Source organism: Giraffa tippelskirchi, chromosome 6 (assembly GCF_054371585.1).
Source record: "Giraffa tippelskirchi isolate mGirTip1 chromosome 6, T2T-mGirTip1v1.2.pri, whole genome shotgun sequence".
Taxonomy (NCBI): Eukaryota; Metazoa; Chordata; class Mammalia; order Artiodactyla; family Giraffidae; genus Giraffa; species Giraffa tippelskirchi.
The window spans coordinates 31,243,626-31,387,804 of NC_137280.1; the positions used below are offsets into that span (position 1 = coordinate 31,243,626).

The following is a 144,179-nucleotide window of genomic DNA, read 5'->3' on the forward strand; positions in this document are numbered from 1 at the left end:
TGTCCATGGAATTTTCCAGGCAAGAGCACTGGAGTGGGTTGCCATTGCCTTCTCCAGGGGATCTTCCTCACCCAGGGATCGAACGCAGGGCTCCCGTATTGCAGGCAGCCACTTTACCATCTGAGCCACCAGGGAAGCCCACAAAGGTTCACAAACATAAAAAGCCCACAAACTCACAAAGGTTCCTTGCAATACTTAAGTTAGTGAGGTTCTGAGGCTGCACCCAGTCTTTGGCAGTGTGCTGGCCATTGATTTAATGAAAAGATTGAAAATGGGCTGCCTACCTCATAGTTGTAAAAAAAAAAAAAATGCAACTGACCTCAAAATCAATCCCACCAAATCAAACAGCAGTTCTATTAAACTGATCACATGAGTTCATGTGACAGCTTAACAGCCTCTGAGAACAAGGAGGATGTAGGTATTTAAAGAATTATCTGTGACAGACCAAATCCCCATAGAAAGGCCCAAACTCTGCAAGTTGGGGGTGGAGGCTCTTTGAAACCATTCCACATACAGGGACTGTATTCCAAAATCATGACTGAGGTTTCAGTATTGCCATTGTGGGTTATAACTGCAGAGCCAAGCAGGCTTAAGGTGCATCAGAGGACTTCCCAGGTGGCGTTAGTGGTAAAGAACCCATCTGCTAATGCAGGAGACTTAAGAGACATGGGTTTGATCCCTGTGTAGAGAAGATACCATGGAGGAGGGCATGGCAATCCACTCCAGTATTCTTGCCTGGAGAATCCCATGGACAGAGAAGCCTAGTGGGCTACAGTCTATATGGTCGCAAAGACTCAGACATAACTGAAGTGACTTAGCGTACACACACATAGGGAGTGTGCATCTATGTAGTAAAAAAGCTCAAGGCAATGGGTTATTAGGCCACAGCTGTTTGCTTCTGCAATCGGTAATTTCCCAACAGCTCTGGCTCCCCAGCTCTCCTTTTCTACCTCAATGAGTCAGATCGATCCCTGTCCCAACCGGTCCAAAGGGGCTCACACTCATCTGGGAGTCACCGCCAGGTAAGCAGGTTTGAACTTCTCCACAGCACATCCTCAGGCTACAGGAAGCAGAAACCATTCGTTGCTTTTCCTGTCTTTGTTAATACTGATAGACTCAGATCTTCAGCCTCCCCTTCATTATGTACCTATTAACCACCCTTCCACACACGCCAAATAAAGAGAGAATCCTCTGCTGGCAATGATGACTTGGTCATGCTCTCTACAGATGGACACTTAAGTTATTTACTAAAATAAGCCCAGCCCTTATAAGCATTTGAAAAGTTAAAAGTCGCACAGTCATGTCTGACTCTTTGCGACCCCATGGACTGTAGTCCGTGGAATTCTCCAGACCAGAATACTGGAGTGGGTAGCCTTTCCCTTCTTCAGGGCATCTTCCTAACTCAGGGATCAAACCCAGGTCTCCCGCATTGCAGGCAGATTCTTTATCAGCTGAGCCACAAGGGAAGCCCAAGAATATTGGAATGGAGAGCTTATCCCTTCCCCAGTGGATAGTCCCGACCTAGGAATTGAACTGGGGTCTTCTGCATTGCAGGCAGATTCTTTTACCAACTGAGCTATCAGGGAAGCCCATGGACTATACAGCCCATGGAATTCTCTAGGCCAGAATACTGGAGTGGGTAGCCGTTCCCTTCTCCAGGGGAGCTTCCAAACCCAGGGATTAAACCCAGGACTCCCACATTGCAGGCGGATTCTTTACCAGCTGAGCCACCAGGGAAGCCCCACCTTGACCCAATTTGAGTATTATCAGCCCCATCTCTGAGAGAATTATGGTAGAAAAAGATGCCTAATGAGAAAATTAATGAATGGTATATTACATATTTAATTTGAATGAGAAATGTTTACTGTAAGATGGAATTTACAGCTTAAGTAAAAAATTATTTCATGACATTCTAATATCCACACCAGAGTTCAATGCCAGCAGGGTCTGAAAGTAAAGTTGACATAGGTTTTCCAAAGAACGTTATAAAAACATACTGTGAACAGTGTAGTAACATTTTAGAAGACACTAAAATTTAAATATTTAGATGCTGTACATGAGAAATTACTGAACATGAGCTCCATTAATGAGGTTAACATTAGAGAACCACATCTCCATTTCCAAGCTTCAAAAAAGGAAGAAGAAAGTTCTTTTAGTTTCACCCCCTTTTTAAAAGAACAAGGTATTTTGGGCAGGCTAAAAGATTCATTCTCTTGGGCATTTTTTAAGAAAAATGCTACTTTTTCTAGAGCCTTATAAAACATTATCTATGATTATGGGGTTAATATCAAACAGCTTCTGCTTTTCTTGGTTTGTACCATTTAATTTTCCATTGATTAACATGCTAGCTTTTTCTGTTCTTTTTGTTCTTGGGTAAGTGAATGATTTATTAGACCTGGTATTCAGTTTATGAGCTTTTCTCATTTCAACTTGAAGAAATTGCAAATATTTATAGAAGATGAACCACATGTATTTGTTCCTGAAAAATGTCAGAATATAGCACTCAAATCAAATGCCGAACAGAAGCTATTCCCTAACACTACATACTGCAGAGATTTAATTTCCACTGACATGTTTTCCTAAACAGTTTTTCCCACTACAGTAATTCCTAACTCAAAAACTACTGAAATCTTCTGTTAAGTATGTGCTCACATATTACTGAGTTATGAGCACCTAAATAGTCATACAGAATTTCAGAAAGATTCCCCTCTTTAAAAAATACAATAATGAATGAATTAATCCTGTTAACCATATGCCACGAGGGAAACATTACATAAGACTATGTGTGAACCAACGTTCCTTCTTTTTAGTTTGCTCTCTGATACTTCAAGGGAGCTTTGTTTTTATTCACAAGGAAATTCTAAATCTAGGCAATAAGAATTCAGGGAAATGAACCAACAGTTTACCACCCACAAAGGCAGGGACTGGCTCTATCAATAATCCCCTCTGCCTAACAGTCAAACTCAAACACATGCTCACTCAAATAAGGAATCGCCATGGAGGGACTGCAAAGCAGTATAATCTTCCTGAAGGTAACATGGCCATAAAAAGCCTCAGAATTGTATATATCCTTTGACCAGTAAGTCTGCTTCTAGGAATTTATCCTAGGAAAACATATTAGGTGTGAGCAAAAACCCGATATTCTCAATGGAGAGCCCTGGAGCACACCCTTGGTCACAGCGCACACTGAGGCTGCTCCACACCTACCACGGCTCCCCACGGACTCCATTAGTGCTCACACCACTCTACAAGTAATACAACTGTCTCCTTCTCTCATCTCCTCTGGACAAGGAGAGTCAGGCACAACCTATGTTGTTGTTTTCAGTCACTAAGCAGTGTCCGACTCTTTGCAGCCCCATGGACTGCAGGCTTTCCTGTCCTTCACCACCTCCCAGAGTTTGTTCAAACTCATGTCCATTGAGTCGGTGACGTCATCCAACTATCTCATCCTCTGCTGCTGTCTTCTCCTTTTGCCTTCAGTCTTTCCCAGCATCAGGGCCTTTTCCAGTGAGTCAGCTCTTCGTATCAAGTGGCCAGTCTGCCTAAGGGCACACTAAAGGGAAAAGAGCCAGGGTGGAACCCAGTTGATTGATCCCAGGGTCCCAGTGCTGCCTCCAAAATAGTGTTGCAAAAAAACCCAAACAAACAGGGATTTCTCTTCTTATCTGTTCCTCATTCCTTTTGACTATCTTTCTAGGGGCCATGGCTTCAAAGGGAAAATCACAGCAAGAGTCTGATAGGCATACTCCACCATCTTGGTGACTCTCACTGATTTTGGTGTTATACAAATGGCAGGATTTTTATTTTCTTTCAAACAAAAAATTATTACAAAAGTCCTTTCCCTTCCAATGTAGTACTTACTTCTCAATTCCTCTTTCTCCACTCATAAAACTTGCTATTAGCAGAATTATTAATACATTTCATAGTATAAAAAAAAAACCATGAAGCCCTCAATTCAAACACACACACACAGAATGAATTTCGTTTTCATACAAAACATGGTCCTTTAGCAAAATGATTTTTATTTTTTTAAATTCTTGTGCCCAGTGAATGGCCTATGAGCATGGGGACTGGCCGACCATCATCTGAAGAAATGAAAAGCCAGCCATAGGAAGTATACCAAGAGATCCCAGGCCTGAGAACAAGGGGTGCCAGGGCAGGAGCAGGAAGCCTGGGCTCCAGGTACGCTCACTGGAGAGCAAAGACATCCCAGAATTCACAGTAGGTGCCAGGGCCTCCAGGTCAGGCGTTGGGACAAGCAGCACTGGACTGGGTGGTTGAAATGTGGCACCGAAAAGGTAACAAAGGTGACGGAGCCTGTAGGTGTGAACTGGTGAAATTTTTGGTCGAGCCTGCTTTATCTTCGGAAATACACATGTATAAGCAAAACAAAAATAAGAAGCTAAATATAATATATATATATATACATATTGTCTAAAACCAAATGAGCAAGCAGTCGAGATCGGTTTATTTTTATTTTATTAATTGCTAGAAAGACATTCCAATATTCAAATGTGCTTCTTCTGAGAGTTGCCCCAGTGTGATCTCAAGAGTCTATGTTAACTTATTTTTCTGGAAACTTCCTCTTCTTAGTTGTTGTATTCTTGAAGAGCCTGGGCCATGAAGAGCTTGCCTAAGTTCTGGGCAGTGAACTCCTTGATGTTCTGGCAGTAAGTGTTAATCTGGCCTGTGCATTTGGGAAAGTGAGAAAGAGTCATAATGTTCCACAAATTGCAAAATGACCTAGAATACTAGTCACATGATAAACTCAGTATAATACAGAATCATCAGAATTTTATTATGTTTTGAATCAGTAACAAAAAAGAAGCAGACTCAAACATTTAGAGAACACACCAGGGGTTACCAGTGGAGAGAGGGAAGAGGGGAGGGGTGATGCAAAGGTAGGGGAATAAGAGGGACAAACTATTAGGTATAAAATAAGCTACAAGGCTATACAACACAGGGATATAGCCAATATTTTATAATAACTATAAATGGAGTATAAACTTAAAAAACTGAATCGTTAGATTGCACACCTGTTACTTACATAATATTGTACAGCAACTATACATCAATAAAAATTGTTTTAAAAGAGCAAAGAATTCTATTCATTCATAAGGGATAGTAAACAACGTTAGTTGTTTTGAAGATAAGCTATCTTCCACTTTTGGTTACATGGAGAATGAAGAAAAACGACAAGTTTTTAAAAGATAATCAGCAGTTACTAGCACATGTTAGTTGTCAATCAAAATGTACTGACAGTGCCGATCAGACCAACACTGTAACTAAGCGATGTGAGAAAACAGCACTAGCTCTTTTCAGTCAGGTAGAAAGGAGACACCAAAATCAAAGAACGGTAAACTAACCAGACCCCCCTGCCCCAGATGTTAACAACTACAAGAGTTTTCAGTCCATGCTCTGGAAATATTAACAGCCTCCTGCTGTGCCCCCAGAGCCAAGCAAGAGCCAGAGTGGGGAGTCCATGTGAGGGGAGGGCTCCATTACTGCCCAAGTCCTCAAACGAGTGATCTGATCTGATGCGACAGTTACACATTTCTTAAAAGTGTAAGAAATACAATTTTGCTTAAACTGGACCTCAGGTAAGAAATGTGTCTCAGTTTCCCAAATTTAATTTATACATGCACCAGAAAGCTTTTTTCTCCTGCTCTAAAAATATGTCAACAGAAATGAGGAACTGTAGACGATCAGCTTCTCTTTGAGTTGGATTTTCACACTAACAAATCTCTCGCACAACTGGCTGACTGAAACAAACAGTATTCAACCACATTTACACAGAAATAAGTTATTATAGCTAAGTAAGAGCATGAATGTTATATATCCAACACCAGGTCCTAGCACAGGACACAAGGCCTCCACTACCTTAAGGCAGTGTTAAATGTTAGGTATCCCCTGAGAAACTCCATCCAGAGTTACACTCATGTTGCTACAAGATGAGTCAAAGTAAGGGAGATGCTTCTTTGAGGCAAAAACTACAATTCATGTCAGATACCCACATTCAGGCCAGGCTCAATCAGACTAGAGCACCAAAAGAAAGGGGTTCCAGCTAAATGATCTTTTGCATTATGAGATGATGAACACTTTTTCTTGGCTTCCATGTTAGAAGATCCACAATAAAAACTTTCTCATTTTAGAAAGTTTATATAATCCCACTTCAGAAGTGTTTGTTAAGATAAACACCCAGTGAAGCACTGAAAGGACCTTAGAAATAACAGAGACTGACAAATTCTTAAATCTCAGAAATCGCAGGTGCCAGATTCAAGTTCATCATTCAACCATCTGAAATACACTGTCTTACTGTTAGTGAACCTCCCACCGTCTTCTGCTTCCTAAAGAATAAAGAAAACCATCCATGCTCTGCACAGGCCAACAGTACCTGCAATGAGCAGAGAATCCATCCTGGCAGGGGGCTGGTGTGGTTTGAAGAGCTTGGACAGATCCTCCTCGGGGAGTGGGGGCTCTCCTCGGCTCTGGCGCTGCATGTTCTCCTGCTGGCGACGCTGCTGATACTAAAATTCAAACGGGGGACGGCTGGGTTACTATTCTCTACCCGAGGAGAAAAATAAGACCTCCCTCACTTATGTGATCAGCAAAATCCCACTGCTTTGAATTCCAATCTCGGTTTTATAAACACAACCCCTCCTAATCCTTGCCTCTAAGAGGCTAAATACGGCAATGGTCGTGACGGTCAAAGAAAACTTTGTTACAAACTCTAGTGTCATTCTGAGTTCTAAGAGTCTAATCTAACTAATGATTTGGAAAAGCAAATCATTACGTGAGGGGGCTTCAAAGGCAAAGAAGCTCAAGATGAGTGAGCAAAAAGGGAAGAACTTGACCATTTATGACAATAGGGTCATAACAGCATGACAAGTACGATTCATCCGAACTTGAAGAACTAAGTAATGAAATACCACAGTGTAGAATTTTTTCAACTTTATCTCCATTGACCAAAAGAACAATAATATTGATGATGTTACTATTATAACATCACTATAATAACATACTATTATTATAGTAGTAAATACTATTATTATTCTTAACAACAGATAATCATCTGTGCTTTAGTGCCACAGCTGAGAATGAATATTAGCTCAGATGATGCTTCAAAAACTTTCAAACTCTGGATTCTATGATTCAATGCAGAAAACATGGGTGTATATACAAAGATATAGACCAACTATAAACTTACAGTTCTAATTACAATCAAGATGGTAATAGCTGTGAACTGCTTAAAACAGCAAAGGGAGTAATAGCCCATACACAGCCTTCAAAGGTCAGGTAATGAGAAACCAGGGTAGGCTAGTAAAAATTTTAAGTTCTTAGATTCCTAAAGAAGGGAAGTAACTTGCCTTGAGAAGATTTCTATTTACTATGAGGCATGAGAATAGAAGCTAGACAAATCTAAAAAGGGTTATGAATGGTGCTAAGAACAAATGTCAAGGTAAAAATTTATGACATATTAGAATTCTAAAAAAACTCTCTTAAAATTGGTTCCCAGAATCAACTGTCTCATTGGTGACAGATTCTCAACTTGATCTTCCAGTTGAGTCTGAACTACAGGAAGGGCCAATAGGAGAATGGATCAATATAGTTTTATTCTCCCCAGAGACATTCACCATTACCACCTTTTCAGTCAAAAAAAAAGGGTATTTTATAAACATATATGTGCTTTTTAGTGTATTTTATATATGCTGAAATAATATATTTTAAATTTCAGTAAATATATGAACACTGAAATTAATTTTTAAATAAAATACTCTCAGAACCACTTAGTTGTGCTTAGAATTCTATAGTTACCAACACCTAAAGTACACTGTAATGAACCGACTAGTCAAACACTCACATGGATGTACATTCTGGAATCAACTTATCTATGAACCAAATGCTAACAATATTCTGGAGCAATAAAGTCCAAAACAGTATTCCAGGAACTGTGAGAATTAATCATGTGGCCTTCAGGCAACACTGACAAAGAAAAGAATGACTGGCCAGAGCAGTATGGATGTGCATATGAGAACACCCAGGTAATCCTAGGGCTTTTTCTGTATTATACTATCTATTTCACAGCAGTTGGTCTATTATTTCCTATCAAAGTTGCTTGCTCTTAATCACAACTGCTCAGTTTTTTAAATGAACTGAAGATTGCTAACTGTACTGCAGTAAGCCACTAGCAGACCAATTATAGTTAGTGAAGAAACGAGCTGTGACCCTCCAGAATCGCTCTGCCCAATTTTCTCAATAAATGTAGCCCTTATTTGCATAACCTTGGCATTACCATCTGAGCTTAAAATACTAGCTCTCTTTAAGACTTCATTTTTAAGTACAACTTGCAAATAATCTATTAGGAACATACTATATAAAGAATAATCTTTTAAAATATGATACAGTTACCAGCTAAGAGTCAATGATTTATTAATTTAGATCATTTTAAAGATGACTCTTGAAGCATCACACTTAGACATGAATTCTATGTTAGCTAAATTTTCCCAAATACCAACCTGATGTTTCTGCTGCTGCTGTTTACTCGTGTTCCTCATGTATGTGTTATATTTAACTATATCTTGGCTCATTTCATCCACTCTGTCCATCAGCAACTGGAGTGTCTTCCCCAAGTGATTGCTGAAATATAAAGTACTGATACTGACATGTCGAACTTTTAAAGTTAAAGCTCTGCTATCACTCGAAGCAGTTTAGAGATATTAAATTGATCTGCCATTTGCTTAAAAAAAAAAAAAGCACAAATATACAAGAAAGCAAGGGTGGAGGAAAGAATGTGAGTCAGCATGTTATTAAACTTTTTGTATCAAACCCACAACTATAACTACAATGGTATTTGAAATAGTTCAGTTTCTTACTGTCAGAGCATACACACATGTCAGAGCAGTGAACAGTTAAACGTATCTAGCAGGGTTATCTAAAATGTGTACTTTTGGAACAACAAAGTTTAACCTAAGCTCAGTACTCCTGAGTGCACTTCCTTATCTCCACCACGGCCCTCCCCAACTGTGTTCCAGACATTCAGACCAGAAGTCACAGAAAGGAAGAACCGGGCAAAGAGACTTGAGACTTCTGGCACGTGATTTCTCTACCTAGCAGGTTCCGAAAGAGTAACAACAGCATTTATTCTGCAAGGCCAAATGAAGAGGGCTCCTTTCCCTCTGCCCTTCCCAGAATCTGAAATACAGTCATTTTTCATCTTTTCCTCTCCAGAAATTTCTACCATAGCTTACTTACCAAAATCTTCTTATAAAGTGATGCTAAGGGTTTGTACAATGCCAATCATATTCATTGATTTCCTCCCGCTACCATCTCCTACCATGGTAAGGCCCACTACACATAGATGTACTCTAAAAATAACTAGCTGACAAACAGGATTCATTCATTCATTCCAAAAGGCTATTTACGAAATGACTATTATGTTCCAGCCTCAGTGTTATTAGCAAATAAGGAGACAACAGTGAATGAGACGTTCCTAGTCTTGGTCTTCACTAGCTTACAGTTGACAGGAAGAAGGGAAGAGATGAGACAGACACTTAGATAGTATGGTCAGAATATTTCTTTTAGAAGATGACAGGTTGAAAGCAAAGGATTAGAAGGAATCAGCCACGCAAAAAAAGTATTCTAGGTGGAAGAAAGCACAAGTGCTGAAGGCCTGAGACGGGCAACAACTAGACAGATTTTAAAATACGGAGGCCTGGCATGGGAGGAGCACAGAGATAGGTTAGGGAGGTCACACAAACACATATGAGGAACTGTTGGCTGTCCATGCAACACTCCAACAACATAGTGAGAATAAGACCCTGTGACTCTAACAAGAACGGTGCCCTGGTGACATGTTTTGCCTTAAGTTTTAAAATGACCACTCTGGCTGCTATGCAGAGAATACACTGGAGAGTAGAAACCAGAAGATGGTAAAGAGTCAGAAAACTAAGATCATGGCATCTGGTCCCATCACTTCATGGCAAATAGATGGGGAAACAGTGTCAGACTTTATTTTTTGGGGGCTCCAAAATCACTGCAGAAGGTGATTGTAGTCATGAAATTAAAAGATGCTTGCTCCTTGGAAGAAAAGTTATGACCAACCTAGACAGCATATTAAAAGCAGGAGCCCCAAAAAATAAAGTCTGACACTGTTTCCACTGTTTCCTCATCTATTTGCCATGAAGCGATGGGACCAGATGCCATGATCTTAGTATTCTGAACGTTGAGCTTCAAGCCAACTTTTTCACTCTCCTCTTTCACCTTCATCAAGAGGCTCTTTAGTTCTTCTTCACTTTCTGCCATAAGGGTGGTGTCATCTGCATATCTGAGGTTATTGATATTTCTCCTGGCAATCTTGATTCCAGCTTGTGTTTCTTCCAGCCCAGCGTTTCTCATGATGTACTCTGCATAGAAGTTAAATAAGCAGGGTGACAATATACAGCCTTGACGGACTCCTTTTCCTATTTGGAACCAGTCTGTTGTTCCATGTCCAGTTCTAACTGTTGCTTCCTGACCTGCATACAGGTTTCTCAAGAGACAGGTCAGGTGGTCTGGTATTCCCATTTCTTTCAAATTTTCCACAGTTTATTGTGATCCACACAGTCGAAAGCTTTGGCATAGTCAATAAAGCAGAAATAGATGTTTTTCTGGAACTCTCTTGCTTTTTTGATGACCCAGTGGATATTGGCAATTGGATCTCTGGTTCGTCTGCCTTTTCTAAAACCAGCTTGAACATCTGGAAGTTCACGGTTCACATATTGCTGAAGCCTGGCTTGGAGAATTTTGAGCATTACTTTACTAGCATGTGAGATGAGTGCAATTGTGCGGTAGTTTGAGCATTGTTTGGCATTGCCTTTCTTTGGGATTGGAACGAAAACTGACCTTTTCCAGTCCTGTGGCCACTGCTGAGTTTTCCAAATTTGCTGGCCTATCGAGTGCAGCACTTTCACAGCATCACCTTTGAGGATTTGAAATAGCTCAACTGGAATTCCATCACCTCCACTAGCTTTCTTAGTAGTGATGCTGTCTAACGCCCACTTGACTTCACATTCCAGGATGTCTGGCTCTAGGTGAGTGATCACACCATCGTGATTACCTGGGTCGTGAAGATCTTTTTTGTACAGTTCTTTTGTGTGTTCTTGCCACCTCTTCTTAATAGCTTCTGCTTCTGTTAGGTCCATACCATTTCTGTCCTTTATCGAGCCTATCTTTGCATGAAATGTTCCTTTGGTATCTCTAATTTTCTTGACGAGATCTCTAGTCTTTCCCAATCTGTTGTTTTCCTCTACTTCTTTGCACTGACCGCTGAGGAAGGCTTTCTTATCTCTCCTTGCTATTCTTTGCAACTCTGCATTCAGATGGGAATATCTTTCCTTTTCTCCTTTGCTTTTCGCTTCTCTTCTCTTCCCAGCTATCTGTAAGGCCTCTTCAGACAGCCATTTTGCTTTTTTGCATTTCTTTTCCATGGGGATTTTCTTGATCCCTGTCTCCTGTACAATGTCACGAACCTCTGTCCATAGTTCATCAGGCACTCTGTCTATCAGGTCTAGTCCCTTAAATCTATTTGTCACTTCCACTGTATACTCATAAGGGATTTGATCTAGGTCATACCTGAATGGTCTAGTGGTTTTCCCTACTTTCTTCAATTTAAGTCTGAATTTGGCAATAAGCAGTTCATGATCCGAGCCACAGTCTGCTCCTGGTCTTGTTTTTGCTGACTGTATAGAGGTTCTCCATCTTTGGCTGCAAAGAATATAATCAATCTGATTTCGGTGTTGACCATCTGGTGATGTCCACGTGTAGGGTCTTCTCTTGTGTTGTTGGAATAGGGTGTTTGCTATTACCAGTGTGTTCTCGTGGCAAAACTCTATTAGCCTTTGCCCTGCTTCATTCTGTACTCCAAGGCCAAACTTGCCTGTTACGCCAGGTGTTTCTTGACTTCCTACTTTTGCATTCCAGTCCCCTATAATGAAAAGGACATCTTTTTGGGGTGTTAGTTCTAGAAGGTCTTGTAGGTCTTCATAGAACCGTTCAACTTCAGCTTCTTCGGCGTTACTGGTCGGGGCATAGACTTGGATTACCGTGATATTGAATGGTTTGCCTTGGAAACGAACAGAGATCATTCTGTCGTTTCTGAGATTGCATCCAAGTACTGCATTTTGGACTCTTTTGTTGACCATGATGGCTACTCCATTTCTTCTAAGGGATTCTTGCCCACTCTATCACCAGTCACATCCACAGTTGGGTATCGTTTTTGCTTTGGCTCCATCCCATCATTCTTTCTGGAGTAATTTCTCCACTGATCTCCATTAGCATATTGGGCACCTACTGACCTCGGGAGTTCATCTTTCAGTGTCCTATCTTTTTGCCTTTCCATACTGTTCATGGGGTTCTCAAGGCAAGAATATTGAAGTGGTTTGCCATGCCCTTCTGAAAAATCATGCTCGCACAGAAACTCATACGTGTATGTTAATACCTGCATTACTCAAAACAGCCAGAAAATGGGAACAAAAAAAAGGATGAACAAATTGTGATACATTCATATAATGGAATACTACTGCATCATAAAGAGAATAAAGTATTGATCTATGAATGAAACTTCAAGGCATTACACTAAGTGAAAGAAACCAGACACAAAAAGCCACTTATAATATGGTTCCATTTATATGAAATGTCCAGAAGAGGCAAATCTACAGAGACAGAAAGTAACAAGTGACTGCAAGGGGATGGGGGATGAGAATTGGTACTGATTGCACAATACTGCAAATATACTAAAAATGTATTCTTTAAAAATGGTTAAAATGGTGCCTTCATTTTCTGTGAATTTTATCTCTACCTTTAAAACTGCACAAACACACAGAACCTACTGTGGTACTGGACAGTAGCAGTAGTGGCATGGACGAGCCCAGCAGCAGTTAGCATGGAGGAATATGGGCAGAACTGAGGGGAATCAAGGGTGACTCTCAGTTTCCTGGCCTGAGCAGCTGACTGGTTGGTTACAGCACTTAGAGAGAAAAGAGACTGAGGAAGAAACAGAATGGGAATCCTGGCAATGAGTAAAACTAAATCCAGCTAAAACATGAATTCTATATGGATTCCATCTGTAACCTAAAAAAAAAAAAGAAAGCTTTGACTCTTTACTTAAATAGTAGAAAGAGCACAGATCTGGTTTCTGTGGGTGTGTGTAAACTAATCTTTTAATTCTAGGTCTGGCACTACCAACCTTACCTCAATATAGTAGCATGGCCTAATGACCTAACCTAAAAATCACGTGCTTTTTGCAAATTAAATCTTACTTCATATTTATCTTATTATAATTTTGTGAATCACCTTTAACTTTCTGACATTTCTTTTTCCTTGGAAATCAGATTAAGTATTCACTCTGTTTTCTTACAATTTCTTAATAGTCTGATTTTAATTCATCTGTAATTTGAGGTGATAGTGCAAGATGAGGAATAAAAATGATTTTTCCCCCAATATCTAATCAAATGTCCAGATCGACTGATTACTTACACTGCTTTCCAAATAACTTTTGAAATTTAACAACACTGTGTCCTCTCGCATGCATTCTTCCAACATAACTGAGTATATACTTACTTTCACAGTCACACTCAAAACATTCTACTGAGAAGAAAGGAACACAGAAAGAGAAGTACAACACAGTGGTGGCAGACTCTATAACAGAAGAGAAGCATAAAAGACAGTTTGACAGGATCAGATGAAGACTCTCCAGATTATGTGACAGCTGAATTTTGAGTGTTTGAAGGAGTTGGAGATGTGAGTTGAAGACAAGGAACATGAGGGACACTTCAGATACTGTGTGTAGGAAGCCTGTTCAGAGACACTGGCATGAAAAGCGTGATACATCTGCAGAACCGCAAGTAACTCAGTACATCAGAAGCTCGGAAGGGCAAGATAGGGTAAAAAAAGAGAGCAATGAATCTGAAGAGGCAAACAGTCACACAGCAGAGAATCTTGGAAGCTAGGGCTAGAAGCCTGGATTCTATTCTAAGGACAAAGGGGACTCAGCCAAAAATTCTAAGCAAAGGAGTAATGTGATCATACATTTTACTTTTAGCAAGATAACTGCAATGAAAGAGGAAAAGGTCAGAAGCAGGAAATTAAGAGACTGTGAAAGTCATCAGGAAAAGAAATAATGAGGCCCTGACAGAAGGTAGCCAAAGACAAGGATGTAGATGAGATCACCCCAGGAATCACACACAGGAAGACAGACCCCAAGGAACACATATTTAGGGATGAGCAGAGGAAGGCTGACTGTGGAGAATGACAAGCAACCCAGTAGTAGAATCCTAGACTCAAAATATTTCAAGAAGAAGGTGTTATCAACACATTAAATGCTTAAGAGTCAACCATATCCAGCAATATTGTGATAGTCATCTTGTGTGGCTTAAGCAAAAAATCTATCACAGAATAGATGGAACACTGAGTGTTTAGGGTAAGTGGGAAAAGAGTAAATACACACAGCGACATGCGGAAAATTCTACTAAGAAGTTTGTAAAGAAAAAAAAAGAAAAAATGAAGTAAATGGTGAAAGGAAATGGATAAACTGGCAAAGATCAAAAGGTGTTCTTTTTGGAACTTCGTCTTTTAAGATGAGAGAAGCTTAAACAAGTTTAAATGCCCTTACTTATTCTTAGGAGATGCACGTCCAATTATTTAGGGGTTAAGTATCAGGTCTGCAATTTATTTTCAAATGGTTCAGGGAAGAAATCCATTTATGTCTACAAAGAGAGTGGGTGCAAAGGTATACAAGTAAAGGTTTATGCATGTTTATTGTATGATTTATCATTCTTTAAATTTTTCTCAACAGTCAAGCATTTAAAAAAAAAATTTTTTTTTTAAATGGGGAAAGCCAGTCAACAAATGTAACAGAAAAGAACCAGTACAGAGAGGAACTAGAGATACTCAGGAAAAAGGGTGCAGAAAAAGAGACCAGATGAGACCTCATGGAGACCCTGAACTCTCATGTTCACCAGTGAAAGAACTGAGGCCCAAAGAACTTTATGAAATACTGTAATTCACTACAGGATTATTTGTTATATAAGTCATTTATATCCTGAAGTGCAAAGAAATCCAGAGAAAGGAAAGGTCAGCCCCAATCCTTGACTGGGTGATGGAGGAGAGAGTAGAGACACAGGAAAAAGCCACTGATAATTACTGCCATTGCAGAGAAAGATCTAGTATTTGTTTCCAGATCTTGTATCCAGGAGTCTGACTGCACCAATTTCAGCAACAAGAAAGGTACTACCAGAATAGACCTTTCCTCACCATCAAAAACTGTCTTTCATGTAAAGTACCAACATCACGTGCTATATGTTACAGGGGAAGAGCACAGGCACAGGTATGTGGACTGTAAACATTTCCTAAAATTCTATTACCATAATGCTCTTCAGAATCTAACCAGCAAGAAATACTTGAAAATCTGCACAGTTCAGGTCTTGAAGGGCAAAAGGAATTAACAATAATACAGAACTATTTCACAGATAACATTCATAGGGAATCAGGTACATTACCAAGAGCAACTTTATGGGGATCTTTTCAGTACCAGTGCAACCAGAATACTGAAACAGAGTTACTGTTCAGAGTTTCAATAATATAGTCTTTTCTTTTATTGCCTAGGAAACAAAGAACTGGAAACAGATAACTTAAACAGATGTGAACGAAGATGCACAGTGATAAGTCTGCTCTGGCTGCAGTGTCAATTTGTCCTTATTATCCTTCAGGTATGTTGCCCACACTTAGTTTACCTTTTTAAAGAGGAAATAAAAACAGATTTTTTTTTCATGTATGAAAAACTGAAGGCTTGTGTGACACATTTTTAAAAATTAATAAAGGCTGTTATGAAATAACCATACCAAAACTTCCATCTAATAAAATTAAGAATCAGAATTTTTCAAATGGAAGGGAATATAGTATGTTTTATTCATGGCATAAAGCAAATTTATCAGGTAAATCAAAAAACTGATACACACATATGGGTTGTGAAAAGCAAGACCAAGCAGAATGTTTAAGGAGCTACTTCAGAATGATTTCTGAGGCAGTTTCTTAGGAAAAAAATTGTCTGGCAAATGATGATTAACATCATCGTGCTACTAATGTTCGAAATTAAAATTTGAGAGGCATGAAGGTTACATTTATTTCAGTGTTTTAAATTAGTATTATCAATTCGGGTCAATGTAGCAGTCCATTAATATAAGCACAGCTTCAAGGTTGCTTCTTTTTTTCTCCCCAAAGGAATACCAATTTACCCTTTTAAATAGCTTGGAAAGCAAAGGCCTTTTCCTATTTCACATAAAATACAGAAGATAAAAACTATAATAAAATAAACATTTGTCCTGATCTTAGTTGCTATGGTGAACTAGGAACAGTTTCTTGGCTATTATAAATGCTGCTTTGGACAGACAGACATTGCAGACCAGCTCACTGGTAATGGGAAAGCAGAGAAGGGCTGTATTTGTTTTGTATGATCAATAAAGGAAGCTTGGGAAAAGGTGAAGACATAAATTATATAAGCAAAAGCTTTCACATAGTAAATTTAAAATTATTATATAACTATATACTTAATACATCAAATTGTAACCTTGCATGTTGAAAAAGGTTCTTAGCTCAGTGCTTTAAATACAGGTGTGCCGAGTGTGTTTGTGAAAGCAATGAAGAAAAATATGACCTTCTAAAAGAGACAAATTAAAGGACTATTATGAATGTATGTTTGCAGTCAAACAGTACACTCTCTAGTGCCAAATGAGCCTTGCAACCTGGCTATATTACTTAGCACTCCGTTTACCATCCAGTTTCCATCTCCTTCCCCTGTAAAGACTTTCTAATGGTCTCTGTGACGAGTTCATGCAATGGGAAGGTGGTTCTTCAACCACAGCCCAACCCATCCTGGTGCATGGACAAGAGCACTGGGTACACAGGTCCTTCCAGGTTTATCTTCACTTGTCTTACACTGAAGAAGCACAAAGCCTGTATATTCTTTTGTAAAGTTTCTATCTGGGATAACTAAAACTCTGATGAATACCTGAGTTTCTGTTCCAAGCTGGTTGCTTTAAGAAAACACACCTTGTTTTTCTCAGCCATTCAGCAACTGCATATTCATAGTTTACCTATACCTACCTGCTGTTAGCTTCCTCCCACCACAGAACAATCACTAGCACCAAGCTTAAAGAGCATTTAGGAGGGGCTATATATATATATACTTGACTCTGTTCATATTTCTGTTAAAAGCAATAAATGAGGGGAAATGAAACATTAATTTCATAAAGGAAAGACCCTGTTTTGGAACACCTTAGTCAGCAACTTACCAATATAATAAATAGTATCTTGGCAACTAGATAGCTAAGGCAGTCAGGATGAGGCACATTACGTCACCACTGTCTAAGAGAGCAAAAGCCAGTGTCAGGTTCAGAAAGTTCTAATTTTGGTTGAAAATTCAAGTGGAAAGTTTACTGCTCAACAGAGTCTACATCTGAACAAGGGCAAGTGCCTCAGTAAAACAAACAAGCATTTCTGGTTTTCTCCTAAGCATTATTAAGTATCCAGACATAATACCATAGCCTCTAATGTCAGTGTACAATAAATAAGGCTGAGCCACATCAAAAAACCCCTCCTTCATGGGCATTTACCATCTCAAAGCAAAAATGACACAGCAAGGCAGCTGAGGTTCCTATAATGACAGGAGGTAATTAGTATTCAAACCTTATCTCACTTTATCAATAACCATGGTGCTCTTCTGGGCTTCCCTCGTGGCTCAAACAGTAAAGAGTATGCCTGCAATGCTGGAGACCTGGGTTCATTCCCTGAGTTGGGAAGATCCCTTGGAGAAGGGCATGGCAACCCACTCCAGTATTCTTGCCTGGAGAACCCCATGGACTGAGGAGTCTGGGTTCTACAGTCCATGGGGTCGCCAAGAGTCCGACACAATTAAGAGACTAACACTTTCACTTTCATGGTGTTCTTCCTGGGATTTGAGCAGAGTTTGACAAGTACTACGGGCTGTTACTATGTCTTAAGAACCTCCCAACATGCTTAAGTCATTTTTCCCCCTTGTTTCACAGGTAAAGTCTAAGTTAAAAAATCTTTTGCAGAAAGTGATTTTAAAAAAAAGGGGACTTTTCATGAGACAGGGTTGCTTACCTGCTAGCAAGACTGAGCAATTCATGCTTGTCTGCTACAGCTGACTTCTTCTCTAGCTCCCACATTAGAACGTTGATCAGATGTGAATTTTTAATTACAATCGGCACTTCTTCAAACATGTGCTCAAAGGTGATATTTCCCTTTTTCAATCTGCGAAGCATGTTAAAAATACTTTATAGTCTGGTGGTCAGAAGTAAGTGTTAAAGTGACTATTTCATACATTTTACATTTTTCCTAATTACAGGCCCTCTTCGGGGTTTTTGTTTGTTTCATTAGCACTCTTTACAAAAGGGAGAGAAACTAGAGATTTACAGAATCAAGCACAAGTTGAGTGATTTGAACAATTTGGAAAATGATCTGAGTTGGAGCTGTAAGACCAGAAAATAAAACTCTTAGCCAAAGAAACTATTCTTTCTTCATAATCAGGTATTTTTGAAATTTCACATACTAAAAAATGCAAATGTCATAAGAAATTATGCTATATAATCTATACCTAAAATATTTAAAATAAACAGCTAGAAAAGAGAAATATTCTCATTCTCGGAAAGTTCACTTTAAAAACCAACTGAACTCAAGAGATTAACAACGAGCAGGACACTCACAGGATATTCCACACACAATGGTTGAAAACACAGCAAGAATGCAACTTCTCACAGTTTAATTATAATTACCATACCCTGGAGATGTTCTTGAGTTAGCTTTTCTTTTAAAATTCTTTATATCTTAATTTCTTGAGACGCCAAATGGGAAATTAGTCATGAACTGTCTGTCCCAAATGAAGTCAAAGCCACTAACTTTAATTTATTAAGAAATACATATTCCTATAATTAACTGAAAATGAAAGACTTCTGAATTTTAAAAAATTTTAATGTAAATATCCCAGTGCCATTATGCAGGATCACAAAACAGCTTTAACAATTAGTTCTCTGCATTCCTGTCACCCATAAAATTTCCCAAAAGCCACCCTGCTTACTAAACCCTTAAAACGTCGTATCTTTCCACACCCTGTCCCCCCACAATAAAACAGGAGGTCAGAAAATAAGACAAATGGCTCACAAGTGTTCTGACACAGAGCTTACAATCTGACAGCCGCTGAACACTCATCCCATCTCCTTTTATTTAATCATGTATTTCTTCAAATCCAGTAGCTAATTAATTCCCACTCTAACTGCATTCACCCATGGTGAGAACAACAGATGAGACATTCCATAAAGAACAGTTTAAACATGGAAAGGGAGAGATCAAGGGGCACTCAGCCATGCAGACACTTCTACCGTCCACATGGCAGAAGCATTACTGCACCACCACCGAGGACTCCATACATGTGGCACACTAGTATCTTAAAAGAAAAACACCCAGTCCTTAATATATGCCTTATAGGCCCCCAAACACTTACGCTTCAGGAGAAAAATCCTTTTCTTTACAAACTTCCATCAATTTAGGAGTCAGTCTGTATGCCTTTAGTGAGAGAGACCCTTGGGCAGTTTTTATGGGATCTCAAATAAGGAAAAGAGAAAGAAATTACTGAGAATTTTGTCACTACCAGTGCTCAAATGACACTGGTTCTGAGCATGTTAATTATTGTACAACCTTGGCAAAATGAAGATCAAAATAAACATAAATGAAGACTAAAATAAAAATAAATGAAGATCAGAGCACAATCTGAAGCAGATTCAAAGAAATATAGCAAATGGTAAGTGAAAAGGCAAAAAACTATCATCCTACTTATACTAGGCAGAATAACTTCCTCCTGAAAGTATAAATATAAGATACAAAATACAGTTATTTTCAAATCTACTCAGCTGCAACCAGCAATCTTGACAAAAATTAAATACAGCATATGTTCCACACATCTTATATACTTCTTGCATAATTAAAAGGAAAATACTAATGAATATTAACTATGAAAATTCAGTGGATGCACTTGTGTATTTCCTTTGTCCCTAATTTAAATGAATGGCCCTGCAAACAATTTATCCATCCTAATAATCACTGTTCACATTTTTTTAGTTAAAGCAAATTCTAAAAACAAAACCACTAAAGTCAAGGTGCAATCACAAGTGTCTTTTTAGTTTTAGAGAAACTAATTTTGTCAAAACTAACTGCTTAAACACTCCAAGAGTAAGAGAGCTTAGCACTTGCTGCATGATAACGGCTCCGGCATGCCAATATTCGCCTAAAACCTGTGTTAACATTCATGTTGCCTGAAACTTAACACAGTGAAACTTTTAGCAATAGGTGATAAAATGAAAACCAAAATAGATTGAAACAAGTGGAAAATTCATCAAGGTCTGATGATGCAATGTTTCCAGCCAATATAAGTACACTTTAACAACTTGTTCTTTACTGTAATCCAATTGTTAACATACTGAAACAATTTGGGGGCAGCTCATAAGATTGATCGTATTCATTAGTATTTTTTGTGACAGATACTCAGGACATTACATTTACTTCTCAGCTGGAAACTATATGCAAGTCTGCCAGATATGGCAAACTGTGAGTGTTTGGGGAGGGGGAAGGCTATAAAGCTGTTAAATTGCCTACAGTTCTGATACAGCACAGAACATCTGGTCTGGAGAGCTTGAGGAAACACCATTAAATAGGCCGAAAAGAAAAAAATCTTTGTGCTAAGAAACAGTCCAGGTTTTGTACGCTGCTGTCAGAGGTATTAAAAAAAAAAAAAAAAAAACTTGGCATGCTGTGTTATGATTGGTCAGTCACGTACAGAGCCAGACACTCTAGCAATCGGGGTTTGTTAGACATCTGGTCTAGTTCCACCAGCCCCTTCAAATGAGGGAGGGGAGATGGAGGAATAAAAATGAAGCAGCTACTCCAGCATTCCAAAATGTACACATCAGGGCTCTGATAGCAAGAAAAATAAACAGAAAGAAGGAAACCCTGTCTAGACTTAGCTGCTGCTGAGGCTGCTGCAGAAACAGGGTTGGTATTTACTTGGGAAGGCCTGCCAGGCTGCTCTTAGAGGCAAAAAGACAGAAAGCAAAAATAGTAGTAGCAATATTATTAAGGGAAGAAAAGAATAATAAAGGAAACTCCTACTAACCGTAAATGAGAACGACAGACTCTTCAATGGCATGCTGGTAACTGAACTGAGAATCCAGAAGGGCCCGGGTGACGAACGAGCCATAGTATGTGGACTGGTACCAGCCCACGTGGAGATGGTCGATGTTTACATGGCGAAGGCTCCGCATCATCTCCATCTGATATTGGACTAGATGATGGGCATGAGGGGGACAAAAGAACAGCTGTTTAATGACATCATCTAAATGAAAAAACAAGCCTTTTTGGAAACAAATTTCTGTACAGCTATTTCTTATCTAAAGGGAACATTTTTCCAGATTTTTAAATTCATTCACTTTACACATAAAGAAAACAAATTAAGGTTTCAAATCATTAAGGCATTCCTTTTCTCATTAACCAAAAAACATTTTATAGAAACAGTATTAAAAAATAATAGTAATAGTAATAATAGTATAGTATGTTAGTAATAATATAGTATATTATTATAGTATAATAGTAATAATGTTAATAGTAATATTAACAGTAATAATAATAATAATGCCTTACTGCAAACAAGTAACTATTTATTAAATGTGGTCTCTTTTAAGAAGAAACTTACGTAATTACTAAATTGGTTGGCTGTAAGAAGTTTTGTTTGAATGAATAAGTTGAGAGTAGTTATCAGTGTCTTCAACAAAGCTTTTAGAACTAACGGGGAAACAGTTAACTACCACATAAATTTAAGTATGAATAGGACACAAGCTGCAGCTGATTAAAAATATAAGAATTCATTTTTGCCTTCATCTGGTGCTCCCTGCTGCATGTGCTAAATTTTAAAAAGAATTTTTTTCTTGTCTGGGAGTTCCTTTACGTTAAGTAATCGATATTATTTATTAGATAAGTTTTATGTTAATCAGCATGTATGGAACGGAACAGTTGGATTAACTTTTATTGTTAATGACTATAATGTATATTATTAACTCAAAGCCATATTACCAGGAAAATCAGTGCAAATTGACAATACAATAAATAATAATGTATTTTAAAAAGCAATATAGCCCAATAATGAGTAGCAAATATGTAAAACAGGAGAAAATTTTATAGTTAGTGTAATAGTCAAGCTATTTCTGTATAATAAATGCACTTAAACATACCTGTTTAACTCAAAATCCAACCATTTCATTTTTAAAATTTTTAATCAGGTTTTAGCCAAAGTGGGTTAAATGTAATTTCCTTGGTCACAGTGCTATGGTTTTACAAACCAAACAAAATTCGAGATCAAAGAGTATAAAAGAACCTTCCTCAGATGGACATGGTCTTTTCAACACCTGTTACTAGGTAAAGAAATTATAAATCTGCTTATTCCAAAGAAAGTTATATTTCTCATGATAAAAGATAGCAGCCAACTCATCAACTACTCAGAATTAAGTGCTTTTTGAAGTTTTCTTTTTATATACAACATGATGGTCTCAAGCAGCAGCAGTATACAATTAATACGGTGATCCTGTATCAATTATCTCGTCTCTTAACTTTTTCACTCCCAAGCATATAAGAGATCCCCTTTCTAGCCAGTTAACAGATTTCTATCAACCACATAAAACTGGGATAGAACCACTACTATGATCTCTGTCTTAAAATTTCACAACTCTTTTAAAGTAAAATCACTGATTTGGCTAGTAAAATTTAATCAAATGTAATTTATGAATGAAAAATTCTAATATTACCAGTAAAACAGGAGCCAGAAGTAAATTTAACATTTATTTTAAAGGGATAGGAAAGTGGAGATAGGGAGCAATTACAAGCAACTGACAGTGCACACACGATTGTATAGGATGAGCTTTTTAAAACGGGTCCTTCTTAAACATCTGTCAATGTACAACTTAGTTATAAAATAAGCACAAGTCAGATTCTACCAACTTGCAATAGTAGTAAAGAAAAGACTTGGAATCTAGCAATCCAGGTTCTCATGTCGGCGCCGAGATTTCTCTCATGGGGAATCTTGCTGTCCTTCTCTGATGCTCAGTTTTCCCACTCCAAAAAGATCTGAGAGCTCATCCCAGTCAAAATGCTCTGACTCCACACTGCTCACTGGATATGCTACTCGTAAGTAATGATTTTTCTATAAACTAAAGCCGGGCCTCTAGCAGGCATTAGTAATTAAAATAAAGATGCATATCTCTAAGAAATATTCTTTAATTTTATTAATAAGTCAAATAGCCTGAATACAACAGATTTTATAATAGCATTTTCAGGAAGCATGAAGTAAAACATTTTACAACTGGTAGCAAACACCCAGATTCCTTCTTCATATAGAGTCTTACCTACCTCAAAGCCCCCTGAATAAGGATAAGAAGGAAAATGAAGTATTTCTCTCAGCTAGAAAAGGGACTAAGAGATATGAGTGAAGCCTATTGCCTTATGGATTTACCATTGTAATAAAAATTTATTTTTAAGGTTACAGAGCTTTCATATGATGAAAATACAAATTTAAGGGTTAAGAGCAATGACAGGGGAGTTAATAAAACTGTTCTTGAAAAATCTACCATGAACTGAAATTTCACTATTACACAAAAAATATGTGAAGTTGCAGGTCATTCTTCATCTTGGTTTAGACTTTAAACCACTCATTTTTTAAATTAAAAAACAATTTTTTTTTTTTTAATGAATGTCTTCTTGGAGGTATCATAGAGAAAGAAAGGATCTAAAAAGACTACAAGTCATCCTTGAAAAGGTGAGGCTAGGGGTGCCAGAGCTCCAAAGTGAACCTGGGGTGCACTGAGGCCCAGTTCTTGCTGGAACTACACACGAGGCTCCAATAAATGCACGGTTTAAAGAAGTGGTGGTCAGTCACTCAGTCATGTCTGACTCTTTGCAACCCCATGGACTGTAGCCCACCAGGGTCCTCTATCCATGGGATTCTCCAGGCAAGAATACTGGAGTGGATTGTCATTCCTTTTCCAGGGGACCTTCCTGACCCAAGGATCAAACCTTGGGTTTGATCAAACCAATGCGTCTCCTGCATTGGACGATACATTCTTTATCACTGAGGTACCAGGGAAGCAAAGCTTAAAGAAGTTACTTTGATTTAATTTTAAAAAATTTTTAAAGAAGTCATATTTATCCTATTACATGTAAGCAAGAGACAACTCAAAAACAGCCAAGTGAATTTTTATCTCTGCAGTCTTTTAGGTCTGTGTCCTTGTTCTAACGTTCACACAAGACATATGACCGTTGGCTCCTTTCTCAGTTTTTCCCCTCCTCCTCCAACCCAGGTTCTCAAAAAGTACAAAATCGAACCCTACAGAAGCTAAACTGTCTCAAAACTGTGCTCCCAACACCCCCCACCAATCAACATAGCTGAGCTGCCACACCAGCTGACACCCATTTATCCCTCTGACAGAAGGAAGAGAGTTGTGACACAGTGACACGGCAGCAAACTTCACACAGGAAATAAGGAATGGTCATTCCAGATTCTAATCTCCCAGGCAAATGCCACTGCTTTAGTGGCTTTGCTGATCCCGCTCAGGAGTTATGCTGGAGGTGAAGGGGAGAGATATTGGAGGTGGGTAGGTGAGGTATGAACAAGAGACCAAGTTTAGCTAGGATATTGGGTGAACTGGGATGAGAGGGGCTCATGTTACCTGGAAGGGACTGTGAGGATGGGTGTCCCAGCCCACAGTCTTTGGCGAGTGGAGACTGCTGCTATTTCCTTCTCGTTCCCAACCATCCTCACTTAATACCCCCTAACCCCCCGCTGGAGTTTTAAAAGAGGAGTGGAAAAGATGTGACTACACAGGGAGATAGGTTCACTCCTACCCAGGGACTGCCTCACACCTCCGAAGGAAGAGAATCAGCAAAAAGAAACACAGGAGAAGGAAAAGAAAACCAAAAGTTCCTTGATATAAAGTGCCACAGCTCCCTACTGTGGAGTTAAAGCAGATTAATGAAATAATAAACAAGCCTTTAACTGGCAACTTTGCCGAGTTTGTTCAGGGTTACAGACACTTTCATTTTTGTTCTCAAGTTCTCGGATTTAACAGAAGCCCAGGCAGCAACTTCAACCAATGACACTCACTTCTGAGTTAATGGCTAAGTATTTCTGGAGAACGTCCCAAAGATGAATAGCAAGGAAAAACCTTTTGGGAGAGAGAAATACTTCAAAATTTATGATAATACTCAACAGAAAGGCTCAGAATCGTGTAGCGAGAAGTTTATGAAAGAATGTTTTAAATATTGTTCATTTAAAAAGCAAACACACCTTCCCAACTGAGGAGAAACAGTGCATAGCAAATGAATTTCAAAGACAAATTGGAAGTTACTGCTAAGCCAACTCAAATTATTAATACAAAAACTACACTAGATGCAACTGAGGTGGTGCTACAAAACTTGGAAGGATTATAAAAATGAGGTGAAGGTTTATAAATCTCTTCTAACTCTACAATCGTCTTAATTGGTTAAGCCTCTCCCAACCAAAGGAGAGCATGGTTTACAATACTGAGTAACTGTTCAGTTTGGCACCAGTATATTCATATTCACTTTTTCCAGATATCTTCTTTGTAAAACAGGCCACTTTAAATTGCCTAGAGCTAAAACTGTCTTAACTGAGGCAGGCTGCCCAACAGTTAACTATTCCTTTCAAAAATCCACCACATTTGTAGGGCTTTCCCTCATTTTTATCTCCAAATATGAAAACACTGAAAATAATATGCAGTCTTCTATTTAAATGCTGGGGCTCACACTGGCAAACAACCAAATAAGACTTTGAGTTCTCCTTAAGACCACTGGGAGGGGCGGTGGCTTAGAAGCTTTTCAGTTCAGCAGAATAATCAATCAGTATGTTTTTCACCTCCAATTTCTCACCTTCATTTTAAAAACCATCTTTATTTTAGTATTTTAAGTCAGCCCTCATGAATGCAATTTATCACCAAAAAAAATGGGAACAAGAAATTACCACAGTTGGCTAGATGGGGATGAGCTGAAAGAAGAACACTGAAGCTGAGACATACTCTAAAATGATCTGTCTAGCAGATTTGGGGAGGGGGGTAGTGGGGAGCACTTATAGATGTCTTATTAGAGAACAATTAAGGAACCAAGGAATAATCTACTTTAAATTTTAAAAATTAAAAACAATTCAAAGGACCTATTATTTGACTACTTAATAGTGTAGCAAATATATCTAAATCATTAAAAAAATGCAATAAAATCATATTTAGAAATATGCACATGCATTGACATAGCCTGGAGAAAAGGGAGAGAGCTGAGCACCAGGAAAGACACCAGCGCCCAGTGGGCACGTATTCAGTCAGACTCCCTGCCTAGAGGTCCACACGTGGCGTTCGATCCTCACCATGACTCTAATGAGACAAGCACGGTTACTGACATCTTTTTAGAGGAGTTGGGTATCACAACTTGCGAAGGTGCAGGACTCAACCGGACTTCAGACTTTCTGACTCCAAAGCCAGGCAACCACCCATTTAGAGGATCTCATCTCTTCTTATTAGTAACGTGGAGAGCGAATTATTTCTGAATCAATAAAGCATAACAGAGATAGAGCAGAAACACACAATTTCTAGGTTTTCAGAAACCACAGCGTGTGCATGTCTGATCACTAAATTAACCAATAATTTAGCACTACCAGAAAGATTTTAAGTGAAAACTACCATCAAGGATTTTTAAATGTCAAAGTTGAGAATTATCACAAATACATAACCAAACTCCTAAAACATTGCATTCTATGTTAGTATTTGAAACTTCTGCCAAGATTACTTTGTAACCAAGCACTGGCTCAGATCAAAGATGCACAAACACATCAAGAAAAGAAACAAAGAGAGACCAGATGTAGTATACATGCTCTTTGCAGCAAAGAAACAAACTAAGCTCAACCAAGAGATGCAAATAGCTTTAAAAGCAGACAAACAAACAAAACCCCACAACATGTTATACATTAAAATTTCCTATCTGTCCTGGCATTAGGGCTGTCCTAAGGAGGGCTTGTAAGAAAATTATCACAAGCCTCCCTCCTAGCAGCGCCACAGGTCACCGCGAGCGCAGACAGGTTATCAACTGTGAAGGCTCTGCCCCAACTACTCTGTGCTTTCCCCTTCACATCAGATTTTCTGCCAAGCCACACATACGTTTCAGGCAATGCTCAAAGCTAGGAGCAGATGTAGATTTAAGCAAACAGAATGTGCATTTGAAAAAAAGAATTAAATAAGAGTCTACTTTGGGTGGAGTACACATTTCTTAAAACTTCCATACTCTCTTCACCCAGTCTGCATTTATGTATTCCTCTGTTCTCCCCTCAGTTAATATACCTGTTGCTAAAGTCACTCTGGGATTGCTTAAGAATTATGGTAAGAGCTCAGCTTCTCACAATAAAGTGTCCAATATAAATTCTACTCAGACATGAACCTATTCTATTTAAAACGAAATAACAAAAATACTTTCTTAATCTTACCAGAAATATCCTTTAAACTGTTCATTTGTCCTGGGTGGTTTAATTTCTTCTTTAAAGTGTTTATGAATTCTGATATGTAACTTCTTCTGTATGCCAATCTGGGAATGGGGGGAAGGGGATGTGTGTGCTACTCTACCTTTTAAAACCAGTAAGAGCTTAGAAAACTATTGGAAGCCAGAGGGTTTTTTTTAAGAGGTTTTAATGTAACCCAAGAAGTATCCTATGAAATAAACTGGATTCTTCACAGAAAATTCTTCACAGAAAATACTGTGTATATACTGCAACAAATTCATATTGTTATGAATTTGTCCATAGGGGTTCTTCAGGGAAGAATAGTAGAGTGGGTTGCCATGTCCACCTCCAGGGGATCTTCTCAACCCAAGGATCGAACTTGCATCTCTTATGGTTCCTGCACTGGCTGGCAGGTTCTTTATCCCTAGCACCACCTGGGAAGAGGTCGCCTATGAAATAAACAGGATTCTTCACAGAAAACACTATATATATACACAACAAATTCATACTCTTATGAATATGACTTGTTACAATGAAGAGCACAGAATGTTAGAAGACCAAATGAGAATCTCTGGATTTAGAAAAATAAATATTTCATGCTCTTTTCATGAGGACAAATAACATTCCAACATATTTACAGATATATATACCATGTACTTGTTTAATGCTGGCACAAAGTGAGGTGCTAACAGAAATATTTCAAAATTGTGATCGTTGTTAACGTACTAGGGAATGGTCACAATCATTAGGAAATTATACATATATAGGTAGATGTTGCTGTTTACTTACTAAGTCGTGTCTGAGTCTTTTGTGACCCCATGGACTGCAACCTACCAAGCTCCTCTGTCCATGGGATTTTCCAGGCAAGAATACAGGAGTGGGTTGTCATTTCCTTTTCTAGGGGATCTTGCTGACCCACGGATCAAACCTGAGTATCCTGCATTGGCAAGCGGACTCTTTACCACTGAGCCACCAGGGAAGACCCAGATAAGCAGACAGATAAAAATCGATGTATCTCCATCTTAGCATGTTCATGAAGCACAGGAAGTAGCTTGTATTAAAATGTAATCAGTGAAATCACATTTAAAGAAGGTGGAAATTAAAGGTGAGGCAGAGACCTGAACAAAGTGAAGCAAGCCACAGATATTTTGGTTAAAATATACAAATTTAGCTCTGAGCACTGGCAATCAACGGAGAGGGAAATGGCAAGCTGTTTCAGTATTTTTGCCTAAGAAATCCCATGGACACAGAAGCCTCGCCGACTACAGTCCATGCGGTGGCAAAGTCACACAACTTAGTGACTAAACAAACAACTGGCAATCAAAGCAAAACAGAAAACATGGTGATTTATATTATCCAAAGGGGGGAAAAAACTAAGATCTCAAAGTAGATTTTCTCTAGTTCTTAATCCTAAAGTAGAATTTTCATGTGGGGTTTTAAAGGAAAACTATTATGCAGATTTTTGAGACGCAAAAACATTTTTCTAATAAAACAATTACAACTGATTTACCTTTAAAAAAAATAAATCTAGGTTTTTAAAATAAAACAAAGAGAGACTGTCTCATGATTATTTTTTCATCAAACAGAAAACTGTACAACTTAGCAACAGAAGAACAAGAAGCAGCAGAGGAAGAAAAGAAGAAAGGGTTACTGAAATGAATTAACAGTTTCATCCTATAAGAAACTACCTATCAAATTAATAGTTTCATCCTGTAAGAAACTACCTAACAAACTACTAGTAGTATTTCAACTACCTATTGAACTACTGTTCAAAAAACAGACTGGGATGCATCAGGAGTAAGCACTAAATACTTTAAGTAAAAGAACAAATGATCCTTTTTGGAAGTACTGTTTGCAGTGTAGGAGCAAAACTGTTCTGAAACCATTTACTGAGTATCACCTGTGCTGGGAGCTTGATGAAGTTATGGTGACACGATCTTTAAAGATAGTCCTTCCTTCAATATGAGCTGTTGGTTAAATAACCCATTTATCTCTCTGAACCTTAATTTCCTCACCTAGAAAACAGTGGTTTCAACTTCCAACCATCTGATGATGGCAGTTTTAAAAACATACCTCCAGTCCGGACGACTGTTGGCTTGTAACGAGCATTTTCAAGAGGGAGTTCCATAGGTAATGCACTCTGTAAAAGCATGCGCTGACTTTTATCAATCCCATCCTCCACACACACCTACTAATTCTGTTTTCTCCCTCCCTGAGAGGTCCTGAGTCATCAATCTTGACCACCTTCTCCCATACTCAGCTCATATAATACTCTACCTTCTCAGTAGCTCTCAAATCTGTTTTCTCCAAGGCAAAAATCACTTAGAAGTTTTCTAGAATTTTAACTGGGAAACTGCTCATGAGAGGCCAAGAGGAAAAAATTTTAAAAAGCACAACATGTGAAAGTTGCTGCCTCCTGAAGAGAAATACTAGAAAGAAATATGCTGAAATGGTAAAGAAATACGCTGAAATGGTAATGGCAACAGTTTTCCAGGGTGTGGGATCATAGATGATTTTTGTTTTCTTATTTACACTTACCTTTATTTTCCTTGGTTTTTAGCAAAAGAAGTGTAAAATACATATGATACTAAAGGAGCTGCTGCTGCTGTTTAGTCGCTCAGTCGTGTCTGACTGTCTGCAACCCCGTGGACTGTACTCCACCAGGCTCCTCTGTCCATGGGATTTCCCAGGCAAGAATACTGGAGTGGGCTGCCATTTCCTTCTCCAGGGCATCTTCCCGACCCAGGGGTCAAACCCACGTTTCCTCTTCTTTACTACTATGCCACCTGGGCCGTATTAAAGGAGTACATACATATGTATCAGTAGAGTTTTCTTTTGCTGGCCAACTTATTACATTTAACAGGGTCACCAAATAATCTGGATACCAAAGCTCCTAAACTGTGGGAGCAGAGAATTCCGCACAAGATTATTCAGAATCTGAAGTAGCCAACCTGGTCTGAATATTGTCTGCTATGGACTGAACTGTGGCCACCCCAAATTTGTAGGTTAAAGGCCGCAGTGTGATGGTATGTGGGGACAGGGCCTTTGGGAAGGAACTAGTTTTAGTTGAGGTCATCAGAGTGAAGCCTTCACAATAAGGGAGTAAGTGCCCTTATCAGAAGAGATACCTTAGAGCTTCTTTCCTTTCTCTCCATCCATGGGCAGTACTGAGTAATGAGGCTGTGTGAAGACACAGTGAGAAGGTGGCTACAACCCAAGGAGACAGTGTTCACTAAACACCAACCCTGATAGCATCTTGATCTTGGACTTTCAAAGCTGAAACTGAAAAATAAATTCCTGTTGTTCAAACCATCCAGTCTACGGTATTCTGTCATGGCAGCCCAAGCCCAATAAGACACTGCCTAAATTTAGCACACATTAGTTGTGTGACCTATGACAAATTATCTCAGCCGAGGTGTCCGCTTTTGTAAAATGAGAATAAATCAGTATCAACCTCATGAAGTCATAAAGAGGATTAAATGAAAGCCTTAGCAACAAAAGCAAAGGCCTTCTAAGCATTACTGAGTATTATTCGAAAATGCTATTTATAATCTAGAGCCTACGGATCTTATCTAAGTCAAAAGTTTTTGAGAATTGGGTATGGTTAACTTGGTCCCCAAGTATTGAGTCAATTCCCCATTTTCATCTGCATTTTGGGAGGACAGAGAAATCAGGAAACTAGGGAAGAGAATCAGAGGTAGTGTATGTGACAAGAAAGAAAGTCCATGAATTTGTAACATCAACTTCATGAAAAAGAATTCACAGGTACAAATATGAATATGATCAAAAAACAACCTACCATGAAAAAGGATTACAAAAGGAAAAAAATACTTCTTAGATACTAAAACTATAAGCTAATTATATTCAGTACAATAAAGAACAGATTCAATAAAGAAAGAGACAAGCTACAGAAATTAGATTTCAAGAAAAGGTAATCTTGGGTGTTCTATTATTACTGTGTATATAACAATATAATTGCATTGTACTATATAAGTTTCTATTTCCTGATTCCATTTGTAACTCTTCGGAAGGAAGGAAATAAGCTTCCTCCCGCTCCCCCCAACAGGTGACTTTATAAACTACACTGAGAACAGGAGTGGAAATGGGAAGGAGACTGAGCAGCAGTGTGCCCCCTACACAAAACACTGATTGGGCATACTGCCCACCCAAGCGACGGAGCTAAACTCAATTTCAATACAGCAAACACCTTTCTAATGTGCCATCTATTGCTTACTGGGGCGATCCACTCCTTTACCTTCAAAGGTCAGGACAACTGGATTAGAAAATTCATATTAAAGATATCTAAGAAGAAAGGGGCTTCCCTGGTGGCTCCAATGGCGAAGAATATGCCTGCAACGCAGGAGACCTGGGTTTGATCCCTGGGTCAGGAAGATTCCCTGGAGGGAGGCATGGCAACCCACTCCAGTATTCTTGCCTGAAGAATTCCAGGGACAGAGGAGCCTGGTGGGTTACAGTTCATGGGGTCTAAAGCTGAAAGGATGAAGTCTTTTAAGAGTATCCTTAACTACAACCCAAAGAAAGGAAAGCTGGCAAGAATGGCAAGTGACAGGAGTTACAAAAAAGGAAAGGTTAGGAAGGGGAAATAATTTTCTACAGATTAGTTACATCAACAAAACAGAAGTACTTATAACCATATCCTCTATCCAACCCTTTCTTGCCCCCATTTCTTTGCCTACATGCTCAGTTCAGTTCAGTTCAGTTCAGTTGCTTAGTCGTGTCCGACTCTTTGCGACCCCATGGACTGCAGCACGCCAGGCTTCCCTGTCTATCACCAACTCCCTACATGCTCAGCTTCATCCAAGCTTATTTTTACATGGTAAGGAATAATGAGGTGTATGCTGAGAACATGACCAAGCAGAAACCCTCATAGCCACCACAATAAATCTGAGTTTTGATTCTCGTGGCTTGTTTTCAATGAGGCCATGTTACTTCCCTGTTACAATCTCCTTTTCCCAAAACCATATGAATATACAGTTTTGTGGAGAGAGGGTGTAAAGCTTTCGCTAAATTCTCAAAGGGGCTAAGATCCAACACAGAGTAACAAGCACTGAGATACAGTGGAGAATGAGCCAAACACGAGCCTGGCTCTCAGAGAACTTCCATTCCTCTAAGCATGCAGGGGAGGGGGATAAGGCGGGGGGTGGGGGGACAAGCGGAAGAGACAAGATGAGAAGTAGTAATCAGTTCGGTTCAAGGGCAGCCAAACAGATCACCAAAGACACACCACCAGAAAAAGCAGAAATGACAGGTTGAAGTTCCCAAGAAAACACTAGTTTTCAGCAGGACACGCAACAGATGGTCATTCTTACCCCTGTCCTAGCCTACCAAGACCAGAAAGTCCGTCATGGGAAAAGCTGGACAGAGGCTTCGTCTAAACTACTCTGCAATTTAGATTAGTAATTCCCAAGGTGGACAAGAGAAAATACTGGCGTTTACCCACCAGATGATATGACCAGAGCTATTAATAGTAAGCTAAGACTGGTCTAAAGGTAAAGAGTGAAAAAAAAAAAAATTAATAAAGGCAAGGAGTGGTGATCCCAACACAGAGGTAACCCTTCTCTATTTGAGACGAATACACACTCTGGGGAAAGATGGTCTCTAGCAAAAACGTTACATTCTAAAAATACTCTTAGCACAAACTGTATTCTGCTATGTTACAAACGTACCTTGGAATACAGTTCTGGAGTCACACACACTAAAAACCTTCCTCAAGCAACCCAGTGATCCTGTTGTCTTTGGCAGCTTTCACAAGGGAACCTCTAGAAGCCATTACTGAGGCTGCTCTAATCATATGTCACTATGTAATCTGAGGCTCCTGAAGATGGTTTTCTATGGTGGGCCTCTCAGATTAGAGAGAAGATGAAATAGAGAGTACAGGCGGGAAGTAAAAATCATTGAAAGGCAAAAAAAAATTGTTACAGAAAGATGCTGGAAGGCTACAAAACAGACCAAATAATTCTCTTCCACAATTGGCAGGCAGGATCCTGCCAGATGTTTGAAATAGAATTAACCTCTATGGGCTACACTGATAGAAATAAACTGCACAACTATAAATAAATAAATATCTAGGGAAGCATAAATAACTATCTAGGGAAAGGCTATCATTTTTTTACTTTCCCTAAACTTGATTGTCCACCCCTCACTCAAACCACCAAAAAAAAAAAAAAAAAACTGTCCCTCACTGCAGTATCCAGATACAGAGCCAGCAGTTTGTGCTGAGGCTTTAGAAAACGTGCCAAAGGCAGATCAAACAATACCTACTTACAAAGCTAATAAGTTTAATCAGAGTATTTGCAATGTTTCAAAGCATTTTCAAACCAGGTAATATCACCTTAACAACAAAAGCCCTCTTTTATCCCCAAAGGATATGTATCTATTCCTTGCAGAAAAGACTATGATAGTCAGATAAAGGCAATACAAACAGCTTACAGATGCTTCCTTCTTCTATTTCGGGGAAGAAAAATCTTTAACAGCAAATTCGTCCCTTCATATATTCACACTGCAAGTGTATGTATCAATCTATAATGTGCTTGTCCAGAAACAGGGTGAAGAAGACAGAAAGGTCCCCGCAGCAGACACTCTAGTAGAGAGGAGTGGATATGACACAAGGGGACAGCTAGCATTCCTGGGTCTACTCAAATGCTCAATGTTCCCTAAAGAGAGTAACTGGGTAATCCCATATAGTTCTCTGGGCCTTTAAAATGAACAAACTAGCTCTGTTAATAACCATCAGGAAATCAAGCTTGGGAATCAAAGGCCTGGCTACTTACCTTGCAAAATAATACAGTGCGAAAGAAGAGCTGCAGACTGAGAAAACAGCAGACTTGAATGGCTCTGCCATTATATACAATAAAATGAGGCAGAGGAAAACCTCCAAATAACCAAACTGCCCTTAAAAATACAGTTTAAAAATCATCTAATTTTTAATTTACCTCAAATTAAAAAAATGATTTGGATTAATGCTTATCACATGCTGGCAGTGATCACAGTAAATAGTGGCAAAATGGCAATGATTACCCTTGTGAGAAATCTGACATTTTAAGAGTTAAGGCATGGACCAGCTAAAAATCCTCCATGAATAAAATTTCATGTGTTCCTTTTCCAGGTTTTTAAAGTGGAATCAATTATCTCTAATGTGCCTTTGGCTGTTAATATTCCAGAGGGTAAATGGGAGGGGGGTTAGTTTCACTAAAAAATATAATCGAGAAACCCTAACAACAAGAATGGTCAGAAGAAGGGGAGAAGTAACAAGAATCACAGTTTAAGACGTGACAAGAGTGCTAGACTACGGAGCATATGTGGGTTGCTCATAAAGAAAACAGGCCTCAGGCTGATCTCTGAAGGAAGGAGGAGAGGGTCAAAAAACATTAGATTTTCCTCCCAATACAATTTCAGTTCATACTAAGAAGCACTGAAATAATCTCATACTTGAATCATTTGTAGAACATTTAAATAGACATTGGCACTCACAAAAATCACCGATTTTGAGTTTTTAAAATGTTATCCTAATTTTAATTACATAAATAAAAGTTTTAATAAATTTAATAACAAAACAAAACTGCTGTATATCAGTGACAGAGATGATCTGCATTTACCTCCAGGGCTTAAATATACAGCCTGGAGATGGATGACTTGGAGTATAGGTTACATATCTAAGAAGTTTCTTTTCTCATTCTGTTTCTACTAAGTTAGCAGCTCCTTAATCAGACTTGTAGGTCATCAGGAAAAGTAGCCAGCATTTTTACTGTCAGATGATCCTACATTTATGAATGAATGTAACAGACTAGATTCTAATCCTTGATTTCACCAAGTTCCAGAGCTATAGATGTAGTTTTTAAAATAGGCCTAGCTATGGCTTCAGTTTCTTCCTCTAGTAAACTAGAACTATCAAGGCTTAGTAAAGTAGGAACACTTTACTCATCCCAGTATCATAATCTCAATGTTTAAAAGTGTGACATTTTTACTCAAAATTAATACTATAAAGCTTCTCATGGTATTGTATGTTTAGCCAAAACATGCCGTTTAGCTAAAACATGCCATTTAGCAAATTATTTGAAGGAAGAAATGGAAATAGTTTTTATTGGCACTTACAACAGTTATAGAGAAGGCATCTGTGCAAAGATTCCAGCAGGTATCTTTCTCCTTACAGGCAGGTTAGAAAAGCAGGGTCAGAGTTAATCTCCTGCCCCACATTTTTCATTGAACATAAAGATAAATATTGAAAGACTGAAATTTTAATTTCATTATTTTCATTATTTCCTTCCATACTAAATTAAGAATAGAAAGCATAATAGCATTATTTTATCAAGTCTAAAACTAAGCATAAGAAAAAGAGCTGGCAATTTTAATTACAAGACACCATGGATTAAAAGACACCCAATTTCATAGAAGTTCAGATGCAAAGCCAATGAACCTGCTACCTGTAAATAAAGCAGTGTGTGGGCAGGCATTGTGGCAGCAATGCTCTTTTCTTGTCAAAAATACAATGGTATTCTATCAGTACCCTAATATACTTTTTCTGGCCTATATAACTCACAAAATAGTTAAGTAAAAACTCTCTTCTCTTTAATCATGGGTTTCCCATGATAAACAATAAAATTACCTGGCACTTTTCCTTCATACAAGAGTAACATATATGCTAAGACTGAACGCTTTTGTGCACATCAACAGTTAAGCTGAGTATCTAGCAACATGCACATGTTAACAGGAAGTGCTTCTGCATATTCTATACAATTGAAACGACACAAGATTAACTAGCAGTCATTTTGTAAAGGGAAAGATATAGGTACTCCACCTTCTCTCCAAACATAGCATTTGTCATTAACTTTGCAGTCACTTTTACAAGGTTCTCTGCAATAGTGCGACTTCTGCTTGTGTTACTTTAGAAAAAAAAAAGAAGTGCTACTTTGAATGCTGCTCTGATAGATGGGACTCTCGTCATCATTAGCAACAAGATTCATTGTATTTGGAAATAATTCTTTGGAAAGCAATACAGCTTAAACAAGAATGGGGAAAATCATTCAATAATACAATAATTTAATGTAATATAATATGAAAGATAAAAAGGGCTTTCCTGGTAGCTCAGCTGGTAAAGAATCCACCTGCAACGCAGGAGACCTGGTTCGATTCCTCCGTTGGGAAGATCCCCTCGAGAAGGGATAGGCTACCCACTCCAGTATTCATGGGCTTTGCTGGTGGCTCAGACAGTAAAGAATCCGCCAGCAATGCAGGAACCTGGTTTCAATCCTTGGGTTGGGAATTTAATATAATATAATATGAAAGATAAAAAAGGTAAAAACACTCTAAAATTAAAAATGTTAAACACATTTTAAAACCTTAGAAGGAAATATACCAAATTATTAACCATCACTGCGTTAAAGATATAAGATGGATAATTTTTCCCCTTTTCCAAATTCTCTGAAATACTGTTCTATTAATTTTTTATAATTCAAAGAGTGTACTTAAAAACAAGAAAAACTTAGCAAGGGCTGAAAGTTCAAATAGAGTACATTCTGTTCTCTAATTCATAACAAAATTTGCATGCTCACAAAAGTGATAGTTAAGTTTAAAGATATAGATAAGATAGGAAGAGAAAAGGCAAAAAAGAGATGCAAGATTTTGAGGAGTTCAGTAACAGAAGCATTTCAAGAAGTAAACCAGATGTTCCTGCTATGGAACTGCAGCAGAGGATGCAGGAGACAAAATCATAATGTCGAAGGCTATAGTCAGATCAAAGAGCATAAAAGTAGGGTCCATTTGCTACAGAACTGTCCATGACACGGAAGGGATCAAGTCACACTAAGCTCTCAGCAAAACTCAAAATCAGCTGAAGGCTGCTGAGTAGGAAAGCAACGGAAAGATGAGAAGACTGCTTCCTCAAGCATGTCACTGGGAAAAGGAAGCTTCACAATGGGGTCAAAGCACAGAGATCAGAAGTGTCTCATTTGAGGCCATAAAAAAACTTAGTTACCAACAGTAATTTGCAAATATTCATTTTATTTGCTTTTACTGCCACAAAAGCAGTAAAAGCTTTACTTTACTTCTCTTTCTCCCTAAACATCTCTCTTCTACTTTACTCTTCTATAGATCAAGTAATATTACAGTCTTTTCTCCAGGACCTCTCAAAACCAAATGAAAAAACTCTTTTAAAAAAGACATCCCTGTCTTCAGAAGCATCATGGATCAAATGCCCTCACAAAACACTTTACAAGTCACATTTAAGAGGGCAGACGATGCATACTCTGGCTAAATTACTTGCAATAAGTAAACAGCAAACAGCAAACATTATTCTAAGTGCTTGGTCTACACCTAATAAATTTACCTTCCCTACAAAATTAAAATGGAATTTTATTAAAGACCTGCAGGGTGGCATGAAGCCACTTGAGCAGGAAATGTTTGATTTCTTGGAGATAAGTCTTAGCTTCCAATTGCCAGTTACTCCGATTCAACAACCTAATCAAGAGAATAGATAAAAATGAAATGTTGATATGCTGTTTGCTATGGTTGTGATGCACAGACTTTTCCCAGGACCTCTGCTTAGATGATATCATCTGACACTGAATTATGACTAGCACACTAAGTGCCTGTCCAGAGAAAACCAACTACACTCACATGATTGTTTAAGGTCAAAAACATCTCAGAACACCTACCATCCACAAACAGTAACATCTTACAGATGGTGTCATAAAACAAAATTTTCAATACACATCTGCTCTCCTATCAGGAATAAGAACAGATAGGGCCATACTCCAGACATTGTCACAATGCCCTAAATACTGAATTTATCTCTTTAGTATCAGAGACCAGCCTACTTCCTTACATAACTTCTCCAATTTTGAGTGTTCCTTGTGTATTTAGTCTGCTCGGGCTGCCATAACAAAATACCAGAGAAGTTTACTTCCCTATGGTTCTGAAAGCTGGGGGATCCAAGATCAAAGTGTTGGCTCATTCAATTCCTGGTGAGGCTCTCTTCCTGGATTGCCAGCCTTCTCCCTGGGCGTTCACATGGTAAAGAGAGATGGGGAGCAAACTCCTAGAAGGATTCTAATCCTATCAGACCAGAGCCCCACCCTCAGGGTTTCATCTAACCCATTACCTCCCAAAGCCCCAACTCTAAGTACCATCACAATGGGGGCTGGGTTTCAACATATGGACTCTGGAGGCACACAGACATTCAGTCCATAACAAGGTCTATTTAAATTTCTCAATTTGGAAATGGTGTGTGTGGATAGGGATGTATGACAAAAGCAAAAATGTTTATTTAAATCATAAAAATGCTCTGGTCAAAACAGTGCTCAATGATTATATAACCCCAGCAGATTACATACATTGAATTCTTTCAATTTTTGCCATCTTTATTTTTCTGAAGCCACAAGATGAATAATAATAGTCTACATTTATTAGTAGTCTACACATCTCACATGTTATTTATGATAATAATTCCAACAGTTCTGTGGTGTAGGTATTGTTATCCCCATTTTACAGACAAGGAAAGTTTAAGAACCGTCCATTACAGTAGCACAACTTTAGAATGTAGAGTTTTAAAGAAGAAAATAAGACCTGTCTCTAATAATTCTCTATCTGGAAAAAGGACTATTCACAAATCTGTAGCCTTTCAGTTGGCTATTAATAAAAAGAGCCTGTCTTTGTTCTGTGTTTTAATCTCAAAGAGAAGCGATTATGCTACAACCACTGGAGAGAGCCAAGATGAAACTGGGTAGAAAGGATCAAGTTCTCACCAGATGGAAGCCCTGCAGACATGAGGGCTTCTTCCAAAATATTTGATTGAAAGTCGGAAGAAACAGAGTGTATCTTCTTAAATGCACTATAAAACTGTCCTTGCTGGATCCCCCACTAAAGTGAAGATATAGAATGAACACGAATAAAGTGAAGTTTCCAAAAGAGAAGATGCCAAATTCCTCCCTTTCTTCAATTAATACTCATTTTTAATTACCTTGCAGCTATTATATTCATATTATTCCAAAGAAACAAGATGATGCATTCCTCAACACGACCACTACTTTTACAAAATTAACACTCCTAACATTAACATAAAACTGCTAAACCATTATGGATGGGAAGGAAAAACACAGAAATTTGGAATATCATGAAATCTTTTCCAGACTCAGAATTATGACCAGTGCTAAAATTCAAAGATTGAAGGAAACAGATAAGAAAATAATTCTTTTGAACTGTAAGCATACACTACAGGAAGTATGCATAGCATGAAAACATTTTATAGTGTTTATAAATCAACATCCTGCAGATGTTATGATTAAGAATATCCACAATTTGTTCAATTATAAAATGTTTTAAATTGTCAAATTAGCAAGAAACTCAAATCTGCTTCAAATACTTTTTGGGAAGGAATATGTAAATCATAAATAGTTGTTGCACAACCAACAAAGAACACTACTTTACTGTTTATTTCATAAGAAATATATTCTTGAAATATGTATTTCCCAAACCTTTTCACGCAGAATATACACATACAGTATCAATGACAAAAGTATAAAATGTGGCTGTAGGACAATTTATTTGATATTATGCAAATCACCCAGTCTTTCAGGTTATAAATGCCTGTGCTTCTTCTCTTATTTATAAACAGCCACAGTCTGCATAAAATGAACTTCAAATTCTGATTTCTTAAAGAGTGATTGATATAAGAAACTAACCAGAAGTTTGCCCTAAAGAGAAATGGAACATCTGGTGAAATGTGTACATGCTTCAGGATCTCATCTGCTGCTAAGGTTAGTATTCCAATGTGATGGCTGTCATCTCCACGCTAAGTGGTAAAAGCCTCACGTATTGAAGAGGCATCTTCTTCAACCACAGAGTGCATTCTTTTTCTCAGCAATGTGCTAACAACTGGGCCTCACAGAGTACTCGGAGAACTATTTCTGTAATAAGTACACCCTTCAGTTCAAAACACGGACCATTCAATAGACTGCTTTCACCATGGGGTTGCTGATTGCATCCCTCTCCCACATATTTTAACCTCGGCATTAATCAAGTCAAAATGTGTGCTACTTCTTGTCTGTGATCCATCAATCTATTCTGCTTTTATTTTTCAATTCATCAATAAGAGAATCCGAAGAAGAAATGGGAGAGGAAAACTGAAAGTCCAGGTGACCAGGAGAGATGGCATTATTAATTCGAAAAAGAGCTGCTTTCACGAGCACACCATGCTCAGTAGCCTTCCTCCTCCATTTACTTTTAACTTTCAATTTTCTGCCATAAACAGCAACAACAAAATTCTACGCTTACTGCAGTATAAATTGCCTTACATTTGTGACACTTTTAAAAGCCCCTACTGTGCCATCAAAGGTTCCCAAACAAGGAAAGATCTGCACAGCAGGAGAGGAACCCACTTACATTTTCTAACAGCTGTGAAGGATCAGTCCCCTCGAGTAACAGAAATCAAATGCAAACTGAAAAGTGTTTAGAAATAAAATGTTTCCATCACCTCACACTATCAGCTACCTCCATTAGTATCCAGCAAAGGGACATGGATTTTACTCGGCATTTTAATACAATAAACTTTACTGAGAGTAGAAAAGAGAACACAATTACAGACTAATCCTACTATTAAACACAGGAAGTCATCAATGAAGAAAATGAATACTAAACTTCCCATTTCAGCCGCTTCTCTACTGGACTAAACAACGAATCGCAAAAGCCCTAGGGAAGAGTTTACAAGTGTTTTTTATGAAGCTTATTTGGGGTTCCGTATTTTGAATTAAAAACATATTACTTAAAATATAAAACATTTAGCATCACATCAGGAATTGATTTTACACCAAGTTCAAAGACAATGATAAACCCCTATGGAGGGAATTGCATATTATTTGTGATGGTTCTGTAAGTATCTTGACTACCTACTAATCAGAAAGGATAACACAGTCTACAGATCCTGGAAAATAAAAGACGAGTGACCAAATGGGCTCAAATCATCCATAATACACTAAAAATAGAAGGATGTGAAAAGATATTCAAACATCATTACAGAGTGAATCCCAACTCTCCAGTTCCAGATGACTTCCGCCTGTATTTCCTGAGCACCCATCTCAATTTCCAGGCACGAAGGTAAAAGCTGACAGCCAGCTTTGAATCAGGACATAGTCCTTGCCTCCAAGCAGCTCAGAGTAGGTAAGAAAGCCACATTAGCAATGTGTGTGTTAGTCGCCAGTCACGTCCGACTCACTGGGACCCTATGGACTGCAGCCTGCCAGGCTCCCCGTCCACATAATTCTCCAGGCAAGAATACTGAAGTGGGTTGCCAAGCCTTCTCCAGGGGATCTTCCCGACCCAGGGACTGAACCCCGATCTCCTGTATTGCAGGTGGCATTCTTTACCGCTAGCACCACCTGGGAATCCCATTTAGCAATACCATGTGATAAATTCAATGTGTGTGGGTTGCAGAGTTAACACAAAGGGGACTACTGAAGCGGGCAAAGAAAAGGCTTTACAGAGGTTCAAAACCTGTGCTGTTTTGAAGGATGGGTAAGAGCTTGCCAGGCATTAACTGAGCCTGAGGAAACCACCATGCAAGGTACAGACTGTAAAAGACTCCAAATTTTTAAGGAGCCCTATAAACAATATCATACTATATAATATGCACAGGAAAAGGAAGAAGAAATAAGGTGGAAACCACACACCTGAGCCAAATCTCAAAGTGTCACAGGCCAGGGAGACATGGGCTTTACTCTGCGGTACAGAGGTGCCAGACAAGGGTTTTAAAGTAGGAAAGTGACACTCTGAGACTTCAATTTCTTTTTTTTTAAGGTATCACTTTGGAGGGAAGAATGGACTAAAAAGGAAAGATTTGGGCAAGAAACCTGTTAAAAGGTTACCACAATAATTCCAGCAAGAGATGATAATGAAAGCCTGAAGTTAGGTAGTAATGTAGACAGAGTAGTTAACATGAAAAATGGAATATGCTCAACAATTTTACACGTTAACTTTAAAAGGGGCTTGTGCAAAAAGTTTAAATGAGCCACCAAGAAAACATCAAAATTCTAAAAGGTATTTTAGGCTGTGTACTGCATTAAAGTAATACTGCAAAACAATTTAATTAGTAAGAATCAAAGTTTACACATTCAGGAAAAGGACTAGAAATACACATCGTGCCTTTTCCAACCTTGGCATTCCAGTAAAAGACACAAATTACCAAGTGTTATCACAAAATACATTAATCAACAGTGCAGCCTAAAATATTCCAAATAAATAATTGCTATAATTTATAATTATATTATTTGTTACTATACTATACTACCTAGAGAAAAATAAATGTAGGAATTCAAGAGAAACTGTTTCAGCCATTTGATGGGTTTTATGAAGCATTTTCTACTTGGCTCAATTTTTTTTTTTTTCTTTTAAGTGAGAAGGGCCAGGAGAACTTTGTTTAATTTGGGGCATTTTTACAGGGTTTTAAAACAGCATCATTTCCAAACTGCTTTTCCCATGACTGCTTTTATTTCTGGAATAATTTTCAAATATACTGAAAGTCACCTAAATTTACAAAAATCTCTAACAATGAGGGTTGCAAAGTTATTTATGTACTTTATGATTCCTTTTATAGATACTTGTAATAAAAACTTGGTCACAAAAGCAATCATTCATTCAAGTAAGAAACCTAAAATGCCCAAGACACTAATCTAGCATGAATCAGGTTTGACTACTACCTACATATACTTATACTACACGTTCTCTCTCTCTCTCTTTTGTTGCTAAGTCGTGTCCCACTCTTGCAACTCCATGGATTGTAGCCTGCCAGGCTCCTCTGTCTGTGGGATTCTCCAGGTGAGAATACGGGAGTGGGCTGCATTTCCTTCTCCAGGGGATAAGATCTTCCTGACCCAGGGATCGAACCCAGGTCTCCTGCACTGCAGTCAGATTCTTTACAACTGAGCTATGAGGATAATACAGGTTAAGGTTAGTTAAAAATACAGTGCTTCAGAAAGTCAAGAGACACCTTCTGACCACAGCTTAAAAACACAAGAAAATGTTACTATCAATGCAAAGCAATAAATAAATAAATAAAAACCATATTTAGTAAGCCCAATTTAACTCATAATTTTCCTCACTATATGATAGTCACATAACTTGGAAAAACTAAAGAAACATTTGAATATCAAGGGAAAAGTTTCAAAAATTCTGAAAGAAGCAACATCAAACTACCATAAATATATTAGAGAGTAGAGAAATGCCTTTCTCTGAATAAGCTGAAGTACTAGCTCTAAACACAGAATGGTGTCTAATCTCTCTGGTATTCATATCTTAAGGAAAAGTCCTATATGGCCAACTTCAGCATACAAAACATTTTGACATATACAGTGCTTTTAAAAACCAAGACATTTTACATAAAAATTGGAAAACAATTCAATAGCCCATGAGGCTAGAATGCGTAAATAAAATGTGATATTCACACAGTAGAATACAGCGATTCAAAAATGAATGAGCTACAGAGGATGAACCTCAGAAATATAAGGCTGAGTCTTAAAGAAGCAAAACAAAGAAAACGTAACTGTCATTACATTTATAAAGTTCAAAGATAGATAAAATCAAATTAATAATGCATAAAAACACAGCTGGTAAAACCATACAAGATAAAGCTTCATGAAAAGTCAGAATACTAGCTATTTCTAGGGGGAACGCAAGGGAGTTGTGATCAGGGAGATTTGAGGGGCTATGCTATATATCTTAACCAAAGTAGCAGTTCAGTGGATGTTTGCTTTATAATTGTTCATCAAATTGTGTTTACGTACTTCTCCTGCAAATAGATGTAGGAATTCAAGAGAAATCGACCCAGCCATTTGACGAGTTTTATGAAGTATTTTCTACTTGGCTCTTAATTGTTTTTGGTGTTGTTTTTTTTTAAGTTAGAAGGGCGAGGAGACATTTCTTTAATCTAGGGCCTTTTTATAGGCTTTTAAAACTGTACATATTCTTAAAAACTCAAATACAGTCAGAGGCCCTATCACATTAAAAAGGAAGATTTTCTGTATTTTAATTAAAACTATTACAGGTAAAATGAATCACACCAGTAGGAAAGTATACATAACATGAACATATCCCAGAAAATCCAGGGGGGCGTCTGACATCTTAATGCCGCATCTACTCCTCCTACATATGATAATATATTTCTACCCAAAATAATCACTATCACTTTAATAACTGTTGAAAAGCATTTCTACTTTCACAATTACTACTAAAAGTCTGTCTTAATAATTCTTAGAAAATACTAAGCCCAGGACCTTCTTCTTACTGGCCCACACTCCTTTTTGTTGTTGTGTCCTAAAAGCAAAAAGTTGGGCTAGAAACTTGGAGCTGACAATTCTCTGACAGATCACTAACTACTGAAGTCACTTGTCTATTTTCTGAATATACAGCAACCTGAAACAATCAGATGGAGGGCAATATAACTAAAAAGAAATATAGCTTATCTCTTCCTTTATCCCTCAACTCCACCACAACAGCACTGGAAAAGACAAAATGGCTGGGGGGGGCAAAAAATTTGAAAAGAAGCTCTAACTAAGCAAAGGCAATTTACTTTGCTTGCCAAGTATTGCAGACACTGAACTAAGATTGCAGACACTGAAGCCCAGGAAAAGGGTGTACAGAAATAATTAACTCTTCTGACTGCTGTTAACATTACTTTTGATCCTGACTACCACTTCTAGGTTAACTTACATTAGGGTCTAATTATAAACTACTTTTCTTATCATTCTCAGTGTGTAAAAGAAAAATGTCTTAACATAATAGATACAGCAAATATTCAAAGATTAGTTCTGCTCCGTGTATTCACGTTAGAGAAAATTTAAAATACAGGCAGAAAATGCTTTATGTATATTTGCTAAATTAAGCAAGTGACTAAGAAGAAAGTCACATTCTCAACATATTAACGGCTCTGACAAATGTGAGAATGATATGAACAAGTATCATAGCTAATGCATAGAATTTACACCAAAATTAGTGACAGTGTTGTATCTTTGAGAATACACTCAACCCCAGTGCTCATTGTTCAGGTAAACACTGTTTCCTAGTCTTCACAGACCCAATTCAGTTCAGTTCCGTCGCTCAGTCGTGTCCGACTCTTTGGGACCCCACAGACTGCAGCACACCAGGCCTCCCTGTCCATCACCAACGGTTGGAGTTTACTCAAACTCATGTCCATTGAGTTGGTGATGCCATCCAACCATCTCATCCTTCACTGTCCCCTTCTGCCGCCCTCAATCTTTCCCAGCATCAGGGTCTTTTCAAATGAGTCAGCTCTTCACATCAGGTGGCCAAAGTATTGGAGCTTCAGCTTCAACATCAGCCCTTCCAATGAATATTCAAGACTGATTTCCTTTAGGATGGACTGGTTGGATCTCCTTGCAGTCCAAGGGACTCTCAAGAGTCTTCTCCAACACCACAGTTCAAAAGCATTAATTCTTCAGCACTCAGCTTTCTTTATAGTCCAATTCTCACATCCATACATGACTACTGGAAAAACCATAGCCTTTACTTTATGGCAAATAGATGGGGAAACAGTGGAAACAGTGGCTGACTTTATTTTGGGGGGCTCCAAAATCACTGCAGATGGTGACTGCAGTCATAAAATTAAAAGACGCTTACTCCTTGGAAGGAAAGTTATGATCAACCTAGACAGCATATTAAAAAGAAGATACATTACTTTGTCAACAAAGGTCCGTCTAGTCAAGGCTATGGTTTTCCCAGTGGTCATGTATGGATGTGAGAGTTGGACTATAAAGAAAGCTGAGTGCCGAAGAATTGATGCTTTTGAACTGTGGTGTTGGAGAAGACTCTGGAGAGTCCCTTGGACTGCAAGATCTAACCAGTCCATCCTAAAGGAGATCGGTCCTGGGTGTTCATTGGAAGGACTGATGTTGAAGCTGAAACTCCAATACTTTGGCCACCTCATGCGAAGAGCTGACTCATTTGAAAAGAGCCTGATGCTGGGAAAGATTGAAGGTGGGAGGAGAAGGGGATGGCAGAGGATGAGATGGTTGGATGGCATCACCAACTCAATGGACATGAGTTTGGGTAAACTCCGGGAGTTGGTGATGGACAGGGAGGCCTGGTGTGCTGTGGTTCATGGGGTTGCAAGGAGTCGGACATGACTGAGCGACTGAACTGAACTGAACTGACTAGACGGACCTTTGTTGGGAAAGTAAAGCCCAAGAGGGATCTAATAAACACTCTTAGTGCAAGCATGACTTATTACATACTAAGCTTGATGGCAGCTCCTAATGAGAGCAAACATTTAAGTTAGGAGATATAAGGAAAACTTTCATTTTCTATTTTAAACAACAACTGCATCCACGATACACATACACACCACACTTTGAAGGAAATGCTGCTAACAGTGCGCAGAGCAGACTCCAGTTCAAGACCAAATGCCACCTTTTGGTTTTGACCATCACTCCCCCTCCACTCCCTACAAACCTAGCATGGGAGGTGGGGGGGTGGGGAGAGAAAAGGGAGACTCATGCTTAAAAAGCCCCAAGGGCACGAATAATGTATTCAAGTGTTCTTTCTTCTGGTTGTTTAACATGTACTAAATAATCTTGCATTTCTTGCCTGCCACACTCTATGCACTTTTCAGTTATTGAAATTTTAATTTTACTTCAGAACACTACTACCAGGAACTTTTATTAAAAAGGAATAAACTTTTTAAAGGCTACAAAAGAAATGCCCTTCTATTAAAAATAAAAAATGAGGGAGATGTACAAGTTTCTATTTTCAATTTTAAGGTTTGGGAGATTAGAGACAATTACTTTTTACGTTATTCCTCTTGGAACAGAGGTTTCTCACAGCTAGTGAAATCACCAATAGAAAATTCCCTATTTCCAGTGCTCACTTTTTAACACTGGCAGATAAAGTCCTGTTTTCTAAATTAACAACCTGCTAAGAAATCCTCCTAGCATCCCACTCTGGCACCACCCTCTTTACTTATTGGACTGAACTAAATCTAAAGGACTAGAGGAATAAAAGCACAAAAAGATAAACACATAATTTTGCAAGCACTTTGAAAGGCTCTCAAAATCCAATGAAAGTTTACAATGATGTCAATAATGACATCAATAATAACAAAATAAACTAACAGAAGCTGGAGAAAAGAACCATTCCCTTCATAAAACTTACCCAAGATTCCTCTTAATGGCAAATTCTCAGTGCATTCGAAAAGACTGCTAGATATGCAAACATACAAACTATGTACTTTTTCAGGACCTCGATTATATATAAGGCATCAATGCAGTAAGGACCAATTAAATTTCTGATTTACAGAAAAGACCACCTCACTTATTATCTTGTACTAAAAGTAAATATTGCTTTAAAATCTAACCTAAGTGGAACTTAGGCAAAACGTTTAGAGAATGTATTGGCATAATAAATGACTAAGAATCAAGATAGGATTCCATACCACAATTAAGGGAGACTCAGGAAAGTACTACCTGTTTTTCAAAAAGTTCTTTACCTGATACCCACACTGAATATACATCTTATATAGTAGCTCTGAGACCTTCATGAGTACCTCTCACTCCTATGACCCCTGACATCACCACTCTTCCTGGTTGTTGAAAATGAAAGTCGCTCAGCCGTGTCCGACTCTTTACGACCCCATGGACTATACAATCTGAGGAATTCTCCACAGAATTCAATATTCATATTCATGTATTGAATAGCATATACATGTTGTATATGCATATGGAATTCTCCAGGCCAGAATACTGGAGTGGGTAGCCTTCCCCTTCTCCAGGGGATCTTCCCAACGCAGAGACCAAACCCAGGTCTCCTGCAGTGCAGGCGGATTCTTTACCAGCTGAGCCACAAGGCAAGTCTAATACTGGTGTGGGTACCCTATTCCTTCTCCAGCGGATCTTCCCAACCCAGGAGTCAACAGGGGTCTCCTGTGTTGCAGATGGATTCTTTACCAACTGAGCTATCAGGGAAACCCAATAAGCAATAGTCATGAATAATAATAATAAAGACTTGATACAATAATTAATAATTAAGACGATAAAAGATCAGCATATTTCATGACTACATCAAGAAGGAGATCCCAAAGCACTATACAAATTGTTTCTGAAATAATTTATTGTTTCTGCCTGAAATACAGGGTTCAATGACTAGGACTTCAGAATACTTACAATGGAGAGGGCTGGGGTGATATTAGCATGATACCGAATTTCTACTACATATCATGTTTAATTCTTGTATCTTGCTTAGTTTTCTTGAGAAAAAAATCCATATAAGAGTAAAATTAATGAAGTATAAATCTGACTATAAAATATGAGGCAGAACACCCTTGCTCCAAAAATAGAATGAAAAGCACAAAAACCAAAAAAAAAAAAAAAAATTAAAGAAAACAAAGCAAATTAAATAAAACAGAAACAGTTAAGGCAGCCTATGCAGTCAAACAAAAAAGGCTAGGACACCAAGCCTGTCTGTATTACAATAAGGGCACAGACACAGTAGTCTCACTGTGGCTTTTCCAAGGACTTCCAGATCACCCCTAGGGAAATACTTCGCCTGGATGAAAACTTTTTATAAGAAAGAATAAAAAGGATAGAATTTTAAGATTTTAGAAAAGCATTAGAAAAACACATGTCTATGTATATACATCTGGATATGTGTGTTAGTTACTCAGTTGCGTCCGACTTTTAGTGACCTCATGGCCTGTAGCCCACCAGGCTCCTTTGTCCATGTAATTCTCCAAGCAAGAATACTGGAGTGAGTTGCCATTTCCTTCTTCAGGGGATTTTCCTGACCCAGGAATTGAACCCGGATTTCCTGCATTCAGGCAGACTCTTTACCGACTGAGCCACCAGGGAAGCCCTGGTGGATACTGAATACTGAAGACATCTGGATACTGAAGATCTATTGCCGCCTTCACCAACCCAAAGGCTGGCAAATTTGCTCACTTTCCTCCTTTGTTCTACTACCAATAAATGCCTTGCTACAGACTGGGAACAATATGGGGTTTCACTCTACCAGTGAGCTTTATGAATTAAACTGGAACCCACTCCAGTATTCTTGCCTGGAGAATACCGTAGACAGGGGAGCCTGGTCGGCTGCTGTCCATGGGGTCACACAGAGTTGGTTGGACACGACTGAAGCGACTTAGCATGCATGTATGCAAGCATTGGAGAAGGAAATGGAAACCCACTCCAGTATTCTTGCCTGGAAAATCCCAGGGACAGAGGAGCCTGGTGGGCTGCCGTCTACGGGGTCGCACAGAGTCAGACACGACTGACATGACTTAGCAGCAGCAGCAGGATGGTTCCTGGATGACGCAGTGGTAAAGAATCTGCCTGCTAATGCAGGAGACGCAAGAGACATGGGTTAGATCCCTGGGGTCGGGAAGATCCCCTGGAGTAGGAAATGGCAATCCACTCCAGTAGTCTTGCCTGGAAATTCCATAGACAGAGGAGCCTGGCAGGCTACAGTCCATGGAGTCACAAAGTCGGACATGACTAAGCACACAGCACAGGCAGGTACACAGAATGACCACAGCCCGCTATTGTCTATACATAAGTCACTCTCCCTATTTCTTACAGCGTCACTTCCAAGAGGTGGGGCTCCTCCTGCATTAGGTTACAAACATTTTTCTACCCTCTTTACTAGGAACCTCTTTCTGATCCTGTCCTCCTCTCACTGAATTAGTACTAATGGTTTATGTTTCTTCCCTCAGGGCCTAAATCTTTATTTGTTCCTATTAAATATCACACTGTTTAAAAATCTCCTAAATTTCAACTTGCCCTGATTAGTCTGAATTATACAATGCAAATTAGACCTCTCAACAAGGCTTGATCTTGAAATGCAATAAATATAATCTCAACTGATTAAGTTAAATTATGCTTCACAGAAGATAGACTCTACATATTTCATATGTTTCCAAGCTATAATGAACTCAAAATTGTACCCCAAATGTACCCAGAGTTACGCTTTTGTGAAAAATACAGTATCTACCACTCATTAAGTGTTTACTATGAATCAGGTACTGTCTTAATGTTTTACATGCATTCTTACATAATCCCCAGAACAACCCTAAAGGTAGATGGTATCACCACAGTCAACAGCAGATCACATTCGACTGTAGCAAGATCCTATCCCTGAACCACTATACTAGAGAGGTATGATCATGGCTATTAGGTATCTATGGTTTCACATGCAAAATAATTCTAAGAGCAGTTATTATTACCATAGATTTAACATGTTGATTGATGTGATATAAAATAAATTTGACATGGCTGATTATTCAAAAAAGTAAACCTATACATTTCCTACACATTTAATTCAAAATTGAGTTTAAGGTGCAATTTTCTACATCATCATGTAAGTCTAGTCTACAAGTCTAGACTTAGCTGTCACTCACCATGCAAATTACCCCTTTACTCAGAAGACATCAAATTTCTCATCTCTATCCCTTTGGTCATTCCCACCACCAATGCTCAAACTGGTCTTCTCGCAGTTTAATAATGCTTCTTAAACCAGATCTGAACATTGTTAAAATACAAAAAGCTTTCATAGTTGCCCACTGTCAGTTGTACAAAGGTCAAACTCTTCAACAAAATGATCAAAACTAATATACCCTATGTTGTAGGTATCAATTGTCTCCATTTTACAGAGGAGGAAACTAAAGCTGAAGGACTAATTTTTTTACCATACTCCACATCTATCTACCAGTACACTGGTTATGCAACAGCCTCTATTTCAAAACATCTTCCCACAATCACCCTCCTTCCTCATTTTGAGAAATTCTAACCTTTCATGTGAACTTCAATTTTTTAATGCTGCCAATCCCTAAATTTCATTATGATTTTTTTCTACCAAGAGATGCAAGACATTTTTAATATCTGTGGCTCATCTTAGCAAAGGACAGCAGTGGGGCTGTTAAGAATTTACACATATTTTACACACAGACATACATATGTTTATTTGGGTATGTATGTCTAAAGTCACTGAGCTATACGTTACATTTTACTAATTAAAATTGATTTGGTAACATTTGTTTACATTTCCATCCATTTCGTAATTTTACTTCCCAACAATTTTTGTCATCAGTAAAACACTTGACATTTGACTCCGCTAAGTTCAACAAACTTTTCCCTTATATTTCACCAAAATGGTTAATTTAAATGAGCATATATGTGCTATTATTATTTTCTTCTAAGAGCAAAGGCCAGTAAGATCAATGGCAAATGACAATGTAGTTTGTTTTTTTAATGAAAATAATGAAAGAGAAGACAGCATTTAACAATCTCAAGTAGACAATGATTAACTGGCATTGATGCAAGACTGCTTAACTGTCTAGAAGGTAACAAAACTCATCCTGAGTAGGATGGTGGCAACAGCAGCTGAAACAAAAGACTAAAACCAACTATCAATTTCCTTAAGCCTTCAACTTCTTAAAGAAAACTTCACTTTTTAGTCACTACTTGGCAAAAACATCAATAGCCAAAAGCAAGTATAGTTTATTGTTCCTGTTTTTAGTGAATCAACCAACATTCTTAAAAAAAAAAAAAAAAGATTTATACAGTCTGAAGGGAAGCTAGAGCATCCATAAGTAAAACTGGAATCCAATATGGAAGTTAAATTTAGCATGCCTGGAGTTCAGAGAGTCCATTTATAAGGTAAAAGTTAGGAAAAGTTAGGTTAAACATAACACTGGTACTTTTAAACACCTTTTTTGAGAAATGGGATGGGATTTTTCTATCACTGCTAATTTACTTAGAAATTACATGCTTTCCCAAGTTAAATCCACCCTTCTAAATACAGAGTATGCTCAAAACATTCAACCAGCTACCTTTAATCATATAATAAGACTTCTGGTCTAAATTTATTTTGTTAAATTTCTTTATTCTAATCAGTTGTCCTTCAAAGCTAAGAAGAAAAAATACTTTTTCTAAATATGTTAAAATCAGGGAAGAATATATTCTTTAATCACAAAATTAAAACTAAGGAAACTGAAACACTAAAAATTTTTGTTACATTATTCAAACACTGTTAATACTATTCCACTACCTAAAGGATCAAGTTTAACTAATTTAGCTCTGTGTGTAATTTACAATCTCCCTTTTTTGGTTCTAGCCATTCAACAAACATTTTATTGCGCATTTACCGTATGTCACTATTCTACATATGAGGGAAACAATACATTTTAGCTCCTGAGCTCAATAAACATCCAGTCTAATAAAAGTGAATAAGAGAAAAAGGTAATTAAGATTAAGTCTGACAGTCCTCATAATATTTACTAGTTACTAAAGTGTTTTCATTTCTCTCCAAAAATTCTTTGCTACTTTTCCCATCAGGAGGTGGAACTTAACTCTCCTCTTAAGCAGTAACTTACTTCTAAGGACAAACAGGGAGAAGGCAATGGCACCCCACTCCAGTATTCTTGCCTGGAAAATCCCATGGACGGAGGAGCCTGGTAGGCTGCAGTCCATGGGGTCGCTAAGGGTTGGACACGACTGAGCGACTTCACTTTCACTTTTCACTTTCAAGCATTGGAGGAGGAAATGGCAACCCACTCCAGTATTCTTGCCTGGAGAATCCCACAGACAGGGGAGCCTGGTGGGCTGCCGTCTATGGGGTCGCACAGAGTCGGACATGACTGAAGTGACTTAGCAGCAGCAGCAGCAGGGACAAATAGTAACTATTCAGTGGAGAAACCTGGCCGTCATCCCCTAAACTGAGTGGCCAAGGTTAGTATCACCAGTGCTAAGACATGTTGACATGATGTCCTTCCCAATATGATGTGATTAGAAAGGCATTTCTCCTGTATTCTTCCCCAAATTCCATAACCTCAATCTAATCATGAGAAAGCAACACACAAACCAAACTAACAGACAGTGGACAAAAGACCTGACAGTTCTTTCCAAAATGCCAGTCAGGAAAAACAAGGAAAAGGCAGACTGTAGGAGACTCAAGAAATGTGACAACTAAACGCAACAGGTATCCTGAACTGACCTTTGAACATAAAAAGAATGTTAAGCAGGGAAACTAGAGAAATACAGAAGAAATCTGTAGTTTACATAATGGTGTTGTGCCAGTTCTTAGTTTTGACAAATGCACCATAGTTATAAAAGATATTAATAAAAAGGGAAACTAGGTGAAGGTTATACAAGAACTCTTTGCAATTTCTATAAATCTAAAATTACTTCAAATTAAGAGAACAGAATAATCCACTATCCAGGAACAAGACAGATTTTGGTTTGGGTAGAAAACAAATGGTTTAGTACAGGTGGCATAAGGAGGGGGGAGGAGTGGGCAGGAATTGAGGGTAATGTCGCAAGAGAGAAAAGCAGGAACCACGTATCTTCAAGATTTAACTCAAATTCCACTAGTTCCAACCTAGTGCTTAAGTGACTTCCTCTTCTGAAATCACCTCCTATACAGCCAATTGTACATAATCAAGTGCCACCTGGGAATGGTACAGAACTTACTTCATAAAGTAGCCATGGGGATTATATTTAATGCATGCCAAGTGCTCAACACAGTAAGTGCTCAAGAAATGTTAAACATTATGACTAAGGTTGTAATGTTATCATCACCAATACAATAATAATGATGGCAATGATGATGATAATGACAATACTCGAGGATTACTGCCTTCCCATGGCTAGTTTTCAAGACTTTTACTTTTTAGTGATCTTTCCCAGTTAAAAACAGAAAAACGAAAATTTCTTCTTGCTATGTTCTTATCAACAGCTAGGAAAAATACCTATTTTACTAATAACAGCAAAATCTTGATGTACAATTGCTTTTTTCCCCATACACAGAGCCATAATAAGGTTAGCCAACAGATATGAAGAGATGCTTAGAGTCAACAATCAACCAGAAGCTTAAGAACTGCAGAACGGGGAAATCAAAGGGATGACCCTGAAATTTCAGTATGATCAAGCTTCCAAATCTCCCATGTTTCACATATGATCAACTGCAGATTGACAGCATTCAAGGAAGGGGAAACAAAACTTCCAGAAAGTTCCAAAATAACAATATAAAAGATAAGGAACATGAGCATCTGTGGATTCTGGTCTTCACTGACTGCAGGGGCCTTAGCACCAATCCGCCTTGGATACCAAAGGACAGCTGTACATCCTTTCTTATTTTCTTAATTGGGAAGTTTAATATCTGAAATGTTTCAAACATCCCAAAGAAAAAAACAAGCTATTTAAGGCTGGTTTTCAATTATTTCAGGCATTTTTTTCTTCATCTCTTAATTTCACCAATTTTACATCCATGTGAAGCTCTCACAGTGGTAATATACGCTATGCTGGTGGTCAAAGTTGTGTTGACACCAAATGTAAAAGTTTGAAGAGGTCTTCTGTACACAAGGTATTTTGCAGTGTAAACAAACTATTGCCAATAATACTGTGTAGGACCACACATGGGAAATGTTAATTCCTGCATCAAATATTCCTGATATTGAAGTTCTGGTGGGCTATAATGAATGTTCTCCAACACCCAATTCATATTCTGTAAGAGACAAATCTGAATCAGCCAGAATGAATTTAGATACTCAATAGTATGTCTGAGATGGCATAGTGTAAAAGCAAAAAAAAAAAGTTCATCTAACTTATGTGAAAAGTTACAGCACATAATATACAACTCTGCCCATGTTGTTTAGTTATTAAACTATTAGGAGTAGACAGTAAAGTTGCAAAGTTATTTGAGCTGTTTCTTCCAAGAGAGAACCTCTTTTTCAACTGAAATATCAATGCTCTAATGTTTCTATAAATTATAGAGGTTTCCAAGATAGAGTGATAATTCAAAAAGGATATCAGATACCACCTTATCCAAGTGACCAAAGTTAACATCACCAGTGATGTCATGTGGGTAACATTCTATCATCCAATAGGACGTAGTAAAAAGAGCACTCACCGTTGTGGGTTTTCTCCTCAAAACTCTGGTCTAATCATGAAAAAATGTCTGAAAAACCTAAACTGAGGGACATTTTACAAAACACTTAATTGGTATTCCTCAAAACTACCCAGATGAAGGAAAACAAGGAAAGGCTGAGGAATGGCAATAGACCAGAGAGGACTATGGGAGACATGACGACTGAAAGTGATGTGGAATCCTGGACTGCATCCCAGAAAAGCAAAGGACATTAGTGGAAAAAACTGGTGAAATCTGGATAAAGTCTGGAATTTAGTTAACAGTAATGTACCAATGTTGGTTTCTTAGACTTATGTACCACAGGAATGTTAAGATGATAACATTAGAGGAAGTCTGGCTGAGGACTACAGAAAATTCTCTCAACTATCTCTGCAAGTTTTCAGTACACCCAACATTATTCCAAAATAAAAAATGTAATAAAAACTCCAGAAAAACTTGTTTATAAAAGTTATCTAGGAACAAACTTATGGCTGCCAGGGGTGTGGGGGGCTGGGGAGAAGGGACAGTTAAGGAGTTTGGGATGGACATGTACACACTGCTATATTTAAAATGGATAACGAACAAGAACCTACCGTATAACATATAGAACTCTGCTCAATGTTATGTGGCAGCCTGGATAGGAGGGGACTTTGACAGAGAACAGATACATGTATATATGGCTGAGTCCCTTCCCTGTTCACCTGTAACTATCACAATATTGTTAACTGGCTATACTCCTGTACAAAACAAAAAGTTAAAAAAAAAAAAGTTATCCAGTAGCCACAGATAAACTTTCTTGGAATAAACACTATCACTAATGCATTCAATCACCAGGCTAAATTTCATAAATATTTCAAATACACCACCAAGAAGAAAAATCTGAGATTAAGTCACAGTATTATAAAGAACATGACAGTCATTAACTCAACTACATTAACTTAAGACTCTTCAGTTCAGTAACTTCTTGCTACTTACTGAACAAAACCCAAATTCCTATAAGGCTCTAAATGACACAGCCCCTTGTTTCTCACTCAGCAGGATTTACTCAGATAGCCACGCTTTCCAAGAGCTGCTAAACAACGGCAAGCTCATTCCCACCTCAGAGATGGCCTCTGCACTTGGTTTTCTTCTACTCCTGGCTCGCAAACAGCTGAATATACCTCAGTACCAGGGACTCTGAAAGGACTCATTTAAGGTGGGGTACCACCTGCTAAGTATCTGTTTATTTCTTCCACACTATTTAACACAATTTGTAATTATTTCACCTGGCTAACTATCTTATGTTTCTCTCCTCTAGGTGTTCACTAGGTTGTCCCTAAATATCTGGCATATTTAAAAGCAGAGACATTACTTTGCCAACAGAAGTCCATCTAGTCAAGGCTATGGTTTTTCCAGTGGTCATGTATGGATGAGAGAGTCGGATGGTGAAGAAAGCTGCGTGCCGCAGAATTGATGCTTTTGAACTGTGGTGTTGGAGAAGACTCTGGAGAGTCCTTTGGACTTTAAGGAGATCCAATCAATCCATCCTAAAAGAGATCAATCCTGGGTGTTCATTGGAAGGACTGATGTAGAAGCTGGAACTCCAATACTTTGCCACCTCATGCGAAGAGTTGACTCATTGGACAAGACCCTAATGCTGGGTAGGATTGGGGGCAGGAGGAGAAGGGGAAGACAGAGGATAAGATGGTTGGATGGCATCACCGACTCAATGGACATGGGTTTGGGTGGACTCCGGGAGGTGGTAATGGACAGAGAGGCCTGGTGTGCTGCAATTCATGGGGTCGCAGAGTCGGACACGGCTGAGCGACTGAACTGAACTGAACTGAACTATCTGGCAAAGCTCCTGAAATAGCTGACTCAGTAACTATCTTTTGAATGAATGAATGAATGAATATACCAACTTGTAAAAACTATTCTCAAGACAGGACATGACTGTCTAAAGAATTCCATCCCATGAATGGACAGTTCTGTCAGAATAGTGAAGTAAATCTTCTTTACTCTTTATTTCTATATTTAGTAGATCTTAGTTCTGTCCTTTGGAGCTTTAATCCTCTCTCCTTAAGACAGCCCTAAAAACATCAATCCACAGCTATATCACACTGACTCTTCCAAACAACACATGTACTTTTCAAAATGCCCCCCGAAGCTCCCTGAATTGAAAAATATTTAATATTTTAGTAAAGCTTGTATTGTGCCCTGCTGGTTATCAACAGCTCACATTTACCTTACCCACCTGTTCTGTCATACACCCCAGTATCTCAGAACAGGTGCTTTTCACAAATTATGCAAGAGGAAAAGGGATGACAAACAGAATTTAATTCTTCTAGAATATGTCAGATACTAAAACTATTTGATACATGAGGTCAAGCCCTCAAAAATGTGTGTATAAACCTGAACTCAACCTTTTGCCACTTCTTCCAACTCTCTAGTATCATCTTTTCACTCTTATTGCTACTGCCCAAATTTCATTCAAACCGCCATTATCCATTCTGTTTTTCCTGCTTCTAGACCAAGATAGATAGATAGATTTCATACCCTCATACCTCTGCTGGGGAACCTAGAATGACACACAACTCCTTCAAGTTTAAGCCTTTTTTTTCCCAAGCATTCTGTCTTCCATAATCTGACTCTATTATTATTTCAGACCATTTCCCCAAACTAAGTCTTTGTTCTAAGTGACAGGCCTCATTTTTCTCTGCTTGTATCACCTTCTTGTTCCTAAATCTATGCTTCTGCATTTTATATGAGTTCAACTTTCCTCAATCAATGAGTCACAAACCTCTAAAACTTAAAAGCACTACCCTACTTTCTAAAATAAGAATGTTACAAAGATCTTGGTCAGCAATTTTTCCAATGATCAAATATTTTCCTATTTTTAATAGTTTTTTCTTTGTCTTATCACGGAAAACAAAAAGGCTGTTGATTGATTAACACTTCCAGATGCTTCTTTCAATACCAAGGGCAAATCAGGTATATTAAAAGAAGACGTAAAGTAATTAGCCCCCAACTAAAATAAATAAATTTATAAAAAAAATAAAATAAAAAATAAAAACAAAATGAAAGGCTAAAAAATAAATAAATAAATAAATAAAATAAAATAATAAAAAAAAGAAATAAAAGAAGACCATTATATTCTTAAGTGCCTTTGCTGCTGCTGCTGCTAAGTCGCTTCAGTCGTGTCCAACTCTGTGCGACCCCATAGACGGCAACCCACCAGGCTCCCCCGTCTCTGGGATTCTCCAGGCAAGAACACTGGAGTGGGTTGCCATTTCCCTCTCCAAGTCATGAAAGTGAAAAGTGAAAGTGAAGTCGCTCAGTCGTGTCCGACTCTTCGCGATCCCATGAACTGCGACTGCAGCGTACCAGGCTCCTCCGTTCATGGGATTTTCCAGGCAAGAATACTGGAGTGGGTCGCCAGTGCCTTCTATGTAAGTAAGTGCCTTTAACCAGGCTTAAAAGTTATACTGGGACATGGAAACTTCAAGCCAAGCTAACAACAGTTGTAAGAGTGCTCAAAACTCAAGACAGTGAAAATTAATAAGCACATCAATAAATGTACAAAGCATTTTACATGTAAATTTTCAAAACAACACTTTTAATATGCTAAGGACAATAATATCTTAAATTATTAAATCTTCCCTGTCCTCTCTTTACTAATCAAAATGAATATTTATGTCTCTAGGCCACAACATTTGGTTAACTATCATACTTAACAAAGATACTATTAGGTACTTGTGAAAGACTATTTCTAAAATTAGTAAAAGGAATATCTGTTGATTTTAATGACTAAAAATTTCATTTATCTATATTAACAGGCTAACTAAAGTTTAACATTTCAAGTTCAAAGACAAAAAGCAAGACAATTTATCAAATTTTGTGATTAGTATAATTTATTCATTATGGGTGAAGCAGTTAAATTCTCAAAGATGCTCATCAAAACCACTTAATACCAGCTGAAGGGAAACCAATAGCAGTACCACATTCTTAAAACATGAAATATATATTTTAAATGCATGTATTTATATCAAACAATAATTAATTGAATTATGCCAAACAGCATTATAGTGCCCCACTACTATATGATAAACAAAAGTGTAATTATGATCCAAGCAAAAAACTAAAGAGAAGCAAAGTCAGATGAACTTGATACTCAACTGCTGTACTTTCAAGCTTTTAATTTTGTTTAAAAGCTTTTCTCGTTCTAAGGATTGCTGAGCTGTTGAACATGCACCTCTCCAGAATTTCAGCTTGGCCAGGGCCTTTCTTTTCAAAAATCTCTCTGCAGTGAAAGAAATTATGGTCTAAATCACGAAGATGACAAGAAACCTTAGCAATTTAAATAGACAAGCCTTGAAATAATATTGTGATCAAAGTATCAAGCAGCCTAATAAAACCCAGGTGGCTCAAGCTTATCATATATGGTACTCATTACCACAATTGCACTATTTAATCTACTTCCTGGTGTCAACAAAAACTTTCTGTTATTAATTCCCTCCAGTTATGGATCTGCTTAAGTTACTGCAGCTTTCTGATAAGACAGCTCTTTGTCCAAAAAAAATTTTTAGAAGAGGGAGTAAGTCTCATTTTAAATGTTTCAGAACTAGAACCATGGCTGGTAAAAACCACAGAAACCACAGTGGCTTTGTATTATTAGTCATCTATATAAGGTTATGTTAATTCCTAAGGAGGTACCAGATGACTCATGATTAACACAGTTTTAGAAGGGCTCCTATGTATACATCAAAAAGGTAACCATATGCATACACAAAGAACAGGTTTACAAGTTATAAGCCTCAGATTCAAACAAGAGATTTACGTACTGACAAAGCCATATAGGTTAGATTCTGCCAGTCAATTCCTTTTACCCATATACAACTTCTCCATCATTCACATGGTTACAACTTGTAAGATTTTGAAGCAATTTTCCCATTTATAGCTCTTACTGACCTTTTTAAGAAGTATTTAACTGTTTCTCAGGAAACTTTTTTATAGTATAATTTCTTTCCAAAAAGATTCCATTTAGGCAAAGTAAAAATGCTAGCATTATTACATCTACCTCAACAATGGTGTCAAACACTAAAGCAGCATAAAGATTCTATCCCCCCCTCAAAAATTGAGAAAAATAATAACAGGGTGGCAAGATCACGCTTACTGTCTTTGGATTTTCTACTTAGTCTCAAGCATAGGTACCATGATATCCAAAAGGTGAAGTTGAGAGCTGAATGTATTTCAAGCCTCCAGTTTACAGACAGCTGGCTGCACTGGGTACAAAGAAAAACCACTCACTGCTCAATGTTTCATGAGTGGCACCCAGTGTTCACACAGATTCCTTACAACTAACACATCTATTTCCTTTCCACACTCTCTTCTCTTTCGCTCTGCTTGCGCAGATGGCAGTCACAGCAGATTGGAAGCACTGCACAACATATCACTTAAGCATACTGTGTACTCAGTAAGGAAGGAAATTCACATGACAGGCTTTATCAGTATTGTCTGTTTAAGTCATCTGCAAAGGAATGTATTCTAGAAAGTCTTCCTGTGTCATCAGTCAGAGACTGATCTCCAAAGTTAAATTAAACCATCTATTCAACCCATTGTTTGTAACTGCATTAGACAGCATTTAATAAGAATGTATTTTTCCTCCCTTAACCTAACCAGATCAATTTATACTTTCAATTAGGTCCTTTTAGCATTGAAATGGGCTTAAGAGTGCCTGAGCTGACTGTATATATTCAACGATCACTAATTTTCTGTTGCTCTGAAGGTTACAATTGCCCTTCATTTTGATTTAATACCTCGTATACAGGCACAGACTTAAGAAACTTTATGAATCTTGTGTTAAATTCGACAATCCAGCTGTGCTGATAGTAATGATAACACCAAAAAGTCGCCTTTAAGTAAATACATCTTTGCCTACATGTCACAACTACATGCACCTATATCCCTCACTCACAACGATTTCAACAAAACCCTGGGAATACAGAAAACTCTCCTAAACTGTGGTGAATTAACATAATAGATGAGCAGGTTGGAATTTCTAGTTCTGGATTAGCCACTCATTTTAAACTTGGCCTCCCTAGGCTTCAGCTTCCCATGTGTACAAAAACCATCACAAAAGTTCCTCTTGTGACCCACTCTGCGAATGTGAAAACTGAGACTAGAGACTCATGATTACAATTAGTAATAAACCAGAACTTTACCAGAGCTCCATCTAAATTTATGTCTTTCAGAATGTTTGCAAGATCTGTATATATTTAAAAAATTTTCTCAACCAAGAGCTATAACGGTAAATGTGTACACACACCGTTTCCACACATGTGGAACTCGCTGCAACTTATTTTTTATCAAGCTGTCTGTAGGATGAGGAGACAAGAAACAAAGAAATCCAAATCTGGATTCTAGCATAACATCAGTCTCACGGTTAATCATGTCAAACATCTCCTAAAGGAGCAGGGAAGTAACCCAGACATGCTTACAGTGATTTTAACGTTTCACAGTGTGTCTAATACCATCCCATTCCTCATTCATTCACCAGAAAAAGTGGCGAACACCCACAGAAGTGTTATGTCACCACTCTTCATAGAGCCCTTCGCTCTCTAATAATCAATCTTTGCAACGTTTCACTTTATCTGTGTTTCAAAGTAGGAATGTGGTAAGAGTGGTATGAGAAGGGAAAGAAGAAATTTCTAAATTAAGGAGAAATAATTCACCTTAGCAAGAGTCTTGCTCACAGACTTTTAAAACTGAGTATATTTGTTTACAGATTAAATTATTGACAGAGGAAGTTTTACCTAAAGATTTGGAACCCCACCCAAGTGATATCAAAAATAAATATAAAATATTTCTAATACAAAAATGAAAAACATGATAATTTACAAATCTTGAAGAGCCACGTTATTTTACAAAATAATGGAATTACCCTGAATCGCAAATCCATAGATGTGTAGATTTACAGACACATATTTATAATCCTAAGACATTCTTCAACTACACAAAAACTTTCCAGAGACTTGTACCTGAATAGAAACATAATCTTCACTTAGTATACTGACAATCTGATTTCACTAACATAATGTGCTAACAAATCTCCCCACGCTTCAAGTCACAAACATTGCTCAGAACAGCTAGGTTCTTGAAATAATGAACACCTCAGAAAATATCCTTAGCAGGTATAGACATGAAATGGCTACTGGAAATGCCTGGCACATAGTTCCCCCTGAAATACTGACTTGATGAACGAATAACAAAGGGGATAAAGAAAGAAAAGAAAAGGAGAAGGTAAAGTGAGAACAGAGCTACCTGGAAGCTACAGTAGCTTGAGGACAAATGTTATTTGCGGAGGGACTACTGCTGCTGCCTTTACTGCTTGCTGGGGTCATTAACAAGTGCTCCAAGTCCAAAGCCCCCACTAGGACTCTGCTGCTGGACTCTCACAACCACTATTGCTGCTTGTGGGACTAGTAGCCTGCCACCCAAAACTATGTCCTCAAGGTCCCCACCCATCCAATTTCGCAAAACAGAAACAAGACAGAAATATTTCTGCAAAGACCACTGAAATAGCTGTAATCCTCTCACCATTCAAGGAGGAAAGAAAGGTTGTCTGTATATTAAAATGTCTGTAGGTTAAATATTAGAGAAAACAAAGGGTGAATATGTAGAGGGTGAAAAGAGAGAGGATGCAGGGTTGCATTATAAACTCATGCCATTAAATTGTTACTTAAGTCAAAATAAATATTGCCTTTGTTTTCAGAAATATTAGAAAGCATCTAAAATGTACTGAGTAAAAATTACTGATTAAAAAAAAAAGAGCAGCAAATAATCCTCATGTTGAAACAGGATAAAGGTATGAAAAGATCAATCTAAAACTGATAATAGGTAAATCTTGGAGAGTAATCTCAAACAGATAAAAGTTTCAAGAGCTATGAAAATTTCACCTAGAGAGACAAATACAAAACAAACAGAACACTTTACTCTTAATATAAAGGGCAGTTTGCAAGACACAGTATTAGCAGCAAAATATCAAACCTAACTATAATTAACCTATGAATCTATAAAACTTGCAGGTCAGATAATGTATTGAATTGGGGGAGTGAAGCCAGGTAACACTTCTCCTGGGTAAGATAGAAAGCTAACTTTAACTGTGATGATTAGGACAATTTTTAGTAAAATAGAAATAGCAAGGATCTTTGGTTACACACTAGCTGTGACTTTTTGACATTTTAATTAGTGCCCAAATAGTTCATTTTTAATGGTTATTATCTTAAAGTTTAGTAATAAATTCAAATATCTATACCTAATGTCATTGTGGTTCAAACGTTAAGGCTATTTTTATTTAATTAAAATTTAAACCGCTGGGAATAGTAATTTAAGGATTACATTTTTAGACTTGGGAAACAGGAATTTTAAATACTATTTAAGTATTGTATCCACCTGTAATTTTCAAATCTTAAAGTATTACTTTAAGTCTGCACAAAATTTGAACAGGTTTTACTTGGCTTCTTTCCAAACCATAGCACTTACGCTTCAGGGACCAAGGGAGGGTACAGTGTAAAGCGCTTTAATTTCTTAAAGCAGAAAAATCTTTTACCTTGACCACATTTTCAATAGTATATCCTTCCATGCACAGGAGTTTCTCAATTCACTTAAAAAGCGAGTGGACAATCCTAAATTTTAAAACATGAAGTAAACACAAAAAATATTTTTCGAGCTTTTAAAAAGAAGCAGACTTTGCTCCTACTCTTGTATTTTAAAATCTTGAGACACCCAAACTGGAAGAATGAAAAAAGCATACAGATATCAGGATTGAGGCTTTATATCTGGATTTTACTTCTCATATTCTAATCACCTTAATAAGCCAAAAAACTAAACATATATGGTTAAGGTTTTTAAGTTAGTTTCAAATCACAAACCATAGCTTTATGAGTGATCAAAATAATTTAAGTAAGCAATAATCTAAAGTTCATTACCCTGAATATTCAGCAATAAATCACTCAGTGTGAAGGATTTAACATTTTCAAAACACTACCGTGAATAACCACCAAGGATCAGTACCCTGGAGAACTGCGGCATAATTCAGGGTACAGATTCTCTCTAGTTACCTGACTATACAGTATTTCATTCAAAATGAAACCTATATGAAATAGCTTATTAAATATTTAAGATTTATTAAGCATCCTATTTAAATATCTATTAAATATTTTAAATAGAACTAAATGAAGCAAGGGTCCTGAGTTTCTATAAACAAAGTACTCAATTACTGTCAAGCATCTTTTTATGTATCAAAAGAGCCTAGATGTCAAAGACAACTTCACTACCTGATAGAAAATCAGCAACAAAATTTGAAAAATACTATCAAGGGACATAATCAGCTCTGAATAATAAAGATGACAAATTGAATACATATTAAATAGTTTGTTCTTTATTTCTAGAGATGCTTGTGTTATATATGAGGGCCCAAAAATGTGAATAACTTAAACAAACTCATAAGACATAACTTCCTTAAAAATTAATAAAATGCAACTGATAATCACCTACAAACTCAAACTTTACCTCCCCTGTAACTGTAAAGTTATCGCCCAAAAGGAATGAGCAGCTCATATCTGAGTGTTGCCATCATTTTTTCCTTTCCTCACTCTAAACTTACATCAATTCTATTTCACAATTCTTTACACACTTGTCTCTCCCACCTAAAATCTTTCAAAGCAGTAACTAGATTTCGTATCTGTATCTTTTTCACCACCCACTCAATGTAATTTGCTGGATAAAAGCTGAAAAGAAACTTTTTCCTGAGATATCTGAAACATTTTTATCATACCTCCTCCACTTAATGATTTGAGGTCACAAAGTAAACTTGCTCCTACTTCTCCAATAAGTTTCAAAACACACTCCAATACGGTCTACATAAACTTTCAATATTTCTACCAAGAACAGTTCTTTGGGAGAAAAAATAAAGCAATAAAGAAATGGGTTTTTTTAAAAAACTGAATTTGTCAAAAAGATCACAGTGATCGCTGACTGTTCATATAGATAGAAGATAATACAAAATAATAACCAAACATCATGTCTTTTCAGAAAATGTCCCCGTCGGTCTGAGAAAGTATGAAAAGCTTTCTCTATTCTGACTCTGCTTTCCTGAACTCAAAAGCAATACACAGCTGAAACAGTAACCACCAGCTAGGTTTAAAGCAATTTTGCCCTCACCGTGTGGGCTGCAAGCAAAGGAGAAGGTGAGACTTCAGGAAGCAAGTAATTAAGCAGAGACTTTCTCCAATGTAAACTGCGGCTTAGCAAGGTAGAAAGTATAGAAAATAATGTAACTATACAAACCCACTCTCTCTGAATCCAGTGATACCAAAATAACACCTATGCCATGAAAAATTACTGTGATTGCATTTTATTTTAATTACATTTTTGCCAATCTATACTTTAGTCTTTAAAAAGTCTGTTGAAGGCTACACTACTGCCTTTCTTTTGGAAGCTTAATGATAAAAGTGATAGCATACGGCACAGTGTTAAGTAGTGTTTCTTGCTCTAACACTAAACTTGAGTAATAGAAAAGAAAATAATTTTCAAGTACCTGAAAATAAACAGAAAGGTTAAGAGCTATGTGTGTGTGCGTATTGCTTCACTGTGTGAAATTACTTCGGTAATTACAGTCAATACAGTCTCAGTTAGGCATTACCGCATTCCCCTGACTCCATTTTAGTAGCACAATAGTCTTCATGCTTCATTTCTCTAAGAAACTTATTTGAAGGCCAAGGATCATCCTTTGTGACTGACTTAATAGGAGCAAAATTTTCAAAATTGTCTATTCTAAATATGAAAATTATAGATTTGGCTCTGATTCAGAATAAAGTAATAAGCTTCTTATTATCACCTGCAATATTATATTGATTTAGTTGACTAAAAAACAAGACAGTGAGTTATTGGATCTGTGTTTAATTCACTGCACTTTATAGAATATTTAAGGAATTTGATTGTATAAAACAGTATCCAAATCTTATCAGGTGAAAATATTTTTCCCTTTTAGCAAGCCTCGGGTTGAGTGTCTGAGAAAACAAATTAGTCTCTAGTTCTCCTAAGCTTGATAATAGTGCCCCCTAATGGGAATTTTAATATGAGTTTTTCTACTTAATTTTTTAAAAATCATATATTCTCTAATATGAGCACATTATCTCTCTAGAAAGTAAGTTCTGTAACATAAAAGTGTATCAAGATTTAAACCACTCAAATGAGAGTTATCACATATGCAAAAAAAAAACAACAGTGGAACTTCACGCCAACAGTTTCTTATTTTCTGAATCACCTTATTGTAACAAAAATCCACTGTAGCACTACCCAAAATGTTAACCTCATAAGGAAATTCTCCTTCAGCTATGTTCCGAGTATTCAGTAAGTGAGCAATTAATATGTGCTTGATCAATCAGTCAGATAAAAACTGGTTCAGAAGTGAGTTATTCAGAGTCACACAGATCCTAACTATAGAACTGAGATTCCACCTGAGTTTTCTGGCCTCATAACACTGTCTTTCCACAATACTTGGTCACAAATCTACAACCATAATTGAAAGCCTTCCTTTCCTACTATCTTCAGATGCGTGTTGTCAGCTCAGTCAACTCAGTTGTGCCTGACTCTTTGCAACTCCACGGACTGTAACCCGCCAGCCTCCTCTGTCCATGGGATTTTTTAGGCAAGAACATTGGAGTGAGTTGCCACTTCTTCCTCCACGGGATCTTCCCTATTTAGGGATCAAAACAGCGTTTCCTGTGTCTCCTGCATTGCAGGCAAATTCTTTACCGTTGAGCCATCAGGGAAGTCCATTATCTACAAACAGTTCTCCCAAATATCAATAATTCAATGTGTGTGTGTTTTTTTTTTAAAGGAAAAATGCGGTAAAATTAAAGCAAAAACTACCATTCTGATATTTCCAGGTGCATCAGTGAAACAAACACCCGATAATACCAGCATTTTCATTATTGTGCCCACAAACATTCTAGACTGAGAGTCAGCGTCAAGGACAACATGTAAAAGAAATAAACAAAAAGCCATCAATTCATGATGAAAAGAACTATCTAACTCTATGAGTGGGAAAATAATAAGAAAAAGTTATATATAGAAAAGAAATGGTCAGTTTTTCTTAAATAACCAGACAGTAAAAAAAAAAAAAAAATTCAGGCCAGGTACCCATATGATCTCTGTCACAACTACTCAACTAAGCCACTGTAGCAGGAAAACAGCCACAGAAAATACATAAGTGAATGGGCATGACAGTGTTCCAAGGAAACATTACAGCCCGGATGGGAGGGGAGTTTGGGGGAGAATGGATACATGTATATGTATGGCTGAGTCCCTTTACTGTCCCCCGGAAACTATTACAACATTGTTAATCAGCTATAGTCCAATACAAAATAAAAAGTTCAAAAAAAATTTCATATGCAAAAGCAGGGCCACAGATCACAGAATCTCTAGTTTACAATGGGCACAATAACAAATCAAAAAAAAAAAAAAAACCCAACCTAACACAATTCAAAATATGTAATCACTAAAATTATTAAATATTTGGTGAGTGTTTTACTTCCTTAGGGTGAAAGGCAGAGCAAAAGATCCTTCCCTGAACAAATATTAGTTTTAGCAAGCATAAAACAACAGAAAAGCAGTAAGCAAAACAATAGCCCTTTAGCATAATTTAAAATAATAAAAATGCAGGACTATAATGAAAAAATTAGCTTTTATCAAGTTTGATAAAAATCTAATGGTGACTGCATACTAATGTCCATTAAGATAAATAAACAGATCATGTGAGAGAATCTAAAACTCAAGAAATACTGTGCACTGTCTTAGATTTTTCACATATATAAGAAAAATAGGAAGTCCTACTAGTTTCCAAATTAGCTTTCCTAGTCTGGAAAATGGAATGGGTAAAACCTTCAACTATGCAGAGTAAATGATTATAGAAAATGCACATTTAATACACAGCAAACAATGCCCTGTAATATTTTTATTATTTAATGCTAAATTGAAGTCTGTTCTTACCTCAGTGTTATTTTTAAAATGAGCTTCTTAAAGTATATGTTAATGAAAAGGCACACAGGCCAATTATTTCAAGTCCATAAGAGAAGTTAGCATCCAATGATCAAGATCTTTGCTTGGTTCATCTACCATAATTGCACTGAACATTATTTCTTGCTCATATTTCAAATTAAGAATTTTAGGACTTCCCTAGTGGTCCAGGGGTTAAGAATTCGCCTGCCAATGCAGGGAACACAGGTATGATCCCTGGTCTGGTAAGATTCCACATGCCGCGGGGTCACAACTGCTGAGCCTGTGCTCTAGAACTCATGCTCTCTAACAAGAGAAGCCACCACAATGAGTAGCCTGCGCACTGCAACCAGAGTCCCCCACTCCATGTAACTAGAGAAAGCTCACTCACAGCAATGAAGACCCAGTGCAGCCCAAAAGAATTCATTAACAAATAACTGAGGGTTTTATAAAACAAAATTAACTACTTGAGAAAACCACGAGACAATGTGAACTATTCAGGAAAGGATTCTGCTCCCAACTGTGCCACTAACAGGGAGACTGAATAAGTCACTTCAAATGAACCTCTTAGGCTCACTTATAAATCAAAGAAAGTATGCTAGCAAGCCATGGTCTTCCAGATCTAAAATAGTTATTACTGAATTATAACTGTGCATCTCCATATAGGGTGGTGAATATGGGAATACAGATATCTAAATACTGCCAGAATAGACTGAAGAGAAATTCCAACCATAATCTTGTGTTTTATACACATTTAATAGTAATATTATAGCCGTTCAAATGAAACAGGGAGATTTTGGCTGGCTTAAGATAAAAAAAATAAGTTTTTAAAAAATTCAAATACTTAAGTGCCTAGAATAAAACAGCCTTGGTTAGTTTCTAGAAGTACTACTTCAATTAAAAAAGATGTGCAGACCAAACTGCAATATCAAGGTATCAACCTCAGTAAGAATATACTTTGTGTTACTATATGTTCAAGGTACTGTGAGGATATGAAGTCAAATGAGATAACATTTTATCAAAGTTTAAAGTGATCAATAAAATGAATGAAAGGAATTTAAAAAACAATCACATTTACAACAGCATCAAAAAGAATAATATACTTAGGAACAAACTTAACCAATGCAGCAAAACACTTGTACACTGGAAATTACAAAACACTGCTGAAAGACACAACAAAAGGAAAGGACATCCATCTTGTATTCATGAACTGGAAGATTTAATACTGTTACACTGTCCATAATACCCGTTGTGATCTACAGATTCAATATAATCCCTATCAAAATACCAATGGCATTTCTTTTTTTTTTCCTCGCAGAAATAGGAAAAAAAACTATCTAAAATTCATATGGAATCTCAAAGGACCCTAAATAGCCAAAATAATGTTGAGAAAGAAAAACAAAGTTGGAGATCTCACACTTCTTGATTCCAAAACATATTACAAAGCAACAATAATCACAAGAGTACAGCACTAGCATATAACTCCTAGAAGAAAATATACGGAAGAAACTTCATAATACTAGAACCTTCATAATACTGGTCTTGGCAATGATTTCTTGGAGATTACACCATTAGTACAGGAAACAAGAGGAAAAATAGACAAGCTGAATTATATTAAAGCTTCTGTGCAACAAAAGAAACACCAAAAGTGTGAAAAGAAAGATAATACCTGCAAACTATATATACAAAAAGGAGTAAATATGCAGAATATATAAAGAACTCCTTCAACAAAACCCTAAGAAATTAGCAAAGGACTTGAATAGACATTTCACCTTCTAAAGAAGACATAAAAGCAGCCAGCAAGCACATGAAGAGGTGCTCAACATCACTAATATTAAGAAAATGTAAATCAAAACCACAATGAGAGACTGCCTCATACCTGTCGGAATGGCCATCATCCACAAGACAACAAATAAGTGCTGACAAGAATGTGAGAATTTGGACAACCTAATTTTCAACTAGATTTTTTAAAAAATCCTTTAGGATGCTGACCTTGGCCTTTGGTAGGATCTTTTTAACTACTATTGGCCTTTGCTAAGCAATTACACCTGCAGCACAAAGATTCTGAAATGCTTAAGGAATATCTTCTTTCTGAAGTACACAACTCAACTCATCTCTTCTTAAACAGTACGTCAAAAAACTACAGAAGGAAATGGGTGTGGGACATAGCGACGATTTCCGTCCTTCACACTGTAATTGGTAAGCTGCTTTCACAATGAGAAAGTTAACATCAGCACAGCTCCTATCCAAACTATCAGAATCACAAATCCTGAATAACTAAAGGCCAAACTAATCAAGTTTTTGATAATATAACTTCATTTCAGAGAATTTGTAGAATCTTTTTCAAGAGACTGAGAACTAGGTTACTCTGATGAACTCCTGGTAACAATTATCAAAGGTTATGGTGAACTCTGGATCAATAACTAGTGAGTACCCTTACCTTCATCAAAGTCAGCATCATCTTCAGTGTGCTGAGGGAAAGGAAAGCAGTTGGTAATCTCAAGTCGATCTTCTACAACAAGGCCCAGAAGCACTCCTTGAACCACCTCAGTTCCTTGTCCTTCTTCCTGGTAATGTTTGATAATCTTTAATACCACCTAAAAGAAAAAAACAGAAGCTTAAATATCACTCTTAGAGTTTACACTTCCTTTATTTCAAAGAAAAAGTAAAACTATACTGATGGGTTTATAAAACCACAGTTATATGACAAAACTGACCAAATTTCTTACAAATCATTTCCTTTACCCTTACATAAAAAAAAAATCTTACATAGTCTAAATGTACACCTGAAACTCTTGGAATTTGAAGATGTGTCAAAAATGTCCATGTGGACTTCCCTGGTGGTTCAGTGGTAAAGAATCTGCCTGCCAAGGCAGGACACCCGGGTTCGATCTCTGATCCAGAAAGATCCCGCATGCCATGGAGCAACTAAGCTGGAGAGTCACAACTACTGAAGCCTGCATGCCCTAAAGCCTGTACTCTGCAACAAAAGAAGCCACTGCGATGAGAAGCTCCCATACCACAACTAGAGAGTAACCCCCACTCACTGCAACTAAAGGAAAGTCCACGCAGCAACAAAGACCCAGCACAGCCAGAAATAAATTTAAAATAAATAAATAAAATTATATTCTAAAAAATGTCCATGTACAACACTCACAACCTTTAAGTCAAAGATCCCCAGAAGTCTGGCATCCAAGAATTCCCTCAGTTGAATCTAACATTATCACCTCAACCTGAGACTATTAAGAGAAAGTGACCCCATTAATCTTTGTTAATAGCAATATCCTGCCACAAAAGATGAAAATATCAATAAGACAAAGAGATAAAGATATTAATTATCTGAACATCTAAAAATAGAACCCTCTGACAAACTCTCAACACCTCAAGATAGTTCCTGGACAGAGCATCTCATTAATCAGAGGAAGCAACAACAGGAACGTGTATCCAAGAACTGGCTTGGTAACAGAGAACATAAAGAGAGCCCAGTCACCAGCACTACCTAATTTTTCTCAACAATAAGGATATACCAAATAACATCTAATGGAATAGCCAGCTCTTCTATTTACTCTTTCCTTTAATATTTCCACAAAAATGAAGAGGTACATTGCATGACTGAATAGCCAATTAGTTTAAAAGTTCACAGTAACAGTCATGATCAATAATAATTCCTACAACATGAGATTGTTAATATATTAATGGGCTTTGAAGAGTGTTTGGTACATAGTATTATTAACAGTGATAGTCTGTATTATTCAATACAGGGTCATGGCCTGAAGACTACAGGGTAATACAGTCTAAAATACAATGGAAAGCTATCAGAGGGAAAAATAAGTCTAAGAATCTAAGAACAAAATGGGAATTAGAGTTTTACTAATTAGTGTTTAATTTAAAACAAGTATATTATTGACAGAAACAAATCATCAGTAACCAGTTAATAACACAGGTTACCTTTTCATTATAGGGGACTGGAATGCAAAAGTAGGAAGTCAAGAAACACCTGGCGTAACAGGCAAGTTTGGCCTTGGAGTACAGAATGAAGCAGGGCAAAGGCTAATAGAGTTTTGCCACGAGAACGCACTGGTAATAGCAAACACCCTCTTCCAACAACACAAGAGAAGACTCTACACGTGGACATCACCAGATGGTCAACACCGAAATCAGATTGATTACATTCTTTGCAGCCAAAGATGGAGAAGCTCTATACAGTCAGCAAAAACAAGACCGGGAGCAGACTGTGGCTCGGATCATGAACCGCTTATTGACAAATTCAGACTTAAATTGAAGAAAGTAGGGAAAACCACTAGACCATTCAGGTATGACCTAGATCAAATCCCTTATGAGTATACAGTGGAATGCCAAAGCCTTTGACTGTGTGGATCACAATAAACTGTGGAAAATTCTGAAAGAGATGGGAATACCAGATCATCTGATCTGTCTCTTGAGAAACCTGTATGGAGGTCAGGAAGCAACAGTTAGAACTGGACATGGAACAACAGACTGGTTCCAAATAGGAAAAGAAGTACGTCAAGGCTGTATATTGTCACCCTGCTTATTTAACTTATATGCAGAGTACATCCTGAGAAACGCTGGGCTGGAAGAAACACAAGCTGGAATCAAGATTGCCAGGAGAAATATCAATAACCTCAGATATGTGGATAACACCACCCTTATGGCAGAAAGTGGTGAAGAACTAAAGAGCCTCTTGATGAAGGTGACAGAGGAGAGTGAAAAAGTTGGCTTAAAGCTCAACGTTCAGAAAACTAAGATCATGGCATCTGGTCCCATCACTTCACGGGAAATAGATGGGGAAACAGTGGAAACAGTGTCAGACTTTATTTTTTTGGGCTCCAAAATCACTGCTGATGGTGATTGCAGCCATGAAATTAAAAGACGCTTACTCCTTGGAAGGAAGGTTATGGCCAACCTAGATAGCATATTTAAAAGCAGAGACATTACTTTGCCAACAAAGGTACGCCTAGTCAAGGCTATGGTTTTTCCAGTGGTCATGTATGGATGTGAGAGTGGGACGGTGAAGAAAGCTGAGCGCCGAAGAATTGATGCTTTTGAACTGTGGTGTTGGAGAAGACTCTTGAGAGTCCCTTGGACTGCAAGGAGATCCAATCAATCCATCCTATAAGAGATCAATCCTGGGTGTTCATTGGAAGGACTGATGTTGAAGCTGAAACTCCAATGCTTTGGCCACCTCATGCGAAGGGTTGACTCATTGGAAAAGACCCTGATGCTGGGTAGGATTGGGGGCGGGAGGAGAAGGGAACGACAGAGGATGAGATGGTTGGATGGCATAACCGACTCAATGGACATGGGTTTGGGTAGACTCCGGGAGTTGGTAATGGACAGAGGGGCCTGGCGTGCTGCAGTTCATGGGGTCGCAAAGAGTCGGACACGACTGAGCGACTGAACTGAACTGAACAATTATCGAACATCATGTGCCAGGCAGTATTCTAATTATTATACCTGTATGATCAATCATGTAATCCTCATGACTAACTTAGGGAAAAGCATTATTATACTCATTTTACAAATAAGAAAGCTGAAGCAGAGAAAAGTTGAGTAAGTGGCTAAAGATTACACATTTAGGAAATGGTAGAACCAAGATTTAAACTCCAAAGCTTATGGGCATGTTTTAAGAAGAAGATGATGCTCAAATCAGCAGCTTAATTATTAAAACCATGAGTTAGGAACAGACATGAAGCAAAGACTCTGTTATGAATGGACTCAGAAAGACTTTACACCAGTTTAAGATCCAGACCTTCTAAGAACAACAAGCAGTCAACAGGGAAGAGCTTAATGCAGAAGGACACCAACTAGACGGGCAGACCTTCAGCACGGTGAAGTGGAGAAAGTGCACAAGCCTCCCACACTTCTGTGTGACAGACCCTCTCCATTTCTTCAAAGGCACAGAACGGGCTTTAGGGGTCATGCATGAATAGGATGAATGGCTTCCAGCTTTATTATTTATTAGCTGTGACCTTGGGAAAGCTATTTAATCTTCCCAAGTCCTAGATTTCTGACTTGCAAAATGGAACCGTTTCACAGCATTACTGAAGACTATTAAAAATGAGAAAAATGTACAGTAAATATTTCACACAAGATCTGCCCTGAAATAATGCTCAATAATATTATTGACTTTATCAATAAAAAGAAAACAGAACCGTTTAATTCCCATTCAACTTAACTCTGCCAAGAACAATCACTTTTACAATTAAAAAACAAAAGAAACACCTGTGACTAAGAAGGGATAAACAAAACTGATAAAGAGTTATTACAAACACACCTACCAGCTTGCCCAGGTTACCTAGTTTCCTGGATACTGAACCCTATTAATGAACCACAGCTGAAATCAAAGTAAATGAGAGATGCTAGAAGATATATGAGCTTAGTGTATACCTTTGCACCAACTGATTCCTAATAGCTGGCTCCTTCATGTAGGAAACGGAGTACTGGTAACTAGGGCCCAGCATAGTTTCACAAAAAGCCAGGCCAAAATAACTTTATTTCCCTTTATAAAGAAAACAGAAGTGAGAAAAAACAATTATTATCTTTAAAAACGAATTAGCATAGTTCAATAATAGCTTATAATGAAACACTGTCTTACTTTAAACAAAGTAAACTGTGAAGGGGTTGGGAGCGATGTCACTGAACCGCATGGCAGCCTGATATGCCTGCCCCAAGAATCAATGCAATTTATACAGTATCCACAGAAGTACAGTCCTCCAAGTAAGAGAAATTATCATCTCACTCTTTTCTGCATCACTGACCTGCTACAGCCAATTCTCTACAATGACGAAGAGAAAAGTTACCAGTAACAGTATTCAACTGAGTAATGGAAAAAGCACGGTGGTTTAACTTCACTGGCTAAAGACAATCAACATGAATAAGTGTACCCGCTAAAGGACTAATTGTAAGAGAGAAAGTTTAAAACCCTGTGATGAGAACCAGTTCAATGAATTAAAATCTCTCTCCAGGCTAGGGTCAATCACAAAGAGCACTGTCCAAATAGTCAGGCAGTAGAGGATGTGTCTTACTTTAAAAAGCAAAGTAAGGACCACAGGTGATAGTTTCAGGAAAGAGGGTTTCCATTTTAAGGATGAATTCTCTCTAGCATTTCTGGCTGACCAAAACAGAAAGCCTTAGGAAAGGCCTGGTGATCATTAAAATAACTTCCAACTCTAATATTTATGATCTTGCCAATTTAATAAAATCAGATATAATAAAGTATTCAGAAAACAAAAGTGAAGTGAAGTCGCTCAGTTGTGTCCAACTCTTTGCGACCCCGTGGGCTGTAGCCCACCGGGCTCCTCCGTCCGTGGGATTCTCCAGGCAAGAATACTGGAGTGGGTTGCCATTTCCTTCTCCAGGGGATCTTCCCAACCCAGGGATCGAACCCAGGTCTCCCGCATTGCAGGCAGACACTTTAACCTCTGAGCAGAAAACAAAAACTTTTAACAAAACTAAGCAAACTCATTCTTCATTTTGACATTTTATAGCCTTCCTATTTCCCGCATACACACTAACTTCTCAATTCTTGTGTTCAAAAAAAATGTAGTGGAATTGCATTACAAACTTCAGAGGACATTTAGATGTCAGAAGGAAACTCCTGAGCAGAAGCAACCCACTGACACATAGGCCTCTGCTGTTCTATACAAATAATCAAGAACTTACTATATATATCTAGAAAAACATTCCATAGATTATTGGTATTTATGAGTAAGACAGAATCCATGTACTGCTCATGGTCTAGATACTCAAAATGTATTTGCTAAAGGAATGAATGGTAAGTACCAGTCAATCACTTTTGTCAAAAACACTCCACTAAGTGCCTCAAATGCAGTCACTCATTAAATCCTCACAATCACTCTATAAAGTCAGTGATATTATTTTCCCATTTTACAGAGGAGGAAACAGATAATCTGACATACATTTATTACAGCAGGGAGGTGAGATCTGACTTCCAACACCAAAGTATATTTAATTACTTCACAATAACTGAGTAACTTGAGGCTCCAAATAGGTTTTTGTAACAAGGCTGAAACAGAGTGTGGTGGCAACAGCTCCAGAAGAAGTCTCCCTAACAAAGTTGTAGAAACAGGGTTACTACATGGAGTAAAAAAAAGTTCAGAGAAGGATTTACAGGGACAGGCAACAAAAAGACCGAGGGAATGGTGCTGGTGGTCACAGTTTTTGTGCCCTAATCACGAGAAGTCTGATAACATGAACAAATGCCACTATCTGTGTAAATTCTTACACGACTAAGATAAAGAGGTTCAGCTCTTTATCTTTAGCAGCACAGTCCTCACTAAGCCACAAGATGGGAATGTTCCACCACACAAGTCCTGTTCTACTCCTGCTTACTGGCCTTTCATTTTCTCTCCCTCTAACCACTCATATGCTTCTGTCCATAAAACAGTGCTGACCGACTTTTAATTAACCCTGCTTATTGATGTCATGCTCCCTATTCTTACTCTTAAAAACAAGATACATGGGGAGCTTAATAGCTCTCCAAACAAAAGCATACTCCTCTATTATATTTTGTTTGTAAGTGTCACAAATGATCCCACATGCTCAGGAGCTCTATACATTTGTTCCTAGCTTATCAAAATGACCAGGGGAGTTTTTTTAAATAAATGAAGAGAGATCTTTACTCTCGCGACATATTACAGCCATCAGTATTTTAAAAATACAGATGCCTGAAACCCAATCTCTGAAAATCAGAGGTAATTAAACTGGGCTGGGGTTCCTATCCTGTATTTTAAGGTTTGGGGGGATGTGGGATTTCTTTTTTTTTTTTTTTGAGGGGGGGTTCTATTTTCATTTTCAGATTCTCCAGGTGATTCTAACATCCTACTTCATTCTAATTTTTAATGAGGTAGCATGGACCAGTCTTCCTTTGTTTCTGTTCTAACACTTCAGGTGATTGCAATGAACTCAACTGATTAAACCACAAGTCTCCTTCCTTTAAGACTCCTTGTGTTGCTAAAAAGTGAGTACACTGAGAAATACAGATCCAAGAATGAACATTTTATTTACAAAAGTATAAAGAGAAACTTAAGCCCTAATTGGAAGGATCTCCACAGTAAATAAATGAGAGGAAAGGTAAAGTGAGCAGTCCAACTGAGCAGCATTCAAGTGCTGTATCAGGGTTAAGACTTTTTCTTTATAGCTTGACCCCCTAATTTACGACTACTTATCAACGTGTGCCGGCCAGGTTCCTTTATCCTATATATCAGTGGGTAAATAAAGAGTCTTCTATAAATTATGCCCTAAAGGACAGAAACAAACTGACCAGCAGAATCTGAAATTACCAAATTCTTCTACACCTCCCGAACACTGTCATATTCTGGGTCTAAATGCTTATTAAATAACTTCCTTGATGTGACCTACGCAATCAGTATTGTTCCTGGAATAGGTCAGCAGTCTCTAGAACCATCTCCTAGCTTTATGAAGTTTGCATCTTATCAGGATGGGCAAATCTTAGCAAAGAATCTCAACTTGCAAGACAGTAAACAGATTTCCTGTCTGCTAAAAATACCTGAGAGGAATAAATTTTTTTTTGCTATTATCATTTATTATTCAGTGTGGGCAATCTGAAAAAGCAAAACAGACTATCTATAATCTACAATGAACAAAATACTGTTTCTTTAAGTGTCTGGCATTAAAAAAAAGAAAACCTAACTTTGTCCAAAGGCTAAAAGCAACAAAGAATTTAACTTCCATGACAGAAAATATTTTTTATTATGAAGTATTCTGTATTTATTATAACAGAAAGTATTGTATAAGATAAAATATAAATAACAATCTAAATATCCAAATAAATTATACTAGAAGTCAATCAACTTAAACTTTGAGTTAGTTAATAAGCATGATGGGTAAAATCTTCCATCCTTCCTATAAAGGAACATTTAACAGAATCTCTAATCAAAATCACATCAAAAACTTTCAGTTCCGTATCAGGGAACAATTAAACCTGGCCAAAATAAAGATTATGCTTTCTGATGAACTGGAGTAATTTTCTACCAAATATGATGTCTACAAAAACCAGTTACTATAGAAAAACCTGAAAGCCCTGCAGAGAATCACCACAATTCTACAACTGTCATTTTCTTTCATGCACTCATCATCTGTTCACCCAGATACTTCAGTGATTTCCACAGGCCAGTTATACCTCTGCCAGGCCCTATGAATATGAAACCAAATCAAATACATAAGGTCTTTACTTTCATGGGACTTTTAAGAACACCAGTTCTCAAATTTTTTGGTCAAAGGGCCCTTTTCAACACTCAAAAATTATTGTGGACCTCAAAGAACTTTTACATTGATATTTCATACTGAAATTCAAACCAAAAAATGTTCAAAATGCTTTATTCACTTAAAAAAATGCATCACACACTAACTTAAATTATGACACTTTTTACACTTCTGTAGAACATTTACCTTTTCAAAAATAAATTTTAATCAGGATAGAAGAATGACACTGTTCACAGTTTTATAAATTCTATTAATGTCTACTTTAATAAAAGACAACTGGATTCTCATATCTGCTTCTGCATTCAATCTTTTATATAACACATAATGGAGCATCTGAAAACCTCCATCAGACATTCATGAAAGAATGAGAGCACAAAAGATGAATAATGTTTACTTATTATTACAAAAATAGTTTAAACCTCAGAGACTGCTGGGGGTTCACACTTTAAGAACCACTATTTTAAAATGAAAATTAAGAAAGCTAACGTGCTTATAGATTGTTTAAAGCACTATGAAAAAAACAGAGAAATGTGCTGTTAAGCTGGGGTGATCTGGTAAAGGCCTCTCTCAGATGACACCTCAGCTGAGGGCTGATGAACAAGCACTCAGCCCTGTGAAGACCTAAGTGAAGTGAGTATGTGCCAACTATGATTTTAAATACTAGTTTCAAAGAATACTAATATTTGCTTTTCATAAAATATACAAGTTGTACTTTAAGGATACAAAAAGGCCTAAAGATGGATGAACAGCAGGGCAGCAGGAATACACTCTCAGGCTTCTGCTAGAAGCACTGATACATCAATAAGAAACCCAATCTGCTGGCAGACACAGATACTACTGTATAAGTCAAAACTAACAATTTCATATCATTTTTGTTGATGAATTATGAGACAATATATTAATACAATCCTTTCAGAAAAAAAATAAAATAAAATAAAATCCTTTCAGAAAAGGTTTGCCATGACTTTTATAATCAGCAATATTTCTAATACCAGTGTTAAGGTTATTTTACTTAGTAAATATATGTCTATGAAGTTACCACCCAAGATTCCTCTAATGAAAGTGGCAATTTGAAGTTCAGAGTTAAGAAGTAATTTAAGAACTGTATCTGGAACTTTCAGGCCTATGAAGTACCTCAACCTTCTCTGTCCTGTGTGCAGGTAGAAATGTTAAATAATCTGCGTTTCTGAAAAGCCTAATTAGCCAACCAAGCTAGAAGACAGAACTCACAAACCAGAGCATTAACTGTGAGTTAACACAGCCATACCCATAGGTACATCACACTTAGATACAATCCCCAAGATCAAGGAGCTAGGTTGCAGCCCAGTCTCAGTCCTGGGTCAGTAAATGGGGTGTTGGCCTTGTCTGACTCAGAAAAGTGGAAACTGAGATCTTTCCAAAAAGCTAGAGCTCCTCGAAAATTGTTGGTAGAGAGAGAGAAAACAGTAATTGCGGTATCTTAACATTAAATATAAACTTACTACATGACCCAAATTCTGACTCCTCAGAATTTACCCAAGAAGAACAAAAAATATTCACACAAAGATATGCTCACAAATGTTCACAGCAGCACTATTCGTTATAGCCAAAACCTGGAGGCAAACCAAAGGTCTACTAAACACAGGTGCATAAACAACTGCAGTAGCATATCCATTCTGTGGAATACTACTCAGCAATAAAAAGGAACAAAGGAGCAAAACAACAACAGGTGACCTCAAAAAACATTATATGAGTGTTAAGAAGTCAACAAACCATTAATACTGGGTTGGCCAAAAAGTTCATTAACATCTTACAGAAAAACTCAAACGAATTTTTGGCCAACCCAATACTATATGACTTCTTTTATATGGAACTCATAGAAAAGGTAAAACCACAGCTAACAAGTGGTTGCCTTCGGGCCAAGGTGAGTGGGAAGATACTGATAGCAAAGGGGCACAAATAATTGTATAATTGTGGTGCCCATAATACAATCTATTTACAACTATTAATACTAAAGTTCATCAAACTTTACATTTAAAATGAGTGGGTTTGGACTTCCCTGGTGACACAGTGAACATGAATCTGACTGCCAATGCAGGGGACACAGGTTCAATCCCTGGTCCAAGAGGATTTCACATGCTGGGGAGCAACTAAGCCCATGTACCACAACTAATGAGCCCGCGTGCCACAACTAGTGAAGCCTGCTCATTTAGAGCCCATGCTCCACAACAAGAGAAGCCCGCACACTGCAAACAAGAGTAGCCCCTGTTCACCACAACCAGAGAAAGCCTGCACACAGCATCAAAGACCCAGCAAAGCCATAAATAAATACATAAATAATTAATTTAAAATGAGTGAGTTTTATCATGTATAAATAACACCTTAACTTTAAAAAACTGGACATACTTTTACAAAGTCTATTTGATGAAGAAACAATTCCTATGTATCCACTCCAAATTTTATTCTTAATTTCAGAGTTCAAAGATCCTAAGGAAGGTCCAAGAAATTAGATTAAGAACCATTGCTACATTCTGACTTATATATACACATATAAAATATAAGCTCAAGTTTATAATAAGTCTAAGTAATCAAAAATAAATCAATCTGTATTATTTTAGAAGCCAAGTATAATATTTAGACATTTTCCTTTTAAGTATTTTAGAATTTAATAAGATTAATTAGGTATTTAATACATAATTTCAGTTACCCACAAAAATCTGTTTAGGAAAATCTAATTCACCAGAAATTGGATGTTTAAATGTTTACCAACATGTACACACACCCCATAAAAAAAAAAAAGTCTAAAATCCATACTATCCAAAATTCTACATTGACAAGTTTACTTCTCCAAATGCATAAACCCTAAAAGCAAACATTCAAACCTGAAGGTTGCAAATAACTAAAAGAGATCTAAGAAGTTCTTTAAAATCATATGCAATATTTTGTGTGTACGTACTTAAGGACATGTTCTTGGAAAAAAGATTCATGGCATTTGCCAGATTCCCAGAGGCCTGAGACACATCAAAAGTTAGAAAGAGTTTTAAAAATTAAGTAGTACTAAAAATGTATTATATATATGCAGTTATGCATTTACCTTTATATGAACAAGAACAGTGTGGAAGGACATACCTTTTATGAACCTTTGTAATATTTATTTAGTTCTAATTACTTACTTAGTACTAAGCATGTATTTGTTTTTAATTCAGAAAACACCGAATAAAGAAAAAATTAAGGGAAAAGATTTTAATCTATAGCAATCATTGCAACTTACTGCATGGAGTTGCACAAAGAAGAACAAACTAATTTAATTTCCTTTTTTGACAGTGCTACTGAGTTGATGGAATGATATGGACATAAGGTATGTCTTGATTTTAGTATGTTCTTTAGGGTATATTAAAAAAAATATATGAACTGAATGAAGCATGGTTTAGTGGCTTTGAAAAAAGGAAAAAAAGGAAAAATCCACACACTATAAGCCTGAGCACCTGCTGACTTTAAATTCTAATCTCTTACTGATGCAGTTACTCTTCAACTCAATTCACAGATGTCGCTGCACACACATATACAAATTACCAGAAAATACCCATATATACATACTATCAAGGCAAAAGAGGTAACTTCTAAATATATAGACCAGTTTTCAACAAGCAGAGAAATCTGTTTAAGAGAAGTCTAACCTAAGCCAATTATAAATCAGCAAAGTATCAATTCAAACCTTGCACAAACTTATCGCAATAAATCTTCCCTAGGAAAAGCAGCAGGTTTCCCACTGTCTTTGTAATACACATAAAAAGGATCTGCTGAAAGCCCAGTTGAAATGATTTGGGACCAAACTAGTTTCAAATTGTTAGGACTACACCATCGATCATTTTTAACCTTACAAAGCTGAGCTCATAAAGAATGTTCAGAGGTTGCAACCTGTGTTGTGCACCTAGAGAAAACAGTGAATCCACTTGTTCATCCTGATCAAGAAATGCTGACATTAAAATGGCTTACCATGAAATCTAATCATAAAAAGTAAATCTAGTGGCATTTAGTGATTACAATATTATTGAGATGCTGGTTATAGGAAGATGCTATTATGTAAAACAGGTATAAAAGTCGCTAATTTATAACCGTGCTTCTCAAACTACAATTCATTTTCCTCCAGTCCACCACAGACCAAAATTTCAGTCAAAGAATAAAAATTAATTACTAGAAAGTGAAAAAAAATTTAACAGACATAAGAGAATACAAGCCCAGGGATCACAAGCCTGGCTACATAGTGATATTAAACTGCTGTCAAAGCTTCTAAAGAGGAGTCTCAATCCCATGCTTATCTCAGGCAGACCAGGGACAGACAGACAGGTCAGGGACCACACCTCACACTTCCAACAGCACTGGTTTACAGACCCTGTAACATTAGACAGGTACAGTCCTCTCCCAACTTCAGGAGTGGAACATTCAGAGTTTATAAACAAACACTTCCTAATTTATGTCACTGATAATGAAGTCTCTCAAAATATAACAGCACCTCAACGGATGTGAGCTCTAAACCATGTAGCTATCAAACCCATAGCTTCCCCCAACCCTTGCTTGCTACCGAAGCAGACAGGCACCCGCTGGTTCTGACCACTACTCTTAGTTTTGATTCTATTCTGAACATTGTATTTTTCAAGAAACGTAAAAAACAAAAAAACTCATTTCAGCAGCAGAAGCCCACTTTGAATCACATGCTCTGTAAGACAGAGTTAAGACAGTGAATTATTATTGAGTAAGCCCAGCTGAAGCCCCAACGTGCAAACCTTGATCTTCTGTCTTCCACTTATTGTCTAGTACACAGTAACTCTAGAACTAATCTTTATTTTTGTGGGGAAAAAAATAATGCTCAAGTGAGAGAGAAAACTTTAGTAAAAGCTTAAAACTTAATTCTTATAAGTACACACAAATGTGAGTCTCTGGTATGTACAAACTGGAAAATCATATGCAGAGTTGAGCCTGAGGACTAGAGTTCAAAATTAAGTTTCAGTGCCAGGTCTGGGGCCATAGGCAGGTTATCTTATCACTTATCTTATTACCTGGGCTTCCTTGATAGCTCAGATGGTAAAGAATCCGCCTGCAATGCAGGAGACCCCGGTTGATTCCTGGGTCGGGAAGATCCCCTGGAGAAGGGAAAGGCTACCCACTCCAGTATTCTGGCCTAGAGAATTATATGGCATGGGGTCGCAAGAAGTCGGACACGACTGAGCGACTTTCACTTTCATTTATCACCTATCTCCTGTGAAGATAAATGAGTCATACAGTACCTATCTCACAGCATCCTTTGTTCAGTTGCTAAGTTGTGTCTGATTCTGCGACCCCATGAGCTGCAGCAAGCCAGGCTTCCCTGTCCTTCACTATCTCCTAGAGTTTGCTCAAACTCATGTCCATTAAGTTGGTGATGCTATCCAACCATTTCATCCTCAGTTGCCCCCTTCTCCTCCCATACTCAAATTTTTCCCAGCATCAGGGTCTTTTCCAATGAGTCGGCTCTTTGCATCAGGCGACCAAAGTACTGGAGCTTCAGCTCCAGCATCAGTCCTTCCAGTGAATATTCAGGGTTGATTTCCTTTAGGATTGACTGGTTTGATCTCCCTGCATCCTTATGAGGACCAAAAAATCATTCACCCAAAATACCTGGCATACTGTGCCTACTAAAGCTCAAAAAAATGCTAGCTACTATTACAACTACTATTATTACAATAAATATTTCAACCCATCTCATTCATTCATCCATTCATCTATCCCACAAATATTTAGTGAGTGACTAGAATATGACAAATATCCCCATGGTGCTTACACTTGTCTGCTCAGAATGTCTGGTCTATTCCTTAGAGATCTTTTCAGGCCTTATAAGAAACAAATATGACTTATTAAAAATCAGCCACCCAACATCAAACTTCCATTTTCTGTTAAGACTTATAACGCACTTGTACCTAGAGCTTTATTTTTTGGTGTTTGTTACTCAGTCATGTCCAACCCTTCTGCGATCCCAAGGACTGTCGCCAGACAAGCTCATCTGTCCAAGGGTACCTGGAACCATCTCTTATAATAATCAATACCACAGGGTTTCAGGACAAGATTTTGTTAATCTGCATTAAAAAGTTAATGGTCTTATTAAAGTGATTTATTCAAAATATTGCGTGTATGTATATGAACAGATGTTAAGTTTCTTTAAAAACATCATTATCCCCGCTAAAAATACATACTAGATCCACTACCCGAGTTTCTTAAAAGTTTGAAACAAAAAGGCAAAGTCCAAACTGTTCCAGTTGCTGGCCAGACAGAAGAGGTCAGACAGGATGCATGATTCTTAGCTGGCTTTATTCCAGTTGTGTAGATTCTGGGAGGTAAGGTCCACAGCCTGAATTTCTCACATCAATCACCGTCAAAGAATAACTATTACAGTAAAAGAATTTAAGTCTCAGAGAAACTGTAATGCCACAGAATCTCCCTTTAGCATATTCGGTAAAGTCAATATCTAGACTTTCATTTAATTCTGGCTTCTCTCACTGACTGATCTGTGAACTTGGCAGTTTTCTTATTTGGTTAAGCCTGGATCATTTTTTTCTAGCACTGAACAAAGAAGGTAGTTACTGCCAAAATGTAAATTCAAAAAGCAGAAAGCAGCATTAGTCTTAAATTTAACACATTTTATGGCTCAAGTGGGATGGGGTTCTATTTCATAAAGGGCTGAGTCAAATAATAAATAGGATTTAAATCACTGCTGTTAAGTTTTGATGTGAAAGAAATTCAAGTAACTTCAGTAAGGAAAAAAAAAGATATTTTGCTCCTGACACATACGGGATTTGTTACAATACACTTAATCAATATCATTTCTATAATACTGCAGTTGAAAAAATGTATTTTGTAATTATTCTCTTGTATCAATGTTCATTGATGGCCTACAGTTTTAAAGTTAAATCAACTAGTAACTGTTAGGCAAAGGGGAAGAAGGACAATGCAACCTCAAGAAAGTCAACAGAACAGCTCTGCTCTCATCATAAAAACCAGTCATGATAAAGTACAATGATGCCATCGAACATACAAATGTATAATTTCAATTAAATGTTAACTGATAAGGATGTGTAACTTGTAACGTTAAGTTTTTACTTTACCAACTCAATATATATAACCAATCAGCAAATTTCCCCACATATAGCTAAAAGATAGTTTTCCTAAAGTAAAAGGCTTAGATGGAACAAAATTTCCTCTCATACAAAACAAAAAAAATTTCAAAGTTCTTATAAGCTGTCTGCTTCCTAATACAGTTTAATTTTATTATATTCAGAAGCATGAACCACTGCTTAATCAGCAAGCCTTAAGGTGATTTTTAGTTGTTTCTATTACAGTTTATTTCTGCTTCCTTAACAGGATGCAATATTTGCTAAAATAGGTCCAGAAAGAAACATTAAAAAAGAGTAAATAGGATTTCCCTTAGGAAGAGGGTGGTTGAAGATAGAGATGAAAGTGACAATTTCTTTTCACTGCCTATTCTTTTTTGCCTTTTGATTTGTGAACCATGCATACCCAGCAAAATGGCTCTTCAATGAAATAGGTTTAATATATTAAAAATACTTCAATTTTCCAGCATAAAAAGTACACCACAATAACCCCAGGAGGAGGTGATTATTCATGCTTTTTATCCTCAAGTGGTCCTTCAGAACAAAACTGAAGATGATGCATTTGTGTACAAAATGTAAAAGGGGTTTTCTTCTATCCCAAAGGAAAAGATGCTGGTCTTGTGTTAAAGGTTACCCTTAAATCAAACTTGAAAGCAGTATACCTACAAATCCCCGTTTGAAGGATGTAAACAAAAGACAAAGAGTAACTTCAAAGTCAAGCATAAAGTTTTGATTTTATTTTGTGTAATGAGTCTTTTCCAAAGGGCTTTTGTTACTAAGTAGGGACTTCCCTGGTGGATCAGACGGTAAAGTGTCTGCCTACAATGTGGGAGACCCGGGTTTGATCCCTGGGTGGGGAAGATCCTCTGGAGAAGGAAATGGCAACCCACTCCAGTACTTTTGCCTGGAAAATCCTGTGGATGGAGGAGCGGGGTAGTCTACAATCTATGGAGTCGCAAAGAGTCAGACACGACTGAGCAACTAAACTTTCACTTTTCAAGTGATCTTAAGAGAATCCAAGGGAAACTCTAAGGGACAAAGATAATACCAGAAGACTGGGTGACTTGGGCACAGATGTGAGTGTTATCACTATCAAACAGGAAATATTTACTGAACTGATGAATCACACTGTAACAAGCATACTAACAGACCTTTAATTTTAAAAAGACTAAAAAATCGTAACTTTCAGTTGGCAATGATGCCAAGAAACAGCACTTGATACTCTATAAGTGGGAAAGCACACTGAACTATACAACTGTTTGAGAGCAGTTTGGCAACATGCTTAATATGCTCAAAAACATGCACAACCTTCTTTAATTCAATAACTTCAACGATAGGTATTTATTAAATATCTATTTATTTTTATAGGTATTTTAATTTATCCAATTTATTAAAGCATTGGAAAAATAGAGAAATGTTAAATTACAAACTCTTAATGGTGTAACAACCCTCAAGTTATGAGCTTATAAACTAATTATCTTTGTGCTTTTCATATTTCTCCAGATTTTTCTTATGATGAATGTATATTTTTTTTGTTTTCTAAAACATCTGATTTTAGTAATTATTGCTATCTCATATATACAACAAACATCTGCTACTTATATCAAATGAAAACTAGCTGGAGACAAGGATAAAAGGTAACGGTATCGAGAAAAAAAGTTTCATATTAATCATCAGGATACAATGAATACCTATAGCATTTAGGTGCTTGAGAGAAAAATAAATCCTTAAAATTTTATGTCAAAATACAGTTAATATTCAGACTCGAAGAGTGAAAAAGCTTTATACTTTTATTAAGTTAATACTCAGTTACCACTATTTCACTGAATTCATTTTTTTTTTTCTTGTATGCTTGGGCTTGGTACCAAAATCAATAAACTCCAGAATATGATGCTGGTATACACCAGTACCACTTTAGCCCTTTCAGTTTTGATGAAACAAGTAGTTTTCATCAAATAGATGACTTTGTAAATTATACTATACTTTGCTATTAAGTCTACTGTTTACAGGAGATAACCATTTTATAGAATGATTTTGTACGAACAGTAGTTTGCAGAGAAAAAAATAAAGCTATTCTCTCTTTAAGTATATTTTCCCGTGTCGAGCCAAATGAAATAATATTCAAGTACCACAATTTATTTTTTTCTCTTTTATTTTCATTTTACACAGTTTAATTCATTAATTTTAACTGGAATATAATTACTTTAAAATATTGTGATGGATTTAGTCACACATCAACATGAATCGGCCACAAGTATACATGATAAGTGAAAGTGAAGTTGCTCAGTCGTGTCCGACTCTTTGCAACCCCGTGGATTCCAGCCTACAAGGTTCCTCCATCCAGGGAATTTTCCAGGGAAGAGTACTGGAGTGGGTTGCCATTTCCTTCTCCAGGGGATCTTCCCGATCCAGGGCTCAAACCTGGGTCTCCCGCATTCCAAGCAGATGCTTTTACCATCTGAGCCAATATGATATTTTACAGCAAAATTATGAACTAATTACCCAGAGAAAAGCAAATGCAACCAAGTTTTCATGTAAGTGCCAAAATCAGAAACTTTTATCTAAAGTCAGCTTGGTAAGGTAAGAGAACCTGACCACAAAAATAAGAACTGACAAACACCCTCTTCAAAGCCTGGTGCTTTATAGAGGCTCTTCTCCCCAACATTGGAGCTAAAGGCCCAGAAAAGGGTTGCCAAGGCCTAAAATAGCTGGATAAACTTGTGAAATCCTGTACATTAAGATCGGAACTTCTAATTATAACAGAGTTGGTTGAAGCCAAAGGTGACAAGAGAGCAAAAGATAAGAAAACAGTAGTCTACAACAAATGCTAAAGGAACTTCTCTAGGTGGGAAACACAAGAAGAAAAAAAAAAAAGACAAAAACAAACCCAAAACAATTAATAAAATCATAATAGGAATATGCTGCTGCTGCTAAGTTGCTTCAGTCGTGTCCGACTCTGTGCAACCCCATAGACGGCAGCCCACCAGGCTCCTCTGTCCCCGGGATTCTCCAGGCAAGAATACTGGAGTGGGTTGCCATTTCCTTCTCCAATAATAGAAATATACATAATGATAACTACCTTAAGTGTAAACGGGTTAAATGCTCCAACCAAAAGGCACAGACTGGATGAATGGATACAAAAACAAGACTCATATGCGTCCTGTCCACAAGAGACCCACTTCAGGCCTAGGGGCACATACAGACTGAAAGTAGGGGGATAGAAAAAGATAATTCATGCAAATGGAAATCAAAAGAAAGCTGGAATAGCAATACTCATGTCAGACAAAACAGACTTTAAAACAAAGACTATTACAAGAGACAAGGAAAGACACTATATGATGATCAAAAGATCAATCCAAGAAGATAAAACAACTATAAATATTGATGTACCCAACATAGAAGCACCTCAATACAAAAGGCAAATGCTAGTAAGAGCCATAAAAGGGGAAATCAACAGTAACACCGTAACACTGGGGGATTTTAACACTCCACTTATACTAAAGGATACAACTGCACTCATCTCACACACTAGCAAAGTAACACTCAAAATCCTCCAAGCCAGGCTTCAACAGTAAGCGAACCGTGAACTTCCAGATAGTCAAGCTAGATTTAGAAAAGGCAGAGGAACCAGAGATCAAATTGCCAACATCTGTTGGATCTTCAAAAACGCAAGAGAGTTCCAGAAAAACATCTACTTCTGCTTTACTGACTACGCCAAAGCCTTTAACTATGTGGATCACAACAAACTGTGGGAAATTCTTAAAAAGATGGGGATACCAGATCACCTGGCCTGTCCCCTGAGAAATCTGTATGCAAGTCAAGATGCAACAGTTAGAACTAGACATGGAACAACAGACTGGTTCCAAATTGGGAAAGAAGTATGTCAAGGCTGTATACTGTCACCCTGCTTATTTAACTTATATGGAGAGTACATCATGAGAAACGCTGGGCTAGATGAAGCACAAGCTGGAATCAAGATTGCTGGGAGAAATACCAATATCCTCAAAAATGCAGATGACACCACCCCATGGCAGAAAGTGAAGAAGAACTAAAGAGGCTCTTGATGAAAGTGAAAGAGGAGAGTGAAAAAGTTGGCTTAAAACTCAACATTCAGAAAATTAAGATCATGGCTTCTGGTTCCGTCACTTCATGGCAAATAGATGGGGAAACAGTGGAAACAGTGGCAGACTTTATTTTTTAGGGCTCCAAAATCACTGCAGATGGTGACTGCAGCCATGAAATTAAAAGATGCTTGCCCCTTGGAAGAAAAGCTATGACCAATCTAGACAGCATATTAAAAAGCAGAGACATTACTTTGCCAACAAAGGTCAGTCTAGTCAAAGCTATGGTTTTTCCAGTAGTCATGTATGGATGTGAGAACTGGACTATAAAGAAAGCTGAGCACAGAAGAATTGATGCTTTTGAACTGTGGTGTTGGAGAAGACTCTTTGAGAGTCCCTTGGACTGCAAGGAGGTCCAAACAGTCATTCCTAAATGAAATCAGTCCTGAATATTCATTGAAAGGACTGATGCTGAAGCTGAAACTTCAATACTTTGGCCATCTGATGCAAAGAACTGACTCACTAGAAAAGACTCTGATGCTGGGAAAGATTGAAGGAGGGAGAAGGGGATGACAGAGGATGAGATGGTTGGATGGCATCATCGACTCAATGGACATGAGTTTGAATAAGCTCCTCGAGGTACTTAATTGATGTTTAAAGGACATTCCATCTGAAAGCAGCAAAATACACTTTCTTCTCAAGGGCATATGGAACATTCTCCACGACAGATCCCATCTTGGGTCACAAATAAGCCTCAGTAAATTTAATAAAATTGAAATCATATCGGACATCTTTTTTGACTACCCTGCTATGAGATTAGAAACCAATCACAGGGAAAAAAGACCGTAAAAAAACACAAACACATGGAGGTTAAACAACATGCTACTAAATCCACTCCAGTATTTTTGTCTGGAGAATCCCATGGACAAAAGAGCCTGGCAGGCTACCGTCCATGGGGTCACAAAGAAGCAGACATGACTAAGCGACTAACACACACACACACACACACACACACACACACACACAGATCACTGAAGAAATCAAAAGAGGAAATGTAAAAAAGCCTAGAAACAAATGACCAAAAAAACACAATGAACCAAAACCTATGGGATGCAGCTAAGGCAGTTCCAAAAGGAAAGTTTATATAATAGCAATACAATTCTACCTCAAGAAACAAAGTCTCAAATAAACAACCTAACCTTACACCTAAAGCAACTAGAGAAAGAACAAATAAAACTTAGTTAGAAGAATGAAAGAAACCATAAAGATCAGAGCAGAAACAAATGAAATAGAAACAAAGAAGACAATAGCAAAGATCAATGAAACTAAAAGCTGGTTCTTTGAGAAGATGACCAAAATTGATAAACCTTTAGTCAGATTCATCAAGAAAAAAAGGGAGATGATTCAAATCAATAAAATTAGAAGTGAAAAAGGAAAAGTTACAACTGAAATACAAAGCATCATAAGAGACTAATACATGTGAACAACCTGGAAAATATGGACAAATTCTTAGAAAGGTACAGTCTTCCAAGACCGAACCAGGAAGAAATATAAAATATGAGATCAATCACAAGTAATAAAACTAAAACCATGATTAAAATCTTCCACAAATGTCCAGGACCAGAAGACTTCGTAGGCAAAGTCTATCAAATATTTAGAGCAGAGCTAACACCCATCCTTCTCAAACTCTTCCAAAAAACTGCAGAGGGGGAGGAACATTCCCAAGCTCATTCTAGGAGGCCACCATCACCCTGATACCAAAACCAGACAAAGATATCACAAAAAAAGAAAATTATAGGCCAATATTACTGATAAATATAGACATGAAAATCCTCAACAAAATACTAGAAAACAGAATCCAACAACACATTAAAAAGATCATACACCATGATCAGGTGGAATTTATCCCAGGGATGTAAGGATTCTTCAGTATATACAAATCAATCAATGTGATTCACCATATTAACAAACTGAAGAACAAAAACCATATGTTCATTTTGGCTGATGCATAAAAAGCTTTCAACAAAATTCAACACCCATAATGATAAAAAAACTCTCCACAAGGTAGGCAAAGAGAAAACCTACCTCAACATAAAGGCCATATATTATATTACAAACCCAAAGCAAACATCATCCTCAATGGTGAAAAACAAAGCATTTCCACTAAGATCAAGAACAAGACAAAGGTGCCACATTTGCTACTATTCAACATAGTTTTGGAAGTCTTAACCATCGCAATCAAAGAAGAAAAAGAAATCAAAGGAATCCAAATCGGAAAAGAAGTAAAACTGTCATTGTTTGCAGATGACATAATAGTATACACGGAAAATCCTAAAAATGCTACCAAAAAACTATTACAGCTAATGAATGAATTCCGTAAAGTTGCAGGATACAATAAGCAGAAATCTCTTGCACTCCTATACACTAACAATGAAAGACTGGAAACAGAAATTAAGGAAACAATTCCATTTATCATTGCAACAAAAAGAACAAAATACCTAAGAATAAACCTATTTAAAGAGGCAAAAGATCTCTATGCAGAAAACTATTAAGATACTTATGAAAGAAATCAAAGATGACACAGACAGACAAATATATACCATCTTCTTGGACTGGAAGAACCCATATTCTGAAAATGATTATACTACCCAAAGCAACCTACAGATTCAATGCAATCCCTATCAAACCACCAATGTTATTTTCCACAGAACTGCAACAAAAAATTTTACAATTTTTATGGAAACACAAAAGACTCCAAACACCAAAATCATCTTGAGAAAGAAATGGAGCTGGAGGGATCAGGCTCTCTATACTACAAAGCTACAGTCATCATGACAGCATGGTACTGGCACAAAAACAGAGAAAGATCAGTGGAGCAGGACAGGAAGCTCAGCCATAAACCCACACACCTATGGTCACTTAATCTATAACAAAGGAGGCAAGAATAGAAGAATGAAGAATGAAGAAAAGACAGTCTCAATAAGTGGTAGTTGGAAAACTGGACAGCTACATGTAAAAGAATGAAATTAGAACACCTCCTAACATCATACACAAAAATAAACTCATAACAGATTAAAGATCTAAATGTAAAGCCAGACACTATAAAATTCTTTAAGGATAAAATAGGCAGAACACTCCTTGACATAAACCACAGTAAGATCTTTTTTTGACCCACCTCCTAGTTATGAAAATAAAAACAAAAGTACACAAATGGGACCTAATTAAACTTAAAAGCTTTTGCACTTAAAAGCAAAGGAAACCATAAACAAGACAAAAAGAAAACCCTCAAAATGGGAAAAAATATTTGCAAACAAAGGATTAATTTTCAAAATACACAAACAGCTCATGCAGCTCAATACAAAAAAAACCAAACAACCCAATCAAATGTTTAGAAGATCTGAATAGAGATTTCTCCAAAGACACATAGATAGCTAGCAAACACATGAAAAGGTGCACAATATCAGTAATCATTGGTGAAATGCAAATCAAAAATATAATGAGGTATCACCATTGGAAGGACTGATGTTGAAGCTGAAACTCCAATACTTTGGCCACCTGATGCGAAGAGCTGACTCATTGGAAAAGACTCTGATGCTGGGCAAGATTGAGGGCAGGAGAAGAAGGGGACGAAAGAGGATGAGATGGTTGGATGCATCACCGACTCGATGGACATGGGTTTGGGTGGACTCCGGGAGTTGGTGATGGACAGGGAGGCCTGGTGTGCTGTGGTTCATGGGGTAGCAAAGAGTCAGACACGACTGATCGACTGAACTGAACACCTCACTCCAATCAGAATGGCCATAATCAAAAACTCTATAAACAATAAATGCCATCGAGGGTGTGGAGAAAAGTGAACCTTCTTACACTGTTGGTGACAGTGTAAACTGATACAGCCACTATGGAGAACAATATGCAGGTTCTTTAAAAAACTAAAAACAGAACTATCACATAACCCAGCAATCCCACTACTGCGCATATTATATCCAGAAAAAACCATAATTCAAAAAGACATTTAAAAAGAAGACACATAAACCCCAATGTTCACTGCAGCACTATTTCCAACAGCCAGGACATAGAAGCAACAAAGATGTCCACTGACAGATGAATGAAGATGCTGTGGTAGATAAATACAATGAAATATTACTCAGCCATAAAAAGGAATGGATGTGAGTCAGCTGAACTGAGGTGGATGAACCTAAAGCCTGTTACACAGAATGCTTTATATTACAATATGTAAAACAAATAGCTATTGGAAAAATTGCTATATAACACAGAAGTTCTACCTGATGCTGTGTGACAACCTAGGGGGTCAGATGGCTGGGGGCGGGGAGGTGCTGGGAGGGAGGTTCAAGAGGGACAGGACATATGTATACTTGTGGCTGATTCACAGTGTTGTATGGCAAAAACCAATACAACACTTAAAGCAATTATCTTCCAATTAAAACTAATTTTTAAAAAATTATTTGAAGAAAAAGATACAAGCACCTCACTGTCCATTGAAGCACTATTTACAACAGTCAGGACACAGAAGCAACCTAAATATCCATCAACAGAGGAATGGATAAAGATGTGGTATATAAATGCAATGGAATGTTATTCAGTGATAAAAACAAATGAAATTGGGTCATTTGCAAAGAAGTAGATGAAACTAGAGACTGTCATACAAGCGGAGACATAAAGCAAAACAACAAATATTATATACTAACACATATATGTGGAACCTAGACAAGTAGTATAGATGACCTTAGTTGCAAAGCAGAAACAGACACACAGATGTAGAGAAAAAACTCACTAATACCAAAGGAGAAGGGGGGCGGGTGGGGTGGGATGAACTGGGAGATCGGGATTGACGTACGCACACTTGTGCTTTGTGTTTAGCCCCTCAGTTATGTCCAACTCTTTACAATCCCATGGGCTGCAGCCCACCAGCTTCCTCTGCACCAAGGAATTTTCCAGGCAAGAATACTGGAGTGGCATGCCATTTCCTACTCCAGGGGATCTTCCCAACCCAGAGACCGAGGTGGGATTCGTAACCACTAGCACCACCTGAGAAGCCCATATATACACTAGTATACATAAAATAGACAGCCAGCGAGAATCCACTGAATAGCACAGGGAACTCTACTAGGGCTCCATGATGACCTAAACGGAAAAGAAATCTAAAAAAGAGGGGACACATGTATGTATACATATGGCTGATTCTATGCAATATAGGACAGACTGACATAGCAGTGTAAAGCAACTATACTCCAAAAAAAAAATTCACTGCAGCACTACTGACAATAGCTAAGACAGAGAAGCAACCTTCTAAAAAGGCAATGGATTTCAACAAGCTTTCTGACCTTAAGGGCAAGAAACCATCCCAAGGATGTCTGTAGGGTTATCCAAGTCTTGAAAGCAACCTGAGATGGAAAAAGTCAGATAGACTTAGGTTTGCCTACATGAGGCAGGTAACTTCACTTAGGGATATCTACTAGTGCTGAAAGATGAACTCCCCAGGTCGGTAGGTGCCCAATATGCTACTGGAGATAAGTGGAAAACTAACTCCAGAAAGAATGAAGCTGCTGCTGCTGCTGCTAAGTCGCTTCAGTCGTGTCCGACTCTGTGCGACCCCATAGACGGCAGCCCACCAGGCTCCGCCGTCCCTGGGATTCTCCAGGCAAGCATACTGGAGTGGGTTGCCATTTCCTTCTCCAGCGCATGAAAGGGAAAAGTGAAAGTGAAGTCGCTCAGTCATGTCCGACTCTTAGCGACCCCATGGACTGTAGCCTACCAGGCTCCTCCATCCATGGGATTTTCCAGGCAAGAGTACTGGAGTGGGGTGCCATTGCCTTCTCCGGAAAGAATGAAGAGACGGAGACAAAGCAAAAACAACACCCAGCTGTGGATGTGACTGGTGATAGAAGTCAAGTCCGATGCTGTAAAGAGCAGTATCTCATAGGAACCTGGAATGTTAGGTCCACGAATCAAGGCAAATTTGAAGTGGTTAAACAGGAGATAGCAAGAGTGAACATCGACAGTTTAGGAATCAGTGAACTAAAATGGACTGGAATAGGTGAATTTAACTCAGATGACCATTATATCTACTACTGTGGGCAAGAATCCCTTAGAAGAAATAAAGTAGCCATCACAGTCAAAAAAAAGAGTCCGAAATGCAGTACTTGGATGCAACCTCAAAAATGACAGAATGATCTTTGTTCATTTCCAAGGCAAACCATTGACTGTCACAGTAATCCAAGTCTACGCCCCGACCAGTAATGCTGAAGAAGCTGAAGTTAAATGGTTCCATGAAGACTTACAAGACCTTTTAGAACTAACACCCAAAAAAGATGTTCTTTTCATTATAGGGGACTGGAATGCAAAAGTAGGAAGTCAAGAGATACCTGGAGTAACAGGCAAATTTGGCCTTAGAGTGCAAAATGAAGCAGGGCAAAGGTTAACAGAACTTTGCCAAGAGAATGCACTGGTCATAGCAAGCACCCTCTTCCAACAACACAAGAGAAGACTCTACACATGGACATCACCAGATGGTGGATACCAAAATCAAGACTGATTATAATCTTTGCAACCAGAGGGAGACGCTCTATACAGTCAGCAAAAACAAGACCGGGAGCTGACCGTGCCTCAGATCATGAACTCCTTATTGCCAAATTCAGACTGAAATTGAAGAAAGGAGGGAAAACCACTAGACCATTCGGATATGACCTAAGTCAAATCCCTTACAATTATACAGTGGAAATGACAAATAGATTCAAGGGATTAGATCTGATAGACAGAGTGCCTGAAGAACTATGGACAGAGGTTCATAACATTGTACAGGAGGCAGGAATCAAGACTATCCCCAAGAAAAAGAAATGCAAAAAGGCAAAATGGTTGTCTGAGGAGGCCTTACAAATAGCTGAGAAGAGAAGCTAAAGGCAAAGGAAAAAAGGAAAGATATACCCATTTGGATGCAGAGTTCCAAAGATTAGCAAACAGAGATAAGAAAGACTTCCTCAGTGATTAGTGCAAAGAAATAGAGGAAAACAAGAGAATGCAAAAAATTAGAGATCTCTTCAAGAAAATTAGAGATACCAAGGGAACATTTCATGCAAAGATGGCCTCAATAAAGGACAGAAATTGTATGGACCTAACAAAAGCAGAAGATATTAAGAGGAACAGGCAAGAATACACAGAACTATACAAAAGAGATCTTCATGACCCAGATTATCACTATGGTGTGATCACTCACCTAGAACCAGATATCCTGGAATGCAAAGTCAAGTGGGCCTTAGCAAGCATCACTACGAACAAAGCTAGTGGAGGTGATGGAATTCCAGTTGAGCTATTTCAAATCCTAAAAGATGATGCTGTGAAAGTGCTGCACTCAATATGTCAGCAAATTTGGAAAACTCAGCAGTGGTCACAGGACTGGAAAAGGTCAGTTTTCATTCCAATCCCAAAGAAAGGCAATGCCAAAGAAAGTTCAAATGACCACACAATTGCACTCATCTTACACGCTAGCAAAGTAATGCTCAAAATTCTCCAAGCCAGGCTTCAACAGTACACGAACAGAGAACTTCCAGATGTTCAAACTGGATTCAGAACAGGCAGAGGAACCAGAGATCAAATTGCCAACATCCGTTGGATCATCGAAAAAGCAAGAGAGTTCCAGAAAAACCTCTATTTCTGCTTTATTGACTATGCCAAAGCCTTTGACAGTGTGGATCACAACAAACTGTGGGAAATTCTTAAAGAGATGGGAATATCAGATCATCTGATCTGTCTCCTGAGAAATCTGCATGCAGGGCAAGAAGCAACATGGAACAACTGGTTCCAAATTGGGAAAGGAGTAGGTCAAGGCTGCATACTGTCACTCTGCTTATTTAACTTATATGAAGAGTACATCACGCGAAATGCCGGGTGGGATGAAGCACAAGCTGAAAACAAGATTGCCGGGAGAAATACCAATAACCTCAGATATGCCGATGACACCACCCTTATGGCAGAAAGTGAAGAAGGACTAAAGAGCCTCTTGATGAAAGTGAAAGAAGAGAGTGAAAAAGTTGGCTTAAAAGTCAACATTCAGAAAACTAAGATCATGGCATCTGGTCCAATCACTTCATGGCAAATAGATGGGCAAACAGTGAAAATAGTGACAGACTTTATTTGGGGGGGGCTCCAAAATAGTGACTGCAGCCATGAAATTAAAAGACACTTGCTCCTTGGAAGAAAAGCTATGACCAACCTAGACAGCATATTAAAAAGCAGAGACATTACTTTGCCAACAAGGTCAGTCTAGTCAAAGCTATGGTTTTTCCAGTAGTCATGTATGGATGGATGCAAGTGTTGAATTATAAAGAAAGCTGAGCGCTGAAGAATTGACGCTTTTGAATTATGGTGTTGGAGAAGACTCTTGAGAGTCCCTTGGACAGCAAGGAGATCCAACCAGTCCATCCTAAAGGAAATCAGTTCTGAATATTCATTGGAAGGACTGATGCTGAAGCTGAAATTCCAATACTTTGGCCACCTGATGTGAAGAACTGACTCATAGGAAAAGACTCTGATGCTGGGAAAGACTGAAGGCAGGAGGAGAAGGGGACAACAGAGGATGAGATGGTTGGATGGCATCACTGACTCAATGGACATGAGTCTGAGTAAGCTCCGGGAATTGGTGATGGACAGGGAATCCAGGCGTGCTGCATGCAGTCCATGGGGTCGCAAAGAGTCAGACACAACTGAACTGAACTAGTACTCTTCCTGACTCTCCTTAATATACGTAGACCATTCATTAACAGCATATGATTACATGCCAAGATGAGTAACACAAGCTGTCACCATAAAAAGTTCAGAGAAAAGAAGAGATTGATGTGGCCCAGAGCAGCACTGTTCAAGCATTAAAAATGTTATAAATCACCTGAAACAATAGGTCAGGAAAGATTCTGAGATACTGTGTTTCTGTCTTTCTAACAAGCTACCAGGCAAGGCCAATTCTGCTTGTCTTGCTGGTCCTTGGACCAGACCTGGAGTATCAAAAGTGTAATGTACATAAGAAAAGTTAAGATTCAGACTGGTTTAGGGGAATCAAAGACGGCTTTACATGAAAAGTCCAATAGGAAGAATTAGCTTGATCTTACCTAGGAATAAAGAGATCACCTGACTACAATGACAATTCACTCGTCCATTCTATAAGGATATACTGAGTACCAACTGCACAACGTACAATAAAAAAAAGGCTGACAAGTCTAATGGAATGGACAGTTAACATTACTGAGAGATACCATTTCACACAAAGAAAGCAAGTCATCTAACTGTCCATTAACATGTAGAAGAGGAAAATTATGTTCTACTCATGCAAAGAAATCTAAGTAGTAATGAAAATGAATGAATGAGAGCTCCTCACTCTAGAAGATCGTGGTGTGAGATACATATATACATGATTCAAGACACAGGTGAACATGCACTATGATTTAACTAACACTTCATTCTTTTTATTAATATAAACAGGCCAAAAGAAACAAATCCTTTGGGAATATTCTTTGTGGTACAGCTACAAAGAAAACCAAGAAATCACTGAAACAAAGCTCACAAGAGTGATTACAGGTACAAAAAAGGGATGGCAGAAAAGGATGAAATGGAAAGGACTTCAAAGAGACTAAAAATTCTATTTCTCAAGTTAAAAGGCAGGTAAATGGATATTTATTCTGTGATTACTTAAATTATGTATTAAAGACATTATTTTACGTGTATATCCTGTTGTTTTACAGTTCTTTGCTAATGTTATCAATGATCTTTTTAAAAACTAAATCAAGAAAATGGTGATGGCAGATTCTAGTAGTATTGAGTTGAAGAAAGAACGGAAGACCACAAATACAGATGAATTACTTAACCACTGACATCAAACGAAAGAAGTCGGGACTAAGAATGAACACAAGTGAAAGTGAAAGTCACTCGGTTGTGTCCAACTCTTTGCAACCCGATGGACTATGTAGCCCATGGAATTCTCCAGGCCAGAATACTGGAGTGGGCATACCTTCCCTTCTTCAGGCGATCTTCCCAACCCAGGGATTGAACCCAGGTCTTCCACACTGCAGGTGGATTCTTTACCCACTAAGCCACAAGGGAAGCCCAAAAATACCGGAGTGGGTAGCCTATCCCTTCTCCACTGGATCTTCCCAACCCAGGAATCGAACCAGGGTCTCCTGTATTACAGGCGGATTTTTTACCAACTGAGCTATCAGGGAAGCCCAAGAATGAACACAAAGTGCTAAGTAAAAAGAAACAGGGTTGGACATTTTAATATGGAAAAGTCTGACAATCGCCATGTGTTAAGAGAAAGGTAAAATTAAAGATACAGAAAATTGATGAAACAAAACTAAAGGTTTGAAAGAAAGGCTCAAAAAGAAAAGGAAATATGGCCCTGGCTATTACCAAGGTGCCAGAAACAAATGTGATTAAACATTAGGCTAAGCAAATTAGTCCTGTGTGGCTAGAATGAGCCATTCCTAGGAAGCATGGTAATAGTGGCAAGTTAACCTGAACTCAAAAGCCAAGGACATCTTGGTCGGCCTTGAACTCATTGCAAAGGCACTAAAAACATTTCAAGAGGGAAGTTAACCATGTCTGAACTTTCACATTAAAGTGCATGTTTTAATAAAAGTATGAAGGATGGACTGAAGCAGGCTAAGAGAACAATTCAAGATGCTATGAAAATAATCTATAGAAAAGGATATCAGAACATGAAATGAAGTACTACAAAAAGAAACTATAATACTTCATTCATCAATTTATCCTATCTATCTCAATTAACTGATTCAGTTTTGGAATGTAACAGATGAAAAGTCATAATACCTGTCTGCCCTCAGTAGCTTACATTCTACTAGAGGAGAAAAACAAGAAAACAAACAAGATAATTACAAGTAGTGGAAAATGCTATGAAGGAAATAAAGGTTATGTAATGGAGAGTAATGGAAATGAAGCTATTTTTTACACGGTAGTTAGGCAAGGCCTCTCTTGAGATGCTGACACTTAAACCAATACCTTAAAGGCTCAAAAAAAGCCACAGAGTAGTAAGAAATATTTCAGACAGTATTTCAGACTGAGAAAATAAAACACTGAAAGCTGACTGTGACTGAAGCCTAGAAAAAGTATGAGGTGAGTCTGAAGAAAGAGACAACAGTAGCAGGGCCTTGAAGACTGGTAAGAATTCTACATTTTATTTTAAGTGGATGTGGTTGGTGGAATCTAGAAGAAAAGCAAATAAAATTTGATACATTTTGGACTTAGAACCAACAAAATTTGCTGAGGGACTGGATGCCAAGGGTAAAATAAGAACAAGCATACATTAATGCTCAGGTTTTAACTTTTCAAACAGGTAGATAGATAGCAGTTCCATTTACTAAGATAGGAGAGAGTGACGTAAGATCGATGAGTGGGAGAGAAGTAGGGCAGGGTCAAAAATTTTATTTTGGACATATTAAGTTTGAAGTTCCTATGAGATATCCTAACAGTGACAGCAAGCAGGCAGTTAGATGCGTAAGAGTGGCATTCAAGAACCAAGTCTGACAAGAAACATAACCCTACGAGTTATCAGAATACAAATAACATTTAAAGTCTTGAAAAGAGGGCTTTAAAGAAAGTCTACTACTATAACTTTTGCAAATTTAAAAGCAGCAGCTAAAAGTACATGTTAACACCTTTCACCATTTAACTTACCAAGCACAAAGAGATTAATAATATGCCCAATGTCATTCAGCTAATTTTAGCGCGGAATTTCAAGCCAAGCTGTCGGACTCCGGAGTTGCGCTTTCCTCTGCTTTGTCAAGCAGAGACCAGGTGGAAGGACGCCTAAACCCAAATCCCAAGGCACTCCAATATGCACAGAGAGGGAAAGAAGTCAACAGAAGGTATTTATTCCAATGACGCGGTTTCACGTAACACCTGAACCACAGGCTCAAAAGTGGTTACAAACTAATTTCCACTTGTAAAGTTACAGATGTCAGATTCCAGTAGGAAAACAATAAAGTTTCCTCTCCCCTTCCAAAAGCCCTATATCTTTCTCGACACTTCCGTCACCTACTTGCCTCCCAGGATAGTCATTCTCCAAATACCCTCTCTCAAGCATCTCAAAACAAGCCCCCGAGAATCTGTCACACACACACCCGAGCCTAGGTCCACTTTCTGAGTCCTCAATTCCCTGATGAGCCGGCAGAGACGGTGGCCGCGTCTTCCGAACAGAAAGTGAAGATAAAGAAAGAAGGTTTTAGGGGAAAACCTTGGCCCAGCTTCAACAAGCTCAGAGGGGAGGCTGCCGGAAAGCACGCCTGCCAAGACCTGGCTGGGAACTGAGCTCCCCACGTGGGCCGGGAGAAACGGAACCCCACTCACCAAGCCATCTATCTGCACTTGCTTCACGGCTGAATCTCCGGATCCTTTGCCTTTGCCTTTGCCTGCAGCGCCGGTGGTAGAGCTGGAAGAGGTGGCGGATGAGCCGGTGCCTTCCTTGCGGGACGCCATCTTTCCAGCCGGACAGGAAAAGAGAAACGTGAGTTGCCGGAAGCGGAAGTAAAGTTTCACTTGACGTCAGACGCAGGCTGGCGTTCGAGGGGCGGAGCTGTTAGGAAAGGCCGGCGGCGGAGGCTCCGCCTCCCTTCTCTTTTCCAGCCTTTCTTCGGCAGTGAAACGCTTTGCGCATGTGCTATGTGCTTTTGCGTCTGCTTTCGCGTAGAAAGCTTTAAGAAAGGCAAAACGGAATTTTTTGAAGTGTTTTCCCCTTTATGTTTAATCGGTATGCACTAGGTAGTGAATCATAATTGCTTTATAGCTAGCATTTATGTAGCGTGTCCTTCGTATAAACTGCTTTCACTTCTAATTTTTTTAATTAATCGGTAGTCCCAATGTTACAAACTATGAAGAGCTGTACTTACTTCAACTGCATATTTGGCAATTGAGACATGATTTGTCAAATGTCACTCTGTTCATTAATGGCGAGCTTATATTGAAGTTTTTTTTTTTATTTCTTTGCAATTTTTGTCCTTGGCAATATCTCACAAAGATTTTCCAGTCATGTATGTTAATCACACTACATGTGAAACTGATTGGTGTCATTTCAGGGCGACTCCGAAGAGCTCCAGTACTATACTCCTTTATGACTCAGTGCACAGAAGAATTCAACAAGAACAAAATGGTAGATAAAAAGTGATTTATTAGAATAGAACACTTGTGAGGCTTACAAGCAGGTGGGCAAGAAATGCCATGCCCCAAGAACTAGTTGGCTACAGCTTTATAATCAAAGGAAAAGGAGGGAGGAGGAGAAGACCTCCTTTGTCTTTCTTGAGTAGACATCATATTTTCATCATTAGCTCCTCCAGGCTGAGCAGGGGAGTTTTCTTGTCCCTGTGTGGTCAAGCTAGGTCCACGACTTACTGTTTTTTATGTGTGCAGAGAGCATTTCGGAGGGATCACTGGGCAGGATGCGGGTCTCCTGCCACCATTGTTTTATTGTTTGTTGGCATGCCCCATGCTTCTGTTGCTTGGTTTTGTTGCTAAGCAAGACTGCTTGGTTTTGTGGTGAGGCAAACCTGCTTTCTCAAGTAATCATTAACTTACAAGGGTCTCCCATACTTTTCTAGTTATAGAAAATCCCTAGTGGGATTAACTATTTAATCACCTATTTTGTCCTGTCATTCTGTCCCTACCACTGGGTTCTCGTAATCTAACCCTAACTAGAAAGGACCTAGAAGTGATAGGGACAGAATGCATGCGTGTGTTCTAAATTGCTTCAGTCCTATCGAACTCTTTGCAACCCTGTGGGCTGTAGCCCCCAGGCTCCTGTGTCCATGAGATTCTCCAGGTAACAATACTGGAGTGGGTTACCATGCCCTCTTCCAGGGGATCTTCCCGACCCAGGGATCCCACCCACATCTCTTACATCTCCTGCACTGGCAAGTGGGTTCTTTACAGCTAGCGCCACATGGGAAGCTCAGGGATAGAATGTGAAAGTGAAAGTTGCTCAGCCATGTCCGACTCTTTGTGACCCCATGGACTAGATAGTTCATGGAATTCTCCAGGCCAAGATACTGGAGTGGGTAGCCTTTCCCTTCTCCAGGGGATCTTCCCAACCCAGGGATCGAACCCGGGTCTTCTGTACTGCAGGGGTATTTTCTACCAGCTAAGTCATCAGGGAAGCCCAAGAATACTGGAGTGGGTAGCCTATCCCTTCTCCAGTGGATCTTCCTGACCCAGAAATCATATCCCACATCGCACGTGGATTCTTTACCAGCTGACCTACTAGGGAAGCCCAATAAGATGATTAAATAGGTGGCTTAGAAACCCCATTAGGGAATTGTAGATAGAGAGGGAACTTTAGGGGGATTTGGGAGACCACGGTAAGACTAATGATCACTCAAGAAAGTAATGGGAAGCTTCTGAAACAATGTGGGCTTACTTGAATCATAAAGCAAAACAAGTCGCTTAGCATCAAAGTCAGATTGTCTTGCTTAACGATAAAATCAAGCTAACCTGCTGGCAACAAAGCCATGCAACAGAAACAGGAGACATGCCCCAAAACAATGAAACAATGGTGGCATGAGACCTGCATCCTGCCCAGTAAGCTAAGGGAATTAATAACCCCCAAAACATGTTCTTTGGCCCCTAAGACATGTTCTTTGTACCATGCCCCCAAAATAATAAAACAATTGTAGAAAATAACTACAATCTGCCCAGTGCTATCAAGTTAATGACTTCCAAAACAGGATCTGCACACACACACACACAAAATCATTTATGGGAAGATGACTTCTCAAAATGAAAGCCACCATTGTACTGAAACCTGAAAATATTTTTCCAAAGTGCTATGGCAGTCCTGGCTTGACCATATAGGGAGGGACAAATAAACTTCCCTGCCCTACCTGGGGGAGGAACTGATGTCAAAACGTGAAGCCTACTCAAGAAAAACAAAGATCTTCTCCCCCTCCTCTTTCTTCCTCTGATTATAAAAATGTAACCCACTGAGCGCTCAGGGCAGTGCAACATTTACCTGCCTGCTTGTGAACCTTACAAGCATCCTATTCAAATAAATCACTTATCTATCACATTGCCTCTCGATAAATTCCTTTCTGCATTGAGACATAAAGGACCATGAGACCAGAGCTCTTCTGGAGCCCTGACACCTAACGGTTTCAGAAGGAATGACATGTCCTTCACTTGAATGCCTAATTTTAATTAAATTAATTTAATTTAAGAACAGCAATGTCTTCAGTCCTTGTACATCTTCATTCCCTTATCTTTACTCAGTATCTCAATACTCCTCCTGCAATGCCAATGATTCCTGAATTTATATTTACCCAGACCTAACAGCATGTCTATCTATTCAACATCTCCACTTAAATGTCCCACAAGCACCTGCTCCAACTTAACCTTTCAAAACTGAGCTCCAAATACCTCCTCCTCTTGAAAAAAATGTTCTTCCCCAGTCTTCTCCAGTCATTATATGACAGTTCTATTCTTCCAGTTGATAAGAACAAAGCTTTTGGGGCATCTTTGACTCCTCTGTATCCTTCACACTCGACCAGTGATTCATTGGAAGCTTGTGTAAACTCCATGTTAAAAATGTATTCAAGGGCTTCCCTGGTGGTCCAGTGGTTAAGAATCCTCCTTGCAATGCAAGGGATGCTGGTTCCATCCCTGATCCGGGAAGACCCCACATGCTGCAGGGCAACTAAGCCTGTGTGCCACAACTATTGACCTTGTGCTCTAGAGCCCAGGAGCTGCAGCTACTGAAGCCTGGGTGCCCCAGAGCCCATGCTCCATGATAAGAGAACCCACCACAATGAGAAGCCCTCAAAGGGCAACTGGAGAGCAGCCTCTGCTCGCTGCAACTAGAGAAAACCCGGGCAGTAGTGAAGACTCAGCACAACCAAAAATTAATAAACAAAATTATTTTTTAAAAATGACATAGTAGTCTTAAGCCCAACGTATCAATAATTAGATTAATATAAATGTTCTATATTAAAATACAACTATTGGAAGAATGGATAAAAACATTGATAGAATGGGACTTCCCTGGTGGTGCAGTAGATGGGAGTCCACCTACCTATGCAGGAGCCATGGGTTCAATCCCTGGTCCAGGAAGATCCCATGTGCCTCAGAGCAACTAAACCCGTGCGCCACAACTGCTGAAGCCAGTGGGCCCTAGAGCTCATGCTCCCCAACAGAAGAAGCCACTGCAGTGAGAAGCTCACGCACCACAATGAAGAGTAGCCCCCTATCGCCACAGCTAGAGAAAGCCCTCACAAAGCAATAAATACCCAGAGCAGCCAAATATAAATAAGCAAAATTGTTTTTAAAAAATTGGTAGAAAGGATAAAAACAAACCTAATAGGCTGTCTAAAAGAAACTCATATAATGATATAAGCACACTGACAGTAAAATGATGGAAAAATGTATCATTCATCAAAAGAAAGCAGAACTGGTTGTATTAATATCAGATAAAGAGAATTCTGAGCTAAGATAATCAGCAAAGATAGAGGAAGATATTATATAATGATAAAATGGTCAAACCCCAAAAACATAGCAATTCTAAATGTGTATGTTCTAGCAACAAAGCTGAACTTACTTTGTTGATAAAAAACTCAGAGAGCTCAAAGAAAAGATATATTCACAGTCATAGTTAGAGATGTCAACTCTCTTCTCTTAACAACTGATAGAACAACTACATTGGAAATCAGCAAGGATATAAAGGAATTCAGCAACATCATCAATCAAAGGATCTAATCCACATTTATAAAACATTCCACCCAACAGCAGCAGGATACACATTCTTGTCAGAACCTCATGGAACACAGAGATCATATCCTGAGTGAGGAACCAACCTCAACAAATTTAAAGAAATTAAAATCATTCAAAAAATCATTCAGAGCATGTTCATCAAGCAGAATGGATTCAAACTAGAAGTCAAATATAAAGGTAACTGAACCAAATACTTGAAAACTATACAAAATGCTTTTTTTTAAATTTCTTTTTAATTGAAGAATAACTGCTTTATAATATTGTATACAACATGCTTTTAATAACCCATGGATCAAAGAGGAAGTCTTAAGGAAACTTTTAAAACACACTGAATTTATTCAGAGGAAACTGAATAAATGTGAAAATATTAATATAAAATGTCAAAATTCATGGCGTGCAGTTACAACAGTACTGAGAGGAAAGATTATAGCTAAATGTATACATTATAAAAGATGATATATCTAAAATCAATAACCTAATCTTCAAGATCCTAAAAAAAATAAGAGCAAAATAAGCCTGCATCATGCAGAAGAAATTAAACAACACTAAACATATTTGATCATCCAAAGAAGGTTGCTCACAATCATTCAAGTGTACTTTAGCAGCCCTCCAAAGTTTTGATGTTGTGGTTATTAATTTCACTATAGATATTCATATATCGGAAAAGACAAATTTACCCTATATTCCCAACAATATGTTCTTCATTCTCTCTATCCAAGGAACTAAAGTTTTCAGCAAAGTTCTACATTTGCTGGAAATATTTCAGATTTAGTCAGAGGCACAGAGAGAGGATGGCAAGGACCTTCCAAAGCAAGCTGTGGGCCCTGTCCACGGTTGATTACCACATGGGGACAGGAAGCAGAGGAGAGCCTGCCATACCTGACTGAAAAAATGAAAAAATAAACAGTCTGACTGGGTCTGCTTTTGTGGCATGGTAACTCAACCCACTCAGAAAACACAGCCCAGTGAATGTCAGACTGTGACCAGTCCATGCCTTAGACCCAGCATTAGAGCTGTTTCTAATACCCACAGTATTAGAGCTGTTTCCTCTCAGTTGGCTAAGACTCACCTAAATACCCTTCAATGCGATAAAATAGACACCAAAGATGAGCCAAAGAATTTCTTAAAGTGTCACTTTATTCCTACTCAGTATTAGGATGAGCCAAAGGGGTTTTTTTGGCGGGGGGGGGTTTGAACTTCAATTTATTCCTGTTCAGTTGTTGGCTTTTTCCAGCCCTCTACAGAAGGCAAGTTTCCTTTGGACATCTTGACAGTCTGAGTTGAGCTCAGGGCTTTTAGGCAACCTCTATAGGGCCAGCTTAGCACTAGTTCCAGCTTTGGTATGAAGGAAGAGGGTAGAAAGTCCTCTGACCTTTCTATTTACTGTCCCTCTGGGACAGTAACTGTACGCTGATGACATATAAGTGAAGGATTGTTCTTCTTTGGTAACCATTAGGAACAAAGAAACCACCATTTTTAGTAAAATTTTCAGTGGAAGCCTGTAAGGGTGTATGCTTTTATCTCATCTGTGTAGATTATTTTCTAGGAAAGAAACACAAAAATCTCCTTTTCTCCTTGAAAAGGAGATACTGTTACAGGATGGTTGTGAGTTCTCCCCAAACATCAGATTAGTCACTCCGTTGTTAGGGTGTCATAAGTAACAGAGTATAGAGAGAAACAGGAAGTCTACTTGAACACTACTCAGTTTTAAGGAAGGGATCAGAAACACACTACTCTGGAAATGAGAGGAAAGGGCAAGAGTTGTCTCATCTCCTCCCCTCTAAAAGAACATCTAGTTCCATCATAATTGAACAAGGCCTGGGGAACAAAAACCAAACATAAGCAAAGCCAAAAGAAACAGCACATAAATGGGGCAAAACTGAAGTTGTGAATTAAATTCACACACTCTTTAGAAGTTCACAAATATTTGCTTGACCGAAGAAAATCATTTGGCTTAAAACACTAAACACTTTGCTTAATATTTAACTAGAATGGAAAAGATGCCTTTAGGAGATACTTGAAACCAGCTAATAGCAACACTTACTTCTGCATTCCAGTCTTTTCACAATGGTGTCTGGGATAAAACAAGAACATATACGGAACATCCTAAATGTCTTTAAGGTAAAACATTACACAGGTAATATTATTTTTCCTTTAAAAATACATTTTGTTGCCTAGATTTAACAAATAGTCCATCGGTTAGGATAGCCAATCGGTTTGGGGTATGAGCAACCAAAAATAAATAAGTAAACAAAAAACAGTTTAAATTATTTTAAACAAGAAGGACATATGTATATCTACGGCTGGTTCATGCTGATGTTTGACACAAAACAACAAAATTCTGTAAAGCAATTATCCTTCAATTAAAAAAGAAATTAATTTTAAAAAAGAAGGAAATATATTCTGTCACACAATTAAATGTCTACAGGTGTGTACACTACAAATGAAGCACCGTAAAGACTCCAGTTCTACATTTTTATGAATCTCTTGTCTGTCTTCTGTCATGTTTTGGTTCTGGCCACACACTGGCTGAAGCTCCAATACTCTGACCACCTGATGGGAAGAGCCAACTCAGAAAAGACCCTGACACTAGGAAAGATTGAAGGCAAGAGGAGAAGGGGATGACAGAGGACGAGATGTTTGGATGGCATCACCAACTCAGTGGACATGAATTTGGGCAAACTCTGGGAGATAGTAGAGGACAGAGAAGCCTGGCGTGCTGCCGTCCGTGGGGTCGCAAAGAGTCAGACACAGCTTAGCGACTAAATAACACAAATTGGCTAGCTACCCCTATAACCTCTAAGTAGCTGCTAGTAGCAAAGAACATAATACACTTCATTTTTATAATTCTTGTAAGAAAAAGAAAACCTATTCCCCAACTATGGGGAAAAAAGTCTTTCTTTTTAATCTGAGATAGATTTAAATCATATGCCTTCTTCTGTATACTTACGTGGAATGAGACTAAGGGAGGTTATACTTTGAAGAACCAAATGATTTGTTCGATACTATGAAAAGTCACAACAGAGAGGGTATTGAAAAGAAAATAATACTATGAATTATATTACCTATGAATCAGCATGTAGATATTTTCTATATGTTTGTTAAAATAATAATAGTTTTTAAAATGACATTTGATTTTCTCATCCCAGTATTTTGATGTATGACCTACCAACTAATATTAAAAGAAAATGAGTCCCATTGAAAACATTAGCACAGATTCTAAGAGTGACTTTTTTTTGGTATAATATCATATAATTAATACCTTGTATTGGTGTAATTCAATTATAAATACAAGACTTTGAAATAATATTCTACTGAATTATTGAAAGCCTGTTTAATTTCTTGCCACCAGAAATTCAGTTTCTGCCCTGAAGTCCCCCTGCTGCTTAAAAATATATTCTAAACCATGAGTGAAAGGGTGGTCTTCAAAATTTTGTTTAATATAAATAGATAGTGTTTTTAGAAAATCCTTTAATGCCATAATCTGACATAATTCTCAATTTTTAAACTCCTTTAGGTAACAGTAATAATATTTGCTTACCTAGAGTAATTTTATAAGGATTCATTAATCTTCTAAAAATGCTTTGATAGGTTAAAAAATGAATGACCCCATACAGCATGAACTTCTCTGCCAGTTTCAGTTATGATTTCATTAAATTTCAAATGACAGTTTGTTTATTATGCATGTGTCAAAGTAAAACATTTTGCACATTGCTACCACTTTTCAACTTTTTGCTTTTCTCTCCCATTGTATGTTTTTACTACTTTAATTAATACCACTGAACACTTTGTTAGTAAAACTCCAGTGAAGAGCACTATTCAGATCTATTGTGAAATACTTAATTTCTTTTAACTTACCTCACATGGCAGTATTTGTTCTCTGTATAATTTCATTCAAATAAACTATTTAGCAAGCAAATTTGTAGTCTAATTTTACAGCCACCGGACAACAGCCATCTGATAACCAATGCTGAATTATTTGCTGATCACTGTCTAGTTTAGAAATATCCTTGACAAAGAGCAATCCCTTGTGATTTTTTTTCTAAGACACAGTTTCTCCTTCATCATTTCAGGAAAAGTCCATCGTACTAGCTAGGCCAACAGACAGAAATTTTGCTTGCTTCCTTTAATTGACAGCTGGGTGACACAAACATTTCCTTGATGTTTCTTGCTCAAGCAGCTGAGGTTCTTCATATTTAGCTAACTTTTCCAAATAGGAGATACATCCCACTGACATTCGTAATTCAAATCAAATTGTTTATACTTTCAAAATAAACAAATGTCAAGATAGCTTCTATAGAATGTAAGAAGATTTAGTTTATTTTATTTGAAAAAGTATTTTACATTTACATCTACTTCTGCTTTATTGACTATGCCAAAGCCTTTGACTGTGTGGATCACAACAAACTGTGGGAAATTCTTAAAGAGATGTGAATACCAGACCACCTTATCTGCCTCCTGAGAAATCTGTATGCAGGTCAAGAAGCAACAGTTAAAACTGGACATGGAACAACAGACTGGTTCCAAATTGGGAAAGGAGTACATCAAGGCTATATACTGTCACTCTGCTTATCAACTTATATGCAGAGTACATCATGCAAAATGCTAGGCTGGATGAAGCACAAGCTGGAATCAAGATTGCCGGGAGAAATATCAATAACCTCAGATATGCAGATGACACCACCTTTATGGCAGAAAGCAGAGAGAAACTAAAGAACTTCTTAATGAAAGTGAAAGAGGAGAGTGAAAAAACCGGCTTAAAACTCAACATTCAAAAAATTAAGATCATGGCATCCAGTTCCATCACTTTATGGCAAATCGATGGGGAAACAATGGAAACAGTGAGAGACTTTATTTTCTTGGTCTCCAAAATCACTGCAGATGGTGACTGCAGCCATGAAATTAAAAGACACTTGCTCCTTGGAAGAAAAGTTATGACCAACCTAGACAGCTTACTAAAAAGCAGAGACATTATTTTGTCAACAAAGTTCCATCTAGTCAGAGCTATGGTTTTTCCAGTAGTCACGTATGGATGTAAGAGTTGGACCATAAAGAAAGCTGAGCGCTGAAGAATTGATGCTTTTGAACTGTGGTGTTGGAGAAGACTCTTGAAAGTCCCTTGGACAGCAAGGAGATCCAACTAGTCCATCCTAAAGGAAATCAATACTGAATATTCATTGGAAGGACTGATGCTGAAGCTCCAATACTTTGGCCACCTGATTCGAAGAACTGACTCACTAGAAAAGACCCTGATGCTGGGAAAGATTGAAGGCGGGAGGAGAAGGGGATGACAGAGGATGAGATGGTTGAATGGCATCACCGACTCAATGGACATGAGTTTGAGCAAGTTCCAGGAGTCTGTGATGGACAGGGAAGCCTGACATGCTGCAGTCCATGGGATCACAAAGTCGGATATGACTGAGCGACTGAACTGATTTTAGGTTTTTTAAAAAAAAAAAACTTATAAATTAGGGTTTTGAAACTGTTCAAAGAAAGGGTAGTTATATTGGCAAAAACTAACCAACATCGAAGTTTTATCAAAGACATCTGCCAAGATAAAATTCTCTAATTCTGGCAGGTAGTTTTAACTGGGGCTTCCATGATGGCTCAGCAGTAAAAGAACCAGCCTGTGATGCAGGAGACGGGAGTTCAATCCCTGAGTCAGGAAGATCCCCAGAAAAAGGAAATGGCAACCCACTCCAGTATTCTTGCCTGGGATATCTCATGGACAGAGGAACCTAGCGGGCTACAGTCCATGGAGTCTCAAGAGTTGAACACAACTTAGTGACTAAACAACAACTACAACAAACAACAGCATACTTGCATGCCCTTATGACTAACCCCTATGCTAATGCCTAGCTGATTGAAGTTTACTAGCAGAGCTGAGATAAGCCTGAGCTAAAAAAGTTCAACAAGTAAAGGAAATAGGAACTCAGAGTTACAGTATTTTATTTCCCACTGGCATATGGGATAAAAGTTTTAAGTGAATTCTAAGTAAAGTTAAGGTACTATGTGGGGCTTTCCAGGTGGCTTAATGGTCAAGAATCTGCCTGCCAAATGGGAGATGCTGGTTCATTCCCTGGGTTTGGCAAGATCCCCTGGAGAAGGAAATTGCAATCCACTCCAGTATTCTCTCCTGGAGGATCCCATGGACAGAGGAGCCTGGCGGGCTACAGTCAATGGGGTGGCAAAGAGTCCGTTAGGACTGAGGGGCTGAGTACACACACACAGTTTTAACTTAGTCTATCAATTATGTTTGGGTATGGCTGCATATAAAAGAAACAATGTATCGATGTAGGGTCCTTCTTGGGTGAAAAAAATGTACCATTCTGGTGACTGGGATTGATACTGGGAGAGGTTCTGCATGTGTGGAGGCAAGGGCTACACAGAGAATCTCTGCATCTTCCTTTAAATTTTTCTATAAACCTAATACTGCTCTAAAAAAAATACAGTTTCAAAAATGAAAAGAAATCAAAAATAATATTTTTAAACTACAATAGAAGTTTGTTTTTCTTCTCATGTAAAACAAACTCAGAGGTAATAAGGCTAGATTTGGAAAGGTAATTTCATAGTCACCGATGGCCCAGGATCTTTCTCTTTTCTACTGTGCTAGCTTAGCACATGGCCTCCATCCTCACATCTACCTCTTGCTCTAAAATAGGCTGCTAGGTTCCCCTTTATCACATCCAAATCCTGGGATTGGTTAGAAAGATGATGGAAAAAAAACAGAAGTGCCCACCACCAAATGAAACCAATTTCCTTTAAGCAGCTTTCCCAGAAGTCCCTTGAAATACTTACACTTAACATATCTTTGGCTAAAACTTAATCCTATGACTATACTTAACTGCACAGAAGTCTGGGACATGGATTCTCTTTTCTGGGCACACTACTGTCCAGAATGAAATTAGGATCCTATTACTAAAAAGAAGAGACGAGATAATGAGTGTCAATTCGCAGTTTGTGTCACATCCATTATGTTACATGTGGGATTTTGTGGGAAATTTCATGCAGCCATTAAAAATAATGAAAAAGTACTATGCCAGTTAACTTGGAATATGCGTGAAGAGGATTTTCATAAAGATCGTTGGGTGAGAAAACTAAAATGGACAGAAGTGATAATATATGATTTTATTTTTGAATAACAAAGTGACAAAAATCTCTAAATATGTATGCAGATGTACATGCAAATGAGTATGTGAATATGAAAAAAATCACAGAAGGGTACCCAGTAGATTATTATGTATTATTTTGGCAAGGAAGAGGAGATGACTGTCTTGTGTTGTTCTATTGTTCCTCTTGTTATAGTAGGCCTGTGTTATTTTTATAATTTGAAAACCATAAAATGTTTTTTTTTTAAATATGTCAGCAGAACCAACCTTTGTAACACCTTTCCTTATATATAAAAATTCACAGTAAGCAAGTCCCAGATGGAGTTTAGGGGATCTTAGTGAAGGACTAATAGGCTCTCAATGCAAACCAGTTTACCTAAGTTGTTTTAAATTATTAATTTTGGGAAATTACTTATTTAAGGAATATGTTAGCTGGGTAACAGTAGGGGAACATTGCATTCTTTTGGAGCTAATGGATGTTAACAAATGTTTATAAATATTTAAATATGAATATAAGGAAGAATAATATCATGACAGATATCTTTGCTGAATTATTGGAATATGAGCATTTATGAAAATAAACAAAATAAACTTTATGAACTGTATTTAATGTTTACCTATTTAATTCCATTTAGGACATGAATCTTTCATGAAAAGTCTTGTTTGGGAATTAGTCATACCTTGCAAGAATAAATCATATTCATGTCAACTTGGCTTCATCCAAATTTCATGAAGAAAGAGCTTGAAAATTGTGTACAACAACATATAAATTATATTTGATCCATGTGTAATAAAGAATATGAAGACTATGAAAAAATAAAGAAAAATAAATTAATCCCCTACTGCAACTGAATGTCTGTTTGGCCTGGAAAATATCCAGTGTAGTGAGTGACCTGAGGGGAAAAAAAAAACAGCAGCTAGCAATGCTGAGACATTACTGTTCCTGCACTCTAAGGTCAAGAGAATTTTCAATGATTATTTTTAAAAGTTAATAATATTATAATAATTTTCAAAGTAAAATTTCAGGTTCAAACTTATATACCAATAGTTTGTCCAATAATGGCAATATTTGGCTCCTGCCTTTGTTGTGGCCAAATGTTGATTTTTCAATACTAGGTCATTTGGCATCAGGCAAAGATATACTCAGTAGACCACTTAATGAAAACGTCCCATTGGGTAAACAGTGACGCTTTACTGCAGATGGTCCTTCTGGAACACTAATATGCATAATAAATGACTTGCAGGAGATTGTAATAAATGTCACCTCCTCTCTGAATAGTATCCTTCTCCCTCAATACTTGTTCTGAATCAAATGGGCATATTAAACAAGCATACTTACAGCCTTTCTGCATGTCCCAGGATCATGTTTTGAGAAACACTGATGTAATAGAAAATTCCATTTTAAACTTGATAATTTAAACCAGTATCTACTGTCTTCTTGCTTGTGAAATAAGGGATGGTTGTGCAAATAGCACTGTCATATACATAGACCTTGAAAAAAATTGCTGCAATTTAGTAAATAGAAAAAAAAAAAAGAACTATGACTCAACCCTAGTCCTGAACCACATATTTCTTAGTAGTGAAATGTGGCCAACAGGATGGAGCTGGTAGATAAATCTGTGAGTCTGTTTTTAAAACTGTTTTAACTGTTTTGCAGGAATGGGATAGTATATTTTCTCTGTCTGTGGTGGCATTATAGTCAGAGTGGGGTGTTGGCACACAGGGATAAAGAGAGTATTCAGATTGAAAGGTCATGAGGAATTATACTCAAGAACCGTGATTCCAGTCCTACAGTAACTCTTCATGGCTTCCAACTCCTAGATTTATTTTCGGTTAAAAGATGCAGCCATTTAAGTGATGTTGTACTGGGTATCAAGACAGGGTTTACATTATAGAAGATTTCAATTCCAGTTTCATAAACCTGTGTCTTCAAATAAAACACCAAATGCAAATAATACATCTCTATCACTTTGTAAGTTATTTTTCTGCCTTGATTCTTTCAGTCTTCAGCCAGAACTAGATCTGGGACAGATCCAGGTCAAAAGAAAAAAATGCAAAATCCCGTACTCCCACTCTCTAATTATTTTGCCTAGAATTGAAGTAGATATGTAGCAATTAGTCATCGGGGGAACTCAAAATTTTCAGACTCACCCTCTTCATTAATCAAGTTGACCAAGTTATTTCTAAACTTTTGGTCTGCTTTGTACCTCCCTGTTAGTAGCCCAATAGGTAATCTTCCTACCTTAGAAACTATAGACATAAAAGAGGTTCTTAAAAGTCATCTAGTCCTGCCGACCTATTTGACAGTGAGGAATTGAACCCAACTTTTGGGGGGAGTTGCTCAAGGTCAAATGACTTGGGTTAGGGACAGAATGAGAACTCTAGTTTAGGGACACTGACTCTTGGAAAAGGAAGCTCTTGAGAAGTCCTCCTGAAACGCTCCTTGTGAGTCATTTAGAATGGTCTCCAGAAGAAATGCAAAATGGTAGTATTTTTGCCCTGACATTTGGCTCTTTAAAGACGGTGGTCCTATGGGGGAGATGTGGAGGGGTGCCAGAACACTTGAACTTCAGGCAGGAGACCCACGTTCCACTGGTAGTTCTGACACTAAAGAACCAGGTGCCCTTAGTACTCAGGCTCAACTTCTTTATAGGAAGGCAACCACTGCAAACTGGCCTAGTCGCAGTCATCCATGTACTTTGGTCCCTTTCTTCCCTCATTTGAGAATTATTAACATGAAAGGAGGAAATACAAGGTAACTTATCTAGAACAATGCCTAGGACATATTAAGGCTCAATATTGTCACTGATTATTATAACGCCAATTTTTCAGCTGCTGTGCCAGGTAACACGCAAGAGGCTGTGTATGTGTGTGTGAGAGAGAGACGCAAGAGGCAGAGTGTATGTGTGTGTGTGTTTTTTAAACTATATCTACAGTGTGTGTGTGTGTGTGTGCACACGCGTGCGCTAAATCGCTTCAGTCGTGATCTACGCTTTGCGACCCTATGGACTGTAGCCCACTACCAGGCTCCTCTGTCCATGGATTTTCTCAAGGCAAATTCTTGAGAATCTGAAATGGGTTGCCATGCCCTCCTCCAGGGGAGCTTCCCGACCCAGGGATTGAACCCACATCCCTTAACATCCACCTACATTGGCAGGCGGGTTCTTTACCAGTAGCGCCACCAGCATCTAGTATTTTTAGTCTGACACCTGACTGCGCATGCACGCTCCTAATCACACATCTATCTGTTTTCCTGTTTAAGGGCAAGCTCCGCCTCCGAGGGCGTGCCCCTTAGAGCGCGGGCACCATGGTGAAGCGCGCGCTTGTCTGGGTGTGACGTAGATCGGGGCGACAGATGGGGGCGTTTGCTTCCGGGGCCAAGGGTGTTTGTTTCCGGGGAGGCAGACATTGCCGGTTTTGGGGTAGTTTATTGGTTCGAAGCTGCCTTCTGGTTGGGTGGCCTGGTCCGGGAAGCCAGGCATGAAGATCACCAGGCAGAAACACGCCAAGAAGCATCTTGGCTTCTTCCGCAATAATTTTGGAGTCCGCGAGCCATACCAGATACTGCTGGACGGCACTTTCTGTCAGGCGGCGCTACGGGGCCGCATCCAGCTGCGAGAGCAGTTGCCCCGCTACCTCATGGCGGAGACTCAGCTGTGCACTACCAGGTGGGCCTGGCCGGTCCGGGTGGAGGCGCAGGGGACGCGCGGGTGCGGTAGCAGCCAGGCTGCTGCTCGCAGGCATCCATTGCGAGCCCTGGAGGGGCAAAGCTCCCCGCCCAGTAGGAGTTGACAGTTCAGCCGGGCCGCGGAGGAGGGTGGGCGAGTATCTACCATGTAGACAGACAGTAGTAGTATCGTGGGGTATTTGCTTGTCGTTAGTCTGGAGGACAAGCACATGTGCTTTGCAGTCCAACCTGGCTTCCGACCCCAGTGCTACCAGTTTTGTGATTTCTCTCTGAGCCTAGAATTACTCATCTGTTAAATAAAAAAAAGCTCGTAACTACTTATAAATTTGCTATTAAAGTCTGACGAGGTATAGTATATGGGGATCGTTTATTGGCATCTCGAAACCTCTCTCCTCGAATGGTTGCTGGTTGTTTGCAAAGCTTTTCTCAGTTTAAGAATTTTTCAAGCTTCACAACTGCCTCATGGTGTAACATCTTCGATTCCCAGAAAGATAAGGCCAGACTCGATGTTAAGAACTTTGTGCAATGTCCTCTGTTTATTCAGCTGCCTTTTTTGAGCACCAACCATATGCCAGGCACTGCTCTAGCCAGAGGATAACTGGATGAACAGGATGATCTCCCAAACCGAATGGCCAGCGAAGTGCATAAAGTGTTAGTCGTTCAGTCGTGTCCGACTCTGCGCAACGCTATGGACTGGATCCTCCAAGACTCCTCTGTCCATGAAATTCTCCAGGCAAGAATACTGGAGTGGGTTGCATAAATCAACCGCTAATTGATATGTTTGACTCCAAGTGTAGTTTCCCCATTTCCTCAAAGTGTGGGAACGTGTAAGATGAAACCATGTGGAGTTGTTTGGAGCAAGGATGGAATCAAGGAAGGTTTCATAGAGGAAGTAACTTGAGCTCAGTCACAGTTCAGTTCTGAAGGGAAGGACATTTTTTGAATGAAAGATCCCTTGTAGAACTCTTGAACAAAGGAGTGGAGTTGTGAAATGCAAGAGATTAGAGTACAGTGTATACTAGGAAAAGAAGCTGGGAAGAAGAAAAATAGAGGCTGCGTAACAAGGAACTACTATTCATAAACTTAGTTGTTATTTTTTTTCCTTGTAGAATATTTCCTTTAAAAAGTGAAAAAAGAAAACTTAAATGACCATAAGACCACATCAGTGACTTACTACTGTCATTCATCCAGTTCTTTGCACACACACACACACACACACACACACATAAGAATGGGCTCTTACTCTGCATATGATATTAATGGCCTGCCTTTCTCACCTGATAGTACTCCATAAACAACTTTCTGTATTCAGAACTTCATACAGATTTCATCCAGGCAGAGCCTCAGATGGGACATAGATAGCCTGAATTTTTGATCCCCTTTGCCTTCAGGACTGCCAGATCCTGATGGCCTGTGCTCCAGAGTTGATTTCTTCTGGCTACAAGCCTTGTCCATTTAGTTCTGTTTGTCATAAATATTAACTTTTTTTTTAAAATAAATTTATTTATTTTAGTTGGGGGCTAATTACTTTACAATATTTTAGTGGTTTTTGCCATACATTGACATGAATCAGCCATGGGTTTACATGTGTTCCCCTTCCTGGACCCCCCACCCACCTCCCTCCCCATCCCATCCCTCTGGGTCATCCCATTGCCCCGGCCCTGAGCATTTGTCTCATGCATCGAACATGGAATGGTGTTCTGTTTCACATATGATAATATACATGTTTCAATGCTATTCTCCCAGAACGTCCCACCCTCACCTTCTCCCTCAGAGTCCATAAGACTGTTCTATGCATCTGTGTCTCTTATTCTGTCTCGTATATAGGGTTATCGTTACCTTCTTTCAAATTCCATATATATGCATTAGTATACTGTATTGGTGTTTTTCTTTCTGGCTTACTTCACTCTGTATAATGGGTTCCAGTTTCATCCATCTAACATTTTTAATACAGTCTGTAATATACATGTGGTTGAGAAGTAGTGGGTGAAATTATATTCTGCCGCATTTTTCCCCATAGAGAATTTAGCCTCTGAACTTCTGGAATATTTCATGCACAAAAATAGAATAGCATCACAAAATATCTATCACCTAGCTTTTCCAGTTATTGACATGACTATTCTTACTCATATTTCCCCCACCCACCTTAACCTTACTGATAGGTTGTTTTAAAGCATATTGTTCTGTTAATTCTTGGTGTGTGTGTCAAGAGGTAAATGCTATCAGACATGATAAGTATTTTCTAGAAAAGATAACTGTAGCTATGTAAGGGGTGAGTTGGAGAAGCAAGAGAGTGAAGACAGGTAAACCCATTTTTTGGTTGTCCAGTCAAGAAATCATGGGAGAGAGGAAAGGCAGGAACCCCAGGGTTTTACAAGGAGATGTCACAGAAGTAAATACCAAGCTGAGCTAGAACTACCCGCCTATGGGGCAGGGGCAGAGGTGGGAGTGAGAAAGCAAAAATCAAATAGGATTTCTGATTTCTAAACAAGGTATCTGAGAAGATAATAAGTTCAAAGCATTAGCAAGCCCTGGAGAAGTTTGGAGAAATGAAAGTAGTTTGATTTTAGACATAGTGAATTTGATGAAGAGCTGATGGCAGGCCATCCATGGGAAATATTCAGTAGATGTTTGGCAATTTAGTCCTGAAATTCAAAATAGCATTCAAAATGGGTAACTGTAGAAAGCAAAATCTCTTCAAACAAACAAACTAATGGAATGATAAAGGGGATGAGGCAAGGTAAAGACAGGCAAGGGTTGGCTCAGGTTAAAGAATCTTTGACTCACTATTTCTTATAATTTTTAAGTGGGATAGAGGAAGTACCTGGGGATCTTATTAAAATGCTAATATTTGACTCCTCCATAAGAGGTTCAGATTTGTGGATGAGAAATTAGGCTTCCCAGGTGGTAAAGTTGTAAAGAATCTGCCTGCCAATGCAGGAGACGCAGGTTCAGTCTCTGGGTCAGGAAGATCCTCTGAAGTAGGAAATGGCAACCCACTCCAGTATTTTCGCCTGGAAAATTCCATGGACACAGAAGCCTGGTGAGCTATAGTCCATGGGGTTTCAAAGAGTCAGACATGACTGAGCGACTGAGCACACACACATTGGTAACACTTTGAAAAACAGAACTTATCTTAATATGAAAATGGAAAATGAAAGAAAGTTGTGATTGCTTTTAAACAAGCTGGTGAGTTGAGAATGTTTACTTTTCTGAGCTGAAAATATTTTGAAGGTGTATCTATTTGTACTTGAAACAAGTCTATAGCACTCTGGTTGGGGCATCTATTGTCAAACTACTTAGATTCACATTTCACTCTACCACTTTTAGTTGTTTGAATTTGGGCATGTTACTTGAAATCTCCCAGAATGAGCTGTTCTAAAATAAGGATAATTTTAAAGTAAGCTGCCCAACTTTGTAGGGCTGTTTTGAGATAAGGGAGAACTTATGTCAAGAGCAGTTAGCATGCTGCCTGCACATGATAAATGCTCAGTACATTTCAGCTATTTATTAAGTTCCTTCTACTTGGTGTATGCATTTTTCCAGGTCTTTTGAGAGTGAAATGGTTACTGTATGGCTTGTAGTTTTTGAAAAAGAACTGAGATTTTTTTTTTATACTTGCTTTCTGTGAATAACTGATATCCATCTGTTATAATTGTGAGCTGCTAATAACATTTTATTCTCCAGATGTGTGTTGAAAGAGTTGGAAACATTGGGAAAGGACTTATATGGGGCAAAGCTGATTGCCCAAAAATGCCAAGTTCGAAATTGTCCCCATTTCAAGAATGCAGTGAGTGGATCAGAATGTCTGCTTTCCATGGTGGAAGATGGAAATCCTCACCATTATTTCCTGGCAACACAGGTGACACCAGTTTTAAAACCAGAGTCAATTTTAATCATCTCTGTTTATACTTTATGTGGAGCTATTTGTCATTAGAATAAATTAGATGGGTTAAGCATAATGGTTTTCTTCATTACTGAAATTTCCTTTTTTTAAATAAAAAATTATTGACATAGAGATCTGATGATATGTTTTAGAGCTCTTACAAGGAAGGTAAGTAGAGCAAAGATTTTACATTTTATGTTTATACATGTTTTTTCTTGTTTCTCTATTTCATACTATTTATGTGTATATAAGTATTCATATATTCATGTGTATTCATATTTACATAGGAATACATATATTCAGAAAGTTGTATTTCATATTATTTGAGACCATACCACCAGTATGGAATTCTTTCAGGCTTTTAAAGACTGGGATGCAAGGGAGGAAAGACTCTGGGTGAATATTAATAAGTTCACATACGTACAGATTTCCTTAAATATGCTTGTGGAATTACAAAATTACACAGTTAGAAGCAGAGCTGAGTGTAGAATCTGAGTCAGCTAGTTCCTACTTTATTTCTATTCTTTCAATCTCTGAGCATTCTTGACCCTTTCTGAAACGTGTATCAGAGTAGGAATGATGGATATCACCTAACATATTTACCTTTGCATTAGTTTGTATTTCAAGGTGCTAGAAAATTAGTGGTCTTAGAATATTGATCAGTATAGAATATTGATAATTCCAGTTCACATTGTTGACGCTTAACTGTGCTCAGTTTTTATGTTTTTCTTCCTTTGTCATAAGATACACTACCGTTAGTGAGACATGACTGATTTGAAAAGTAAAACCGGTAATCTTTTATTTTTAGTATAGCCCTCTTTAAGTTCTTAGAAATCTATTTAAGGTATCTAATTATTATATTTGAACTAAATAATTCTATTTTTCTCTTTAATAGGATCAGAATTTGTCTATGAAAGTAAAAAAAAAGCCTGGAATTCCTCTCATGTTTATTATTCAGAACACTATGGTCTTGGACAAACCTTCTCCCAAAACGATTGCATTTGTTAAAGCAGTAGAGTCCGGTCAGCTTGTCTCAGTGCATGAGAAACAGAGTATCAGGCAACTCAAAGAGGAACAGGGTTTAGTAAAAGACCCAGAACAGAGAAGAAGAAAAAAGCACAAGAAAGTAAGTGGCCCCAATCCTCTTAGCTGTTTGAAGAAAAAGAAAAAAACACAGGATGCGAACTCATCTGCCTCGGAAAAGAAAAGGAAAAGAAAAAGAATCCGAAACAGATCTACGTCAAAAGTACTTTCTGAAAAGCAGAATGCAGAAGGGTAATAAGTCCTTTGGTTACTTTTAAAGACTTTCAAATATGAAAATAAATTTCTTTTTGAAACTGTGAAGGTACTTATTTTTATAAATGAATATTGACCCACAAGTCTTCATAAAATTATTTTTTAAAAACCAGTGGGTGTATTTAGGTGTAATCATGTTTACTTTTCTTACAGAACTTAGAGGGTTTTCTTTTTTAATGTAAAACTGTTAATCTCTTTCTGTCTTAGTGCTGTCCCCCACCCTCCCAACATTATGTGGAGATGGTTTAAAAATATCTTATAGTACCAAAATGCTTGTGACTAAAAATGAGGTAATCCTTCTCATCCTTCTTTCATGTTCACAGAGGAAACTTACTCTCGCAACTTACATAATGGTTGTAGAATTTACCTTTATGTTTCCAAATAATATGAATATGTTGCTATCTTTTGATATTACCTTTTTTGTTATTTCAGAAGTTAATAATGGGCTCATTTTCTTCTAGCATCTGACTTGATCTTGCCATATTCAATAATTCTGGAAAGGATCTCATAATTTTTTATATGACTGTTGTTGTTCAGTTGCTAAGTCATGTCCGACTCTGCAGCCCCATGGACTGCAGTACACCAGGCTCTTCTGCCCTTCACCATCTCCTGGAATTTGCTCAAATTTGTGTCCATTGAGTCCGAGATGCTATCTGATCATCTCACCCTCTGCCTCCCCCTTCTTTTGCCTTCGATCTTTCCCAGCATCAGGGTCTTTTCCAATGAATTGGCTCTTCTCATCAGGTGGCCAAAGTCTTGGAGCTTCAACTTCAGCATCAGTCCTTCCAATGAATATTCAGAGTTGATTTCCTTTAGGATTGACTGGTTTGATCTCCTTGCAGTCCAAGGGACTCTGAAGAGTCTTTTCCAGAACCATGATTAGAAAGTGTCAGTTCTTTGGTGCTCAGCCTCTTTATTGTCCAACTCTCATGTGTATACATGACTACTGGAAAAACCATAATATCAGGTAATTTCCTTCCCCTGGTGATGCTTCTGGAGCCAGCCCTCTGACCTCCAATGTGGAAACGTTTTCTGCCAGGTATATTGCTCAGCTATCACCTAGGCATTTCCTGTCCTTATCCAGAGAATCTATTCTGTAGCCTAGATTCTTCGTCTACTCTTGGTTTCCTCTTCTGTGGTGGAGCATAGAGTGTGTAGGAGGTACACTTTTTGAGGCTCAACCAGTATGTCTAAACTTATATTTATTGTACCAATAATCTAGCAAGATAAAGAATTCTCTATTCTTAATTGTTTATAAGACCCTAGGGGGAAAAAATCCCTTTACTCATTTTGAGTTCCATTTGTCCGGTAGAGAGGAGGATTTTCTTTCAGGTATACATGTTAACTTCAATGGCAAGAATTCTCTTCCATTCTTGGAATACTACTCTTTCAGATTGGCTTTAAATATTGTTTTTAAAATGTCTAAATAGTTCAGTTAGGAATTGAATAATCTAACTTTTCTTTTTTAGGCCCCTCCCAAATTGTTTCAATCATCAATTAGGCCAAAATTAAAATGTTTTTACACTGTAAGATTGAAGTATAAAGTTCTTAGATTGATCAGTAGTTCCTGACTTTGAGAGTCTGTGATACCTTCAAATAGTGGTTCTTAATCTATATCCTTATAATATCATGATCATGTATGAAGTACTTCATGAATAAGTTCTTATTTGTGGCTAAAGTAAATGACTTTTTAAAAATATGAGACAATTTAAATTTATTCCTATAGAAATATTCTGTTGAATTCAGAGATGCTTTTTTGATGAAAAGTGGAATTTTAGCTTTATACCAGGCGCACCACATAGGCTGTATTACCAGGTGAGTGTTTTCTGTTGACATTTCATGATTCTGTTTTAAATTGTTTGTATAGGAACATTTTTTAAAAAGGAAAGTGAAAGTACTGGAAAAAAGTGACTATAGTTCTATAGTTTTGTGAGGAGAAACATTTGTCAGTAATGACGAGTTGAGATTACTAAATGTAGACAAAGTGATAAAGCAAGTGAAATGTACACTGATGACACTTGTTTCAGCATTCTCAAATGCATAAATTTTAGATATTTTTCTTTTTAACAAGGTTTATATTTATTCAGTACTATCTGATTGCCTATTAATAGAACTGGTGAGCTGGGAAAGTCAAGTCATTTTTATAAAATAGTAATTTTTAAAATGCAAAAAGTACAACACATTATAAAACTTTTAATATCTTAAAACTTTGATTAGTCATATGTATTTTTTCTTGGCAAAATTTACTCTAAATGTAACAAAAGGATCTCATATCTTTGTACTAGTTCTTCACTGAGTATTACCCATTGCCACCACCTGAAAATTGCTAGTGCTACTTGCTTTATTTCTCTGTACAAATTAGAGAAGGAAGTGGTGGGCCGTAGGAGTACGCACATATAATGCATTTTGTGGTTTGGAAAAGAAAATGTTAAGAACTTCTTTAAAGGATAGCAACTTGCGTTACTGGGGATAAAATACACGTGCTTTTGCATTCTTTGAAGTTTGCCAGACTAAAAAAATAGTATTTCTGAAAACCACTATCCGTAACAAACATGTCAAAATAAAGTGTTTACAGTTGAGTTTGGGCATGATTCTGTATTCCCTATATTTTCAAAGCGCTACAGCCATTTCTAAAAGGAACCAGTCACAGCTACCTGGTGGCAGGTTGGTTACACTGGATCCTTTCCATCATGGACAGAATAGAAATTTATCCTTAATGGAATAGAGCATATTCTATATATGAATCTTCTTTTCTTTCCCATTATGCTTATGTCGTTATCACTTAACAAAATGCCTTATTTGCCAACGTGGTACTCTGTCAACACTGCTTCTGATCAAGGAATTTGTGGTATTAAATGGTCTTGCTCTAATATGTCATTATGTAAGTAACGCTATTTTGGAGACAACACCTTGAAAGGATGGATATTCTCTTAGAAGAATATCGTACAAGACACAGTATAAGATTTGAACCAGAGGTCAATATATGGTGTGTTACTTCCATACCTAGAATACATGGGTCCAAGAATTAAAGAATGGAAGTGAGAGTACTTCCTCTTATTATTATGTCTTATGACCCACTCAAAATTTTTACTTGCCTTCACAACTTTGAGCTTTGCTGGCTTGGAGGGTCTTGTTCCCAAAGGAGAAGTGCTTCTACCAAGGGAACAACAATAATTCCATTAATTTGGAAGATGAGACTGCCACCAGGTCATTTGGGGGCTTCTTTTTTTTTAAATTTAGTTTTATTTTTGCTCCACTGGGTTTTCATTGTTGCATGAGGGCTCTTCATTGGAGTGGCTTCTCTTGTTACTGAGCACAGGCTCTAGAGCACACCGGCTCAGTAGTTGTGGTGCACACAGGCTTAGTTGCTTCACAGCATGTGGGATCTTCCCAGATCAGGGACTGCATCCGTGTTGGCAGGCAGATTCTTTGCCACTGAGCTATCAGGGAAGCCCTCAGCCACCATCTTGGCTGATTTCACGTGAGGCAGGATCACTCAGTTAAGTCACTCATGAATTCTTGACCCATGGAAACTATGTGAGATATATGTTTGCTGTTGTAAGCAGATAAGTTTTGCAATAGTTTGTTATGCAGCAAAACAACTAATACAATAATGGAAGTTTAAAATACCAAATATAACCTTGTGACCAGCTACATAAATTGTGTCTGTAACAGCTATGAATATTTTCTTTCTTGTTAAGTATCTGTAGCTATATGTGCTTAGTTGCTCAGTCGTGTCTGACTCTGTAGCCCACCAGGCTCCTCTGTGCATGGGGATTCTCCAGGCAAGAATACTGGAGTGTGTTGCTATGCCCTCCTCCAGGGGATCTTCCCAACCCAGGGATTGAACCTAGATCTGCATTGGAGGCAGATTCTTTACCACCTGAAGCACCAGGGCAGCCTGATAACTATATGTGTATATGTATATATAATATGCATACACATATAAATTATGTAAATATTATAGAAATATATATGCACATATGTGTAAATATGCACTATATATTATGTATAAAATAATCATACATTCACACATATATACTATCCTTTTCCTAATTATTTTCTACGTGTTTTTTAAATTTATTTTTTATTGAAGTACAGTTGATTTACAATGTTGTATTCATTTCTAGTGCACAGCAGAGTGACTCAGTTATACACATGTATACATTCTTCTTTAATATTCTTTTCCATTATGGTTTATCCCAGGATATTGAATATAGTTCCCTCTGCTATACATTAGGACCTTGTTGCTTATCCTGTCTATATGTGATAGTTTCCATCTATTAACCCCAAACTCCCAGTCCATCTCTCTCCCACCCACTACAAGTGTTTTTTTATTTGAGGTTAACTTTACCATTTAATCTTTTGGTAACACAATTTCAGCTGGGACTGAGATTGAAATTAAGGCTAATTAGCATAGCCTATGTAGCTACAATGACCATTAATATTTTGCGTCTTCTCATTTTGTGAAGTGTGAGAATACCTTCTTTTGTGTGAAGGACAGTTGTATCATTCAACTGGGAGTTGTTGAATTATTGTATGAAAATTTAAATGTGTAAAGAAGGGTGCACATGGATGCTGAGTAGCCAAAGGTGTGTCAGCTCCAAGTCCACCTTTCTGTGCTCTACATTGTGGCGCTGGAGCTGGAACTCTGCAAACCACAAATTCTCTGGTGGCAGTTTTCTCTTAGATTCTGCCAATGAGGGGCCCTAAGACAGGACCTGGAAGGAGGATGGAAGAAGAAATGGCATATTTCTTCCTGTGAGCTTACTATAGATTCCTTGACTGCCTGGGGTTCTTGAGAGTGCCACTTCTTCACTCTAGCTGCTGCAGTTTCTTACCAGCAGTCCCTAATCCAATTGTAACACTTGAACAGGTTTATTGCCTCCACCCCTTACCCCCCACCAGAAAGCAGGCACTAGTTGGCTGGAGCCCATTCTTCTGGAGCCCATCCTCTAAGCTGAGAGACATTGATTGGAGTTAGCTTTCTCAGATATTTCAGCTCCAAGGGCTCCTCCTCCACATTCTGTTTTAACAATCTTTAAAATTTTTAAATTATTTTTTGTTGTGCTGGGTCTTTGCTGCTTTTGTGTGGGCCTTCTCCAGTTGTGGTGAGTGGGGGCTACTCTTTGTTGAGGTGTGTGGGCTTCCCATTGCAGTGGCTTCTCGTTGTGGAGCACGGGCTCTAGGAGCACGAGCTTCAGTAGTTGCAGCATGCGGGCTCTAGAGTGCGAGAGCTTCAGTAGTTGTGATGAACAGGCTTAGCTGCTCTGAGGCATATGGAATCTTCCCAGACTGGGGATTGACTCATGTCCCCAGTCTGCATTGGCAGATGGATTCTTATCCACTGGGCCACCAGAGAAGTCCTGTTTTAATAATTCTAACCTCTTTCCTTTACCCCCTTGCTTTAAGGGCAGGAGTTGCTTCCTACAGTTGCTACCTCCAAAATTTTTAAGGTTCTCTTTCTACCTGTTTAGGGTCCTGGTTAACAACTTGATACCTGATTAATATGTGTTTGTATTAAATTACCTCTTTCACGTGACTGGTGTGGTTTTTCTCTCCCAACTAGTCCCCGATCTAAGGGTTCCAATTAGCCAGGCCTGATTCAGGTTCATTCTGAAGCTAGAGGGGAAGGGGTCAGCTCTACTCAAATTATATAGACTGAGATTGGATAAGGGTTAGTCCTCCTCAAAGGAAAAATGGGATACTATGATAAAGAAGTGAGGAAGGATCAGGCAAAAAAATCACATCTGAGTATGAGGATAATCTTTAAAGATTACGAGAGAAGTTTTCACAACCTTTTCTCCCATATAAATATAGCCCAAATAAAATTATTGTGAAAGTGAAAAGACAAATGGAAATTAGATGCCATTTCACATTCACTAGGATGGGTTATAATTACATAGACAAGAAATAACAAGGATGTGAATAAATTGGAACCCACATACATTGCTGGTGAGAGTGTAAAATGGTGCAGCTGCTTTGGCAATCCCTCAAATGCTTAAACATAGCATTATCGTATTATCCAGCAATTCTTTCCCATGTGTATGCCCAAGAGAAATGAAAGCATATCCCCACACAAAGCTTGAACATAAAAATTCATAGCAGGATTATTGATAATACCAAAAAGTAGAGACAACCCAAATGTCCATTAACTGATGAATGGATAAATAAAATGTGATATATATATATATATACACGTATACATATAATTTATTTGACAAAAAAAGAAATGAAATATCTATGCATACTACAACATGAATGAATCTTGGAAGTATGCTAAGTGAAAGAAACCAGTCACAAATGATCATATAGTGCATGATTTCATTTATATGAAATGTTGAAAATGGGCAAATGTCTAGAGGCAAAGTGGATACCTAGGGGCTAGAAGAGATAAGAGGATGGAGGTAAGGGGTACAGGATTTCTTTTCAGAGTAATGAAATATTCTACAGTTGATTATGGTGATTAGATGTACAACAATGTGGGCATATTAAATCCTTGAATTTGTACACTTTAAATCGGTGAATTGTGTTATGTGAATTATATGTCAATGAAACTGTTAAAAAGTATTACGTAGGAGGTATACAATGGACTTCCCAGTGGTACATACAATGGTACATTTTTTACCATACAATGACTCTGGGGTAAAGAATCCACCTGCCAATGCAGGAGACTCAAGTTCAATCCCCAGTTCAGGGAGATACCCTGGAGTAGGAAATGGCAACCCACTCCAGTATTCTTGCTTGGGAAATCCCATGGACAGAGGAGCCTGGTGGGCGACAGTCTATGGGGTTGTAAAAGAGTTGAAGACAACTTAGCAACTAGACAACAGGTATACAGTACATACTTACTATTTATGAATTAGTCATACAACCAAGTGGATTGAACAAAATATATTTCTGTGCTCTGGATATTTTTAAGGAGCAGCTGAAGAAGAAAATAAAATGTATAAATTGTTTCCAGTTTCTTGAAAGGAAAAAAAATTACTGACAAGCTCTTTGGGTAGTAATGTTTCATTTCTTTTTCTCCTAGAAATGAACCCCAAGTGGCTCTCTGCCAGTTTGCTCATGCTCATTATCCACTCCCTGATGCAGTCAGAAGGATACCATCTGTTCCTTTCAATTGTCAAAATGTTACAAATTATCTAAACCTTTCCACAGGTAGTAAATCCTGAAAAGGTACATCTTCCAAATGATCATCATTTTCTACAACTATTGTACAGTGATATTTTGTTTAGTTTGATGTGAAAATGATAATCCCTAGGTAATGAAATATTTAATCTCCTAAACTGAATTAACAAATTTCAATATTTTACATGGTGAGCAATATGAGCATGATGCTGTTTAGCTGTATGATGTAACAATGTCCATACTGGCACTTAGAGAGTTTTCTATATTCAGAAAGAGCAGGGCATGAAAGGAAATTATCTGGGAATGGCATGGATGTTTAGAAGAGCCATATTTGTTGTTAGCATATGTCTCCATGTTTGTGCCTCTTAGAATGATGGTGAGCCCAGACATCTGGGCAGATAGGTAGCATCCCTGATTAGAATAATTCAGGATGTTTTAAAAAATAAGTTAATTTTTGGCTGCACTGGGTCTTTGTTTCTACACACAGGCTTTCTCTAGTTGTGGTGAGTGGGGCTACCCTTCATTGCAGTGCACAGGCTTCTCATAGCAGTGGTTTCTCTTGCTGTAGAGCACAGGCTTTAGGCACACAGGCTTCAGTAGTTGCAGCAGGTGGGCTCAGGAGTTGCAGCGTGAGGGCTCTAGAGTGCGGGCTCAGTATTTGCGGCACACGAGCTTTACTGGCCCTTGGCATGTGGAATCTTCCCGGACCAGGGGTTGTACCCATATCTCCTGCGTTGACAGGTGGATTCTTATCCACTGTCCCACCAGGGAAGTACTAGGGTTTGTATGTCTCATCGTTTCCTCAAACAATACCTTTACACACTTGGAGTTACCGCTAGGCTTTTCTTTGGTTAAAGTTCAAAGACAATGGTTTTATTTTACCCTTGTTTTCCAGTAGTGCTTGATGTCATTTCTGGCACCTAGGTCATTGCTAAAGGTTGAATGAGTGAGTGAATGAATGAATGAATCAAACTGGATGGAACGAACTCTATTATTATCACCCGTATTCCAGGGTCTCTAGCCTTCCAAACGGAGAAGGCAATGGCACCCCACTCCAGTACTCTTGCCTGGAAAATCCCATGGATGGAGGAGCCTGGTAGCCTGGTAGGTCCATGGGGTCGCTAAGAGTCGGACACGACTCAGCAACTTCACTTTCACTTTTCCCTTTCATGCACTGGAGAAGGAAATGGCAGCCCACTCCAGTATTCTTGCCTGGAGAATCCCAGGGACGGCGGAGCCTGGTGGGCTGCCACCTACAGAGTCGCAGAGTGGGACACGACTGAAGCGACTTAGCAGCAGCAGCAGCAGCCTTCCTAACTCACGACTGTCAGTATCACACTGTTTCTTTTTTGTGTGACAAAATAGGGATTATTTAAATTTGCTTGCCAATATAGCACATACATGAGGAGGGCATGGCAACCCACTCCAGCATTCTTGCCTGGAGAATCCCCATGGACAGAGGAGCCTGGTGGGCTATAGTCCATAGTGTTGCCAAGAGTCGGATATGACTGAGTGACTCAGCACAACACAGCACAGAACATAGCACATACATAGCTCAAAACTTTATTCCTTGAGCACTTTGCTATTTGGAAATAACCAGAGTTAGAAAAAAGTATCTTATATTTTGGTGAAAGGGAAGAAATATTTAGAAATACATTTGATTGGCAAAATATCATGTATCCTAACTGAAAAGTTGTTTATTTCATATGCTTCTAAAATCATTGACTACTTTTCACTGTGTTATGAATTATTCTGATTGTGGTAAAATGACAGTGTTTACATATTGGGGGCATTGAGAATGTGCACTTGGTTGCACATAAGACACATTTTTTGTTAGAACAAGTGTGGTTATAGTGCATGGCTACCTATGGGGCCCCTTCATCAATTCTGGAGCTCTGTTTCTCAGAAGTCATCAGTACTTCCCAGAGGACAGAGATACACTGACTTTCCTTTCCATCTCTGTCAACCAAAAGAAAAGCCTATTGTAAGGAAACATTCATCTAACCACATTCAACAGTGCTGTCTGATTCTGTGTCCTTCCAACTGTGTCATTATCCTTTGCACTGATATGCACTCTGCTCTGACATTCTGAACAGACAATTTCATACCATCCCTCATTTTTCTCTCTGCAGTGAGAAAGCATTTTAGTCTCTCTGGATGTAATGTCCTATCATCATGTACCTGGTCCCCACCGTGCTCGGGCTAAACACACTCCAGACCATCTAAAATTTTGGGGGTGACTTTGGAGAAGTAACAAAAGGAGAAGAAAGTGACTCTGCTAAAACCGAAAAAGGAAAAGGGAATGCAGAAATAGGTATATATGATTGTGTCTCTTATTTCTACTTTGCAAGTAAGATCACCTTTAGTATTTTTCTAGACATAGAGAACAAATATATGGATAGCAAGGGGAAAAGGAGGGTGGTGATATGGAGTCCTGCATCAAGGCCACAGACATGGAGCCAAGAGCCAACCAGAGGGCTCCAGAGGACCCCAGCTCTGGAACTGAGTGAACCCCTTTGTAACCATTGCTCAGAGCCCCCCCTGATCCTCACCAGCCAGCTTCCTGACCCCAAATTAGGCAAAAATTCCCACCCTGGTACTCACCCTATTACCATAACCAATCACGTAATGCCAACCTGCCAGTAGGAATTTTCTATGACTTGAGGCTATAAAAATTGGTTACTAATCCAGGAAAAACATCAACTCTCCCTGGCCTGTCAGGAGGTGTTGACCCACTGCACTAGCAGTGCCCACATTATTTCTGCTCTTTGTTCTTAATAAACTCACTCCTTTCTGCAGTACTCTGTCTCTGGAAATTCTTTTCCAACCCATGTTAGGACTGCCACACAGGTGGGAGGAATTGGGAGATTGGGATTGACGTATAGTACTATACTATATAAAATTTATATAGTTATACTACATTAAATAGATAACTAGTGAGAACCTAGTATAGCACAGGGACCTCTGCATTGTTGTGACCTGATTAGAAAAGTCCAAAAGGGAGGGAATATATGTAAATATATGGCTGATTCACTTGCTGTACAATGGAAGCTAACACAACATTATAAAGCAACTATACTCCAATAAATATTAATTTAAAAAAGAAATAGGTATATATGAGAAACAATGCTGTGAGACAGTAGCTCTTAGTCTTACCATGCATCAGAATCATGGGGAATAGTAAAAACAATGAATAAATTCTCAAACACCACCCTAGAGACTTAGATTCCTTTAGTCTGACGAGATTTGTGTAAATTAAATGTTCCTTACGTGTTTCTAATGCGCCATCAGATTGAGAACCTGGCATGGAAAAGAACTTGGGTTTGGGAGTCAGCCAGTTCCAGGTCCAATCAATTGGGGCAACTTTCAGCCTTAGTGGTTTGCTTTTTTTTTTTTTAATGAGTGTATGTGTTAGTCACTCAGTCGTGTCCACTCTCTGCGACCCCATGGACTGTGGCCCACCAAGATTCTGTGACCATGGAATTCTCCAGGCAAGAATACGGGAGTGGGTTGCCATTTGGGTAAATGTGGATTGTAAATAAGATAGTTTCTGGTCCTTAGTATGTGGTCAACAAGCTCTCAGTTCCTAAGGCCACGGCAGTATCAGCATCAGCTGGGAGCTTGTTAGAAATGCAAATTGAGAGCCAGAACTACCAATCAGAATCTTTGGGGGCGGGGTCTAGGAACGGGTTTTAACAAGTCTACCAAGGGATCTTGATGCTGGCTAAAGTAGGAGCCACGCGTTAGATGAGAAGAGAACGCCAAACCAGGACAGAAGGCACCACCAGGAATCCGGGACCGCTACCGAAATTTCAAATGTCTGACCAAGGAACCAAAGTCCGAGGCTAGAGCCAGAGACACCCAAGGAGTAAGTATAAGGGAGAAGTGGGTCTTCCAAGGAAACTAGTGGTGTTTCCAAACTAAGGGGAATGAACGTTAATTAAAAACATAGCTCTTCCCTAAAAATATGCAGGGGGTGTGGAATTATGGCGTTTGTTTTTGAGAATGAAACAAAAATGATGCTGGCAGAAGTGTTTTTTGGTCAGTGCCTGGCCCATGATAAGTATTTAGTGAGTTATATGAATTATTCTTATTAAAGTAGCACATTGGGAACATTCAATTTAATTAGGAACTATAATCTTTGTTCTTTATGTTTCTGGCGTTAAATGATTAAAGAAAATGTTTTAGGTGATACAAACAAATTTTAACACCTCCCAAAGTGGACTTTTAACACCTCCCAAAGTCTCCTTTGGAGAAATGCAAAATGGGTTGGAAAGCAAAAACTTCTATAGGTTAAAAAGTAAGAAATGAGGAAGAGAAAAATAGGAGATATCTGATTGGCTGGGACCATAGTAACCCTTGTTAATATCCAAAATGTATAAACAGCTCACACAATTCGATAAAAAAACAAACATACTTGATTTTAAAATGGGCAGGAGATCTGAATAGGCGTTTTTTCCAAAGAAGACATATAAATGCCCAACAGACACATGAAAAGTTACTCAACATCACTGATCATCAGTGTAACACAGATTATATCATTTGTAAGTTATATTATCATTTGTAAATATTTTCTCCCATTGAGTAGGCTGTCTTTTCATTTTGTTGATGGATTTCTTTGCTGTGCAAAAGCTTTCAAGTGTAACTAGGTCTCATTTGTTTATTTTTGCTTTTGTTTCCTTTGCCTTAGAAGATAAATTAAGAAATACTGCTACAGTTTATTTCAAAAAGTGTTCTGCCTATGTTTCATTCTGGGAGGTTTTTTATTTTTTTATGGTTTCAGGTCTTGCATTTAGGTTTTTAATACATTTTGAGTCTATTTTTGTATAAGGTGTCAGGGAATGTTCTAATTTCACATTTTTTACAGTTAGCTGTCCAGCTCTCCCAGCACCACTTATTGAAGAGATGGTATTTTCGCCAGGGTATGTTCTTGCCTGCCTTGTTGTAGATTAGTTGACTGTAAGTGCATGGACTTGTTTCTGGATTCTCTAGTCTGTTCCATTGATCAGGTCTGTTTTTGTGCCACAAAACCATAGCTTTGTAGCATAGTCTGAAGTCAGGAAGTGTGATATGTCCAGTTCTGTTCTTTCTCAAGATTGTTTTGGCAATTTGGAGTCTTTTGTGTTTCCATACAAATTATTTATTCTAGTTCTGTGAAAACTGCCATTGGTATTTTGATAGAGATTCCCTATTTTCCTTTTTGGTTGCACACTCCTGAAAGACTTGGGACTTTATCTTGTACTCCTTTTTATCTAAATTAATTAGAATTTGGTTTGGCTCTGAATAATAGAGAGGTAAAAATGACAGTATCTTGAATGAGTGTATCAGCTGTTATTGTTTAGTTGCCAAGTCGTGTCTGACTCTTTTGTGACCCTGTGGACTGGAGCCCACCAGACTCCTCTGTACAGGGGGTTTCCCAGGCAAGGATACTGGAGTGGGGTGCCGTTTCCTTCTCCAGAGAATCTTCTTGACCCAGGAATCGAACCAAGTCTCCTTGGCAGGCAGATTGTTTACCACTGAGCCACATAGGAAGCCCAGGTGTATCAATCAGGTAGGTATTCCTAAATAACAAGCCATGCCTAACTCACTGGCTTAAATCAGTAATCCTCTACAGCTGTTGGCTGTGTTTTGACTGACCTAGGTTGAAATTGATGAGATCGTTCACAGGTTTGGCAGCTGAGGCAACTCTGCCGCTCGCTGAGGTCTGTGCTTTGATTGGGATGGCCTCCTTCCTCCTTGGGTTGGGGTGGGGGCCAGGCTAACCAGGGTTGTTCTTCTGGTAAAATAAGAGACACAAAGCAGCAAGCAGGCCCCATAAGGCCTGGTCTCAGAACCAGCCCCTGTTGTTTCTACTCACGAAGAAGTCACATGGTTGAGCCTGCAGTCAAAGGGTAAATACACGTTGCCCATGACAAGGCCATGAAAAGGATGTGGGTATAGGGAGGAGCAAAGAATTAGGGGTAGTTTTCATTCTGCCACAACAAGATAGAATTTCTTTCATCTAAAAGTCCAAAAGTTGGAGAAATTCTCAGGAACTCAGGCTGCTGCTTTTTGGGGCTGTGCGGCCTGTGAGAATACTAGTTTCCCCACCAGGGATTGAACCTGGGCCCCGGGAAGTATAAGTGTGGAGTCCTAACCACTGGACTGCCAGGGAATTCCCTGCTTCTGTCTTGTTGGTCCTTGGTGCATGGCCCCATTGTCAAGGTTAACTCATGGATTAAGGTGGCTTTTTTAGTTCTGTATCTGGTAGGAGGAAGGGACAAGACAAAGGTGACAAAGGACACAGGCCAACTGTCATTTAAGGGAGGTTCCAAGTAGTTGTCACATGACACTTCTACATCATGTGGCCACTGTTGGTTGCAAGGGAGACTGAAAACATAACCTTTATTCTACTTAGCCATATACCCAGGTAAATCAGAGCACCTATTACTAAGGAGGAAGAGAAGAATGGATATTGGGAACAAGACAATTAATGATTTGTGCATATAGCCTTATTCAGAGTATGGGTGCAGTAAATATTTGTTACTTTTATTGTAAATTTTTTACATGCTGTGAAACAGTGGTTATTCTTTATGGAAAAAGAGAATAGCTATTCTTAATAATAAGAATAAAAAATGTTGTTTAAAATTCAGTGGTGCACATGTTTGGCACTGTAAGTTCTTTCTGGTCCCACAGTCACAACTGACTGAGAAACAATTTTTTGTATGAAAAGCAATATTCTCTCTCAATCGCTAGACTTGACTCATTAACTTTAACAGTATTCAAATCAAGGGAGTGAAACTAATAAAATTCAAAACCACAACGTGGTATCACTATGCGCCTATTAAAATGATGAAATTGAAAAAACAACAAATGGTGGCGAGGATGTAGAACAATGGGAACTCTGGTAGACTGCTGGTGGAAATGCAGAATGGTCCAACAATGTTGGAAAACAGTTGACTGTTGCTTGTAAACAGTCACTTACTGTGAGACCCAGCAATTCCACTCTTGAGTATTTATTAAGGAGAAATTGAGGCATATGTCCACACGAAAACCTGTATTTTGTGCAAATACTTACAGCATCTTAATTCACAGTCACTAAAATGTACTGAAAACAAAGTGTCTGTCTATAGGAGAATGGATGAAGAAATTCAGTTACAGCCACACAATGGAATACTACTCAGCAACAAAAAGAAATGAATTACTGAACATGCAGTAAGATGAATACATCTCAGAATAATTATGCCGAGTTAAAAAAAAAAAATTAAAAGCTACAAACTATGTGATTTCATTTATGTGACATTCTACAAAAGACAGAATTATAGGGACAGAAACTGATTAGTGGTTGATAGGGGCTGAGAGTGAGAGAAGAATGATGGTAAAGAGCATAAGGGAACATTTTGGAATAAGGGAGATATTCTTGATTCATCAGAATTGTATTTGTTGTCATCTTTCATAGAACTGTACGCCTAAATATGATAAATTTTACAGTATATAAATTATATCAGCAAACGTGACCAAAAAATTCTTTTTTACATCTTTTTTTTTTGATTGAAGCGTAGTTGATTTATGGTATCATGTTAGTTTCAGGTATATAACACAGAGACTCAGTTACACAGACCGTTTTTCTGAATCTTTTCCTTATAGATTATCATAAAGTATTAAAATAGTTCTCTGTGCTATACAGTAGGTCCTTGTTGTTTATTTTATATATAGTGGTATGTATTAGTTAATCTCAAATTTCCATTTTATCCCCCACCACACTACCCTCTTTGGTAAGCATAAGTTCGTTTTCTATGTCTGTGAAAAGTTCTGTTTCTTCTATCAAAAAATAAACAATGCAAATTTGAGGAACTCAGAAGGAAAAACTGATTGATTTTAAAGTGGTGTTTGAAGCTGTTTTTTACTAAGAAAATAGTGGGAATTCACTGGCAGTCGAGTGGTTGGAACTCTACACTGTCACTGCCAGGTTGAATCCCTGATTGAGAAACTAAGATCCCACAGGCCAGGCACAACCAAAAAGAAAAAAAAAGAAGCAAAGTCAATTATTTTTATAATAAAAGATTCATTTATAATCTAGAATTAACTCTAGCTTCAAATAATTAATTACTTTTACATGTTTTATTTTAGCCTCATATCTGTAATTGCTCACCGTGAAACAGATAAACCCATTTGGGAAAAGTGCTTCTCTCTCAGCATTGCCTAATAGTGACTCAGGTTATAGTCCATTGGGTATTGAAGGGCCAAAAGGAATTGTTTTCATAATGTAAAATGGCATATCCTGGAGCTGTGGAAATGTTATGAGAAAATTCTGTAAGAGTAATTGTTCTGTTCTGGTAAAAGAAAAGATTAATAATAGCTCTCTTACAGATTCAAGATAATAGTGCTTTGCTTTCATTATCACCTAGCCTTAACTAAACATGAGAACCAAGGATTTCCCTGAAGGAGAGCCGAGGCCCCCATGGTGTGAAGAAGTAGATCCCCCTGAGTGGAGATAAGAGATGTGAGGGTGGGCTGAGGGGGTGAAGGGGGTATAGCAAGAAAGTTAGTCTCAGGGAGAGACTTACCCTCAAAAGGCTTAGGTCTAACCCTAGAGAAAGACACACACTGACAAGTAAGGCAATAAGATGTGACAAGTGGACAGACATGTTAAATTCCACCTCAGGGGCCTTGGAGGTCACATGAAGGGATGATTCTACAACTGAGAAGAGAGAGGAGTGAGTGTTCTGTGTAGCTGGAGCAGTTGAGCAGAGCATGGAAATATGAAGGCTCCAGAGTGAGCAGTTGTGTGGGCTTGGGGTTTGGAGAACAAATGGGGTGTGATTACACAAGAGGCTGGTACATTTGAGGAGACAGGCAGGAGGCAGCTCTGTGAGTCCCTGTAGAGTTTCACCTCCATGCTTCTACAGGGATGAGAGCCAGGGTGGAGAGTGGTATATACAGATGACCCCCAGCTTATGATGGTTCAACCTAATACACTTTGTTGTTGTTTAGTCACTCAGTCGTGTCTGACTCTTTTGAGACCCCATGGAGGCCGCCATGCTCCTCTGTCCATGGGATTCTCCAGGCAAGAATACCGGAGTGGGTTGCTATTTCCTTCTCCAGGGGATCTTCCCAACCCAGGGATCAAACCCCCACCTCCTGTATTGGCAGGCAGATTCTTTACCACTGAGCCACCTGGGAAGCAATTCATATTCCATGGAGATCATACTTTGAATTTTGATCTTTTCCAAGGCAAGCAGTATGCATTATGATAGGCTTCCCTGGTGGCTCAGTCGGTAAAGAATTTGCCTGCCATGCAGGAGACTTGGGTTCAATCCATGGGTTGGGAAGATCCCCTAGAGGAGGGTATGGCAACCCACTCCTATATTCTTGCCTGGAGAATTCCAATGGATAGAAGAGCCTGGTGGGCTACAGTCCATGGGATTGCAAAGAGTTGGACACAACTGAGCGACTAAGCACACACATTTCCTTATGATGCTGGGCAGTGGTGTTGAGCAGAGGCTCCCAGTCATCTATGTGATCACAGGGGTAAACAACCTATACACTTACAACCACTCTGTATCCATATAGTCATTCTGGACTCATATGACCATTCTGTTTTTCACTTTCAGTAAAATACTCAGTAAGTTACAGGAGATATTAAACATTTTATTATAAAATAGGCTTTGTTAAATGATTTTCTCCAACTGTAGGCTAATGTAAGTGTTCTGAGCACATTTAAGATCAACTAGGCTAAACTATGATGTTTGGAAGGTTTAGATGTTGTTGTTGTGTTAGTTGCTCAGCTGTGTCCAACTCTTTGCGACCCCATGGATTGTCTGCCAGGCCTCACTGTCAATGGGATTCTCCAGGCAAGAATGCTGGAGTGGGTTGCCATTTTCTCTAAGGGATCTTCCCGATCCATGGATCGAACCCGTATCTTTTATGTCTCCTGCGTTGTCAGGCAGGTTCTTTACCACTAGCAACACCTGGTAAGCCCGACTCAGTTACATACATATATATATTCCTTTTCAGATTTTTTCCCTCATAAGTTATCACAAAATATTGAGTATGGCTCTCTATTAAGTGCATTTTGTACTTAAAGATATTTTCAATTTACTATGCGTTTATCGGGATGTAACTCCATCATAAGTCAAGGAAGAGCTGTATCTGAATTTTGAATAAATCATATTGGTAACTCTGAGGAGTGTAGGGTAAGAGATAGTAGGCTGGACAGTGGTGATGGATAGACCATTTAGGAGACTATTGCAAAAGTCCAGCTGAGAGATGATGGGGGCCCGAAATGAGAGGCAGCAGCCATGGAAATGAGAGGGACAATTCTGAGAGCTATGTAGTACCTTTCTCAGAATAAAGTTGTGAGAAAAATGTAGAACCTTGAATAAGGTTCATTTTTGGAAAAAAATAAAAATTAAAAGCTATATCATCATCTGCTCCAGCCTTACTTCTGTAGTACATCCATCACCACCGGCTTACTATATCATGCCCTGGCATCCTGTCTAATATCTTTTTATTGACTTCATTCTGAGGTAGGGTCTCCAGACAAGGCCAGAAAAACAGTCCAGCACTTTTAGGCTTATGGAGAAAAGACCTAGAGCTGGGGATGCTGTTGAATACTGCTTCTGGGGCTGGGTCACTGTGGGTATGTGTGGATGTATTTCGCATAGAGAAGAGAGGTGTTAGTATCAGGAGAAGGATAAAAGACAGCAGATGGTGTCCATTATATGTTCCAGCTTTCCACAGTAGATGGGGTTTTGGATTGGTATAAAATAGAGTATCATGTTGCTGCAAAGTTAAAGAGACAACTAGGCTAAGTGGCTTGGGTGTTCCAGGGGTGCTGTTTCATCTGGCACCACTCGATGGTCTATGTCTGCTCTTTTTTTTTTCTTTTAAACTAATTTATTAATAAGTTTATTCTTCACTCACAAAAAAGAATATATTTTTGGCTTTGAAATCATGACATAAAATAAAGAGGTAAGTAACTAAAAATTATCAGCTGAAACTAGACAGAAGCAACTCATGCTGAACCATGAGCGAACACTATGTGCTTTGGGCTGTAGCAGGGGCACCAGTCAAATCAAGAACCCAAGATTCAGGGCCCATTCTAGGGCCCTAAAGACTGCTCAGTTCCCAAAGGTTGTTTGATCAACATATATAGGAAATAAATTTTCCCTTTTGCTCTTTCCTTCCTAACCTTTAACTACAAGAACAGTAGGCAATAAATGCTTTGATGCTAGTCTTTCTAGCTTGAAGGAAAAGTTGTTGTTGTTTTAACATTTTTTAACCCACATATTTTCAACCATCAAAAACATAAAACTGAAAATCTCAATTGTAACTAAAAGCTATTTCTATTTTTGGTCAGTTATCTGCTGTAGGCAAAGCTTCATATAGGAATTTTTATTGCGGATTTCTATAACTGCATCCCTCACAAGCTCAATGAACATCTGTCTTAATGTTTCTCAGGACGATTATTTATTATCTAAGCTGACTGACTTTTATCTCATACAAATGCTGAACCAGACCAATACTAGGGTGACAGGTGTAAACCAGGATAGTCCCCAGCAAGCTGGAGCACAAGGTCACTCTCATTCTGGGTCTCTGCATTCAGCTCAGTTTCTGGAAGTCTCCTGGTTAGTTGATGCTTGCTTCCTTTGATCTGATTCTAAAACATGGTGCCAGAGTCATGATGATCCATCTTCTGCCTCCTTGCCATGTGCGTTGGGGTGGTTCTACTTCCTGGTCCTTCCCTACTTTTTCTTCCCCTCCATTCCTCCATCAACACCAGAAGATATAAATATTAGCCTGACCCTTTTCAGGAGATGAACCAAAGGCAGGATCCAGTGACCATCTGCTTTATATCAAAATTGTCATCCCTAGGCTTGTGTTTTACTATATTGATTGTTTTTTTTTTTTGAAAAAGGAAAAAATTATAGATAACAGCAAGAATGAATCATTTTGATTATTTGTGTGTGTCTATATCTTGAAGTATCTTAGCATTATCTGTATTTTTCTCTCCATAGACTGTGGGCACCTTGAGGACAAGAGACATGTTTTATTAGCCTTAATGTCATCATTTCTTATCACAGTGCTTGGGGCTTGTCAAACATTTCAACTAAACTAAAATCTAATGGTTGTGCTATTAAATTCTGCAATAGAGTTAAACTGAGGAATTATTCAAATAGAGAACCTACACACTTTTATTTGTGTCCTCAATATAGATTCAGCAGTAGATCACATACATTGTTAGAGTGTGACCATGTTTAATCCACTGCTCTTCTTGGTAGTGGTAACAGATAGATACCATCACACCAACCCTGACAAGAGTATGATGTTTGTGTTCAGTGGTATTTAGTGTGTGAGGAGCAAAGCAGGCCGGATGAGATAAGTTCTGATTTATCAATTCTCACAGCTAAAACTTAGCAATTCTCATAATATTTTACACAATGTTAGGCCAAGGTGGTGTGCTGGTAATTATTTACCCTCCAGCTCTCCTGAGGATGAAAAAAAGAAAGCCCTGATTTGTAACCCTTGCCAGTTTCTATGGTGTAAATACTCCCACCATCACTGATTCCCAACTACCAACATGATGTAACCAAAGAAGGAGCTGGAAAGAGGTGCAGACTGGTGTGAGCAGGCTCCAGCATACACTGAGTACATTATTTCAGGACTGTCCCAAGCCTGAAGCGGATGTCTCCTTATTTTTAAAAAATAGAGTTTTATTTTACTTATTTACAAAATTTTTTTAACTTTTACTTTTGGATGTTCTGGGTCTTTGTTGCTCTGCATGGGTTTTCTCTAGTTGCAGTGAGCGGGGGCTGCTCTCTAGTTGTGGTGAGCTGGCTTCTTATTGTGGTGGCTTCTCTTGTGGAGCACAGGCTCTACAGCTCTCAGGCTTTAGTAGTTGTGGCACATGGGCTTAGTTGCCCTGAGGCATGTGGAATCTTCCTTGACTAGGGATCAAACTCATGTCCTCTGCATTGGCAAGAGGATTCTCAACTACTGGACCACCAGTAAAGTCCTGGTGTCTCCTTTTGATATTCATTCATCCAACAGACAGCTATTCATTGACCACCTCCTATACTGGTGCTTGGGAAACATTACAGAAAAAAAGCAAAGATTTCTAAGCTTATGGGATTTAAATTCTTTTGGGGAGGGTGGAGACAGAAGATGAACAGTAAACATATTTAACAAATGAGTTATATAATATAGTAGAAGTTGATAGAAAGTGAAAGTCACTCAGTCATGTCTGACTCTTTTCTCCATGAATTTCAGAATACTGGAATCCAGAATACTGGAGTGGGTGGCCTTTCCCTTCTCCAAGAAGTTGATAAGTGCTACAAAAAACTAGGTGGATTGAGAATGTTGGAGAGGTTGTAATTTTAAATGGGGTGGTTGGACTGCTCTGAGATGACATTAAAGCAGAAATTTGAAGGAGGTGAAGGAAGCAAGACTTCTGGATATCTAAGGCAGGGGTGATCTAGACAGAGGGGGCAGCTGGTACAAAGACTCTGAGGTGTGAGGCTGTGTGGTAAGTTCAAGTGGGGAAAATGGGGGAGGGAGGGGAGAAGGAGGGAGAGAGACTGACTGTAGGCAGAAGGAAAGGTCGTGAGAGAGTGTTGGTATGACAAGGGAAGACAGACCGCACAGAATATTGGAAGCATTCTGGATTTTACTCAGAGAACCTGGAGAGCCACTGTAGGCAAAGCAGGAAGTAACAACCCAAAGAGTAACTGTGCTCATAAGAAAAATCATATCTATTCTGAAAATAGTTACTCAGCCCCCTGAATAAAAAATTTAAAATTATTTAAATTAATTGGAAGTTCTAAATATTACATTTCACTTCTGTCAGAAACATTTTTTTTTTTGTAAATTCACCTTTATTACACAGATAGTTTAGAAAATGGGGAGAAATAAACTCTGAAAATCTATAAAAATCTTTTTGAAGTCTTTAGAAAGGCAGAGGTGATGAATCTAAGGAAACATTTACCTCATTATGTAAATTAGATGTAGGCACCCGAGCCATTATAATATTTCATTTGAAAGTTACTAAATGTTCCTGGCTTTGAGACAATGTCATTTGCATCATTCTTTGCACACCTCGGCAAATTACTGTTGTTTTAGGGACTTGATTGTACAGATTCTTTGTGACCCCATGGGCTGTAGCCCACCAGGCTCCTGTGTCCATGGAATTCTCTAGGCAAGAATATTGGAGTGAATAGCCATTCCCTTCTCCAGAGCTTCCAAACTGAGGGATCGAACCTGGATCTCCCGCATTGCAGACAGAT

At 38.2% G+C, this 144,179-nt stretch overlaps 2 protein-coding genes and 1 long non-coding RNA gene across 3 annotated transcripts; 1 reads left to right on the forward strand and 2 right to left on the reverse strand.

Moving 5' to 3' along the window:
• Window positions 1-4,462: 4,462 nt before the first annotated feature.
• On the reverse strand, window positions 4,463-102,558 carry EIF3H (eukaryotic translation initiation factor 3 subunit H). Its single transcript, XM_081505264.1, has 8 exons — window positions 102,405-102,558; window positions 71,031-71,187; window positions 21,218-21,385; window positions 19,553-19,652; window positions 18,157-18,306; window positions 8,517-8,637; window positions 6,395-6,527; window positions 4,463-4,687 (listed from the first exon to the last, which is right to left on the reverse strand). The coding sequence occupies exons 1-8, from the start codon at window positions 102,531-102,533 to the stop codon at window positions 4,590-4,592; spliced, it is 1,056 nt and encodes a 351-aa protein (XP_081361390.1). The 5' UTR covers window positions 102,534-102,558; the 3' UTR covers window positions 4,463-4,589.
• Window positions 43,647-47,937, reverse strand: LOC145511665 (uncharacterized). Its single transcript, XR_014058037.1, has 2 exons — window positions 47,256-47,937; window positions 43,647-45,828 (listed from the first exon to the last, which is right to left on the reverse strand). It is a non-coding gene; the product is annotated as an uncharacterized LOC145511665 (long non-coding RNA).
• Window positions 102,559-117,317: 14,759 nt separating the features above from the next.
• On the forward strand, window positions 117,318-125,363 carry UTP23 (UTP23 small subunit processome component). The gene is made up of 3 exons (XM_081505266.1): window positions 117,318-117,582; window positions 121,290-121,464; window positions 122,384-125,363. The coding sequence occupies exons 1-3, from the start codon at window positions 117,395-117,397 to the stop codon at window positions 122,765-122,767; spliced, it is 747 nt and encodes a 248-aa protein (XP_081361392.1). The 5' UTR covers window positions 117,318-117,394; the 3' UTR covers window positions 122,768-125,363.
• The last annotated feature ends 18,816 nt before the right edge of the window (window positions 125,364-144,179 follow it).

What these genes read in the sequence shown, in the direction of transcription:
- UTP23 (XM_081505266.1), top strand. Translation starts at nt 117,395, where the DNA reads ATGAAGATCACCAGGCAGAAACACGCCAAGAAGCATCTTGGCTTCTTC. An exon ending in ACTCAGCTGTGCACTACCAG is followed by an intron (nt 117,583 to 121,289) that starts GTGGGCCTGGCC and finishes TTTATTCTCCAG; the next exon opens with ATGTGTGTTGAAAGAGTTGG. An exon ending in ATTATTTCCTGGCAACACAG is followed by an intron (nt 121,465 to 122,383) that starts GTGACACCAGTT and finishes TCTCTTTAATAG; the next exon opens with GATCAGAATTTGTCTATGAA.
- EIF3H (XM_081505264.1), bottom strand. Translation starts at nt 102,533, where the DNA reads ATGGCGTCCCGCAAGGAAGGCACCGGCTCATCCGCCACCTCTTCCAGC. An exon ending in TGATGCTGACTTTGATGAAG is followed by an intron (nt 21,386 to 71,030) that starts GTAAGGGTACTC and finishes CCCATCATCTAG; the next exon opens with TCCAATATCAGATGGAGATG. An exon ending in GTCTGTCGTTCTCATTTACG is followed by an intron (nt 19,653 to 21,217) that starts GTTAGTAGGAGT and finishes TCCTTATTTGAG; the next exon opens with ATCCCATAAAAACTGCCCAA.